The 144,179-nt window shown below is 39.0% G+C and overlaps 1 protein-coding gene, 1 long non-coding RNA gene and 1 pseudogene across 2 annotated transcripts; all 3 read right to left on the bottom strand.

Moving 5' to 3' along the window:
* Positions 1 to 21,235: 21,235 nt before the first annotated feature.
* On the bottom strand, positions 21,236 to 23,298 carry LOC127207628 (uncharacterized; annotated as a pseudogene).
* Positions 23,299 to 40,396: 17,098 nt separating this feature from the next.
* On the bottom strand, positions 40,397 to 88,634 carry Calcrl (calcitonin receptor like receptor). The gene is made up of 12 exons (XM_051167194.1): positions 88,480 to 88,634; positions 86,225 to 86,351; positions 83,143 to 83,253; positions 82,799 to 82,911; positions 80,994 to 81,085; positions 58,490 to 58,616; positions 55,501 to 55,654; positions 54,063 to 54,123; positions 53,912 to 53,978; positions 47,705 to 47,923; positions 46,907 to 46,948; positions 40,397 to 41,597 (listed from the first exon to the last, which is right to left on the bottom strand). The coding sequence occupies exons 1-12, from the start codon at positions 88,531 to 88,533 to the stop codon at positions 41,373 to 41,375; spliced, it is 1,392 nt and encodes a 463-aa protein (XP_051023151.1). The 5' UTR covers positions 88,534 to 88,634; the 3' UTR covers positions 40,397 to 41,372.
* A 3,794-nt stretch (positions 88,635 to 92,428) lies between these two features.
* On the bottom strand, positions 92,429 to 141,506 carry LOC127206902 (uncharacterized). Its single transcript, XR_007832898.1, has 4 exons — positions 141,405 to 141,506; positions 125,446 to 125,513; positions 92,756 to 92,845; positions 92,429 to 92,595 (listed from the first exon to the last, which is right to left on the bottom strand). It is a non-coding gene; the product is annotated as an uncharacterized LOC127206902 (long non-coding RNA).
* Between the last annotated feature and the right edge of the window lie 2,673 nt (positions 141,507 to 144,179).

The raw sequence follows: 144,179 nt of genomic DNA, 5'->3' as shown, positions 1-144,179 counted from the left end.
ATTCCTGAATATCAGTAGGAAAAACTTTAGTTTGAGTTAAGACATCTCTTTACAGTCTAGCTGAAACTAGCCTGTTTCTCTGCTTTTCAGCATAAATTATTGTTGACTTCCTCACATTTAAATATTTAACATTTACAATGTGTTTCCTCATGTGGTTATTCTTTAAAACTTATTTTGATGTAGACATTTTCACATATGCATATACACATATGTATATAAAATTTTATTTTTGAACTATGTACTGTATTCATATAATCCTCAGTGGACTATATGTAGCTCTTGGTTGATTTTCCATTTAACAACTTTCCCAGGGATAAAATTTAACAGAAAGTGAGATTTTATGCCATCTTTTCTTGAGTGAATCCCAGTGTGTTCACTGAGGAGAGGGTCAAGAGGCAAGTGGGAGTGCACTAGTGCACGTACACTGTTTTCAACAGAAGTCATCTCTCTGTGGGATTGTGAACTATGAAGAACCAGATGACTCAATGACTCAACCAACTCCTTTTATAGACAAAGGAGCTGTTGTGAGCAGCCCAAGAACTATTACAAGATCACAGTGTAGGGAAAATGATGCCGTCAATAAGATGCTGCCTACGGTCTGGTTGGTATCTGATTTCCCCTACTTTAGTGCTCTTAAATGATGTGTCATCTGAAGTGCTGTTCCCTACTCTTCAGTATCATCCCTACTTATATTATATTGGAGGGTATGGTAAATGCTTATAAGTAAAAGCATGTGAGTGACACAAAAATAAGACAAATCCAAGTAATTATTGTAGCTCAGTATATCCGATTGTTGATGACAATTCAAGCCCCTTCTCTCTATATTATCAAGTGTAAGAATTCAAGGCAAAAATACGACTTCAGTGTCGTTTGAAGTTCAGATAGCTGGTGTTTGTTAGCAGTAGTCACTGGTCATATTAAAGTCAGCATGAAGCTCTGAGTAGACAAATTTCTTCTTTCCAGATGGCTTCTACAGTTTAGCCAGCATTAAAGACCAATGATGGAAAAAGAGTGTGTGCATTGAAAGATGAGCTTGCCAAAGATTTTAGCAAACAGGAAGATGTTCCATATCTCCCTGGGCCTCTTATGTCCTTCATCTTTACTATACTCTGAGAAAACATCATCATTAGCTCGTAAATACATATCTCCTATATAAAACTGTCTGTGGGGTATTGGCAAGTAATTCAAATATTTAGAACTATATATGCAAATCCATAGAAATAAAGCATATGAAAATACACCCAGGATTAGACCACAACTACACAATTACATGGCAAACTGTTACTCTAAAAACTTCTGCTTGACAAACACTGTATGTGTGTATCCACCAGGTCCATACTATAGAGGAGTATTTTCTGAACCTTTCAAATCTATAATGACAACTTCCTGCTTCCAGAAATAAAAGAATCACTGGCTGAATAGACAAACCAGTGCCCAAAACATATATCTGGGAAACGTACAAGAAAAAGAACATTTTTGAGAGTTTTTTCAACAACAACAAAAATATTAAAAACTAAAATAAGTGAACCGTCTATAGTGCAGGACTGTTTTCTCCTAGTGGCACCTCCACACACAGTCCTGAAGACGGAGCCCAAGAACAGTGTGGCTATCTTAATGTTACATTGCTGCGGTGATACAATGTGTCCAAGGCACTGTAACTGACTAGCGTAGCTGAGCGCATGACACTCTAATCTGTAGGCAGCAAGCAAAACGAGAGGGAGACACTGGGCCTGACATGGGCTTTTTGAAACTCAAAACCCACTCCTGGTGACACACCCCCTCCAGCAAAGCCAACCTCCAAATCCATCTCAAACAGTCCACCAGCTGGTGACTGAACGTGCAAATATATGAACCTGTAGGCTGTTCTCACTCAAACCATGTCAGTAACTGTCCTCCTGAGTGAAGAATGAATATATCAGCCATTCGTGGTTACAAAAGTGACTGGACTTGGTAGGATACCAGAGGGGAAAAAAATGTAGAAAAACAGCAGGAGTCCTAGAAATAGGAAGTCATTATACTGTCACTGTTGTCACTATTTCCAAATGCATAGAAAAACTTGATTTGAACATTTTTCCCTATGTAGGCATCATTACGATATTTCCAAAAGGAGGGCTGGAAAATAGTTCAGCAGTTACAAGCCCTTCCTTCTTCCTCAGAGTTCCTGGTTCCGTGCCTAGCATCTCCACCAGGAGCTTCACAGCCACCCTTAGCTCCAGTCCAGAAGAACCCAATACCATCTCCGGCCTCTGCAGGAAGCTGACACATGTGGTGTGCATACATGTGATTAGCAACACACACACAAACGTTTAAATGTAAACCTTAAAGATATTTCAGAAAAAAATATAATCTTCCAGATTTAGAGCACATCAGGATCACTTTCCTCATTCTTATCTTTTCTTTAGGGGGAAAAACTACAAAGCATTGTTCTAAAAAACAGATGCCCAGAATGAAAATAATCCTGGAATAATTCTGAGCCCAAAGATGATGAGATAGATACACAAAACCACAACTCAGATGTTTTTTTGGAAACATACCTAAAACACAGACTAAATAGCATATATTTGAGCGGCTGTGGAACATTTGTTAAGGAATACTGTAAGAATGAGTGGCATTACAATGCCCATTACCAAACTTTTGCAGAATGTTTTCTCAAATCAAGACTAATTTCCAAAGTTCCTATACAAAAACCTTTTTTGGTCATTTTTTAGCTTACCTGACATTTACATTCTGATTTTCCTGGTTTTGTGTTTTGTTTTGTTTTAAACTGTTTCAAGAGCACAGAAAGATAAAGGAAAAACTGAAATGAATTAAATAATGTAATGATTAAGAACAAGACCTTGGGGACAAGACCGCGTGCGTGGCTTCCAAACCAGTTTGGCTATTAGCTGTCGTTTGAGGCAGTCAGTCGGCTTTGGCTGTGTAACCTAGCTTACACTCCAAGTTACCGTCTCAGCTTCTAGAATGCTAGGCTCTGGCTCATGTCCCTCGGTGCCTAGAGCACTTGCTTTTCTGACAGCATTTGATAGAAAAGCAGAAAGAATAATTTGCTGTTTTCATCAACAATAACAGGGTGATGGAAAAATATTTAAATGATGTACAGAATGTTCTTGACTGCAGGTTATACGTTTTGGTGTACAATTTGTAGTGTTTTCAGATCTCTATGCTTGACTCTATCTACTTTCAGATTTGTGTCTCATTTTTAAATATTAAAAAAATTTTATCTCTCCTGTTTTATTTTCTTTGTCCGTTCCCATAGGTGATAAAGCAGTTTTGGATTTTCATTACTCACATGACTACTTTGATTCTTATATACCCATGAACATAATTAGTGTATATGATTATTAAATTCTCCATACTTATTGCTTACATTTATTTAATTAGAATTCAAAGTCTTCAAACTATGTGTCAGTTATTTGCTGTTCAGTGCTGGATGAGCCCAGGCATTCATGAATAGTAGGTTAATGCTCTGCCACAAAGATGCAGTGTAATCCCTCAAACTATCTATTATTTAAGTTTCTTTAATCACAAAAGAAGTCCATGACTGCATTGGTTAGATTTTTGTAAATTTGACAGCAACTAGAGTTATTTGAGAAGAGGGAGCCCCCCTCAGACTGGCCTGTAGGAAAGCCTGCAGGGTATTTTCTTAATTGACAACTGCTGTGGAAGCTGCGGCCTGCCCACTGCAGGCAGTGCCACACCTGGGATGAAGTGCTGGGGTATATAAGGGAAAGCGGGCGGCAGGGGCCTGGAGAAGCAAAGCAAGTCGGTAAGCAGCATTTCTCCATGGCTTCTGCATCACTTCCTGCCTCTAGGCTCACGCTCCAACTAACTTCCCTTCCTGATAGACTAAAAAAATGTAAGCTGAAAAGAACCCTTTCCTCCCCAAGTTGTTTTTCCGCCATAGTTTTTATCACAGCAATAGAAGCCTAAGGCATTGATCGTGCTGAGCAAAACTTAGAGTTGGGTATAACATTAAAGATCAAATAAATAGGGCTGGGCGAGCTAGCTCAGTTAAAGTCATGCAAAGCAGGCTCTCACTCCCCACGCACACAAAGAGTAAATAGCCAGTTTTTTTTTTTAATTTTTCAGGAGATGTTGTATCTTTTATCTGTTTAAATGAGTACCATAGTTGTAAAAACTATAAACAAAAAGATACTTTTTATTCTGGATCTGAGGATTGAAAACCCGCCCCCCCCCCCCACCTTGAGCTTGTTAGGCAAGTGTTGGCTCTCTGAGCTAACTCCCCAACCCAAACAACAGGATACTGTGTAACTAACTGTTCCAGGACTTAAAACTATCAAACATTTGCAAAATCCTTAAGGTCTTGGTGCTTTTGTAACCGTTTTTGCACCAATACACTCGATTTCCAAATGCCGGCTGAAAAGGGGTCTTGGTTTTAAATAAGCATGTAAGGAATGTTAAAAAAACTAAACAAAACCAGAGAACCACTACCCAAAACAATAAAAGAGACACACCCTTAAACACCAGGGGAGAGAGAGGAAAGGCCATGTCTGCACACTTCAGGTGGACCATGCCACAGCACACTGAGCTTCCTCTGTCCCTTCTGCTGATCAAGGATGCAGGAGAAAGCATGACAGGAGTAAGGAAAGCATCTCAGGGATGGCACATAGCTGGGCCTGATGGACCCTGAGAGCTCTCTCATTCTCCTTCAAGAATGTGCTTCTGTGCTCACTCACCAAAGGAAGCGGAAGCACCACCATCTCCAGTGGAGCTCTCATTGAGCGCGTTATGAATAGTTGTTTTCATAAGGCACACATGATCCGATGCGTCTGCTTGCTTTCCAAGGTGGTCTTACATAACTCGCTTGAATTTCATTCCCTCTACTCGGGCAGCCAGATGAAATACGCATTCACATGTGCCATGAAATAGTTAGGAACCCAACAGCAATGCTTCCCCTGACCCAGCCTGCCAATAAAGACGGGTCTCTCTTAATTCAACCTGACCTAAGTTATTTTACAAAACTATTTAGAATTACAAAGTAACTTTGCCTCCTTCCATTTTTCTCTTTTAAGAGTTCTCATTTTGTTGTTGTTGAAAACTATTTTTTCACAGGACCATGCTGGGAAGTTCAAGAGGAATTTTTTTTATTAAAAATACCAAAAAAAAAAAAAAAAAAAAAAAAAAAGCAACACAACAAAACCAGCAGGTCCTCTGACCCATGTCTTTAAGTACACTTTAGTCTAAAGAGAGAGAGGGCTTGGAAAAGAAGAAAATGAATTATATATGCTGCTTACAGGAAGCAACAGAGCATATACAGGCATATCAAAAGAATTAGAATATAAGCTAAAGTAGCTTACAAAATTCCGCTAATGGAGATTGCAGGTGATGAATGAGAATATCTAATTATTTTGAGGTGAATTCAAACCACATGGGTGACGTCAGGATCAGGGGGCGGAGTGGGGGGCGGGGCCAGAGGGAAGGCCAGACTCCTTAAAACTGAGCCTCAGCAGGTGAAGGAGATGGTGGGGATTTTGAACTGAGACACTTGACTGTTACATTGTGTAGGTTTATATTTTCTTTTGAAATTTCTTGTATTTGAAAGAGTTTTTATTTAAAAAATTTTTGATTGTGTGTTTCTTGGGAATATGGAAAATGTGGATGTGTCTGAATGTGGAATATTTCCAAGAGGTTTGAGTTTTCACATAGTTTTCTTGGGTTGTAGTCAAAATGTAGTCTTTCTTTCTCGTCTTTATGTCGTTTTAACATTTTTTCTGTTTTTATGATTTAAAGCACCTTTTAAGTATCTCAGTTATTTTCCCTTTTTCACTGCTCTTCCGGTTGCCTTTGGCATATGCCTGCTCCTGCCCATCAGTCAACAATCCTTAGAGGGTTAAATAAAAAGTGCACTTCTGAGCATAGGGTAACACCACTGAAAATGATGTATTGACTGCTCAGTACAGAATTGCTTGTAGGTTTGCATACAAGGCTATTACCCAGAATTCCAATCCCTTCATGATTTGCTGCACACTTTTTAACTCACTCTCCACCCTTGTCATCTTTTTTCCCTGTGCAATAATCATAAAATAATTATTTCTATATTATCCTCATGTTTTCCGTTTTCCGTTTACCTCTGTCTCACTTAAATGCTTGCATCTGTCTGTTTTCTTTCCCTTTATTCCTGTAGTCCACTCTTCTTTGCTGATGTGTAGCAATACTCAAGAAGTTTTTCTTGTTCTGCCTTTCCATGGTGCAGCCTCTAAAATGCTGTCGCACACTCTTCTGTCACTGAGTTTTAAAGTGCATGTACTTGAGGGTACATTGTCTCTGCTCCACCAAACCATAAAGTCGCTTAGTCAGTAGTGTCCCTTAGCCCAGTTAGGGACAGTCATCCACAAACATAAATGAATATAAATTGTCTGTTTGACTACTTATTAGAAGGTACTAACACACTAAACAAATATGTGTTGAATTAATGAATATATATATTCATTATATATATGTATGTGGATATATATATGATACACCGTATTTTTTACTTTTATAAACACATCAAAGTACAAACACTTTTTACAATTAGTATAGCCATTTTAAACTTTATTTTGGATCTCCATGTCATTTAGTTATAGATTGTTTCTGATGATTTACAATAATTAATATGGTCATATAAATAGGTTAACTTATTGCCACCATTAATCGAAATGTACACTAGAGTGTTTAATTTTAATGACTATATATGCTATATATGGTATATATAATGACTATATAACTCTACTTTCTTTTTATTGAAAATATATGTTTTTCATACAATATATTCTGGTCATGACTTCCCCTCCCTCACAACATCCGAATTCACATCCTTTCTGTTTCTGGCATTTAAAATAATAAAATAAGATCAAACAATTGGAATAGAACAAAACAATCAGAGGAAAAAAATCCAAAGAAAAATCATGAGATATAAATGTAGACACAGGGACACAAATATAGATGCAGACACACACACACACACACGGAATCCCCCCAAAACACAAAACTGGAAGCCATAATTTATGCACAAAGGACCTATAAGGTAAATGGGGAAAATGCCCTGTCAGACCCTTGAGACAAAAAACAAAACAAAACAAAAAAACCAGAACTTCGAAAGATACCACCTAGTTCACTTTGTGTTGGCCATCTGCTGCTGGCCATGGGGCCTACCCATGCAAGTAGTTGTATCCCCAGTGAGACTCTGTTGGCAAGAACTGATTTTTCATTTGTATGTGGTTGTCAATTGGACATAGTTTTGGGGTTAGGAATGAGTCTTGTGTCCACTTCTCTCAGCACTGGGACCCACGCAGGCCGCATGCATGCTATCACAGTCTCTCTGAGACCATATGTGCACTGGTCCAGCTGTGTTTAGAAGGCCTTGTTTCCTTGTGTTCTCCATCCCCTCTGGCTCTTACACTCTTTCTGCCCCCTCTTGCACAGGGTTGCTCATACGCTGAGGGGAGGGGTTTGATGGAGACATCCCATTTCGGACTGAGCGTCCCAAGCCCTTTCACTCTCTGTACATTGTCCAGCTGCAGTCTCTGTAGTTGCTCTCATCTACTGGAGGAGGAAACTTCTCTGGTGATGACTGAGCAAAACTGACCTATGAGTATAGCAGAGCGTCCTTAGGAGTCATCTTATGGCTGTGTTTCTTCAGCAGAACCCTAGTATTTTATTTTCCCCTAGGTCTCTGGCCTATCTGGTTTCCAGTTCTTAGTCACCAGTGCAGTGTCAGGCATGTGTTCTGTCTCAAGAAGCCAGACTTAAGTCCAATCAGATATTGGTTGGCTACTCCCGTGAGCTTTGTGCCACTACTGCGGGAGCACCTCTTTTAGTTAGGTCATCATTGTCGATCAAAGCGTTTGCAGCTGGATTGGTGTTTACCATCCTCCTGTGGTAGCACACAGAGGACCTTCCGGCAACCTGCACACTAGTCAGTAGAGGTAAGGCCTTATCCAGATAGGCACCCTCTCACCGTCTCCATGTTCAATAGAACCCCCACCTTCTTAACATCACAAAAATAACAATTATTACTTGTGGGCAGAAATAGGAAGCACAGACATAATATGTTCCTGAGTAAAGTTAATTCCATGGAGATCCTGAAAGATGCATTGGTTTCTGCCAGATTAAAACTATAACGAAAAAAAAAAATGTGACCATTTTTAAAGGGCCATCTCTGTGGCTCTGCTGGTAAAAGTGCTTGCTGCCAAATCTGACAACCGGAGTTCAGTCCTTAGGATTCACACGGAACGAGGAGAGAAGCAAGGCCCACACACTGTTCTCTGACTCCCACACTCACGCTGCTGCAGCGTCCATTCAAGCACACACATGCACAAACACACTAAATAAATAAATATAACGAAACAAAGCGAACGGTAATAGCTGTGGGTCAGAAGAGGGCAGCAAAGGGTAGCTCAGGCCAGAGAACTGGACTTAAGAAGGCCTGTGAGGAGAGTGCCTGACAGACCAAGCTCTGCAGCGTGGGCGCAACACTTAGTGATAGAGACATGTAGGTTTGCAAGATGCTCATCTTTTGCCTTTGTCCGAGTGACAATAGCCAATATGTCGAATACAGAGAATATACAGGGGATAATGTGTTCTCATTATCTTGTAGCTAGATTCCACCTGAGGGGAATATTATCTACTAGAAGGGGAAAAAAAAAAAACAGCTAAAATTTCTCTTTGATAGCCTGGCCAAGAAAAACAGGGAACTCAAATTGATAAGAGGCCAAGCCACAAAGACAGCCTCCTAGAAAACAAAGGCCAAGGCCAAGGTCAGGCTAAGAGGGGAGCAGTGGGGGGCCAGAATCGTATGGCAGATTGACTCTAAACGCACCCCAACTTTTGGAAAGAACTGTGAGATTAATTCTGATACATCCATGGCCTTCCTCCTGCTTAAAGGTGGCTGCGTTCACCTGAGTGTGAAATCTCTGGTTGGTAAACAGCTTTTAACATCTCTTTACTGCTCAAGGGTGTAAGTTTTTAAAAGTTGAGAGTGATCTCAGAGTTCTGTGCTCCCTGGGCCTTCTCCCCACCGCTGCTGTCACAGGTTAAAATATATCCCTTTGTCTCTTTAAGAGCTCCCGTTACCCCTTAACACCCTTGAACTGCCTACGTGAAGGGTTAGGACAGAAGGGAGAGCAACAGGCTCTGGAGAATTGTTTTTGCTGAAGGCACGGTTAAGTTCTCACCCCACGCAGATGCAGCGTGTGTAAGTTCTGCCACGGATCGGATTGCAGCTCTGCTGTCTGGTTGTGCTTCTGTCGCCTATAACCCAGGTGGCCGGGACAGACAAATGAACACAAAGCGCTTCTCTCTTGACGTGGTAGGAACGTGTTCTGAGGCAGGATCTTATTCTTAGAGGAAGTAGGTGCAGAGAGGTTCCCCTTACCCTCTGGCCTGTCAAAACACCGGCGGGGCAGCAAGGAGAACCAAGAATTTCTGCCACGCTTGTAAAAACCACAGCTAAAAACAACATTTCAAGTATTTCCCTCTTTTCCCTTTTTGTTGTTGATGTCCTAAACATAGAATTCTACCAAATGAAAATCTTTTCTTTTTCACTTGTAAGAATGTTTTCCTCCTTAACCTACAAACCAATTATGTATTTTCTGGAGCCTACAAACAAATTAGATATTCACCTTATTAATTATCTGAGTCACAATAATGTTTTCCAATTGTTAATAATGTATTTGTATTTTCCTGCCTTAAATTTAATTACTGTATGTTATACTATTTAAGAAAAAAAAAAAAAAAGAAGCATGTCAACACTTATTGGTACAAAGACAGAAAGCTAATATTGCTCATTTAGGACGGCTAATTACTGAAGGTAGGCGGCACGCAATCTGTGGTTTGTTTGATTTGCTGTAATAGAATCCATATGCCATGTCATGGTTGAAAGTCTTGAGAAACACTGTGTTAACTAGTTACTACCTAACTTTCAGAATCAAGTGTCTGGTTTCAGATCCTTATTTCACAAACACATCCTAAAATAGGATGATGCATCAAGTGCCTGCGGAAACTCTGTCTTATTTTATTTTGGGCTTTTCTTTCTATAAATTCTGAGATTATTTAAAAAATAAGTGCTATATACCAAAATTTGTTTCTGATATTCTCATTTTAACCAAATTACTAGTACATTTAGAAATTAACTGTGTACTTAAAGTTTTCAAATCAAAACCAAAAAAAAAATCTTTTGTGTCAATTTTTTTCAAGTTTAATGGCAATTTACTTTTAAATTCCACAATTTAATTAGTAAATTAAGGATATGTGTGTATATGTGCATGCACCTGTGTGTATATATGCATGCATGTTGTTTGCAGTTTCTATTTCTAGTAGCTAAATATTGAAAAAATTCTAATTATAGTGAAAATATTTTAAACTTAATTCCTATGCTTTTCTATAGTAAAATAATTTAAGATTCAAAACACATTTTTCATTTCAAAATACATTTTATTTATTTACTTACCTATAGGGTTTTGTTTGTTTTTTGTTTTTGACACTGAGTTTCTCCGTGTAGCCTTGGCTGTCCTAGACTTACTTTGTAGACCAGGCTGGCCTGGAACTCACAGACATCTGCCTGCCTCTGCCTCCCGAGTGCTGGCATTACAAGCGTGCACCCATGTTCTCTGCTTTCAAAACACATTTAAATGGAACTAAACACATTAGTCCTGAGAAAAGTAAAATACTCTTCCCATAAACAATGTGAGCAGTCATTTTTTTATTGCTTTTGTTAGCAATAAAGAGGAGAGAAAATTCTACAGACATTTAAAACAGGTAAGTCATAAACTGTAATCAGTATCACTTCCGGGGCTTTGATTTGGCAGAACTTCTCTCTCTCTCTCTCTCTCTCTCTCTCTCTCTCTCTCTCTCTCTCTCTCTCTCTCTCTCTCTCTCTCTCTCTCTCTCTCTCTCTCTTTTAAGGCAATCCTTTAGAATACACATGTGGACATCACCACCCCGCTTAGAAAAAACACAAACAGAGGAGGCTCGCTCTGTGTGCTCACTCCTGTGGCCAGAGTCCAGAAGCAACAGGACTCTCCATCTGTTTGCAAGCTGCAAGCTGCCCTGCACTGTGCAATTCACAAAGCTGTGTTCCCTTGGCACACGTAGCTAACTCTTGAAGAGCAGTTTCCATGGTGATCAGAAGGAATAATAAGACTGCTACAGTAAGTATACTAATTCTTAAATTGGTAATATAAGACTGAATTTTTAAAACTATATATAAGCATAAATGTTATTTATTGATCAAAGAACCCAGAAAAAGCAAATGAAAGTAATTTATAAAAGTTTGAAATTACTTAAAAACTTAATTAAAACAAAAGCAGAATATTCATGTGATAAAACAAATTTAGAAAACTCGTTTGTTAGGAGCTTTGTAGACCAATATTGAGTAAACACACACATAGATACACATACACACACACACACACACACACACACACACTTCCTGTTCACAGTGGAAATATCACCCTTGTATTGAGTACCCAGTTTTATCCCATTGTTTTTGAAGACCAGGATGTGATTCACTGTAAAAATAGCTTTCTCCAATATAAAGTGTCTGAACAAAAATAGTCTGTTGTTGTAGTATTCAGGAAAGTCTAAATTGTGTGTGTGTGTGTGTGTGTGTGTGTGTGTGTGTGTGTGTGTGTAATCAGCAGCTCCATAGTGTCTCTAAACAACCAGTGTATAACTGTGTACTTTGCACTAGGAAAAGCATACTGTATAAATGTTAAGAATATAAAAGAAAATATTGATTCTTGAATATGATGGCTTTCCAAATTAAATGGCAAATCTTTTCTGTTGATAACTAAACACATTTTTCTCATGCATAGAATTCCTTTTGTTTTTTTAATTTTTCATTTTTTTGTATTTTCGGGTTTTTTTTGAGACAGGGTTTCTCTGTGTAGCCTTTGAAGTCCTGGGCTCACTTTGTAGACCAGGCTGGCCTTGAACTCACAGAGATCCACCTGCTTCTGCCTCCCAAAGTGCTGGGATTACAGGTGTGCGCTACTTGTTCGCACACTCAGGGATCCCTTGAAAACACTAAGACTGGAAGCCATAATACATATACAAAGGACAGCCTTTCTGCCTCTCCTTCCATTCCCTGAGCCCTGAGAAGAGGATTTGATGGCAACAGCCATTCAGAGCTGAACGTTTCAAGGTCTAGAGAGAACTTAAAAAAAAAAAAAAAAAAAAAAGACAAAGAAACAAAATGCTTGTGAGTACCTGCTTTTACGTGGTTCTTTTACTTATTTGCTTTGCTTTATGTGACACTGTGATTTAGTTTGACATGACAAGAACCGTTTTTATTTAAAATTTTTCCTTTTTTTTTTTTTCCGAGTTCAACAATAAAGGCAGCAGAAAGTCCTTTTGGTGTTGGGTAAAATGTGCATGCAACAGGGGAGGTGTCTTTAAAATAAATCTTCCCGTCGAGTATTAGCAGCCTTAAGTCACCAGAAGCAGATCCTCAGCACAGCCAGTAGGACCATGCCTCAAAACCTACAAGAAGATCATTATGACGGGCGGATCTGTGCCCAGGGGTCCTGCTCAAGCTATGGCACCAGCCAAGGACAATATGTGCAGTAAACATTGAACCCCCTACCCAGATCTAGCCTATGGACAGGACATTCTTCATAGTTGAGTGGAGAGTGGGGACTGACTTCCACAAGTACTCCATTTTTTTACAACAGTAAAATCAGGCCAGGTGAGCATACACAGGGGGAGGAAGTCCCCCTCAGTCACAGTCATAGGGGAGGGGAGTAAGGGGAAAATGGGAGGGAGGGAGGAATGGGAGATACAAGGGATGGGATAGCCATTGAGATATAACAAGAATAAATTAATAAAATATAGTTTTAAAAAGACCATCCCAATTCCAAGAATTAGGGCTCTAATAGTCTAGCATCTTCCTGCACCGCCCTCTGAAGTGGCATACACAGCAGTCTGGAAGCACAGGGCTGTTTTCTGAGTTACATGAGATTTTAGGACACCGAGAAGAGTAAAGTTTTTAGATTAAATACTTAAGTCAGAACAATTCAGACCTTTCCAATCCTGCTCAATTCCTCCCCTCTGCAGGGAATTTCTCTTCCATTGGTTCCCTATCAATGGTTAAAAACAGGAAGCAGCTATGAGTAGTGGCACAGATACTGCTATTTATTAGAACTGAGGGTTTTCCTTGCCATCCTATCTTTTCAAATGGTGATGAATATTCATTAAGCTAGAAAATAACTGGCCAGCTGCAAATCTTTGCAAGGAAGGTATCTTAGCTCTACAAACCCAAAGGACACAAAATCAATCCCCTGTTTATGGGCATCATAAAGAATGAGAGAGGAGCCAGCAAATGCATTCCCAGGAAGAAAAAAAAAATGCTCTACTTCACAAGTCTTAAAGAAACATGTGCATTTAAAACTACCCTTGGTTTCTGCGGGGTTGTTTGGTTGGTTTTGGTTATTACAAAAAAATACCTTAGAGTGTTGAAAAAGAAGAAATGTCTAAATATTATACTAGTCTTTAATTTGATCTTCTTTTAGTTGTAAACAGGAATCTCGATAAATGGTAAAAGATGGGATGAAAGGAGGGTGCTTGGAGGAGTGCCCTGAAGCATGGCGTATTCCAGCTTATGCTGAGTTCCTCAGCAAATTGTCTGAGAGTTTCCCGGGAGGAAAGCTGCTGTACCTGGGAACCTAATCCTCCCTCAGTCCCTCTCTCTGCCTCTCCATTTCCTGCAGCCCTGGCGAGCTCTCCAACTCTGGGCTTTCTACTTCTGTTATCACATATGCAACAGCAAACAAAACAAACAAAACAAAGCAAAGGCAGTGTTCAATTTTTCCAGATTCTGTTGGCTTAACAAAGACTGAGAAATCATATGAAATATCTCATAAATCTTTAAATGTCCCACCACATGCACATTTATGCACATTTAGAAACTCCTGAGTTTCAATTTGTCTAATGCTGCCTTATGCAAGGGGGGGGTGGTATCTAATGGTTGCACTCACCTTAATTTTGTTTGCCTTCTGCTGCTGTACAGCTCAAGGTAAAGGCTAAGAGATGGAGGAAATTGAGCTGACATTTGTTCATGGTCCCAGAAATTTAGTCAATGAAAGTAATTGCCTATAGAAAAATCTTAGACTTCCCCTCCAAGAAAAGTCTGTTAAAGAAAATTATTAACTGATTAAAAGGTATGTCTTAATAAATCATCAATTTATCCCACAGATTATGATTTTCTTTCAACATAGGATCTTGTATCTATAAACCATAAATTTGCCAAAATGAAACAAAAAGTATATACACACACACAAAAAAAAAAGCATGGAATCCATCTTGTGTTGGCCAACTACTCTTGAGAAAGCCCTGAAGTCTGGTTGACATGCTCGGTGACATCCCATTGGAGAAAACTGACCATTTGACATTTTCGTTTTATTTAAAAAAAAAAAACATAATATCTTTATTTACTATTTGAAAAATTCACATAATGCACCCCGATTACCCATACTTCCCAGTCTTTCCAGATCCATCCCCTAGCCTTGTGGCCTCCCCATCACCCACCAAAAAGAAAAATATAATTAAAACGTCCATTTTGTGTTGTTCATAGAGTCAAGTGGAGCATGGTCAAACTTCAGGTGGCCAGCCCCTTAAAGAAAAGTGACTCTTTCCCTACCCCCATCCCCACCCCGTACAGAAGCCATCTGTTATGGAGAACAAACTTTAGCATCCTGATCGGCAGTTTGTAAAAGTTGTCTTTGATGGTTTCCTGTATGGGTTGTTACTTTGGAGGGTTGTGCAGTGGCAGGGGGTTAGGGGAGGCGTCACAGAAGCCTTCCATGTCTCTCTTGCTCGACTGTGAGTCAGAAGTCATCAGTGCCACTGCAGAAGAAGCTTCCCTGTCCTTCACAGTCAGCATGGACTTCCACATGGAACCTGGCTTCAGCATGGACCGTGAACATCCCTCTGGCCTCCAGCACCTGTGCATGGTCTTTGGTGGTAACATAGGCCATGAACACCAACATGGCCCCCAGCTGCCCCAGGACCACTGGCCCAGACATGGCCCCCCAGAGCAGCATTGGCAACAGACGTTGTCATGGCCTCAGGTGGCAGTACAGACCATGTACAGCAACATGGCCTCCAGCAGCACCTTTGGACATTGACATAGTTCAGACTCTCACCGTTCCTTCACCTTTCCCACCCCTCCACTGAAAATTCACCTGTTGCAGAGGCATTGAAAATTACAGTGAATCATCTCACACACACACACGCACATACACAGACACACATCCCACAGAGTTCAACATGCAGATGCTCACTGCCAGGAGTCATTGGTCTGGCTCAAGGCTTCTGGTCTCTGAAGCGTCATAATTACTGGATGCTCCAGATTTTCATCTTTGGTGGGTAGGGAGGTGGAGACGATCTGGGAAGAGTAGGGAGAAGGAAAAACATGATCAAAAAATATTTCATGAAAAAAAATGTAAATATTATCATCCATAGAGAAATACTTTCCTTAAGTGCTAACAGCTAAAAATAAGGATACTGTACCTTCTGTAATTTATTGACCATGTGCCAAAGCTAGAAAATAAGGTTTTAAAATACTATGTAAATTTTTGTGTGTATGGGCATTTTTGCCTGCATGTCTGTCTGTGCACCAGCTGTATTCCTAGTACCTGCAGATCCAGAAGACATAATCAGACACTCTAGAACTGAAGTTCCAGATGGTTATGAGCCACCCTGTGGTGCTGGGAATGGAATTTAAGTTCTCTGCAACAGCAGCCAGTGCTCTTAATGACTGAGCCATCTCTCCTGCCTTGGCAGTATACTTTAGTGCATCGTACTAGCTGAAAAGATGGGAGAGCTTCAGTTTTGAGCCTGAGAAGTAATGGCAGGAGTAGACTGTGCCAGTGATGCAGAACTCAGGAAAGTTGGGTGGATTTTGGTGTGGTGGTTTTTTTTCCTAGTTCTTATTTGTACTCTGAGAACTATGGACAAAAAAATCCAAATGCTGTTTGTCATAACCTTATTCACCAGTATGTATTTATACAAGCAGCTTTGTAAGAATTTTAAAACTTCTCAATGTTGTTACCTATGCATCCATAAAATGGTAGATTCAAAAATGTATATAATTATTACAAGGAATAAACATCATGGTGTCATTGTGATTATAGACAGAGTGTAAACATGGCTAAAAATTCTATGAAAATTTATTATAACGAAGCATAAACCATATCTTATCGCTTTTAGAATATCTTTTTAAAATCAAGAACAAGTCATTTTATTCCAGTTTTCAAGAATTACAGCTTGACAGGACTACAGGGAAGTGAAGGTTATCTTCCCTTCCTTTTGTATTTTCTGTAACTCATATTTAGGTTGGGTCACACTCCAAATGTCTAAAGTTAAGCATGCTTTCAGTCTCTGGGGGTTTCAGTATAAACATGGCAACACCGCAGACTGTGGTAGAATGTGCCACAATTCTACCTAGCTAAGAGTTCAGAGACTGGAGCATCTATGAGCCTGGAGTTCTTCTAGATCAGCCTAGGCAACATGGCAGGCTGTCCCAGAGGGAAAAAAATAAGTAAACGAAATAAAACAAGTCAAATCAACCTAAAACTGCAGAAAATATTATATTCTGTGTTTTTATATAACTGCTCTTTGTTTTCATGTTTTCAAATTCTCTTATTTTCCTTATATCTCCAAAATACATAAAACGTAAATGTGAGACTACAGGCACATTTCATATAAGTATGTAGATACATGTAAAATTTTCAAAGTCCAACTGGAAATCTGGATCCTTGCATATTTTTTTAATTTCTGATTTTTTTTAACATGGTGAACATTTTTCTAGCCCACAATTAGGTACACTACTAAACTCATGGTGGGTGCAATAGCTCAATTTTTTATTTGTTTAGTATCAGAAGGCCTGGCTGATTACAGAGGGTCCAGAGACACAGTGCTGCCATGTTGCATTCGGTGTCATTGTTGTTAATATATACAACTTCTGAAAACTGCCTGACTTCTTTCAACTATTGATAAAGTCATCATATCTTCATGGTGTCATTGTGATTGTAGCTAGAGTGAAAACATGCAAAGCACTCACAACAGTCCTGATGCAGCACTCACAACAGCAGCTGCACCTGAAGGGAAAATAATATATACAACTTGTATCTAACTCCAAATTTTGAAATTCTAGCTTAATATAAAAACAAAGCCTATAATGAATATATTCTCATGGGAGCCATGATCAAAGTGTTTGCGGAAGTACCTGGTAGATGAGTGTATTAAATAAATATTTACACAAAACATCATTTATAGACTTAACTAATTAACTTTATTCATAAATAGTAATAGATTTATTTTCATTTTAACAGAGCATAGTGCTAAGATATGAGTTGTCAGGAAAGTCCAGCACTGAGAATACAGTTAGGACTTTTGCTGACCTAGTAAGGAGGTGGTAATAAGTTCTCTTCAGTGATCCATGACCGCATTAGCCCCAGGTAGCTGTCTAGGTTTCTAGAGCCCAGCATCATTACTGCTGAGTGGACCTTACGCACAGTTAGACATCATTCGGGTACCACCAATACGAGTGCCGCCATTGCATGTTTACGGATATCTTGCCTCTCTGATCATTGTTGTGGCTCATAGGCATCACAACTTGGTAAATCTATTGATTGTTTTCCTCCTTCGGCAGCTTGACAGCGTCTTTCAGTACTGTGAAAGCTAGACTAAGGAAGGAGGCTTTCGTGGTAGATACAACTTGAATTTCCTGGTTCTTACAGCCTAAGCATTCAGGGTCTTACATAACAGGAACTCACCTTCAACCTCTGAGAGGCAAAGGCATCAGCAATTAACTATATAGTTTAGGGAGCCCCTTGGTCTATTCTAACCAACAATTTGAATACTTTTCATGCCAAGTACTGGGTTTTGTCTTTGTTTTTGTTTTGTTTTGTTTTTAGACAGTTTATGGCTCTTTTAGGGAGCATTGTCAGCTTATGTGGCATAAGACATTACACACACACACTCATATGCACGCGCGTGTGTGTGTGTGTGTGTGTGTGTGTGTGTGTGTGTGACAATTAAATCAAAGAAAAAGAGGCCATCAATGTGAGAGAAAGTGCAAGTACAGGAGAGGAGTTGGAAAGAGGAGACTCAGGAGGAGGGGTTAGAGGGGGAAAATGCAGGAGAAATGATGGGAGAAGACTTTAATTAAGATTTTTTTTAAACTATGAATTAAAAAGTAAGTCTGATTTCGCCATGAAAGCAGAACAGTCCCTCAGCCTTTCCTGAAGTAGAACATCTTAGTGGCTCCCGCTGGGTCACAGCTGAGACAAATGCTAGCTCTGCTTTTTCTTAGAGTCACAAACTTGGGCAAGTTACAAGAATCCTGTGAGAGTCTCCATTCTCTAATTGGCAAGATGAAAGTGTTATACTTACCTACAAATGTGTTATTGAAGATTTTTAAAATACAAGTTTAGGAAACTTTATATTGTGTCTTTAATGAACTCTACATGAGTGGCATTAAGATGATTAAGATGGTCAATGCATCTTAACTGTTAACTAGTGGGTTGAGTTTTATTTTTTCATCTTATTGCACCAGTGTCCCCTGCCCTTTCTTCGCTCTGACCCCTTCTCCTATGTTTCCTTCTTCTGACTCTTTTCCTATACATTGTTTGACCTCAGTTTTTCTTCTTGCTCTTAAATGATCAGTCCTCTCCCACGTCAAGGTGGATATAGACACATGTTTGTGGAAACATGGCTGACATAGGTACGCTGCAAATATATGTACATATATATGTATGATTTTTAAAGGAGCATTAGTAAGTCCTCTTTTGTGACTGTTATCGATGCTCAAACTTCAACCATCTGTTTTCCTTTAAATGTTCTCTGACTGTCCCTTTTCTTGTATGACTTCAACAGTCTTCTTTCCAGGCCCTTGGGCATGAAACTCTATTCTTTCTCATTGCCTCCCTTTCTCAGTTTTTTCATAATCAAAATCTTGCAAAACAGTCTCTTGAAAGAGAATTGATTTCATTTGTCTTCTCTTATCTGTCCTATTGTAGACGAATCCCTGGTGAGAGCATTTGTCACATTATCCAAGTTTTTTTTCCACCCATCCCTTGAAACAGAAAGCCCTTCCACTCCATCTCCAGATTCTCTTGTGTTTGAAATTTGGAAGTCCTTGTGGAGATCCTCAAATTTCTCAGCTTCTTCCTCATCTTTTCAACATCACTGTGCATTCTGCTTTTGGTGACAGTCTTTATAAATTCAATAATCTTAGGAATTATCTTGATTATTAGCCACTTACATCAGTAATATCATTTGGTTTAATTTATACCCTTGAATTAATATTTTTAAATAAAGTGATATAAAAATCAATTTTATTTCTCAAAAATTCTAATTCAAAGCACATAATCATTGTCACATACTTAAGCGTGTCTCAGACACTGCTAACGAGCTTGTGTGCATAGCTTTATAATGTTATGAGTGTCATGGTGCTCACACACAAAACATCACACCATTCTAATACACAAAACACCACATATACATGAGGAAATATATTTTCTAGCTGCAGATGTGTTTGTTTAACTTGCTGGACAAACAGTGGCTGGGAAAATGCAATTCACTCTGTGATTTCTTTAAAGTTGGGAAGAATTCCAATTTGATGAAACAAGAAACTGAGGGAGGGGAGGGGTTGGAAAATGTGTTTGCTCTTGGCTCCATCTTCAATGCTGATCTTAATTTTTACTCTAACAAAACTACAAACTTGTGACGTTCAAAGTTGGACTGAGTTCACACACTTAGTAAAAGGTAATTATAACTATTGTCACCAAGCCAACATAACAACATGCCAATTGTGATTAGCCAAGGAGCCTGGAAGTCAAAACCTGCCTTATATTTATTTATTCTTCCATGTTGGCTGTTTATCAGGAAGTGACTTCAATAAAAAAGGAGCTGCAATTAATTTATTAAATAAACTCACAAAACCCTGGTACATGGGTTCCACTTTAAAAAAATACACCTTCAAAATATTTGTATGTAAGTGCTCATTATGTTTAATTTGACTACTCCTATTTCTAATGATTTGTGAAAAGTAAGATCATGGTGACAAGAGTGAACTTGATAAATAATTTTTTCATGTTTTTGAAACACGATGCTTCTGTCTGTACAGTATCTTACAGGGAGGAAAGTATATGTGAATGAGTGTGTGTGTGTGCTTGTGATTGTGTGTGTGTGTGATTGTGATTGTATATGTATGTGTGATTGTGTATGGTGTGTGTGCTTGTGATTGTGTGTGTGTGATTGTGATTGTGTATGTATGTGTGGTTGTGATTGTGTATGGTGTGTGTGTATGTGTGCTTGTGATTGTGTGTGTGCTCATGATTGTGTGTGTGTGTGTGTGTGTATACATATTATATAATTTTAAACTTAATTTTCTCTCAATAGTAAATGCAACAAATAAGCAAAATACAAATTAAAGATTTGGACCATGAAAAACTCAGTAGAAAGAGCATGTGGATAAAAATTAGCCTGTTCTGACTGAGATATTTGGTCAACAGGTCCAAGGTTGGAGTTAGCAAGGAGAATGAGAGCTGGTCTTTTTCTATCTCACAGTAAGCAAAAAATGCGTTGTGCACACCAACATAGTTAGAAGGAAAATTTAGAATGTTCTCTCCACAAAGAAGTAGGTCAAGGTTAAGCTGATGCTACACAAATTAGCCTGACTTGATCGTCACCCAAATTGTATGTCTGCATCCAAACATCACTTTGTAACTGAAAAACATAAACAATTGTTATATAGCAACCAGAAACTAATTCTGTTTTGGTCAGCTGTGGCTTTCTACAGTGGTCTCCACCTACTGCAATGAGAAGCTTCTTGATGATGGGGTGAAGACTGCACTTATCTGTGGGTCTTTAAAAACATGTTTAGATTGTTGATAGGGATTATGCTGGCTTAGAGTCCACCAATGTCAAATGAACACAAAGTCTTATCTCCTTATGCCATGCTTAACTTCCAGATGAAAGCAATAACCAGGTCGAATTACACCCAACATGATATAACTATCCCATGTACAATCCATACTCATGATATGTTTAGAACAGATGGCGGTGTCCCTAAGGGACAGTCTTTTACTCTCTCAAATTTAAACGTGATAACCACTGAGGGTCTCTTAATTGCTGTTACATTCCACGATAACGAAATTGAGTAAACAAAACATAAATATCTATTCAAAAACATTCTCTTAACAAAATATGATGGAAACATCCAAGTTAGTTACAATCCTTGTTTCTGTAACTGGCCATGGCCTCAGCTGGTATTGACCACTGCCTCCTTCCTCTCCCCATTCTGTGTTTCCTCTACCTCAGCAAGACCCTGCACAGGACTTGACTCTCTTCCTGGAGGAGTGACCCACACCTTCATTCCCGATGGTTCTGTGCCCTTTGTCCGTCTGCCTGGATTGCGTCGTTGTAGTTTCCCATTGACTTTAATCACCAGATGTGGTAGCACCAAGAGACGCCCTAGAGGATCCCCTGCACTCCAGATACAGTTTTTCTTACCTCCATTGTGGAGAAACGACTCGATATCCCCTTGGTAGTCGGGATCACTCGCCCCTCCTAACACTGTTATTCCTTTTTTAGCCTGTTGGCTTAAGAGCATCAGAAGCGCAAAGCGGCCAGGAGGAAGTCTGAGCTTCCAGTTCAGTGGAACATTTACTGTGTCTACTGACAGGAGCACCCTCCACCCCACCCCCACCCCCACCCCCAACTTCTGGAACCAAACTTCTAGGCCATCAGTAGTTAAGGTCATGGAAACAGGAAACAAAATTTCCCTAGTGGGTGACTGGGGGGGGGGGTGACAGTGAGTGGAGCAACTCCTTCTTCTACCTCTTGCTTCCTGGACCCATGGATGCTGCCCATGGGAGAAACCAAACTACCGACCAGCTGATTCAAAGCACATACTGTGTTCTAAACAACCCTGCCCCAGCCCTCCAAGTGACTGGCAACTAACTGCTGCTCGAACCATGTCTTTCTAGCAAGCCACTTTCTTCAGGAAGGTGGGAAACATAGTTAAGACAGAAGATTCCATGGGTAATAACCTCACTGTTGCTCTTCTCTGGCTGTGAAGCGAGTTCCTTGGACAAAAGCCATGTTGAGTGTGGTATCCTGATGAGGAATAAGGCATTCTGTGAGTCCACATATGATGGTTTGGTCAGGATCATTAGGTACAGGAAAGGCAAATCTATAACTCGGAGTAAGAGTCTACCCCAATAAGAACAAAATGGTGTCCTTTCTACAGGGAAGTAATCCAGTGTAGTGAACCTGCCCCCAGGTTGCTGGCTGGTCACCTCAAGGGATGGTACCCTATCCGAGGCCCAGTGTTGGTCTCTACTGTTGGCAGATTTGGCCCTCAGCAGCAGCAGTAGCCAGGTCATCCTTGGTGAGCTGAAGTCCATTCTGTTGAGCCCAAGAATAATTCCTGTCTTTACTGCCATGGCCACCTTGTTCATGGGCCCATTGGGCGATGACAGGGGTGGCTGGGGACAAGGTTGAATGTCCACAGAACAGAGAATCCGACGTACTTGATTACTAACTCCTCTTCAGCTGAAATCACCTTCTGATGAGCATTTACATGGGACACAGTATCTTCACATCATTTGCCCATTTGGAGAGATCTATCTGCATATTTTCTCCCCATATGTCTTTCTCACAAGTTTTCCAATTATGTTCTTTCCAAGTCTCTGATCATCCAGCCAATCCATTAGCTACAACCCATCAATCAGGGGACAATTATATACATGGCCGTTTCTCCTTCCAAAAAAAAGTATAATAATGTACACTGCCTGAAGTTCTGCCCACTGTGAAGAGGTCCCTTCACCAGTGTCTTTCAAGATTTTCCCAGAAAAGAAGTGTAATGCTGCATCTGTCCACTTCTGGGTGGTGCCTGCATAATGTTCAGAGCCATCAGTAAATCAGGCCCTAATCTTCTCTTCCTCAGTCAACCAATCATAAGATATACCCCATGAGGCGATATGTACATGGCAGGAGACAGCATTGTAATGAGAGTTGAAACTATAGGTATTTGGGCAAACTTCTCATGTAACTTGCTTGTGCCCTCAGGGCCTGCACAGGCCTGATTATATATACTACTTCCATTAGATAACAGATTGCTGCTTTGCACATCCTACTTTAGGACTTGATGACTCGGGTTAGGGTTAGCTCATAATGGGCAGCTCATATCACAAGGTAAGTTGGTGGTGCATTTTCAAACATTCACTTTCCACTAAAAACCCAATAGCAGGCCAAGAGATATCCTTCAAAAGGGGAGTACTTGTCCATGAGTTTAACAATATCTCTTGTGGTCTCCAAGAATCACTGTCAATTCAGAACCATCCAATAGACTCTGAATATTCTGAGTGTTTCCTTTCCCCCAGAATACAGTTGCCCTTGTAAAAGGCCATAGATCCCTCTGGGGAAGGACTGGAGAAAAGCTAGCCATAGAAACTTCAGGTATTTTATCAAGGTTCCTCCTCAGGGGAACCCGGCCGTCCCTTCATTCAGTAGTTCTGGGTCAGTAAACTGGCTCAAGTATGGAAACTGGTTCACAGGCTGAGATTCCCTTTTGACCCAATCCAATGTAGCCTTGCCTTTACTTGAATTTTCGTTGTAATTCAGCCTATCTTATAATGAGGACTTCAGTTTGGTTTTCCTCAACACTTTAGCTCTGTGACTGCTGAAGAGAAGATTCTCTTCCAAGGAACACTTTGAAATCTTTAGACTATACATCTGGAGCCAATCAGTTTCATTGCTGAGTTTATTCTTCTCCTTTTTCAATCTATCCAGAGACGCTAGGAGCAACCAACTAGCCCCATTGTGTTCTCTGTTTTTCTACAAACTGTCAAAAGTCTTATGTACAGAGTCACCAGTTCCATTGCCCCTCACCACTGATGAATCAGGATAGCCAAATGCATTTGTTCCCTTAAGCACATAAAATAGCTCACACCAGGGGCTCTCACTGCTCCCTGAGCTTCCGGGAGAGGATTCAGTATCCTTAGGTGTGGAAAGTTGAGAAACTCATTCCAGATACTTTTAAAAAATGTATCTTACCCTTGTTGCTCTAGAAGCACTTCTGCTTCTGGTACCAAATCTGTATTAGTCAGGGTTCTTTTCTAAAGGCTCTGATCCAGCTAGTCCCACAATAGTGGTCTACCAAAGGAAGGTCCTAGAATGCAGTAGTTGGTCAGTCCACCAAGCTGGATGTCTCAGCTGGTCTCCAGTACGTACTGGAATCCTGAAGAAGTTAGGTTCTAATGCCAGTGAAGGAATGAACTTGCTAGGGAAAGAGCAAGCAGACGAAGAGAGAGCAAGCTTCCTGTCCCGTGTCCTTCCTGTGGGCTGCGGGCAGAAAGTGCGATCCAGATTAAAGGTCAATCTTGCTATCTCAAAAGATCTGGATTTACGTTTACCTTCCACCTCAAAGATCCGGATTAGAAGCGGATCTTCCCACTTCACAGTAGGTAAAGGAAACCCAAGAAGCCCACCAACTGCCAATCTGCGCAGGCGGGTGGGTGCAAGACACCCCGGGGCACGCCCCCACTGACGTCACTTCAATGAGCAAGTATGTGGTAGAGATATGGGAAAAAGAGAGAATGGTCTGTGCACTGCAAGAAGAGGCAGAGCTGGAGATGTGAGGAGGCAGGCGTTAGGAACAGCCTGATGTGAGCAGCCTGCCCTGCCACCTGATGTCATGCATACAGTAGCAAATGATGAAAAAGATCTCATGAATTTGAGCTAGAGCAATGAGGATGGTTTGGGTGTGGGAAGGGAAGAGATGTTGTAGTTACATTATAATATTAAAATTTTTTTTAAAGAAATGAGCACAATTATAAGAGCAAACAGTGCTCCACTAAATAAAAATGTATTATTAAGAAATAAACAGAATCCCTATGGAAGCAAGATTTTTGAGAAAAACATAAGAAGATAAAATACATCCTTATGAAGAAATAGCACCAGAAATGTGTGAGTTATGCCTATGTATAGTTTTAGTATGAAAAATATAATTCATTGGAAAATTAAAGGCTGCAAACAAATTTTGATTGTGAAATTTTCTATCATAGCCAGTTTGATTAGAAGGTTGAACTTCTTTCTTTTTTTTTAATTTAATCACTTTATAGCCTGATAACTGCCCCCTCCCCTCTCTATTTCTTTTCAGAGAAAGGGCGGCCCTAAGAAATACCAACCCACCCCAGAACCTCAAGTCATAGCAGGACTAAATGCATCCTCTCCCCCTGGGGCCAGGCAAGGCAGCCCAGCTAGGGGAAAGGGATCCAAAGGCAGGCAGCCGACTCGGAGATAGTCCCTACTCCCATTGTTAGGGGACCCACATGATGACCAAGCTGCACATCTGTTACATATTTGTAGGCTAAGTCCGGCCCATGCAAGCTCTCTGGTTAGTGGTTCAGTCTCTGTGAACCCCCATGGGGCCAGGTTAGTCTACTCTGTAGGTATTCTTGTGGTGCCCTTGACCCCTCTGGCTCCCTTAATCATTCCTTGCACTCTTCCACAAGACTCCCTAAGCTTGGCCTATTGTTTGGCTGTGGAATTCTGCATCTGTTTCCAGCAGCTGCTGGATGAAGCCTCTCAGAAGACAGTTATGATGGGCTCCTGTCTGCAAGCATAGCAGAGTGTCATTAATAGTGTCAGGGGTGGCTCTCTCCTTGAGGAGGTTGAGTCTCAAGTTGGGACAGTCATTTGTTGCGACCCTTCCGACCAGCGGAAAATAAGGACGCGACCCGAGCGTTCTTCTCCAGGCAGTTTATTCAGGAACCTTTTCAGCAAGCTTCTTCTTCTCCCGCTCGCTCGCTTCTCCTCCCCCAACACCTCCGCGCCCCTTTATATCCTCTGTCTCAACCAATCAGCAGCCCTTACATCGGTAGCTCCAATTGGTTCCCGACAAGGCAGGATGCATACGTCAGAGCAAAGCACGGCCCACAACCCAAATAAGGACTTGTTTACCAGGAGCAGAATTGCAAGTCATCCTGCCTGGCAGGTTGCCAGGCGCCATCTTAGCGAGGGCGATAGCTTCAGCTTCCCACAGTCATTGGTTTGCTATTCGCTCAATCTCTACTCCATCTTTATCCCTACACTTCTTGTAGGCAGGACAAAGTTTGGGTCAAAGGTTTTGTGGGTGAGTTGGTGTCCTCCTCCCTCCGCTGGAAGTCCCACCTGGCTATAGGAAGTGGAGACTTCAGGCTCCATATACCCCAGGAGCTAAGAGTTTCACTTAGGGTCACCCCTATAGACTCCTGGGAGCCTCCCCTGTCCCAGAGATGTCCTCCCACCTGTTTCTGTTTTCTCTCCTGGTCCTCCCCTCCCTTCTGCCCTCACTCCCCCACCCTGTTCTCCCCATACCTGATTCCCTCACCACTGTTATCCTCCCTCTCCCTCTCCCACACAGCTCCCTCCCTCCATCCACTTCATGCCTATTTTATTTCCTCTTTTGAGTGGCATTCTGGAATCTCCCTTGGACCTCCTTGGCTTCTTTAGATGTGTGGATTTAGTTTACCTGTACATTATGGCTAATGCCCACACATATCATGTGTGTCTTTCTGAGTCTGGGTTACCTCACTCAGGATGATCTTTTCTAATTCATCCATTCGCCTGAAAATTGCATGATGTCTTTGCAATAGCTGAGTACTATTCCACTGTGTAAATGTACTTTGTTTTCTATCTATTTTTTTCTGTCAAAGAACATTTAGGTTATTTCTGTTTTCTGGCTGTTACAAATAAAACTGCTATGAACATAGTTGAGCAAATGTCATTACTGTATGGTGGACCATCTTTCAGGTATATTCTCAGGAGCTGGGTCTTGAGGTAGAACTATTCCCAATTTCTGAGAAAGTGCCAGATTGATTTCCCAAATGGTTGTACAAGTTCGCACTACCATCAGCAATGGAGGAGTGTTCCCCTTTCTCCACACCCTAGCCAGCATGTGCTGTCACTCTGTTTTTATCTTACCTTTTTATCTTAATTTGTTGATTTGGGTTCTCTCTCTCTCTCTCTCTCTCTCTCTCTCTCTCTCTCTCTCTCTCTCTCTCTCTCTCTCTCTGCCTTTTGCCTTTAGCTAAGGGTTTGTCTATCTTGTTGATTTTCTCAGAGAGCCAGCTCTTGATTTTGTTGATTGTTTGTTCCCTTTGTTTCTAATTTATTGATTTCAGCCCTGCGTTTGATTATTTTCAGCCATCTACTCCTCTTGGGTGTGTCTGCTTCTTTTTTTTTTTTTTTTTTTTTTTTTTTTTTTTTTTTTTTTTTTTTTTTTTTTTTTTTTCCCCTAGAGCTTTCAGGTGTGTTGGTAAGTGCTAGTATGGGATCTCTCCAACATGAACTTTCCTGTTCACACTGCCCTTGTTGTGTCCCATAGCTTGGGTATGTTGTCCCTTCATTTTCATTGAATTTTATAAAGTCTTGAGTAGAAAGTTGCTCACTTTCCATGAGTTTGTAGGCTTTCTGTTGTTGTTGCTGAGGTGCAGCTTTAATCTGTGGTGTTCTGATAAAATACAAGGTATTACTTCAATATTCTTGTATCGGTTGAGGCTTGCTCTGTGACTGACTGTACGGTCAATTTTAGAGAAGGTTCTGAGAGACGCTGATAAGAAGGTGTATTCTTTTGCATTTGGACAGAATGCTCTTTTGATATGGTATGGCCAATTAACTAGTAATATCGGCTAGTTATATTATTTCTGTGTTTAGTTTCTGTCTCAATACTTGAAAGGGGGGGCGTTGAAGTCTCCTACTATTAATGTGTGGGGTTCAGTGTGTGATTTAAACTTTAGTAACATTTCTTTTATAAATGTGGGTTTGTGTTGAATTTGAAGTGTAGGTGTTCAGAATTGGGACATCAGCTTGGTTGATTTTTTTCCTTTGATGCACATGAACGTATCCTTCCCTATCTTTTTTTATTATTATTATTAATTTTGGTTGAAAGTCTATTTTATTAGATATTATAATTGCTGCTCCAGCTTGCTTCTTTGTGTCCATTTGCTTGTAAACTCTTTTTCTAGCCCTTTACTCTGAGGTACTGTCTATCTTTGTTGCTGAGGTGTGTTCCTGTATGCAGCAGAATGATGGGTCCTGTTTTCCTATCCGTTCTGTCAGCCTGTGTCTTTTTATTGGGAAATTAAATCTTCTGGTGTTGAGAGACATTAATGGCTACTGAGGCTACTGATTGTTAATTCCTTTTATGTTGATGCTAGTGGTATTAGTGCATGTATGCTTGTGTGTGCTTACCTTTTTTTGTGTTTGCTGGTGTGGAATTATTTATTTCCTGTGTTTTATTGGATGTAGTTACCTTCCTTAGGATGGAGTTTCCCTTCTAGTATTTTCTATAGGGCTGGGTTTGTGCATATATATTGTTTAAGTTTGATTTTGTCTTGGAATATCTTGTTTTCTCCTGCTATGGTGATTTAGAATTTTGTTGGATAAAACAGTCTAGGCTGACATCTGTTGTCTCTTAGGGTTTGCAAGACATCAGCCCAGGCCCTTCTGGCTTTTAGCATCTCTGTTGAGAAATTCTGATAGGTCAGCCATTTTATGTTACTTGGCCTTTTTCCCTTGCAAGTTTTAAGATTTCTTTTTTGTTCCGTAGATTTAGTGCTTTGATTAGTATGTGGCAGGAGGATTTTCTTTTCTGGTCCAGTCTAATTGGTATTCTGTAGAATCTTATGTGATTTTAGTCATCTGCTTCTTTAAGTTGGGAAGATTTTCTTCCATTATTTTGTTTAAAAAAAATGTTTGGGCCTTGGAGCTGGGAATCTTCACCTTCTTATGTTCCTATTATTCATTGGCTAGGTCTTTTCATAGTAGCTCAGATTTCCTGGAAGTTTTGTGTCAGGAGTTTTTTAGATTTAACATTTTCTTTGATGTATCAATTTCTTTATTGTGTCTTCTAGGCGTGAGATTCTCTCTTCCATCTCTTGAAATCAGTTAATATTGCTTACATCCATTGTTCCTGCTCTCTTCCTCAGGTTTTCAGTCTCCAAGACTCCCTCAGATTGTGCTTTCTTCATTGCTTTACTTCCGTTTTCATGTCTTGGACAGTTTTATTCATTTCCTTCACCTGTTTAATTGTCTTTTCCTGTATTTCTTTGAAGGATTAACTCTTTTCCTCTTTACAGGCCTCTATCATCTTCATGAGACTTGATGTAAGGTCATTTTCTTGTTCCTCAGCTCTGCTGAGATAGCCTGGGCTTTTTGTGGCATGAGAACTGTGTTCTGATATGGCCATATTGGCCAGGCTCTTGTAATTTATGTTCACACTGGCCTTTAGCCATCTGATCATCTCTGGTATTATCAGACCTCAGATATTTCAGGTTGAGCTGTGGGTCAGAAACTGGACCATTGAGGAGAAATTATGGTTTACCTCTATTGGAAGTGTTTTAGGGGGACCAGCTAGCCATGGGAGGGGTGAGTTTTACCTGGTAGTCTCTGGGGGCCACTGGCCTTCAGGAATACGCATAGGCATGAGGTCCAATAGATGAATCATGCAGGGGGCAGGGTGGCTGCTACAGCCTCAGGGAATGAAGACTCTGGACTGGGAGTGGAACATGCAGCAAAATGTTGAGTTTCAGTTCATTTTTTCCCATCGTTTAGTCAGTGGTAATAATTTATTAAGGATTCTTCTGCTTTTTGTCACTGGATCTTGCAATAGTTACCAGGATATTCTGAGTCCTGAACATGGCAGCATGAACCATCACACCAAGATTTTGGATTAAATTAATCTAGGTATTTAAAGTGTGTAGCAGAGAATTAACAAATAAATGCTATTTCTGTGAATGTTGTCTTGATTTTAGGTCTATTAATAACAAATTAATATTATCAAAATTGTATATACCAATATATTTCTTAGCTACTTATTACATATGAACTCATAACTCTGCAAGGAAGGCATTGTAATTTCATTTTACTTATTTGCAATTTAAAAGAAATTAGGTTGGATGTATGAGAGTTTTATGGCTTTAATTGGGAAAAATAATATATTGCAGCTAGCTGGATTTTTATACTGATTGTAATTGGATATGTAATTTATTTTTTAATGACTGCTAGTTAAAATACATAGTGAATGTTTGTGTTTCTAATTTGAAAGTTTTAATGATCACTTATTCAATTCCTATTCTATCCAAAAGTTTTAAGTAATAATTTCTAGATGTTGATATGGTATGTGATTGTGGAAAACAAACCAGAGATGGTTGGGGGACTTTCTTGATGAAGTTCATTTCAAATATAAATGTTCAGTAACTGTTTTGATAGAGAACTAGTTGGTGCATGTCTTTATTCATTACATGAGGATGTGAGGCAGAAAGTGATAGACGCTAAATAATGAAATGCATGCTTGATAGACAAACTGCAGCGTAAGACAATACAACCAGCAAATCCTACCCATGACGAAGCATTTGCTGGTGTGGCCTTCTTTCAGTGTGACATACATGATGGCATGCATCACCATCTTTGTGCTGTAAGCAAAGAACACAGCAAATCACAGCTTTTGTAAAGCGGGTGAGTAAATGAGTGGATAGACTCATTAGCATCCGCAAAATTTAACAACTGGATTTCAAATTCTTACACACTTTCTTCTTCAGAGATCATATCATCTGTCAGCTTTTCTGAGCTTTTACTTTTAATGGTCCTCAAATTCGAGTTATTTACCACATGACCGTTACCACTTTCTCAAAGCCCTCAAATATTATTCCCCATATTTCCTGTCTCCAAACAGTCTGGTCGGTCTCACAATATAATGGCTTTCTCTTGCACATTTTCATTCAATAAGCAAAGAGTAGTAAGATTGGCAGGAAAGAAAGAGAAAGAACAAAAGGAAGGAGGAAGGAAAGATAGAGAGGAGGAGACAAAGACACACAGAGAGGTTTGGATAATTGAGCTCATATCCCAAGATATGTAAACACATCTAAATAGAACTCTCACTCTTCCCAAATGGTACTGTACTGTCCCTCTCCGTTCAGTATTTAGTTAGGTACACCATTTTCTGCAGTAAGGAAAGGGGGTAAATAAAGGATTCCTAAAATCTGGCCTTAAATTAAGTTCTGCCCTCAACTCATGTCTGTTCTAACTGTCTTCTTTTTCCACTGCCTTAGTTCAGTTCTGCCCAACCCATCCTTTGGATCACTGTTTCTCCTTGTCCATGGGACTGTGGCTATGCTGATGAACTCAGAATCCTGGCCAACTGAGCATTGGATGATACAGCCTGCATCTTCTGAAAACATCCTATGCCTCCTTTGCGTTTTGTATTTCCCATTGCTACCAGGCACCCTTTGGGCTATCAATGATTTTTATTGGCTTTGTTAAAACTTGGTAGATAGCTACCGCTTCAGTGAGTGGATGAAATCTTTTTCCATTGCTCACAGACACATTGAGATTTCTTTTATTCCAAACTGAACACAGTCACTCCAAAAAGTGAGTCACAAGGGCAGGAAGGTGGGAGGAAATACGTGATATCTAAACACGGCACTAGTCGTGTTGATTTCAGAGTTGCACTGTCCTTTCCTGAACTTCTATGAGAAATAGAACAATATCAAAGGAATGGAGTGATTATGTGCTATCATTTACCATTAACACCTGAGACCCTCCCGCGGACTCATGAAAAGGAGAGAGATGACGAGCCCCCACCAATAGCATCCAAGTGCTTTTTTTTTTTTTTTTTTTTTTTTTTTTTTTTTTTTTCCTGAACTAGAATAAATATTGGAATGCCTTAGAGAGTTTGGATCTTAAAGCATTTTCTTTTCACAGTTTAGCATCAGGCTGAACTGTACTTCAGTCTTTCTCTACTCCTGTTTTTGTTGCTTAAGAAATGCATGAGTGACTGGGATATATTCCTTCCCTGGATGGCTTTCAGAAAGCTGAAGGCTTAAACATGTATTTTTCCTGTGGTGAAAAAAAAATGCAGGAGCAAATAAAAATAACTGGTTTAACAATGAGATGGTTTGGTCATTATCCCTTGAGAAATCAAAGTGGCTTTGTATAAAATATTAAACATTCTAAATGGCTGTAGTCAAATTTGGCTAGACCCACCTAAATTTTCTAAACCTATTTTGATTGTTGATTTTCCCTTTTTTTTATTTATTATAATTTATTCAGATTACATCTTGAATGTTATCCTCTCACTTGTATCTTCCTTTTCCCACCCTCCATCCCTCTTTCACCCTATTCCCCTCCCCTAGGTCTGTGACAGAAGGGGACCTCCTTCCCCACCATATGGCCACAGCCTGTCAGGTCTCATCCTGATAGCCTGCTTCCCCTTCCATCCTGGATCAAAGTAAAATATGACTATTCTTGATAAAGCTGCTGCTATTTCCATTTATTTCTATTGTTACCATCATGAAAAGATTCCTGACTTTCAAGGCAGCAGCCTTTCTACAAGTATCTCAGCCTCTTTGGAAAATGCATATAATTTTAGCATGTTTGTGTGCGCACGATCTCCAGATGTTGCTCCCTTAGCCCTTGTTAACATGGCAACAATAATTAAACAGCTCCAGGCCTTAGTAGGAACAGCTGCTTATTCTTTTGAGCAATGCTGCTGCAATCACATTCAAAATGCTATACCTGGATCAGGAACACTGGTGGCATCTTGGGACTTTCTATCTCTAGTTCTCAGGTTCACCATGACTGGCAGAAACACTAGTCTGTTTCCTGTAGGTTTTGAACTTTTTCAAACCTACTTTATTTGGGGTTCTTTAATGCTTACACCTCCCTTCCAACCCACCTACCCTATATAGGAGAGAAAAGAGGTTAATGGGAACAGGAGAAGTAGACCTTTTTAGACTCAGTTCCTTGGAGCCATTTCACTGATGTAGTCAGCAGGATTCCAGCAGACCAGTTAAACAGCAAACCAGCAATTCAGCAAACGTGACAGCAACGGCAGCAGCAGGAACCCAGAACAGCAGCTGAAACCTCAAAGCATTCCCTGGAACAGTTCTTTTCAGGAGCATCTTAAAGTGGAGCGATGAATAGCTAAACAATAGGAAATGATGCCAAGATCAAAAAGACCAACTTCTTTTGGGGGGATCATACATGTGTGTGTGTATATATCCTCCCAGAGTCCATACTAGGATATTTATTAGTTGACAAAGACCTTGTCCCCCACAAGAGGTAGTTCCTCTTCTGGTGGGCAAATACCATGTGTCCACTGTTTCCAGTGGAAAAACACCACACACCCTCACACAAGTCTGTTTCACATCCAACTTGGGATCAAACAAAAGCATATTTATATCAACTACTGTTCCCTACCACGCCACCAGCAGAGTCTGGGGTATTGCTCTCCTGAACTGAGGTTCTCCATTGTTTTGTTGTCTTTATTCCTTCTCTCTGGCAGTATGGTGAAGCCCAGATGCTTTTGTCAGGCTCACATTTTTATATGATCAAATTAAAAATAATAAGTTATATTGAAATATTTTAAGAACAAATTTGTGCTACAACGCTATCCCCGTTCCTTTGTAACCATTAATATGTGGCCAGTCTAACTTCCGCCATTGTTTGGAAATGCTGATGGACCAAAGTTTGTCTAGATGGACATCTGTTGTCCTTCTGCGGTGGCACCACATCTGTGGTTTGTACAAACGATAAAATAACTATTACTGACACAACCATAGTTTATTAGCTTATGCCTAGACTCACAATGGGAAGCAATCTTACATTTTAGCCAGTTAAGGGAGAGAGCAGTGTGAGTTTTCTTTGCATCCAACTTTCTGATTTCTACCCATTAGTTACAAGGAGGTGGGGGACCCTCTCAAGAAACATAATTTTTCAGCCCATGTAAAAGAAGCTTCTCTTGCAATCTGATAAGAGAGACAGGATGTGAATCAAGTGTTTTCTGGAAGATGCAGAATAAACTCTCAGGGCGCCTACAGCAGTTTTCGGCACAGCTGACAAAGCACTTCACTGGAAATCACTATCAGTCCCAAGAGTTTCCTGCCTCAGCATTCAAAGTCTTATTCTCTGTAGCTTTAAATCTCTTTCTACGTACTTTGCAGATCTGCGCTTGTTGACGTATGCATTCGCTGATACCTCTGAACCTCTCAGAAGCGGCGTTATTTCAGGACGTTCTGTTTTGTTGTTACAACCAACCCCTATTTGCGGAAATGGATTATTTGAAGATCACAAAAACAAGTGAAGGTCAGAGTGCAGTCGCAGGCCGTCGCTTCCACTCTGTCCCATACTCTGGCTCTCGGCGCTGGCCTTGCTGGCTATAGCTCCAACCAGGCAAAGAGCCAAGCCGACCTGACTGCTGTGTGTGATAGCTGAATGGTGGCATCAGATGAATGAATGAGACAGAAAGAAATTTTCTTTCAATCTCAGTTACTGTGGACAGACTCTCTGAGCAGGAAACAACACAGTAGAAAGAGGTGAACGACTTTCAATACAAAAACAAAGAGACAATAGGCTGTGAGAAAGGGACATGCCTACACTTTGTAGCTTTGTACAGCAACAGCGTATTTGTTTGTTGCCCCCCCCCCCTTTTTCTCAATTACTTCTTCCAGAAGCTATTTTAAAACCACCTATGTTTCTTTGTTTTCTGGGTACTTTCTTCAAACTCTGGTTAAGGGGGCTGTAAGAAGCCCTTTGGAGAGCTTCATTATATTTCCAATCCTATTTCGTCTCTTGTCTCTGTCAATTAGAACTGAAATGGGCACTTTTCAGTTATTGATTTCAGCTTAATAATTTGGTAACAGTGTAAGTTGAGCTAAAACTCTCAAAAGCTCACTATTAGTTATCACTGGAGAACTGCCTTGCCTCCACAGCTTCAGATGCAGTTTTGCTAGATGAGAGAACTGAAACGGCTACTTATTGAGTATGTGACACTTTCATCAAGCAGGCAGCATAAGCCAAGGATGACGGTAGCATCAGGGACTGGATAGGTGAGGATACAGGAACGGACACAGCTGTCAGAGAGCCAGAAACCAACCAGGATGAGGTGAACAGGAACAGCACTGTGCTACAGGGAGACCCTGTGGGTACCTTTTGAGAGTCTGCAAAACCAGTTCTAGCAGGGATCAACTCATTTACTTACATTACATAGTATGCTGAGAGCTTCCTGTCTGTTTTTGCCGCAGGAGGCAGATATGTAAACAGATGGGCAATTTAAGAAAGATGGAGGTATCAATATAGCAGGCAAGAATCTAAATATAAGCCTACATATTTAACAGACGTCAAGTATATAAATAAAGCTACAAGACAGTTCAGTAAGGTCATATTTTCCCTTTTTCAAATAATTATTAACACCCTAGAAAATTAGTTTTCAAGTTTAGATTTTTTTTTTTTTTTTTTTTTTTTTTTAGAAAGCTCAGAATCTTGGAGACTTGTACATAAGTATGCTAACTTGGAATAAACTACCTCTAGCCTTTGGAAAGTCCCTTTGTTCATTTTCAGGTCATTTCTGAAAACTAAGGGTGGTCATAGAGGATGGACAGCCTGCCACCAGGAAGGAAAATTCAGCCAAAGCCTCACATCATACCCCTATGAGCAGAGGCCACTGGGTTGGAATACTTAGAGTCCCAGTGGTCTGGGATATGCTGCTCTAGAAAGACCGAAGCTCTAGAAAGACCAAAGCTCTAGAAAGGCTTGCTTCCTGGATTCTGATGACTGTCACCACAGGAAGAAGGCAAGCCAGAGCAAGCCCAAAGTTGAGAAAACTTAAGCGCAGAAACAAAAAGAAGCCCTCCCTCCATTTTTCTTCCCATGCATCTAATGCTAGAACTGCAAATTCCAAAAAAGAACAGACATCAGGGCTGAAAGAAAACACATCCAAATTCTTAAACAAACTAGAATTTATGGTTAGCCTGAATTTATGAAGCATTTGTTAATTGAAGAACACAAATAAACTGCCATCTACAAAATAGCTCTGGGCATATAGACATGGGTCATCAAGCACTGTATTTTGTACCAAAAATAAAATTTGTAATAATAATAGTATTAATAATAGTAATGATAATAATAAACAAAAATCCATTAAAAAACCAAAAATGAAGGAAAACAAAGAGAAGGAAGGGGACTCTCTGGGTTCTTGGGCTGCAGTGAACCCTTTCTTCTCCCTGTTTATTTTCCTTTGTGTTGTCGATGTGCAGCCAGGAGCGTGCAGCTCACAAAGATCTTGGCACTCAGCTCATGACCACACATGTACAAGTGGTGCACATGCCCCACATGGGACAAAGGGAGACAGAAGTGACTATGCCTTTGCTGTCTGTTCTGTTTTCATCCTTTGCTCCTCCAAGCTGTAAGCTGAGGTGAATGTTTACAAAACTTTTGGAGACCAGCATGTTAATTTTGATCCAAGGGAGGGGTTGTTTCTGAGTCAACTAGGGGATTTTGAAATGCTCTCCAGTTGGAACACAAACCATTTCATTTTGTAATTAAGAGAGATGAAGCCGGATATAATTCAACAACTCTTTGAATAACTGCATCTGCTTTTATAAACTATGTTGTAAATTTGTGTAGTTTCAATTGTAGTTTTCAAAAATTCAAAACAAAGCAGCATTGTGAAAAGATTTTAGTGTTTACTAGAAACTCTTATACGCTGTCATAGTGCAGCAATGTGAAAAATCAGTATGGAGTACTCTCAAAATAATTAATATAGAGTGTCCGTGTGACCCAGCTCTAGTGCTCCTGATAAGCAGCCAAAGGGCTATTTCTTATCACAGAGGTAGTCATGCTTCCATGTTTTTTTCTTTTTCTGTGTGAAGTCCTGGCTGTCCTGGAACTCACTTTGTAGACCAGGCTGGCCTCGAACTCTCAGAGATCCACCTGCCTCTGCCTCCCAAGCGCTAGAATTAAAGGCGTGAGCCACCATGCCCACCTGCCTCCATGTTTCTTAAGGCAGCATTTATAATAGCAAGGAAATGGAACCAGCCTAGAAGTCCTCTGATAGACAGCTGGATAAAGGAATATATATATATATACACATATATATGTACATATGTACAAGTGCGGTGTAGACTAAGAAGCTAATAAGGACATCAAGAGAGAAAAAAATGAAGCATTCAGAATGTCATAAAACAATTATGACATTAAAGCAGGAAGGTGGCCATGGAGGATAGGAGGGTGCAGGGGGTGGGTCTGGCAGGAACATGCATAAAAATACAGGGAAGGAGAATCAACAAAAACAGCTTCTATCTGAAAAGTAAACCTTATCACTGTGTATGACAGTTAAATGTTTAATTAATAGGTAAGTTGACTCAGTCACAGTCATAGGGGAGGGGAGTAAGGGGAGTAAGGGGAAAATGGGAGGGAGGGAGGAGTGGGAGGATACAAGGGATGGGATAACAATTGAGATGTAATATCAATAAATTAATAAAATATTTTTTAAAAAAAGAAAAAAAGTAAGTTGAAAGATATTAGATGGTCAGATACCATATAAATTGGCAAAAAACTTGCCTGAAGAAGTTTCATTTCACAGTATAGTACTCCCAGTGTGTTTCTGGAATAGTACCTGGTTGGAGCAATTGGCAGACTTAAGTTTGTTTTATGGTGTGACAACACAATCTCAGCTACAGCGATGCTAACTTCATTCTGGGTATGTCTTGGCATTTGTTATTAGGCATCGCACTCCGTATTTTGTTTTGTTTTTCTTACAAATGACTAACTTCAGAGTTAGCAGTTTCAAATGCATTGAACAGAATATGATGCGCCTGGTTAGCTCTATTGTATTTTAAACTTTTACCACTGAATAGCTCAAAATACTGTTGGGGACATTTTTGTTTTTGCATTTTTGCTAAAAGTGAGCATTTTTCTCTTATGTAAGCCTGATGTTATTTTTAAATCTATATCAATATTAGCATATTATTTTAATGTCATACTGTCTCTTCTGAGTGCATAGTCTAACTGTATTTACTGTTTTGCCTAATTTTATCAGTAAGTATATTTGATTACCATTATTTTGTTTTGTTTTTGTTTTTAAGACAGGGTCTCTCTATGTAGCCCTGGCTGTCCTGAAACTCAATTTGTACACCAGGATGGCCTTGAACTCACAAAAATCTACTGCCTCTGCCTGAGTGCTGGGATTAAAGGTGTGTACCATCACACCCAACTTTTGATTACAATTTTTAAATATAATTCTTTGCATATTCATCTCAGTATTTTTATATTATCAAGAATATGTGGTACTTTAAATTCTCCTTTGAAAAATTATGACACATTTATATCCTTAGTTAAACAAAATCTTTGATACATTTAAGTTTTTATTTGAGTGAGGTTATGACCATGTTTTTCTCTTTTTTTTTTTTAATTCTTGTGTAGGCATTTTCATTTTTTATTTCTAGTATTTAACACAAACCCACTCCTTGAAATATAGTGCAGAAAGGAGGAAAATTCCCTAAAAAAAAAAAGTCCCTATTTGAGAGAATCTTTCCTTTTCTTACAGAAAGAGTTTATACACGTTATAGTTTTATCATAGAAAACAAATTCACATCTTTTTAAATTAATTTATTAAACTCACTAGTTTATTGAAGTCTTTAAGAGAGAATACAAACATCATCATTTATTTTGCAAAGTATTTCATTAATTGCTGCAGGAATTTTGTGAGGAATTCAATTACTCTGTACTCCAGGGAAGACAAGTGAAAATTGGTGTTAACTTGTGACTTTAATGTTTTCATAAAATCTAAATGGAGACTTTAAGTAGACATAATATGAGTTCTTTTAAGTAGATGGAACACCTTGAATATGTTTTACAGATAATGTTTTATGAGCAAATTAAAACACAAAGGAAATGAAAACAGATTCACATTAAAATATCTAAACAGTGAGCATAACACTAACTTCCATGATGGATGATTTATCACTAAAAATATATACAAAGTCACTTCTAAAATGGCAGACCTGACTTTAACAAATAATTATAGAAAATGACAAATCTAACTTTTGAAAAGCTAGAAATCCCCCAAAATTAGTTTTTAGGCACCAGATAAGTTTTCTTTTAAAATGTCAGATTTTGTTTTCTACCAGCAATACAAAAAGATTTTAATTGGCATTTGAGCATTAGAGAAGTCTAGGTTCAAAAATATTATTACAAAACTAATACTGGCTAGTCTTAGGCTGGTATCGCCGTGGGTTATACCACAGTAGATGTTGGCAGTAAAGAAAGCTCAGGCAAGTTCAACATGATAAAAGAATAATAAAGAAAATTATAATATCTTTCAATTGCGTTCTCTGGTAATTCGGCATTCTGTACTGTCATTTACGATTAATACTTGACAGTTCGGAAGGATGCAGAACTACATGAACACTGTCAGCAAAATATGAATCTATGTCTTTGAATAATAAATAGCTAAAATTTGAGTGTATTAGAAGGAGATTTTCTACAGTTTAGGCAGCTGAAAGTTCAGAACGGCCTGCATTCCTTTTTAGCAATGGCTTGCATGAAATCCACAAAATTGAAACTAACTTAGTAACTTAGCCTTTGCCTGTATAGATGAGCTATAAATACACCTATCAGATCACCTAATATGTCAGCTCTTAATAACTTGAATTGTTTTCCCCGACAATGTCAGGCTTCTGAATTCACTATCCATTGCAACTTAAGACACAATTAGAAATGACTGAATCCATCGCACTTGACTGACACATGTCAAAAACCACATACGTATGTGACTTTCCCCAAAGTGATTTTTACTAACTGAAGTCAATCTTGTGCCTCAAAAAGTCCAGAAGAAAGCAATATTAGAAAAGCTAAATCCATTTAAAATGTCACTTTAAATCATGAAGAAGGCTTTCTTCTGCCTTAATTTAATTATTACCTAAATATCTGACAGTTCCCCCTCAATGATAAGGTCAAGTCTTCCCCTGGCTTGTAGTATCACCCACAGTAGTCCACGGAAATGCTAAATGGGTGTATATTAATTATATAGAGAAAATTCCTCTGTGGTTCAATTTTTTAAAAAAATAACCTGTGTCTTTTTCAAGATCAGATATCTTCATTTAGTAAAAGTCAGTAAAGCTATATTTTAGTGAATTAAAGTCCATACATGTAGCACACTGGCATTTCTTACTGCAGTTGTTCAAATTTTCTGGATTTGAATGAGTCGTCATCAAAACGGAAGAAGCAATATGTCAGCACACCAAACATAATGCGCTCGTAAAATTATGGCTTTGCATTTTAAAATAAATAAATATTTCCTATCTCATTGTTGATATTTCTAGGGTTTGTTTTAGTTCTCAAACTTCTGATGCTGCTATCTGGTTGTCCTTAAAATAGTTACCAAATATAGAATTCAGGACTCCATTTTACTACAAAATCAGCACAGACACAGTTATCAGATACTAAGTTGCATATGATGTTGACTTATCTATGCTTTAAAACAGTTACCTAGGTTGTGTTTTGAATTGAAACAATAAAATAAAATGGCAGCGTATTTACAAGTTCCTTTGTACCTCTCTCTCTCTCTCTCTCTCTCTCTCTCTCTCTCTCTCTCTCTCTCTCTCTCTCTCTCTCTCTCTCTCTCTCTCTCTCATTCCCAAGATAAAAAGAAATCCTTCATTGATTCCCTTCATTTAAAATGATTGCTCACTTGTCTACACAGTAGAAACGGAAAGGCCAAAGTTTCTATTTACAGATTCAGGAAAACTGACTTCCTCCTACGCCCTACAGTAAGATTCTAATAGTAGCTGACAAAGTGTTTGTAGCTTCTACCAATACGCCTCCCTAGTGAGTCAGGAAAGGATTGTAAATTGTAGATTTTTTTTTTTTCTCACCAGGTGTCAAAATGAATATGCCACAGGATACAAGCTTATGTAACAGCAACTGAGCAGCCCATGTGGGAATTCTGCTCTTGTCGCTCCTCTTAAAGAGAAAAACATGAGACGGCAGAGGTAACAAACTCTTTGTCTAGTTCACTGGAGACGTTCTAGAGAGGGTCGGAGTCTTTCTGGGCAGAGCATTCACTACAACCAAGTGACAATAGGGTAAAGAGTTTTTACAACAAACAAAAACCAAGCTTTCCTCTCACGTCTGTAAGATCCAGTGAGGGCTGCTCCTCGGGTGAGAAGAGCAGAATACTGTTCAGCATGGGTGCGAGCGTGCACAGCCCCCCATTCGTGAGTGCATGCCGTGCTGCGTGGGTTCCAAGGCGCGTCAGCTTCCACGAGTCAATTGCGCTTATCTGCTCTTCAGCTCCACACTCAGCGACGTCAGTTTGGTAACTGGAAATCAGCTACAGTGGGAGCCTATACTGGCCAACATTATAAATTGAGGCTTTCTCCCCCACTGAAAGAGGGGGCTGTTAAACATTCATCAACACAATTCTCATGTCATTTGAGGCTTTTCTTTAAAGTACTCAAGGAATCCGCTCGCTATTAAATGTTCTGGCTGTAAAGCCATAGGTCCAAGTGGCACAAATCAGGTAAGATCTCTCTGTATTTTCACATAACTAGATCATACATTTTGTCTGGTTTTAAGGCAACATTTTCAATTTCCTGGATGCTTTTCCCGTTTAAGTGTTCCGTGGGGCAGTCGTGGCTGTACCCTGGAACGTCGCTGATTGTTGACACTGTGTAGGACGCACTGCGGAGAGCGTCGGAGGGGAAAAAGCCGTTTCCAAACTGGATTTTATACTGGTTCCAATTTCTTCTCAGAATTGCTTGAACCTATCAACAAGAAACACCAAGAGAACCCCATTAGCTGAGGTGAACACACTCTATTTGAAGCACAGCAAAATGTTCTGTAGAAAAGGGTGTTGTTGTTGTTGTTGTTTGTTTGTTTGTTTTTTAAGTAAGAAGTCCATGTGGTCCTGGTCTATAATTTTAGCTACTCATGAGACTTAGGCAGGAACACTCCATGGTCAAAGCCTGCTTGCATGCTAGTATTAAATACGCTCAGGCCTGCCTGGATATCTTACTGATAACTTGTGTCAAGACAAAAAAGAGAGAGAGGGAGAAATATTTAGCTTGTTGGTAGGTTGCTTGCTTAGCATGTACGATACCCTAAATCCAGTCCCAGTACCATGCATACGCACCAATTTTAAGTAAAACACTTTCACATTAGGGAACATAGTACAATTAATCAGTACTTCTGATTTAAGTAATATTTTTTATCCCATGTCTTGTCTTTCAAGCAATGACCTAAGCAACGTATGTATATTCTTGTCAAACACAACTCATCTAGACCTTTGACATCCAACATAACACGAATATCTGGTTTTATATCAACACCTTAATAAAATGAGAGTGTAAGTACTGACAGCATAGAGGAATTGGGGAAATATGTAAATAAAAAAATACAGGGACACAGGAAAATTATGTAGGATTCACTGAATGATTTGTGTACATTAAAAATTGTGCTGCTTTCTGAAATAACAGGGATCTGTCCTCACAAACCTTACTTCCTAAAACAATGCAATGCATCAGATTGGACAAAAGTTACTGTGGGAAAAAATGTTCAGGAATGTTACTTTTCTACCTCTGCATACTTTATCTTTCTTTCCCTATTTAATGTTTCCAAGAATTTATTATTTTTATTTTATGTGTATAAATTCTTTGTCAGAATGTTTGTAAGTGTATCATGGGTGTGCGTGCGTGGCACTCCATGAGGCCAGAAGAGTGTGTCAGGTGGCCAGAACTGCAGAGCAGATGTCTCCGTGCCATCCTGTGGGGGGTGGGAACTGAACCTGCTTCTCTGCATGAGCAGCGAGGGCCCTAATTCCTGCTCCACCTCTCGTTCCTCTGTAGCTTTCTTCCTTAAAGCAAATGTGAAGGTCAATGCCTTTTTCCTTGACTGAAATTAAGACATTATGCCTAGTTGTGTCAAATAGGATGACAAATTTTGGTTAAACTTAGGACATTAGAAAGACTTCTTTCATGTCGAGTCCTTAAACACAAATGAGAAGCACAGCAGTCTGACCAGAGGATGAGCATCCTGACCAGAGGCTGGTACTTTCGGTCATAAAGCATTTGCCCCATCCCTGTAGTGTAGTATATGTTCGCCCAAGTGTTTGTTGCTTGAATAGTTTTTCCCAAGATGCCATCTGATTATTGGCCAGTTCATCTGCTCCCACTACCACCAAAGGAAATCTAAGGATCTAAGCAAACAAACAAAAGTCCCAGCAATTCATTTACTCTTAAATATAATTAACTTTCTGTTCAAAATATTCATGTAAAATCTATAATTAAATATTTTATAAAGCTTGTCTTCTTTCTTTTCTCGTTCCTTCTCCAAACACCAAACATTCTACAACCAATAGTGGTTTGTAGGAGACTACAGCTTTGGGGGTACATTCAAGTCTCTTATACTCTGCCACTTAAGAAAAAAAAAAAAACAAAGTCTTCTTGTCTTATTCCATGTTTTAGTATCAAAGAAGAAGGAATGGTCAAAAAGTGGAGTCATCCATTTCTTAAATATAATTCAGAATTAATTACTGAAATGTCCACTTAATTTTGCTGTAGTTTAAACACTATATAAGTGATACACTATAAACTCAGTTATACAATATATTATTAAGATATTCAGCAACTCTTCAACCATTCCTTTGAATTTGGTACCAAAAGCTAATGTATATTCATGTACATATTATGGAAATACAAGACTTATAGGATAATGTATGTATTTATCTTACACAAAATCACTGCTTCTTTCACAGCTTATTTCAAAATGAACAAATAAGATACTTAAAGTAACTTACTAAGATTTAGAGACTGGAAGCAGGATGTACCTCCCCATAAAATATTCCAGACTAGTGTTGAAAGGACACCCACAAGAAGGTGCCCATCTCAAAATTCTTGGACTGACAGCTCTAAAAGAAAAGCTAACCAAGTCACAGAAATCAAAGTGCGAATGAACTGGTAGGTATTTGTTCTTGAAGAATTTATGAGTATGGTCATCATTTTATTTCTTCTGAGTGAATAAATCATCATAAAATAATGAAAATACAATATCATGAAGTGTGGGTTATTATTTGCCAAAATTTTAAAAAGGCATCTAATTAGAGACCCACGGCCTTTGCAAACTTGTGTGATGAAAACGTTACATTTTTAACTTCTTTCTCTAATACAATATCACACTTGCTTAAGAAGAGTATCAAACTAGACACTCAATAATTTTAAATGGTAAAAATCAAAGATATATGGCTGGGTACTATTAAAGATATGAATATGGTTTTGCTGGTTTATGTAAGCGCTTTATGCAGGCAGCCAAATCAGAAGCTTAGAACAGTACGTGCTCTTTAATACATAATAAGGGCCAATAATAATTCTCCTTAATCTGAATCAGTTTTTAAGAATATGATAGATAGTTATTTTAAAAATACACATTTTTCTTTACAGAATATGAGTTAAGGCTTTTCAACATTTTTTTTTTTTTGGTTGATTAAAAAAAATAATGCCCTCCTAATGACCATAGCTCCTTGTTTGTGTTGTTGCCTGCTTTTATTTGAGTGGAATGGGGATGAGATGGAAGCTGCCTGGCTACTTGTCAAACTACAGTTAAATAGCAAGAAATGCTCAGAGGGAAAATAGACATTTGCTGAAAATCCACAGAGATTCTAACGTAATGCAAGCGCAGATATTAGGCGCAAGCACGCCACTTGACCTAATGTGAAGGGCAAGTAGAAAACCCAGACCAAGCAAATCATTTTAACAAAAACATGACATAGTTGGAACCACACAAACTGAATCTGGCATCTACTCCTTCATGTTACAAGACTGGGAAAAACTAGGAGGCAGAGGGACAAAAAGGGAGGGATTACAGCATCTCTTAGAGGGGTGAGTCACGCGCCAGCAGGGACTGCGTCTCCCAAGCAGAAGGCAAGCGCACAGATGATACAGATGTTGCGTTGAGCTGAGGATGTGGCAGCAACCTAGTTCAAAGGTTTTCTCGTTATTAAAATTTTCCAGTGCCAAGATTTTCTCGACCTAAGCCAGGAGAACAAGGCACTGACTGCGTCTGGGTTGTTTACACGGATGAAGGACAGCAGGCACATAAGGCGCCCACTTCAATATTCCCTGGATGCTGTTTCTGAAGGGAATTTAGAGTGCGGTGTGATTAGTGCTCCCACTTCTCCGTGGGTTTTCGCTGAAACAGTGACCAACAGAGCAGTGGAGCTATACTATACTAAAGATGGGGTAAAGGCTGGAGCACATTATGAAAACTTCACAGTCACCGTTTCAACAGCAGTGTAAATAACTTGCTTTTATTTCCTTTTTATAGGGACAAATACACTTTCTTTTGTCCCAAGTCTTTCCTAAAATATAACCACTAGGAAGAAAGAAGCATCTCCAGAGTTTAAAGTTGCCCCATGTTCATTTTCCATCATTTCCTACCATATTCCATCTAAAGTTGCCCCATGTTCATTTTCCATCACCTCCTACCATATTCCACCTAAAGTTGCCACCATGTTCATTTTCCATCACCTCCTACCATATTCCACCTAAAGTTGCCACCATGTTCATTTTCCATCACCTCCTACCATATGCCACCCCACTGCAACACTTGGTTTACCGGGGACCACGGATTAAATATATAATAACCCTAATAGTCACATGTTCCATATTTCATGCATGCTTTTGATGTGTGTTCATATCATTCTCACAATATTAGCAGCGTACAGGACTGCCTAAGTCAGTGCATGTACACATAATAAAGGCCGTATGCGTTTCCCAGCCAAAACAAATCTGCCCTTATCTGTCCTTTCCCATTGCATTCTTTGTCTGCAAGTGTCGTTGACCAAAGGAAAACAGCCATTCTCGTGTATAATGGAGAATCACAGAGATGCCAGCTCAATTAGAACTCAATAGCTATATTTGACAGTACACTGTTCTGTCCCACTGCTATAGACAGGGTTATAAGAATGATATATAATGTAATAGCTATAGGGATCAATTATATATACTTTTCATTTTTACTTTAAACAATTTGTTTGATTATTTCCAAAGAGGAAAAAAATAAGAGTTTACTTAGACCAGGGAAAAGCACTTTATAGTTTCTTGTGAGATACATGTAATTGCCAATACTTTATTTTATAGGAAATATTCACATAAATTATGCCTGCTGGTGCTGGTCCCCATCTGAGGTGTCCTGATGAGTTTCACAGCTACCCTATGCCCATTTCTCACTGAGTTGCTGTCTAGATTTCTGTGCTGTGCTCAGTTGTGCTAGCACTCTCCAGATAAAAATTGGCAAAGTAGATCAGGAACAAATAAAAAGTAAAGTCAATGATGCTCAAACAGCTGAGCAGTAATAATATCAATATAACTAGACACATCCGCCCAGTTAGGTTCCCGAAGCCTCTCAAATAGAACGTCCTCAGGCAAAAACCTACATTGGTCCTCTCAACAATAGTATAAATAACTTGTTACAGCATTCTATTCAAATTTTCTAAGTTACTGCTTTAATTTGTTTTAATCTTTTTGTATCTACAATAAAAACCTTTCAACTAATTACATAGTTGAGCCTGTTGAAAAGAGAAAGAAGGAAATGAATAGATTGTTTAGTATGGCAGTACATTTTCTATGATATTAAAGATTGCCCAGCCCTGTTGCCAGAGCAACACCCAGACTTGATACTTTTTTTTTTTGAGACAGGGTTTCCCTGTGTAGCCTTGGCTGTCCTGAACTTGCTTTGTAGACCAGGCTGCCTCTGCCTCCTGAGTGCTGGGATTAAAAGTGTGACCCACCACTGTCCTGCTGACTTAGTACTTTCTAATGGCCAGTCAAAGGACTAGCTGAGTAGAAACTTCTCACTAGAGTATCTGGAAGTAAGACTAACATTTCCCTCCCTATCAACTCTAATATTACCTGCAATTTTTTGAGATTACTATTTGTGCCTAAAAAGGTAATTATATGTTATCTTTTTTGTGGTAAAATTGGTATTTGAAACAGTTGTTTGGTGGGGGAGTTTATAATCTCATCTTGTTTTTAAAGGAAATTGTATAAATTATAAAAGTAATTAAAATCAACAAGCATACCTCTCCATTGAAGAAGCAGAAAATTGTAGACACCAAAAGACCCTGTTTAAAAAAAAAAATAGAATTATCTGGATCTTTTTTATTATATTCTTTATTATTTAAAACAATTTTTTAATTTAAAATAATTTGGTCATATTCTTTCCCTACCCCAAGTCTTTCCATATAATTTTCCCTCTCTCTACCCATCCAACTTTAAGTTCTTTCTAAAAAGAAAAAAGAAAAAAACTGCAATATAACAATACCCTCCAAAAACAAAAAAACAAAAAACAAAATAAAACCACATCCAAAAAAAAAAAACAGCAAACTGTAACCAAATAAAAGTACAAATGCCCGTGTGCATGCACGAGCGCATGCATAAACGCACGCGCGCACGCACACACACACACACACACACACACACACATATGCTGTGGAGTCCATTAAATGTTGATCATTTACACCTGAACAGGAGGCCTGTCCTGGAGTGGTTGACAAACCCAGTGTCACTCCACTGCAGAAAACTGACCTTTCTACGCCCAGCAGGTATCAGTGAGAGCTCAGTTGTAACCTTTTCTCTGGTGTCTAGATTTTCATTCATTCAATCATTCATTTAAAATATAACAAATATAAAATATAATAAGATAAAACAAAAAAATGATGGTATCGAACTTGGGCAAGACAACCAACAAACAGAAGGCACGAGAAATTTTTACAACGCTTTGCGTGTTTATAATCCACTGTTACGTAAGCATTCAGAGCTTCTTGCAAACTCAACATGAAACTTGTCGAGCTGCGCGGCTGAGGGCAGCAGCACCTTACCTGGTAGTGCATCAGGATGTGCATGACGTAATCGTACACCTCCTCGGCAACCTTCCCTTCCGGCCGCCACGGGAAAAGCACAAACTCAATGCCGAGCAGTGGCACCAGGATGAGGGTAGCTCTTACAGCTTTCATGTAGAGGTTAGATTCTGCCTGGTGTGTAACTTTCAACTTGGTGATAAGGACACGTACAATATTTAATAGGAAAAAAAGATTTACCTGAAAAGAAAATAAAAAGAGCATCTGAAAGTCAGTTCAAGCTTAGCATTAAGAAGCCTATGAGAACTCCAGTTTTGCAAAACTTGGACTATTTCATGTACAAGAAAAAAAGGCATATTTTTGCAAGATACTAATTAGTGTATTTCTAGAGTAATGCTATTCAGTTTACAGGAACATTAATTTTAGTGAAATTAACTCTTAGAAAAACAAAATTATGTTAGATTTATTGTGGAACGCAGTCAGGAAATATCTGAGTCATTTTAACCTCATTTTCTATATGACATTTAATATTTCTCTGTAATTCCAAATCAAGGTCATAAGTGCTTTCAGCAAAAAGGAATTATTCTTAAAACATGTTAATTTTTAAATATTTGTTTTTATTATTCTCTCTCTCTCTCTCTCTCTCTCTCTCTCTCTCTCTCTGTGTGTGTGTGTGTGTGTGTGTGTGTGTGTGTGTGTGTGTGTGTGTGTGTGTGTGTGTATGTGTGTGTGTACACCCATGGAGGCCAGAGGAAAATGTCAGATCCATGGGGCTAGAATTATAAGCAGTTGTAATCTGCCTAACATGCAGGCTGGGAACTGAACTCTGGTCCTCTAGAAGAGCAGGAGAAAGTGTTTCTAACTGCTGAGCCACCTCTTAGGCCTCAACAAATGTTAATTTTAAAAGAATCACCTTTTTAATCAGTGCCCCTATTATGTACTCTCTAAGCATATATTGTGCCACAATAACTATTTTTATATATTTCTTTTGTCTTTCTTTTTGTAATACTCCTTATAACATCTTTCTATATGAACCTTCTCATATCTGAACTAGTACTGTAATTTTCCTTATGCTTAGGAAGAGATGGTCATGCAACTGAGCTATCTAATATTCAGCCTAGACTATGCTAGAGATAAAATCTTTGGCTTACTATGACAACTTCTATAAATAACTTTCTGTAAATACAATTTACTATTTATTGTGTTGTATCAACTTTCCCCAAGAGATAACATTGTGTCTTTGAAGAGATTCATAGAACTATAAAAAATAGAATTTGGCTCAGCAATTAAGAATCTGTCTTATGCCTGTAGAGAAAAGAGAAACTGTGGGAGGTGGCATCTCTGTGACAAGCTAGAGACCTAAATCAGGGTATGCTCCTGGGAGGATAGGAGGGGCACTCTAGCCGAGACATGTTGTAGCAGGGGCCGTAGAGACTGAAGAGGACACCCTCTAAATAGACAATTCTCCTAGTAGAGGGAGGAGAACACCAACCCACACACTAAAACTTTGACCCAAAACTCATCCTGCCTACAAGATGTGCATGGATAAATATAGAGCAGAGGTTTAGGGAATGTCCAACCAATGCCTGGCCCAACCCAAGGCTCACCCCATGGGAACGAACCGATGCCTGATGCTATTAACTAGGCTATGCTTGCACACAGGAGACTAGCCCAGCTGCCCTCTGAGGGGCTCTACCCAGCAGTGCTTTGAGACTCACAGCCAAATATTGGTTTATTCGTAGGGAGTCTTGTGAAAAAGTGGATGGAACGACAAAAGGACCTGGAGGTGACAGGCCTCCACAAGAAGACCAACAGAGCCAACTGACCAGGGCCTAGAGGGGCCCGCTGAGACTGAAGCACCAGCCAAGGACCATGCGTGGACTGCACCTAGGCCCCCTACACAGATGTAGCTGATGGGCAGCTCAAGCTATGTGTGAATCCTCTAGTAATGGGCATGGGGGGCTGTCTCTAACATGGACTCTGTGGCAGCTTTTGGATCACTTCCCCCTGGTGGGACTGCCTCACCAGGCCACAGGGGAAGAGGATGCGTTCAGCCCTGATGCAGCTGGATGAGCTGGGATGGACTGGAAGTGGGGCTCCCCTTTTCTGAGGAATAGGGGAGGAGGTGAGGGAGAGGGTGGGACTGGGAGATGAGAATGAATGAGGCCATGACCAGGATGGAAAGTGAATAAATTAATTAATTAATAAAAATAAAAAGGACTCTGTCTTATGAGTGTATTAATTTCAATTTGTCCCTTTCATCGACTTTCTCTTTTTCCAAACTTTACTTTCTCTCCTTTTATAACTGAGTACTTTAGGGTTTTTTTTCCTATTCCTGTGATAATATACTCTGACAAAGTAACATAAGAGTTTATTTTTGGCACACAGGTCAAGGGACAGTCTGTTACAAAGGGTGGGGGGTCAAGGTAGCAGGAATCTGAAGCAGTTGGTCACTTTCTATATTCAGTTGAGGATCAGCAACAAGGAATGCTTGCTAGTGCTCAGCTCAGCGCCTCCACTGTTTGCTGTCCAGGGTTACCTGGCTATGCAATGGTTAAATTGTATGAATGATTAAATTGTATCTTTCTATATCAGTTAAAGGAGATAAGAGAATCACCTACAAGCATGCCTACAGGCCTTTAGGTGATCCGAGATCCTAACAAGCTGACAGCTAACACTGACCACTATAATGACCTAAACACAAACTAATATTTTCCCAGTTCCTTTTGACAATTCCTCACTACACCCAGAAATGCCATATTGGACAAACTGCTGGTTTCTTTCTGTTTTCTCTGACCTTGACTTCTTTGTAATCTGTCCTTTGTTTGGTAACCTAACCATAAACTTTCAAACAACAAACATCTATACAACTTAATAAATTCAAATAATGGAAGCCCATCTCTCATCAAGGCCAAAAATGAATAAATAGCACATGTCTATCCATTTTCAGCATGTGTCATGAAAATTATTAAGCATAAAGTTATTCCACGACTAAGAGAATTCAATGTAACATGGGCTTTAAATGACTACAGCTAACCAGACCCGTGACAAGAACTCATCTGTGTAGACATTGGAATGCAATGAAGGCACACACAGAGAAAGCCATTTGACAGGTGGGGTATGAAAGATGACACAAGCCAGCATGCCAGCTGTACTTCTGACCCCTCTAAATACCTTCCCCCTTTATATATGTATAGAGGGTGTTTTTTAATTAAAAAAAAAATCACTACCATTTCCTGGGGAAAGTTGGACAATTACTTTTTATGCATTTATGAGTGATCTTTTATGCATTTGTAAGTTTTAGAGATACATATATTACAATGTATTTTAAAATCCTAATTTAGAAGAAACACTAGTTAACAAATGGTAAAAATGTGGCAGCTTAGATTTTTCCTCCATGAAAAACAGTTAAATATAAAGTGATTCTTTAAAGCTGTCTTTCTGATTTAAAACATGAAACTAGGACTGGAGAGGAAGCTAGTGTTTATGTAGGCATCTCTCTATATATAGCTAGGGCAGGGTAACTGAGTTTATGCTTTATGCAATTTCCCACATTAATATTATTTAATATAAAAGTAGAAGAACTTTAAATTTCAGATGAACCCTATCTGAATTTCATCTAACTTAAAACAGACCTGATTAAAAGATTCCTGGGGTTTTTGTTCTGTTTTGGTTTGGTTTTGCTTATGTTTTTAAGAATTGAGTCCATGATTACATCACTCACACTATTCCCTTCCTCCTCCCTCAGCTTTTCTCTGGTTAGCACCCATCCCCACATCTTCCCAAATCTATGGCCTCTTTTTCTTTAATTATCATTGCTATATGTGTGTATGTGTGTATTTAGACATACGTATAAATATCTAAATACGCCTGCTTAGTCCACTTAGTGTTGCTTATGCATGTATAGACATATATAGGGCTGAGCACTTGTTAGCCAGCTATATTTGGTGTTCAGCCCTGGGGAAGATAAAGAGGTACAGATGATTACTGCTTCCTGAGAAAACTGTTTTTTACTATGATGCCCATGATGTGCAATAGAAGATACACTCATATCCCCGTAGTGCCTAGGGTGATAGAAGGAAGCAGAGTGAGTCGGTACAGCGGCTACAGGGACACTGCTGGAAGACTTTCACACAAGGACGGCCAGTAATTTACCTAAGCCCTAAAGTGAGATCTCCAAATCTCAAATTAAATACATCTTCTCTCAGCAGTATATTTTGTTTTGTTTTGTTGTTTCGATTTGTTTTGTTTTTCAAGACATGGTTTCTCTGTTTAACAGCCCTAGCTGTCCTGAACTTGCCTTGTAGACCAGTCTGGACTCAAACTCAAAGAGATCCTCCTGCCTCTGCAGCCCGAGTTCTGGATTACAGGCATGTGCTACCACACCGGGCTCTCAGTGTCTTAAGGTGCTGTAGCTGCAGCAGTGCCTACTTGGGGATGGGGGGTGAAGGAGGAAGTCTGAGTGGGAAAGGGTGGATTTTCATTATGAAGTAACATAACGAAAGCACTAAATATAACTTCTGTTGCCCTCTAACTGAAAAGGACAGGAAGCAATGTTGGCCAGGCAGCTCAGGGGCAAGGACCCCCAAAACGCACGATTCCGTTCTCGTGTGTGGCCGGAAGTAGACGATGTTCTTGGATTCCTGGCTAGGAACGCCAGAAAGGAACTCTGGTTTCCTAACTCTCCCTAAATGAACACCCTACCTCAAGACGGGTAATCATAAGACCCAAAATCCAATCCAGACCCTCATCTCTGCTGATGAACAGCTTCGGAACCACATCTCTAGATTTTCAGTGTGAAAACGGATTCTATCTATGCCCCAGTCTCAGCCCATTTCCTAAGTGATTTTAGAGCCTCTTCACCTAGGAATGTTGTAGTCTCGGCGGTCACTGAGGATGGGGATTAGGACCCTCTTAAGGCTTAATATGGTGAGCTATTTCCCCCCAAGATGGAGGAATTGAGTCTACGTCTGTCCCTGCAAGGAGACAAGACATGCCTAACCAGCCAGTCTCGCTGGGCATCATACCACCCCTCAGGAAAACAGATTCATCTTAAGACGATGGGAAAAAGAATTACTCCCATAATGAGACAATCTGGTCCCTTTTTCCACAAACCCTCCCCTTGTGCCGATACTTGCAGAGCTTCCTGAGGAGACTGCGGAGAACGCCTGCTTTTCTGAGTTACTCAGAGGAGTCTCAATTCTTCTTTTTGTGCTTTCTATCTTTTTCCCCCAAAACTTAACGTGCTTTTCGTGATCCCCTAAGCTTCCTCACTCTTTCTCTGAAGCCCCCACCCATCTTCTGCCATGTGGCATGTCTTTCTCTTTCCTCTTCCCTTCCTCCAACTGGGAAGGTTTACAGCTTGTCTGTCCTACAGTTTTTCTCTTAAACTGTAAATAACATTGTCCTTCATTTCTTTTTCTTTTCTTCTCTTCTCTCTCTCTCTCTCTCTCTCTCTCTCTCTCTCTCTCTCTCTCTCTCTCTCTCTTTTAGTGTTTTCCCTAAATTTTCATACGGAGATTAAGAACCCAAAAGAGGAATTGAGGCGCTACAAATTTTCTGTTAATACAACCCCATTCAAATATGTCTAACTGCTACCCTCACATTAAGTGATGAGTGTTATAATTACAGAAAGACATTAAGCAATATTCTTTCCCAAACAAAGTTGTCTCTTCACTGGCCCGTTATGCTTGCACAGGTGTGTGGTGATCTCTTATTAAAGGAATCCCATGTTCTGCCGCTTCCCTGGAAGGCAGCACTCTCGGTACCATCACTCGGGCTCTTTGACGCTCTGACATTTACTGCATTTGGCTAGCAAGAGGAACTAAGAAATCAGAGACAGGAAGGAAGAAACATCTTGAGTATTTGTTTCTGCTTCTTCTTCTTCTGCCCTGCCTGGCTGTGATTTGAGCACCAGCTGTTTTCCAGCAGCCAGAGCCAGAGAACTTGCTGCATTACTCTCAGCGTTTGTCTAATTCCCTTAAGAACTGCTTTGACCTCGCTTCAAGTTCATCTGCAGAAGCAGATTCCCACACTTGGTTCTTCCTGATGCTCCGATGCTCCTTCATCGCTTGCAAATTAGCACCTCGCCATTCCGACTTGCATTACAAATACACCTTCACTGGGCTGCACTCACTTATGCAGCGCATCGGCTCTGACTAAGAAGTTCGGAGAGGAGATTCAAGAACTGTGAGCAGCAGTGAGGACCAGAGGGTTTCAGTTACATACCAGTAAAGCAGCACAAATCGGACCATGGATAATGTACAGGAGATGAGTGTCCGAGCTGATCCAGCAACTAGGGGATAAAGTGAAGGTGTCATTGAAAAGGATGTTCACTCCACTTAGTTATAGTAGAAGTCACAAAGGGGACACATCTTACTTGTCATTGTAATACAAGCTTCTGGCGATGGCGTGGATGCAGGCAGGAAGCAGAGGAAATCCTACAAATAAAGCAAAAGCAAGTGAACGGATAGTGTCCCATAGAGATGAGGCTTCTCTAAGAAATCATGAATGTGAACTTCAGGGACACCTTAGTGGCAAAATCACCAGCCATCCGTGTTTACTGTGTGATTGCATATGCATAGCCAAGTGGTAAGTGTGGCAAACTATCAAGTTTGAATGCCACCAATCATCTTGAATCGGTAAGATTCCATAGATTAAAAACATTGTAAATCATAACCCTTAGGATAATTTCTGTAGTCATATCATTTCTGTGGGATGAAATTGGCCAATATTTAATATCAAATGTTGGGCAATGTTGAGACCGATAATTATCTCTATTGTAAAAGACAGACTCACAGTAAGCTATTTTCTGAAGCAAAGAGACAAATATGCTTCTTATACCAATATTTCTGCATGTTCTCCAGCTTTTAAACAACATCTTGAGAAAACAGGCATGAAGAGGTGTATAGAGAAAATCAGAATGTGCCGACAATTGGGTATGTGTATACACAAACCTCTTGAGCATGTCTCAGCATCCACATCTTCATTTGGTAGATAATAAAGAAATAAAATGTCTTTTTGGTCCTTGGAAATTAGTCCTATTAAATCTACTTCTATGTATTATATACTCAAACACTATTTCAGTGACCTTAGGAAACACAGCAGTATGTCTCATGCCTTGTTTTGTGAGTAACACAATGCCAGGAGATTATGGAAAGGAAGTAGATATTTTTGCATACTTGTATTCAATTGTTGATGCCCAAAATTTTAGCTATAAAATGACAGTTTAAGAAGATCTCAACAGGGCTGCATGTGCTGGCACACATCTTTAATCCCAGTACTCAGGAGGCAGAAGTAAGTGAATCTCTGTGAGTTCAAACCCTTCCTGATCTCCATAGCAAGTTCTAAGCCAAAATGATCCTGTCTCAAGAGCAAAGGAGGGGGAGAGAGAGAGAGAGAGAGAGAGAGAGAGAGAGAGAGAGAGAGAGAGAGAGAGAGAGAGACTTAGGCTTTTTGGTGGAACTTCAAAGATACTTAGCACCAATGTCCTCGTTTTACAGATGAAAAAAGAGGAAATTCAGACGAATGCAGAAATTAGAACCTTAATCCATAATTTTAATTCGATTTTAATCACTATGCATTCAGCTAGAATAAGCTTATCATTGGGATATCAAATATTTAAAGGGTATTATATTGTTAATCAAAATGAAGCTGGAGAAACCGTAAGTTTGTGACACTTAGCTTTCTTTACACATTTCAGTGTATTGCAATGAGCAAAGTCTCAATTTACATGCTAAGGATGATTGGTCACCTGGCCTAAAAGCTAAGAGCCCTCTTAATCAGATGATTAAGCAGGCACTGGCAGTGACACCTACCCCAGCCAAGGAAATAATACCACATCAAGTGCTGCTTCTCTGCGAACACAGCCACCACAATGAGTGTGTGCAGGTAAATCCCCTCACACAGCATCCAAAAGTAGTTACAGCCCATCAGGTAATGATGAATGAACTGAGACACTTTGCAGCTCACCTGTGAGGGGGGAAAGAGTGTTGTCTTAGCTTACGAAATCCACGTGTGAAGCAATCATCCAGTTTACTTAAGAAACCATGGAAAAATTTCTGTCCCCCACACAAGACTGTGCACACTTGGGTGTCTGGTTTGCAGAATGCTCTTTTGAACACTCATCCCATGATGTCTCTGAAGTTATTAACCATGTGCTCTATGAGTTTATGAGTCATGTGACATTCAAAACAATTAAAAACAAAAACAAAACAAAACAAAAACCCTTCCCTCTGCTTAGTGGATGACTGCCTCCTTCCCTCTGCTTAGTGGATGGCTGCCTCCTTCCCTCTGCTTAGTGGATGACTGCCTCCTTCCCTCTGCTTAGTGGATGGCTGCCTCCTTCCCTCTGCTTAGTGGATGGCTGCCTCCTTCCCTCTGCTTAGTGGATGGCTGCCTCCTTCCCTCTGCTTAGTGGATGACTGCCTCCCTCATGTGTTCTGGTTATCACATCATTATAAGTATAAACAGTCCACACATACATCACTGTGTATCTGTTTTGATTTTGGTTGTTATTTGCTGTTAGAAAAACTTTGATAGCCTTATCAGCACTTAATTAAACATGTGCAAGTACTTGGTAAGTTTTGTAACTTTCACCCCAAAGGCATAAATAAAACTCACTACATAATCTTCTAATGATCCTACACACTGTCTAAATATAAAAATACGTGGTATTTTTATATCATAATAAAGATAAGGAACTGTAGTTTTGCTTCCTCTTTTCCTTGGGATCCCATTTTCTCTTCTCTTGTAAAGAGATGAAGAAAGAGATCCAGTTGTCAGATAAAGAAAGCACAAAGGAGCTGAAAAGTATAGTAGGTCTTCCATTATCAAAGTAAGTAAACATGTTGCAATATGTGGAAATAATTAATTTCCAGTCTGAAATTTAATACCTATTCAGTGGTTATTATAATTTTTTGAAATAAATATTATGTTAGAAACCTAAAGCTCCAGAAAACAAGTTTCGCCTTATTGTGAACTAGGAGGACCAGTAGTTGCACAAACGCCATCCTAGAGTGTTTGCACTGTTACCATTTACACCCATCTCATCACACTCTGGAATACTTCTGTGAGGCGTGCACTGTACATGACCACACATCATATAGAGTTTTAAAAACTAGTACTAAAAAAGTGAAATTATTTGCAAATATTCATATAATATTAATCAGAGTTGCACCCTAAACGAAAATTTGATTCTATTTTTATTTTATATGTAGTAACACCTTCCTAAAGGATATTTATAACACCATTATTAATATGTGTGAAGAATTCATTTCTTAAATTGTAAAAAATGTAATATCATGTGTTTTATAAGATAATATTCAAGCCTCTTAAAGATAAAATAATTTTACTTCATATATTTGACTATATTTATAATGGATTTAACCTTCTACATATATATTAATTAAATTCTTATCTAATTCAATTTATTCTTATATTACTTTAAAATTGATATAAACTATTATGAGGAAAAGCATTTAGGACATACTTCAAAAAATAATTCTGTGGAGGGCACTGATAACATAATCAGAAAATACTTTTTTTTCTAATAATAAATTCACTGTACTGTAACTTATACTTTGTCTATTAGATATATATCTTCATGCATAAATACAAGAGCTTGAAACTCTTGCTATGTTACAACATAAAATGGCAGAATGTCAGCCAGTGTTTTATTCTGCTAATTATATCCTGGTCTGCTTCCTGCCCTGGTGGCTTTAGAGAGGAACACAGCAAGATCAAACGGCCCAGAAGTACATGTGCAAACAGTGGGAGAAACATCAGAACTTTGTAAATTACCCTGAAGAAACACATAAGACACATACAAGAGTGTTATTTATTGACCCAACTAGTGGAAATGCCTTCCCTTCTATGATTTCCATAACTAGATAACATAATCCAGCAAACACAACTTGATGTGCTCAAAAGCACACACATACACATACACACACCACACCACACATACAAACACATGCCACACACACCACACCACGCATACAAACACATGTCAGTCACACCACACCACACTTACCACACACACCACACCACGCATACAAACACATGTCACACACACCACACCACACTACACACACTACACACACACACACACCTATACACACACACCACACACACACATACACAACACGCACACACACACATTCATATCCAAAGTTGGAGTTTTTGCCTCAGTGTCAAAGTAGGTGACTCTAAAAGTGTGAATATTTCTGCTACATATACATATATTTGAATCCAAGTATAGTTTACATTATGTATATACCATGAATAGTTTATATACATATAAGTTTTAGCATATGTTTTAAAAATATGGCTTATAGGAAGAAGAATTCATCAGTGCTTATTGAGACAATGATTGGTAGCACATTCCAACATTTTATTGTAATGGAGTTTAACATCACTGTACACACAACACATGGAAACTCTTATCATCCTGATTCTATTAATTTTTAATGTAAGTCTGATACCAAAAGATAATTTAAAGTCCCATTACATTTATTGCTGTCTTTCCTATATGTACTCGGTTGCACTGATTGGACTGAGCAAACATTGTGCAGTCACAGACTTATCGGCCACCAGCGTCAGAAGCTCACAGCCATGGCATGACCTGAAACTGTGGAAATACTGAAGGAAATTACCTTCTTGGTCCGCAGCATAGCTAAGATACAGTTTCTGTGTGTTAAACCCAAGGCTCACACACACATTCATCTAATGATACACATGTTCCATACAAGAGACCACCCACAACCCATGTCTCTTGCACCAAGCTACCACCGTGTTTTTACTTACAGGATTTGTGGCCACCAAGGCCTGGTTGTTGGCCACTGCCGTGAGGTGAATGATTGTTACAATCGAGTTACAAACAAATGAAAAAAAGAGGTTTTTGTGCAAGGTGATCCGTTGGCAACTTAGGCTCCTATAGGGTAAAAGAAATGCAGCATGTTGGTATCATAAAATGTTTCTGCATTTTTAATTAAATGTAATTCAAATGAGGTACACTTTCAATTCAAAGAGGTTGCTCTAAGTTTGGAATAATTATTTTGTTTATAACTTTTACTTGATAAAAAATTTAATTAGAGAAAAGTGCAGATGGAAATGAATTGTTTTCATAGAGATGTGAGGATGTAGGGATGGGGAACTTGCCTGTGCAAAACCCCTGCATTAACTTATCTATTTAATTCAGAATACAATTAGTTATTTTAATTCAAACTACAAAAAGCAGACGTTGAGATCCAATGAAGTTACACAATCAAGAACACACTAGTAGTGACCTTTGAATACTTCTGTTTACCCGAGACTGTCACACAGATAAAATGCCTCTTATTACACTGCACAGTCTGCTTTCTCTAAACAGTCAAGTGTCGTTCCTTGAGCTAATAATGACTATACTTATACTGATCAGTCAGGGGAAACATATAATTGTATTTGAACTAACTGCATTGATGAAAATTAGAAATCATTGAGGATTGTTAGGGTCTCTTGATTGTTTTTCTGACTAGTGAAGATGTCCTCTGGACATAAAAAGAAGCTGCCCCTTTACCATCTGTACAAAACAAAGAGGAACTGGCCCCATGAACTTCACACAGAGTAGGTTTCAGGAAAGGTGTCATTACAGTTGAGTGGCACAGCGTTTCTGATTTAACCCGTAGTCAATAGTTAATCAGAGATTTTTTTTTTTTTAAAACAGGACTACCTTACCCACATTCAAAAGAAAATTCCAGCACACATTCCTTCATGAAGCAATTGAACACGGTTTTATTTGGGATTCCAAGTGGAAAAAATAATAAAAGGAAACCTACATTAAGCTAACTGCTGACTGGCAAGGTTGAACACATGTGTAGAAATCCACGGGACATCATTTCATTGCAAAAAATGAAACCTCGTGTGTAGCTTACTAAAACTAATTCAGATAGTCATTCTAGAGAAACCACCTACACAATCCCAAGATTTCTACTTTGAAAAATGAAAGATTCCATATAATTTTGTCACTTCCTTGTACCGTAAAAAAACAGAATGTATGAGCTGAGTATGGTGGCACACGCCTTTAATCCCAGCACTCAGGAGGCAGAGGAAGGTAGATCGCTGTGAGTTCGAGGCCAGCTTGGTCTACAAAGTGAGTCCAGGTCAGCCAAGGCTACACAGAGAAACCATGTCTCAAAAAACAAATAAAACAAAAACCAAAAAAACCAGATTGTGTCGAAATTTAGAATTAGAATTCGGAATGCTTTCTATGTTTAAAAATACAATGTTTAGATTATTTTCCTTCTGAAATGTCTACAGCTCCATGATTCTATATATAGCTCTACGGTTTTAAAGAAGGAGGAAGTCACTGTAACCCAAACTAATGTTTACAGCTTGCCAATACGTGCTCAATGCTATTAGTGAACATTTATAAAGGTTTAATGGGTGAGCTAGTTCTTAAAATAGCCACTGAGTGTAGCTGAGACAGTCATTTAATAGCAGGTGTTTGCAGCCATCTGCAATCCATCAAAGTAGAAAGAGCTACAGTTCCTGGCTTCGTACGACAGTCGGTGAACTTGGCTTGACTTCTCAGTTCGTAGAAGCAGTGAGGGAAGGAAGTCTCGGGTAACGTTTGACATGCAGAGTATTGAAGATTTTCCACAGAACACAGGAACTGGAGAGGATTGTCAAGAGTAGCGTAGTTCTTGTAATGTAAAGAAATTTAACATTGAAAGGCATACCTATTTCCAATAAAATGACAGCAGTGACATGATTCTGCTTATTAACAATGAAGACAGCAGATGAGTAACATAGGCCTGCTTAAGGATTTCTTCTTACAGTAATTACATTAATATTGTGTGTAATTTACTTCCATAATGTATTACACTCTTATGATAGCAGGCATGAACATACCACTGTCTGCTGGAAGTTTCCAGTAATTTTATGGAGGGCCAAGCATTGCATAGGGAGGAACTGCTTAGAAATGCATACACTTGCTTTTTGAGCTACAGAATTTAAGTAAATGAGCTTTCAGCAGAAAAATATTTCCCTTAATGGGGCTAGTTTGCCTTTCTCTGCTGAGCACTGTCCTAATCTGAGTCATTGGATAAGACATACATCCTCCTATTTAAAAAAAAAACCACAGTTTTCAAACTATGATTAAAGATTAGAAAACTCTGCTTTAAATGAAAATTTGAAGTATTTTAAAGTAATTGAATGCACACATTAAGGAAGTGTTTTATAAAATAGCAACACATGTGAGACCTGATGACAGAGGCCTGAAATCTTACCTATTTGGAAGGGCAGGGCAGGAGGATAAAAAGTTCAAGGCTAGCCTGGGATGCACAGGGAATTCCAGACCAGGTTTAATTACCTAATGAGATTCTATCTCAATATAATTTTTTTTAAAAAAAATCACTGTACTAGCAATATATTTCAGTGGCAAAGCATCAACCTAGCATGCACAGAGCAATGGGTTCAATTTCCAGTGTGGCAAATTAATTAGCTAATTAAAGTTAAAACTAAAAATAGTAATACTTTAATGTTGTAGTAAATAAAAATGGAAAGATAAAATCTGAGGAATATAAAAGCAACGCTTATAATAATAACAGTGAATACATGGTAAACATGTATGTCGTCTGAAAATAAATAAAAATATGATATTAAAAATAATTGTAATTGTTGGTATTAATGATATTCTCATAGGAAAAGATTGGAAGAAATTAAAATGTTACCCATAGTATGAAATGTTAGACTGCTTTTTGTCCTTGTGAGCACCCTGCCCTTTTCTATCCTAGCCTATATGTCTGCTCCTCTCAGACGCTTCTCTTTCATGTGGCTGCCGCTTCCCCAACCTGTCTTGAGTGGTGAAAACTTAGAAATGAGCAGCTGGCATACGCTCTCTTCTGAAGGTGTGCTTGTGAGAGTCAGCACACATAGCTCAAGGCAAAGGGCTCTGATTTGGTGATCCTGATACTCAGCTGAGCTGTCAAAACTGCTATCGTAAACTAGACCACTGTCCAATCAGTTCTCCCTCCGTGGTGAAAACACACCCCCGCTGTCTAAATCTGTGGCCTAGCACTCACAGAGAGCAAGCACAGGAAGATGAGATCTGATAAACGGCTTCTATCAGGGCCTAGTGATAAAGAAAAAAGGGTTCTGGTCCGTACAGTGATTCATAGCTTCCTTTTAAACATAGTCATTAACACATGTATGTAGATCAGTGCAGATAAAAAACAACTTATAAATGAAAAAAAATTTTAATGTAATTGTTAAGCAAATGAGTGGTTTGCTTAATAAAATATGCTGAATATTTGAAATATATACATATAAGATTTGTCCTGGGGACTGCAGCGTCACCACAGAATAGAAGATGTGAATAACTGAGTCTAGGTTATTTCCATTTCATACTCCTTTCTGGTATTATTTTGGAAAAATCTTTCATGATGCTGTCTACGCAAGAAAAGTTATATAGGCAATTGGTACAAGTGTGCCGATAGCACCAGTCTGATACGTGCCGTGTTCTCTCCATTAGAGCAATTTTACAGCCGATAGCATCAGTCTGATACGTGCCGTGTTCTCTCCATTAGAGCAATTTTACACAGGTAGCATCGAGTCAGGACACATGGTTCTGAAGGGGCTTTTGAAGCCTAAACTTTCCCTCTCAGAATGCATTCGAGCAAGTTTCTAGCACCTAATCCCATAATCCTTATCTCTACTGGAGGGATCATCATGGGGTTGCCTTGAAGGTTAAGTGTGGCTAACCATGGCATGCGTTTAACACAACCTTTAACCTATGGGGAACTCATATTAATTTTTTATTATTTTTAGCATCACTAGGACATGGTTAATTTTAATTGCACAGCCAATAGTTTCTTGTACACAAATGGTAAGATGGCATCAAATTCTATCTCAGTAATAGAAAACTGCTTCAACAGTAAAAAAAAAAAAAAATTTTTCCTAGTGTTTAGTCACTTTCTATTGATGCAATAAAACACCATGGCCAAAAAGCCAGCTAAGGAGGAAATGATTTACTCAGTTCACATTGCTGTTCATCAGCAAAGGAAGTCAGGACAGGAACTCAAGCAGGACAGAAATCTAGAGGCAGGAGCTGACGCAAAGGCCATGAAGGGATGCTTCAATTTTATTAAAAAGATAATTATATTTGAAGAGTTGCTAAGCTAGAGTCATTTTCTTAACAACTCTTAAAACATTGTTGTCTTTCAATAAAATTGAAGAGGGTTGTTCAAGCCATGCATCTAGTTGATGATCTATTGAACCAGAAAGTTTTGAGGATGCAATAAGGATTTTATTTACTTTATTTTCCAATTAATACTGTTTGTTGCTTATAGTTATCTGCTGGCCACTCTTTCTGGATCCTAGGGAAAGAGTTGTGAACTGGTCAGAGCAAGACCTTGTGTGTTATTTTTATCACAGTGGGAAGCAAACAGACCCATGAAATTATGTCATTCTTAATATTTTTGCTCTTTTTTAAAAAGTAAAAGATTATGACCAAAGTAAATGGCCTGCACAGGACTAACCCAACCAGGAGAAGATAGTAGAGACATGGATTTTAGGTAGAAAAGTTACTCTTAGTTAATTTGCTGTTCTGAGGAAAAGGGAGATCAGATGGAAGAGCGTAAGGCAGATGTACACCTTTGCACAGGGAAGAAAATGAAAGAGATTAACTTACAAAATATTTGCTTCATTCTGTGGGGTCTGAGTCCATTGTTATGCTTATTTTTCTGTTTTTCTAATGGAAAGCTATATATGTATAAATATAAATATATACATTCAAGTATAACTACTCAACTTTTCTAATTATCCTCATCTTTAAGATCTCAATTTTTGGGGGCTGGAGAGATGGCTCAGTGGTTAAGAGCACTGCATGTTCTTCCAAAGGACCTGGGTTCAATTCCCAGCACCCAGATGGCAGCTTACAACTGTCTGTAACTCTAAGATCTGACACCCTCACACCAGTACACATAAATTTAAAATTAAATAAAAGTATTTTTTTAATATCTCAGTTTTTTGACATCTGAATACACTACCAGAAAGTGTAGCAGTACGGTGTCTATTCGTTCAAAGGTTTTTCATTTCCTAACTGCTAAAATGATGCTATAATTCTTGGGGAGGTGGGGTTCTTTGAGTTCTCATATACAGTCACATCTGTGTGCATGAAGACTGAAGAGGATGCCCTCTCACTAGACAAGTCTTCTAGTAGAGGGAGGGGAACACCAACCCACTCACAAAAACTTGGATTCAAAAATCACCTTGCCTACAAAATGTTCAGGGATAAAGATAGAGCAGACCGAGGGAATGTCCAACTAGTGCCTGGCCCAACCCAAGACACACCCCATGGGGGAGAACCAACCCCTGACACTATTAGCATTACTCTGTTATGTTTGCAGACAGGAGCCTAGCAGAGTTGTCCTCTGAGAGGCTCCACCCAACGTTGCCTCAAAACAGATGCTGAGAGTCACAGCCAAATATTGGGCAAAGCATGGAGAGTCTAGCGGAAAAGCAGGGAGGCAGGGGAGAAGGACAAAAGGACCTGGAGGTGACAGGAGCTTCACAAGAAGACCAGCAGAGCCAACTGATAAAGGCCTGTGAGACTGAGGCACTAACCATGGACCTTGCATGGACTAGACATGGGCCCCCTACAAAGATGCAGCTGATGGGTAGCTCAGGCTACATGTGGGGCCTCTGTTGAGGGGAGCAGGGGCACTTTCTGGCATGAACTATCTTGCCAGCTTTTCAATTACTTCCCCCTGGTAGGACTGCCTTGCAAGGCCACAAGGAAGAGATCTGCTGAGTCCTGATGCGACGATGAGCTGGGGTAGGTGGGTGGGGAGGGGGACTCCCCGTTTCTAAGGAATAGAGAACAGGGTGGGGGAGAGGGAGGGAGGGTAGGACCTGAAGGTGAGAAGCCATGGGGATACCACTAGAATGTAAAATAAATGAATAAATAAATAAATAGAAAATAAATTATTTATGTCTGCAAGACTACAAGACAAGATTACAAAGTGCATTCACTTCAGGAAGAAAATAGCTTTCATAATATGTTCTCTTTGAACTACAAAATTTTAATACATTTAGATATCTGTATAGTTTTGTGCAAAGCAATGGTCTGCCAACTTAGCTAAAATAGTTCTTTGTCATTCAATGTAATTTTAATTTAGACACAAATAACATTTTAGTTAAAATTTTTCAAGAAACTACATAAAATATAGGTAATATTTATAAAATATCAACAAACATTTATCTTTAACATATATATGTAGCTTCAAACTATTTAGTTATTTTCTGAAAGAATTCCAGTTCTCAGTAGGTGATTTACCTACATTTCCATACATGATTCTCTCCTCAATTAGCCACTAGCAACAGTTATCTTAGAGTTGAAACGGTTTTTATTGAGCAAAATCATTACCTCTTGCCCTACACTGTCCTTATCCAAGTATAATACTCTAATGTGAAAATGCAATTTTATTCCATAAAAATATACTTAGCTGAACAATACAGTTTTCAATACGCTTATTAAACTACAACTTGGAGTCTCCTTGGACATAAACGGAGTATGCTTTGATAAACAATACTAAGAAAAGCATTTAGGCAAACAATATGCAGTGTTAAGCTAGAGGAAGCATAGGGCGCACACATATGGCATCGTATGCTTCACTAACGAAGTACATAGAGCTTGCAAAAGAACAAAGAGATCACAAGACCCTGGAGAACAAGGATGAGGTGGGTGGCCTTCGACAGGCATGCTATCCCACAATCCTAGATGACTGCAGAGTCAGCCCTTTCACACTCCTGACAGGTCAAAAGCAAGGTCAAAAGTCGTTAAATGAGCCACATTTAAGCGATTGTTCTGGCTTCCCAGGCAAAGGTATCAGACAGATTTGTAGAGCAAGACTCAGTACAGGATTCTTTTGATCCTCAGCCATCTTAGAGACTGAATTGTATATGATTCTGAAGAAAAATTATAGCTATAAGGAAAAGCTATACCTGCTTTAATTCAAAGGAAATGTGAAGAAGAAATGAAATAGAAGGTCATAAAAAATGTTCAGATTCGATCTGGGAGCAAAGGTGAAAGTCGGGGTTATGCGTCTTGAAGCGTAAACGTACAAAGCATATAAACATGTGCATAGTCACTGCACGGCTATCTCACTGCGTTGAGAATGCGTGACTCACCAACAGGATTTTTTTTTTCTGTATTTTATTTGGAACTCGTGTCAATAACCTATAAAGATAACTTCTGCATGCTCGAACATATGCAACTTGCTTTTTAAAAAGTTGAAATTAGCATCTAAACCTTCAGCAAAGATGTTCTTTTGAGAAATCAAAGCAAATCGAAAAAAAAGATAGAAAAGAAAACAAACCGTGTTTTCCCTGACACGTGAGATAGATGCCGCACAACCCTCTTTTATGTGAGCATCTTTCATCTGAGCTGAAAGTAAGAGGCAGGTTTGCTATGCTTTCAGTTTTTGCACAGCAATTAAAACATAATTTGTAACTAATTCCAGGAAAGTTTTTTTTTTTTTTTATCTAGAGAGTTCTGCTCTGTTTTTCCAAGATTATTATGAGTAAGACATTGCCTCTGAGGGCTTGGCAAACCCCAGAGTTATGGCTCTGTCTCTTCCCCTCCCTTTCTGTTCTCTTTCTTTTAATCTCTTGCTCTGACTCTACTTTAATTGGCTCTAATATAAAACAAATCTATCTGGTGGACAGCTTCTCATGGTCTCTGTTTCTAATTTGAAGCATGGGGTGAGTAGTAGACTGTTGTCTTCCCTTTCTAAACAAAACATAACAAACAGTACCCTAAATCAACATTTTGTCTAGTTCTTCGGTTTTATGAAGGGTGGGTCAGTGACCTTGATTACTTAAGTGGGGGGAAAGAATTTGCTCCACCGAAGATGAACTGAAGACGGCTGTAGTATGAGGGGCTGGGTTAAGCAGCAGAAGGAACATGTTAATGGATTTTCACACACACCGTGATTTTATCTGAAACATGGGCTTCTCTAGAAATTGTTTCCAGGTTGGTTACTTGGCATGACGCTAATAATTTCTATCATCCCAGCCTTCCTATGAACATGCTTCATGCAGCATTTAAATCTGGGAATTTCTGAGCTACCCAGGCTTTCTTTGATTTATCTGCAGTCTTCCATCTTATTTTCCTTGGATATTCTATGGGTCAGAATTAAGAGTCATGGTCAAATGGACAAAACAGACAATAAAGCCAAGGAATTTGTCATAAATTAGAGATAAAGTACGGACAAGTCCGTCCTGGATGTAAACTACAAAGCCTTCTATGTCTTTGTTGGTCAAAAGTGTATTGAGCTCCAATTTCATGCAAGATGCTGTTCCAAGGCCTGGGGTATGTGAAGAACCAAAACCAAAAATGGTTCCTGCTCTCCTGAACCTAATTGTGTGATCTTTTATATTATCTTTATTACATTTTATTTATTTAGGTGTGATGCTTGCTCGTTGTTCAGCATATTTCTAACCATAGGGTTTTTTTCTGAAGTGATTGTCTTGTTAATTCGGTTCACAAAAACATTCATTCCATGTTTGCTTTCTTTTACATGAACATTATATCATTTCTTTTTAAACATTGTACATAGGATACTAGAAGCTTTACTTTTCCATTTTTATTGTAAGGATCTTATCGTGTACTTACTAGGACTAAGTGGATAAACTGAGAACATTTAACGGACTAATATCAATAGTGATAGCAGTGTCCATCACTGGGAAAATTTATTCTAATAAGGCGCCACTCAGCACTGCATCTCACTGGCAACACTGACACTATAGGAGCCCTAAGCACAAAACAGTGGTGTGGACGATAATGCTGTCTGCATGGCAAAGATGTGAAACAGCATCAGAGAAACAAGAGAAATCCCACCATGCTCTGACACATCTGTCCATTAATGATGTCTACACATATAAAAAGTATTCAAAATGCTTTGTGAGGGTATAACTTGAGCATTAGTCTATTTCACATAAGGCCTGTATAATAACAAAGGAAATGATTTTTGTTTTGTTTCTTTCTGCTCAAACTACCTATAATTTAAGAATATTTAATTGACGAAGATTTCAGAAGATGGAAAGGCTTCCCATGCTTGTGGATTGGGAGCATCAACATAGTAAAAATGGCCATCTTACCAAAAGCAATCTACCGACTCAATGCAATTCCCATAAAAATACCTACACAGTTCTTTACAGACCTTGAAAGATCAATTCTTAACTTCATGTGGAAAAACAAAAGACCCAGAATAGCTAAAACAATTCTGTACAATAAAACTTCTTCTGGAGGAATCTCCATCCTGGATCTCAAGCTGTATTATAGAACAACAGTAATAAAAAACAGCATGGTACTAGCATAGAAATAGGCTGGTTGAGCAGTGGAATTGAATCGAAGACCCAGAAATAATCCCACACACGTATGGACACTTAATTTTTGACAAAGAAGCCAAATCCATACAATGGAAAAAAGGATAGCATCTTCAACAAATGGTGCTGGTCTAACTGGATACCTACATGTAGAAAAATGGAAATAGACTCATATTTATCACCCTGCACAAAACTCAAGTCCAAGTGGATTAAAGATCTCAACATAAAACCAGACACACTAAATCTGTTAGAAGAAAAACTGGGGAAGAGCCTTGAGTTCATTAGCACAGGAGACAACATCCTGAAAAGAACGCCAATAGCTCAGGTTCTAATGTCAGCAATTAATAAATGTGACCTCATGAATCTGGCAGTGCAAGCAGAGGACATGGACCCCCTGTTTGGTGTAGCCAATGGACAGCTCATTCTCCACGTGGGGACAGGGGCTGGAGCGGGGACTGCCTCTGACAAGATCTCTGGTGCCGGGGATTTCATCACTGTCCTTTGGCAGAGAGGCCCTGTGGGAACACTGAGGAGGGGGTGTAGACTGGATGAGACCTGACAAGCTGTGGTCAGACAGTGGGGAGGAGGCCCCCACCTGTCAGAGGTCTATGGGAGGGTACTAGATTGGATGGGGTGAGGGATGGGACAGAAAGTTAAGAGGGAGAGGATTACAATCCGGATGTAAAGTGAATAAATTATAATAATTAAAAAAGAATATTCAAGTCAAAGATAATAGCTAAGTCAAACAGAAAGATTGAGAAGATTAGTTCTTTATGAGGAAATAAGTAAAGGTAAGAGTTAGGCTTGATGATATCTTTATGGCTTCTAGTTTACAACTTCTACCTATTGAAATTCTGTTCCCCAAAGAAGCATCCTTTTTAATGGCAATATCATATCACAAATCTCTGAGTGATGGGCCTTTCTTCCTTCATGTTCCTACAGTCCTTTGCAGCACTGCATTAATACTTTTTAAAATTGCCGGTTATAACATGGGGATAGTGGTGGGTAATTACACAAATATAGTCCACAAATGCCAGGTATCAGGTGAGTTTATGATATGGAACAGATTCCTACACGATTGAAACCTCCCATCGTGCAGGGAAGCCCCTCAAGCAGAAAGGTAAACAACTCAAAATGGCCTCAGAAAGTACCTGAAACTGACCATATTCACTCAGCCCCTCCACGGATGGTGAAGGGAACAAAAGTGAAGGGCTTCTCTCAGACTAAGTAGAGACCAAACGGCAAAAAAGACCTTCAGAGAAAGCATGCTGAAAAGATTCTGAGATCAGACCAGGAAAAAGCGGAAACCAGCCCAACTACCTGGAACAGATTTAGACTAAATGAGTCACCTGAACAGTGAACTCTCCAACCTGCTGAGCTGCCTGAAGGCTGTACAGTGTGCTCTGGGTTTCCAGATTTGTGAGCTATCACCTGGGTTGGGGTGGGCCTTGGTGATGCAGCTTCTGAGTTATTTCTGCTCCTGTTAGTAACTCCTCACCCACATTCATGTAGGTAACTCCAATATAACTCATTGGTTCACCAAGTTGGACTTGGTGGTATCTGTGCTTTCGCTTTGTCGTGGCCTCCCTGTCTGGGCTGAGTAGATACATATATAGTGTCTCCCCATGAAAAGTTTTGTTACACAACAGTCTACTTAAAACATAATGATGGCTCACTTTGGAAAACGAAAAATCAGAATCAGGCAAAACACACACTACTAAGTTTTGAAATAGCAAGGTGGTAGTGGTGGACACCTTTAATTCCAGCACTTGGGGCGGGAGGCAGAAGCAAACAGATCTCTCTAAGTTCGAGGCCAGCCTGGTCAACAGAGTGAGCTCCAGGACAACCAAGGCTGCACAGAGAAACACTGTCTCAAATCACTCCCACCTCCCCAAAAGAAAGCCCATGCCTTTTAAAAATGTCTTGCCCTATTTGTTAAAATTATGTCCAGATTCAAATGTGTGCCTGTCATACTAACTCACAATTAAGAGATGCTGTCTTTTATAAAGTCCAGCAAAGAAACAGTTCACTATAATTTGGGTATAAACATTGGGTATAAGCAAAGTAATTATTTGTAGTCTTTTAATATTTTTTGTAGAGGCCAAGAACAAATATCTACCAAATTTCTTAAATTGGCAGATAACTCATTTGATTGTAACTGCTTGGCATTACATCATTTTTAAACCTTTTTATTGATAGTGAGTTTTATATCATTTACCCAATCCCGTTCCTCTCCCCATCTCTTTGTGTCTGCCCTCTATCCTTGCAACCTCCCCTCACAAAAGAAAAAAGAAAAGAAAACATTACAAAAAATCTTGTCATGGAAGCTGTAGTGTGTGTCACAGTGTGTCCTGCAATACACCCTTTTGTTCACTCGTCTTTACTTGCATTTGCAGTGAGTTCATTTGCATTGCAATTGTTCATTTCAATGAGTCATTGGTCTGGCTCATGGCCTCTGGCTTTTTCTACACTATCAATATACTGGATCCTCACCAGGACTCCTCTCAGATACCCTGTTGTTGCTCTGTGTCATAGAGAGCCTGCAACCTTGGATCTGCAGGACTGGCCCTTTCACACACTCCGGCAGTTTATGGATGGGGTAGATGTTGGGGTGGGCCAACTCAAAGGCCTGGACCTGAGCCTGGGTGGTAGCTGAGTTGGTCAGCCTCCCAGCTTCTCCACACAACCAGAGCAAGCGTTCCAGCACACTATCCTGGCTAGCTTACCCAGTGCTGAAGCCTGTGAGAGGATAGGCCAGCTCTCCCAGTCTCACACCCTCAGGTCGCCTTCCCACTCCCACATCCTCGGGCCGCCTTGCCTGAGCCTTCACCACCAAGGCCAGCTCCACTGTGATGCCCAGGCAAGGCACAGAGCCTGCTCTTCTGAGTGTTGTAGCAGATGAGGGGCATGGACAGCTCTCCGGCTCTCATGACCTGGGGGCTGACTCTCTCACCTGCCTCCAAGGGGGGGGGGGGGGCACAGGGCAAGACAGGATGGAAGGCATCACTCCCTCTCTCACGCCACCTCACAGCAGAGGAATGGTGGGACCAGATTTCCTGTGCTTGTGCGGTTGGGGCTAAATCACCCCACCCCACCCCCACCACAGGGTCCAGCTCTACTATGCCAGGTGCAGGGCCCACTCTCCCTGGGCTATGCCATCAAAGGGTGGGGCCAGCTTCCCAGAGTGCCTCAGGCAGTGAGGGATTGGGCCAGCTCTGCACAGCCCTTGGACATCAACATGGTCCCAGTAGCCAGCCCAGACCAAGACATCTATAAGGTCTTTAGTGGTGACATGAGCCACAGGCATTGCCACAGGCACTGCTGCATGGTCACAGACCGAGAGAGACATGGCCCTCAGTAGCAGCATGGTGTAGGACTTCACCATGGCTTCAGGTAGCAGGGCAGACTACTCACATCCAGCAGGCCCTCTCCACCCTCACATCTCCAGCTCCTCCTCTTTTTCATAATGCTCAAACCTTTCCACTCTTCTTACTCTCCCACCTATTACCACATACTTGCACATTGTAGTGGCTCTCACTGCAGGCAGGCCATGTGCTGGCAGGCCACTGAGTGTCTTCCCCGGCCTATGCCTCATATAGCATTGTTTTAAAGAGCAAAATTTTAGCAGATATCAAATCCTTGTTTTTATTTCATATGAATTGTTGGTGGTGGTGGTGGTTTGGTTTGGTTTGGTTTGGTTTGGTTTGGTTTGGTTTTTTCAGGACAAGGTTTCTCTGTGTAGCCTTGGCTGTCTTGGACTCACTTTGTAGATCAGGCTGACCTCGAACTCACAGAGATCCACCTGCCTCTGCCTCCCAAGTGCTGGGATTAAAGGCATGGGCCGCTACCAGCTGGCATGAATTGTTTTTTTCCTATAATTTTTTCAATTTAAACCATATAATTTCTTCTCACACTCAGAAACCCACCTGCCCCTAATCCCCAGGTGCACTGGGATTACAAGCACCAGTTTCCTGCTCCCAGCTCTTTACGCGGATGCTGAAGATCCACCAGCCAAGTCCTCGCGCTTATGTGGAGAGCTCTTTACTGGCTGAGTCACTCCTCTGACCCGCCATGTCAACATCCACAAGAAGTTAGAATGTGATTTCTGTCTGACTCCTCTGACCCGCCATGTCAACATCCACAAGAAGTTAGGACGTGATTTCTGTCTGCCTATTGATATCTATGTGTTCTCTGTATTTTGGTTAGCTGTTAAGAGGTTTTTTTAATTAAGCCACATACTTTCTTTGTTACTATATGCATTCTATCTGTAATTAAATGTTTGTACCCAAGATGGTAATGCTCCTGTTGCTGTACCTCTTAATTCTTTATGGCAGCGTTTCTTGCACTTTATGATATAATCAAAACATATTGTTTTCCTTAACTTCTCAATCTCCTTGATAACTCATTTATTATGAAAGTGTTTTCTCCATTGAGAACTGAATGACTGAGCAGTTTGACTTGTGATTTAGACTAATAGTGTACTTTTCCTGGTCCAGTTTGGCTTCTGTATTGATTACCTTGGCAGACACATTTGCCTCATAAGCCCAGTGAGCATTTATTTTATTAACTCTTAGTTTTTTTTCACATAAAGAAATAGTATTAAGGAATTTCTGAAATTTGTGGGCAAATGGATTGAACTAGAAATGATCATAATGAGTGAGTTAATCCAGAAGCAGAAAGAGTCAAATGTATATACTCACTTATATTTGGACACTAGCCCAAGGGGCATGTCCCATGAAAGCCTTCACTTACCAGGAAAGTGGGACAGAGGGGAAGACTTTCTATTGGGACTCTAGGTGAGAGAAGTATGGGAGAATGGGGAAATAGAAGGATCCAAAGTGTCATAGAAACCTACAAGAAGAACACTATGATGGGTGGATCTGGGCCCAGGGGTTCTGTTCAAGCTATGGCACCAACCAAGGACAATACATGCAGTAAGCATCAAACTCCTACCCAGATCTAGCCAATGGACAGGACATTCCTCACAGTTGAGTGGAGAGTGGGGTCTGACTTTCATGCGAACTCTGGTGCCTCATATTTGACCATGTCCCCTAGATAGGGAGGCCTGGTGGCACTCAGAGGAAGGATAGCAGGCTACCAAGAAGAGACTTGATACCCTATGAGCATATACAGGGGGAGGAGGTCCCCCTCAGTCACAGTCATAGGGAGGGGAATAGGGTGAAAGTGGGAGGGAGGGAGGAATGGGAGGATCCAAGGGATGGGATAACAATTGAGATATAATATGAATATTATCAATAAAAAAAGAAAAGAAAAAAAGAAGTAGTATTAATTTTGCTTTTCACTTTGTGGGACTTTACTGACATCTTTGCTAAATCAAAATTGTAAGAGGGAACATGGCCTAGAATTCCAGGAGACCATTGTTCTCTTTCTTACTGCTGGTTTTGGAATGCAATGTAATTGCTATTAACTTTATCACCTTCAGAAATTGAATGTCCTTGAATGCTTTGGCTTATTACATGAAAAATAGGGACGGTTTAATCTGAAGAGTCTCAGCTGGAATGCTTGTTAATTTAAAGATATTTTTATCTCTCAAATGCTTTTAAATTTTTACACCATGTCCACTGTAATTAATTACAGCTTCAGCCAGGAATTCAGGAGGAGTCCACTGAGAAAAGGATCGAGTATAATTCCCAGATATTGAACATCTAACCAGGGTAGGGGGTCAGAGAAGATTATAGGCTGGATTCATTAATACTGTCATGTTCATATAAGGGCCAGTAAAAAGCACTCTTATGTTTTTAGGCAGAAAATAGCAAGTAAGGTCTGCATTTGATGCAATTTTTAGAAGATTATTTATAGTTGAATAAAGAAAGATGATTTATAAGCTATTAGAATAGCAGCTGGGTGTGGTGGAACACACCTTTAATCCCAGCATTCGGGAGGCAGAGGTAGACAAATCTTAGAGTTTGAAACTTGCCTAGACTACATGCAGTTTCAGGCCAGCAATGGCTACACAGTGAGTCCCTGCTTAGAAAAATAATTTTTTAAAAAATTCTACATACAAAATAATTAGTAGTAATGGTATAAGAGAAAATGCAAACTGGATTTGGTAAGAACAGAAAATGGACTATCAGGAGGAATGAATAGACTCACAAATTATTGCTAAATTTCTTATGATGTCACCAGAAACTCAGTTGCATTCATCAGAAATTTACCAATAATTTGAGAGCCCATTCTCTTTTCATTCCTCCTTATAGACAGGGTAAGAATCCTGTCTTGGATTTCAAATAGTTGGATGCTACAAATTCATTCTGAAAATATTACTTTTAGGAGACTTTTGAATTGATATAGTTCAAGAAGCACAAAACCACATATCTTTGACTAAGAAATTGCAAGGCTTTGAAAAATATAAAATATTTTCATAATAAAACAAAAAATATATTGTGAACACTATGGCTAGAGAGATACATCAGTGACTCAGAGCATTGACTCTTGCTGAGAATCCAGATTAAGTTCCCAGACCCACAGGGAGGCTTGCACATGTCTGTAACGGCAGCTCCAGAGGATCTAATGCTTCTTCTGGCACCTGTGAGTACCAGACATGCCCATGGCACACAGCACATCCTTATGGAAATCAGTGTGGTAGTTCCTTAAGAAGATGGGAATCAATCTACATCAAGATCCAACTGTACCACTCTTGGACATGTATCTAAAGGATGCTTCACCCTACTCCACAGACACTTGCTCAACCATGTTCATAGCTGCTAGTTTAATAATAGACAGAAATTGGAAACGACCTAGATGTCCCTCAACAGCAGAATGGATAAAGAAAATGTGGTGTTCCCATTATCCTCCATCCGGAGGAGGCTGGTGGGCCCACCAGAGCAACTCTGCTCAGATATCTTTCTGCCCGCTCCACAGATGCCTGGGTCACAAACAGAGAGCCAACAGAGACAGTGAACTTATCAAAAGGGTTTAGGGCTTGGGACTGAAGCCCCATTGTCTGTACCTACCCCTAAACTCTCTGACCATAAGAGACCACCAAACCTGCTAACACTAGAAACATCACAATAGGTCAGTATAAGAACACAAGCAAAAATTCCCAGGGTCATTTGATACCTCCAAAAACCAGCAGTTCCACCATCACAACAAGCCCTAGAGATACTATCATACCTGGTGCACAAGAAAAAGATTTTAAATCTGAAGTTATGAAAATGACTTAAAGGAGGAAAATAAATCCCTCAAACTAGAACAGTAATATACAAAGAAAGAAGTGAAAGAATTGAACAAATCACTTAAAAATTAGTAAAAGACAGGAAACTACAATCAAATAGGAGAAGGAAATGAATAAAAGAATTCAAGACCAAAAAACGGAGATAAAAGCAATGAAGAAAACACAATCTGAGACAATCCTGGAAATGAAAAACCTAGGGACGAGGAAAGGAACTATAGACGCAAACATCACCAACAGAATACAAGAAATAGAAGACAGAATCTCATGGGTAGAAGATATGATCGAAGAAATAGATACAACAGTAAAAGAAAATATTAAATATAAAAATTCCTGACAAAGAACTTCCAAGAAACCTGGAACACTATGAAAAGACCAAACCTAAGAATAATAGGAGTAGAAGAAAAAGAAGACTCCCAGCTCATAAGGCCTAGAAAATATTTTCAACAAAATCATAGAAGAAAACTTCTTTAACTTAAAGAAAAAATGCCCATAAATATACAAGAAGCCTACAGAATGCCAAATAAATTGAGCCAGAAAAGAAAATCCCCCTACCACATAATAATTAAAACACTAAACATACAGAACAAAGAAAGAATATTAAAAGCTACAAGAGAAAAAGGCCAAGTCACATATAAAAGCAAACCTATCAGAATTATACCTGACTTTTCAACAGAGACTATGAAAGCCAGAAGGACCATGGATTCCAACTCAGACTACTATACCCAGCAAAACTTTTAATCACCATAAATGGAGAAAGCAAGATATTCCATGACAAAACAAAATTTATAGAGTACCTAGCCACAAATCCAGCCTTACAGAAGATACTAGAAGGAAAACTACAACCCAAGAAGGCTAACTTTACACAGGAAAACACAGGAAATAAATAACCCCACATCCACAAAACCAAAACAAAGGAAACACACACATTCTCTCTCTCTACCACCAACAACATTAAAAAAAAAAAAAGGAACCAATAATGGCTGGTCAATAATATCTCTCAAAATCAATGGTCTCAACTCCCCAATAAAAAGACACAAGATAATAGAATGGATGCAAAAAACAGGACCATCATTGTGCTGTATACAAGAAACACTCCTCAGCAATGAAAATAGACATTACCTCTCAGTAAAGGAATGTAAAAAAGTATTCTAAGCAAATGGACCCAAGAAGCAAGCTGGAGTAGCCATTCTAGTATAATAAAATAGACTTTCAACCAAAACTAATCAAAAGAGATGGGGAAAGACACTTCATACTCATCAAAGGAAAAATGTGCTAAACACAAAAGAATACACCTTCTTCTCAGCACCTCATGGAACCTTCTGTATATACTTAGTCACAAATCAAACCTCAACAAATACAAGATTGAAATAACCCCTTGCATCTTGTCAGACCACCTTGGGTTAAAGCTGGAACTGAACAACAACAGAAAAAACAGAAAGCCTACAAACTCAACGAAACTGAACAACTCCCTACTCAGTGACCTCTGGGTAAGGGACAACATTAAAAAAATAAATTAAAAACTTCCTAGAATTCAATGAAAATAAAGGCATAGAATACTCAAACTTATGGGACACAATGAAAGCAGTGCTAACAGGGAAAGTACATAGCACTAAGTGCCTTTATAAGGAAATTGGAGAGATCTCATACTAACAACTTAACAGCACACTTGAAAGCTCTAGGGAAATAAAGCTGACATATTCAAGAAGAACAGATAGCTATAAATCATTAAACTCAGGACTGAAATCAACAAATTCAAAACAAAGAGAACAATTCAAAGAACCAAAAAAATCAAGAGCTGGTTCTTTGAGAAAATCAGCAATATAGACAAATCCTTTAGTCAAACTAACTAAAAGGCAGAGGGAGAATATTCAATCAAAATCAGAAATGAAAAGGGAAATATAACAACAACACAAAGGAAATCCAAAGAATCATTAGGTCTTACTTCAAAAGCCTATATGCCACAAAATTAGAAAATCTAAATGAACTGAACATTTTCTTGATAGCTACCAATTACCAACATTGAATTAAGATCAGGTAAACAAATTAAATAGTCCTATATCTCTTAAGGAAATAGGAGCAGTCATAAAAAGTCTCCCAACCAAAAAAAGCCCAGGGCCAGGTGGTTTCAGTGCAAAACTCTACCAGACCTTCAAAGAAGAACTAATACCAGTTCCCTTCAAACTATTCCGCAAAATAGAAACAGAAAGAACATTACCAAATTCATTCTATGAGGCCACAGTCACCTTGATACCTAAACCAGAGAAAGACTCAACAAAGAAAGAGAACTTCAGACCAATTTCTCTTATGAACATTGATAAAAAAATATTCAATAAAATACTTGCAAACCAAATCCAAGAACACATCAAAAATATCATTCACCATGACCAAGTAGACTTCATCCTAGGCAAGCAGGGGTAGTTTAATATATAGAAATTCGTCAATGTAATCCATCATATTAAAAAAATAGAAAGAAAAAAAACACACGATCATCTCATTAGATGCCAAAAAAACATTTGACAAAATCTAACATCTATTCATATTAAAACTCTTGGAAAGAGCAAGGATACAAGGCGCATACCTAAACATAGTAAAGGCAATATACAGCAAGCCTATAGCCAACATCAAACTACACAGAGAAAAACTTAAATCAATTCTATTGACTACTCCCTCTGTATCTCTTCAATATAGTACTTGATGTCCTAGCTAGAGCAATAAGACAACTAAAGGAAATCAAGGTGATACAAATTAAAAAAGGAAGAAGTCAATGTATCACCACTATTCATGGATAATAGATAGTAAACATAAGTGGCCCAAAAAGTCTACCAAGGAACTCCTACAACTGATAAACAGTTTCATCAAAGTGGCTAGATACAAAATCAACTAAAAACAATCAGTAGCCCTCCTGTATACAAATGTCAAATGGTCTGAGAAAGATATTAGGGAAACTACATCCTTCACAAAGGCCACAAATAAAACAAAGTATCCTGGTGTAACTCTAAAAACCAAGTGAAAAGCTTGTATGAAAAAAAAACTTCACATCTCTGAAGAAATAAATTGAAGAAGATATCAGAAGATCAAAAGACATAGGCAGAAACTGGTACATTTGCACAATGGAATGCTACTCAGCTATCAAAAACAAGGAAATCTTAAGATTTTCAGGCAAATGGATGGAACTATCAAAGATCATCCTGAGTGAGGTAAGCCAGCCACAGAAAGACACGCATGGTATATACTCACTTATAAGTGGATATTAGCCCCACATAGATGTCCTCTGAGAGACTCCACCCAGCAGGGAATTGGAACAGATACTGGGACTCTGGGCAAAGCACTTCAAACTGTACAGAAGAGTTGGGAGATGGAAGGGAAGGACGGGGGGCGGGGGCAGGAGCTCCACAAGGAGACTATCAAGCCTGGTGGACCTGACCCGAGGGGGACTGCACAAACCAAGGACACTGCAAGCAGAGAACCTAGACCCCCTATTCAGATGTAGCAGATGGACAGCTCATTTTCCACGTGGAGAAGAGAGTGAGGGGACTGCCTCTGACAGGAACTCTGGTGCCCGGGATTTGATCACTGCCCCTTGACAGAGAGGCCCTATGAGAACACAGAGGACGGGGAAGCAGGCTACCCAGATGAAACCTGAGAGGAAAACCCCCACCTATCAAAGGTCTAGGGAAGAGGACGAGGGTGCAAGCGGGAGGGAGGGTAGAAACAGGAACTTAAGAGCGCGGGGAGAACAAAGGGGATATAATGTGAATAAACGATAATAAAATAAAGTGTGGTGTAGCCACTTAATGGAGTATGACGCGGTTTTTTTGTTTTTTGTTTTTTGTTTTTTTAAGGGAAATCATGAAATTTGCGGGTAAATGGATGGAACTAGAAAAAAAAATATTCTGAGTGAGGTATACCAGACTGAGAAAGACAAATGTGGTATGTATTCATTTATATGTGGATATTAGCTGCTTAGGTCTCTGATAACCAAGTAATAACATAGACCCACAGAGATTAGGTATAAAGTAAGGGACTCAGAGTGGGAGGATAAATCTCATTGGGAAAGGGAAATAAAATAGACAGTTATGGACAGATAGGGAACCTGAAATGGGAGGATCAACCGGGGGGGGGGGGAGCAGGAAAGGAAAGGAAAATGGGGAAAGACATTGAAATCAAGGGCTATTTGAGAGATAGTAAGGAACCCTAATATAGTAGAAACTTCCTAAAATATATGCATATATGAAGGCCATCTATATCAAAATGCCCAAGATTGGAGGAGACAGGCCAATCCAGCCATATTTTGTCACCAAATGAAGCTTCCGGTGCTTGGATTGGGTTACCTCTAACCAGGTTGTTGGCCAAAGGGGTCCCATAGGCACTTGAAACAAACCAGGCTGTTGCCAAGACTATGGATTCCTCTCCACAAACTGACAGCAAGGTCCCATTGCTGAATTCATCATCTACACAACTCACTGAATATAGACAAGTCAAACTAGTGCCTACATAGAACTTTCATCCATATGTTCCACCATCTTTGGTACAGGAAAGCACTCAGCATGATACCAAAGGAAAAAACTTTTTTCTTTTTTTATATTTTACTAATTTACTCATATTATATCTAAATTGTTATCCCATCCCTTGTATCCTCTCATTCCTCCCTCCCTCCCATTTCCCCCTTACCCTCCTCCCCTATGACTGTGACTGAGGGGGACCTCTTCCCCCTGTATATGCTCATAGGGTATCAAGTCTCTTCTTGGTAGCCTGCTATCCTTCCTCTGAGTGCCACCAGGCCTCCCCCTCCAGGGGATGTGGTCAAATATGGGACACCAGAGTTCGTGTGAAAGTCATACCCCACTCTCCACTCAACTGTGGAGAATGTGCTGTCCATTGGCTAGATCTGGGTAGGGGTTTGAAGTTTACTGCCTGTATTGTCCTTGGTTGGTGCCATAGTTTGAGCAGGACCCCTGGGCCAAGATCTGCCCATCATAATGTTCTTCTTGTAGGTTTCTAGGACCCTCTGGATCATTCTATTTCCCCATTCTCCCATGCTTCTCTCAGCTAGAGTCCCAATAGGATGTCCTCACCACTGTCCCACTTTCCTGGTAAGTGAAGACTTTCATGGGACATGCCCCTTGGGCTAGTGTCCAGATATAAGTGAGTATATATCATTTGAGTCTTTCTGCTTCTGGGTTAACTCACTCATTATGATCATTTCTAGTTCACCGCCCCAGCCACATGATCTGCAACGATGTCCCTGCCTGCATGGTATGCTAGGGCAGTGGTGACACAAAGATTGTGGGACTAACCAACTACTATCTGACTTGACTTAAGGCCCTCTCCATGAGATGTAAACCATCCTTGTCACTATTTAGGTGACCAAGAACTTGAGATTAGAGAGCCCAGGGACCTAGGAGAAACCAAATACTACTGTTTTTTAAATATAGCAATAAAATGACATTTTGTTATATTTATAGATTGTTGCCTTGCTCAGCCATTATCAGAGAAGCTTCCTCCTGTATCAGATGACAACAAATATAGAGACCCACAGCTAGAAATTATGAAAAGAATGAGAACCTAAACACTTATTCTTATCATGTCTATTTCATAAAACTGAAATAAAATTTAAAAATTCCAATTTACTTTAACTATTAAACTTAATATTGTTACCTATATTTTGTCAGCACATGAGCTTATTATCCATATAATGTACATTAATCATAGTTTTCAAATTAAGAAATATTTAAATGTACTTACTTGAAATAAAAAAATATGATGAGGGAGATGATCAGGGACGCAATAGATAATCCATGTCCAATTATAGTTAGGTAGAATAAATTCAATGCGGTCTATAATTGTGTGATAAAAACATAGTATGAGTTTTGTATCTAAAAATCTATATGTGTGTTAAATAAAATTCAAATGAATAAATATTATTTTTAAAAAACATGTTGATAGATTTATAATCACTTGAATAAAAGCCAATAAATATTTGAAAGCATATAAATGAATAACATCTATGCAAATTTATCAAGTGAGTTATTAAAAAATTGTGTCACATATCCTTCTTTAAGGAATCAGAAGTCACATTAAACCTTTGAGGTAACGCATTTATTGACCTAGCTTACACTATACATAAAATCAGCATTTTATATTCAAAATCAAATAATACTTGATTGATTTGGTTTGTTCAGAATTAAATGCCTGATAAGCCTTTTTTTACTATTCAGTTTTTCTATTTCATTTTCATATGAGGCTCAGAGACAGATCTTAACATGGAAACTTAAATGATCCTTTAATATGGTCAATGGTCTTAGTTTTTGCTCTCTTTCTTTTTCTATTTACTTTTAACATGACATTTAGAGAGGTTTTGATTGGTTGGTTGGCTAGCTGGCTGGTTGGTTGGTTGGTTGGTTGGTTGGTTGGTTGGTAGCTTAGTTGGTTGGTTGGTTGGTTGGTTGGTTGGTTGGTTGGTTGGTTGCTTAGTTGGTTGGTAGGTTGGCTGGTTAGTTGGTTGGTTGTTTGGTGGATTAGTTGGTTGGTTAGTTGGTTGATTGGTTAGTTGGTTAGTTGGTTGGTGGATTAGTTGGTTAGTTAGTTGGTTGGTGGGTCGGTTGGTTAGTTGGTTGGTTGCTTGGTTGCTTGGTTAGTTGCTTGGTTGGTTAGCCGGCTTCGGTTTTGGTTTGGACATTTGAGTGCCTCTAAACAGGCAGAGCATGCGTGATGTTTAAGTACAGTGACAGCTTGCCGTTGTCTAGTAGTTACACTTTACTGGGAGCCACTGGAAGAAAGTACACTTGTCCTGTTTAGCACAAGAGGGATTTCTTGTCCACGGCCATGAGGCAGATAAAGTTCCAAAACAGGAAGCAGATCAATGTTCTCACTTTTAATCATATACACACACAACTGACAATACATAAAAGTATTTCAATCAAGTGCTGCTCTGTGACTGTTGTCCTTAACTTTGGCTTTAATTCTATATTTCAAAACAGGAATAAGAGTAATAGCGTCCTGCACAGCCGGTTAGGATGGCTCCTTCTACCGAGGAGCAGGTGGGGGCTTAGGGCCCCGCTGAACTTAGCCTGTTTGCCTAAGGACAGTTTTTAAAGTAACTCTAGGATTCCACTAGAAACGGAAGTTTCCCCTTATATTACACTTTCAAGTTATATTTTCTATGGAAAATCTGAAACCCCAATAGTGAGGCATTGACTACTTTCCCAGTGTAATGACAGAACTAATGGCAGCTTTTCCACAGATTTACTTTTGTCCTTCTCAAATAATATTACAAAATGGTTTTACTGTGGAATGGACCACTGACTTCTTCTCCACAGTACTTTATTAGACTGTTTCAAAAAAAGGAAATCAAGCTGGGCAGTGGTGGCTCATGCCTTTAATCCCAGCACTCGGGAGGCAGAGGTAGGCGGATCTCTTTTGAGTTCAAGGCCAGCATGGTCTACAGAGCAAGTTCCAGGACAGCCATGGCTACACAGAGAAACCACGTCTTGAAAAAGAAAAAACAAAAATAAAAAAGAAAGAAATCTTAACTCCCAGTTGTGACATACCTTCACTTTCTCGTGGGTGCTGTTGTTACACAGGGTGTAGTTTGTCCATATCCGGTTACTATCTGGATGTCTAAACCAGTTTCCATCTTGGTCACAGATCTTTGTAACCTTCTCTTTAATAGTAAAAAGAAGATAATTTAAAGGAGTTTAATAAACCTACAGTTTTTGTTCAAATTTTTTCTTTGGTTAAATGAATTCAAAAGTAAAAAAAACTTAAAATTAAGATACTTATATACTGAAAATATTTCTAGCCTACATTTATGATAAGTTCCAAATGCATTTAATAAACACAGTGTTCACTAAACAGATTTCAGTAAGATCTCTAATTAAATTCTAGCAGATACCTGAAGGATCAAAATCCTGAAAGTAATCAGGGCAATACTGCATCGACTCGGTTCCTGCGGCAACATCGTTCCAGCACAGCCAGCCGTCCCAGGTCCGGTTGCAGTAAGCCCCTGAGAGGGGAGCCAAAGAGAAGGGTCAGTAAGTCCCTGCAGCAGCTCTTCAGGAAGACTTCTCCGTGCCTGGCGCAAAGAAGACTCCTGGAAATGAAGGAGTTTAACAGCCACAATTGCTTGCTTTTGTCACTAAGTGATCTTACAATAACTACTAAGAATAAGTATTCATAATGCCCAAACCAAACTTAGAAATGGCCCTGCGTAAATATCAGATTCAGTTTAATTGCTATGAAGCAATTGTTCAATAAATCAGGCTATCTTTGATGATTGTCTCTAACCATTAGGCAGTGATTAACTACTGACCCTGTACTTAATTTCTTTTTTTTTTTTTTTTTTTTTTTTTTTTTTTTTTGTAAACAGGGTTTCTCTGTGTAACCGCTCTGGCTGTCCTGGAATTCGCTCTGTAAACCAGGCTGCCTCAAACTCAGAGTTCCACCTGCCTCTACCTCCCAAGTCCTGGGATTAAAGGCCTGCACCACCACTGCCTGGCCCGTTGTTTGTTTGTTTGTTTGTTTGAGACAGGATTTCTTTGTGTATTCCTGTCTGCCTGTCTGTCATGGAACTTGCTCTATAGACCAGGCTGGCCTCAAACTCACAGAGATCAGCCTGCCTCTGCCTCCCAAGTGCTGGGATTATAGTTTCTGCCTAACCAGAAACTGGGTTGTTTTGGTTTTGATTTTTGGTTTTTGTTTTGTTTTGTTTTTTAGAGACAGTGTCTGTCTTTCTGTGTAGTCTTGGCTGTCCTGGACTCACTTTGTAGACCAGGCTAGCCTCGAACTCACAGAGATCTACCTGCCTCTGCCTCCTGAGTGCTGGGATTAAAGTCATGGGTGGAGCCTGGCTAAAACTGTATTTTTTTAAAGATGTGTTTATTTATTATTATGTATACAGTGCTCTGCCTGCATGTACACCTGCACACCAGAAGAGGGCATCAGATCACATTATAGATGGTTTTGAGCCACCATGTGGTTGCTGGGAATTGAACTCAGGACCTCTGGAAGAGCAGACAGTGCTCTTAAGCGATGAGCTATCTCTCCAGCCCTAGAAACTGTATTCTTAATGAAAGCTATTTGATCTTTCTTCTGAAGCAAATACTTCCTAGTCAGTACTTCTGTTTTAACATTTCAATCACAATCGTCTCATATTTTCATCAATGTCAGGATAAAAAGCTTTTGTGATACATGTGTGTATATATATTGCATATTATATATGCATAGAGAAATTAACTCATTGATGTTCTAAGAATATTTAATCAAAAACGTATGACAATCCATAATTCATCAGAATTAAGTAGAACACTGACTGCTGCATGAAATTTTTGTTGGTAATAGTGTCTCTGTATTCCAATCTTGTGATCACGTTAGCTGCAGTGGAGCCATAGTAATTCTGGTGGCCTAAAACTCTAAATAACTGCCAACTTTTAAGAAGCAACTAAGACAACCACAATTTCTTTCCAGTGATTTTAAATTTTAAAATGTTCCCCATCACACGTGGCCATTAAAATGCATGTTGTGATCTACTATAGAACATCTTTATGTCTTCAGAAATCATGTGAGACACGTCCAAGCTCCCACGGTAAAAGTCTATGTGCAATACGCCTCAACATGGCAGCACGACTGTGTTGCTGTTCTGTTGTCTAAATTGTGTTATGTGGTATTGGAGGGAGATAGACGTCTTTTTTTCAGATGGATTTCAGAAACACAAATTTTTTTTTAAATTAGATACTTAGTCTACTCCTAGAGTACATTTTAGAAATCACAAAATTCATTGTGAAATTCTGAAATAAAACAAGAAGGGTTCCTGAATTATTTTTTTATCACAGAATTATTTTATTGTGAACTTTAAAAAGCTTTTCCTGTTGCTCAACATTATTTTTTAGTACTTAAATCTTTATCTAGATCATTTCTAAGGAGTTAGTTCAATAGTTTTAAAGCAATAATATGGGATAAAAGATGTCAGTTAACATATAATTGGTAAGCAAATATTTTAATTACTTTATAATTCAATCTTATTGATTTCCTAGATCAGATAATATATCACTGTTTGGCAAATTTCAAAACATACTTTTCTGACTCTACAACAAAATACCAATGCAGCTACAGTACACAAATAGTTACTGAAATGTTAGTAAATTAATGTTCATTTAAATTGTGCTAAGGGTGAAAAAAAGTTTTTTCTCATTTTTCAATGTAAATTCACTTGTAATTACAGATAATCACTTTACTTGTTATTTAACTTACAGATAAGTATGTTATAATGTTTTCTCCAAACATTTTGATATCTTTCTTTTCTCTGACAGTTTGAAAGAACAGAATTATCTAACAGGTCCATGTTTTGCCTTGACTTGCTGTTTTGTACTTAATCCTGGAGACTCAGTCTGTCTCGGCTAGTCAGGTTAAACCACTGAGCTCTTTTGTGTTTGGATATGCATAGAAACTCTACTTTTGTTACTTGTTTTTTGTGTCCAGAATCAAGGCAAGCGTGTGGTACTTGGAAGGTTCTCCCTGAATGGCACTAATGGCAAAAGGTTGTCTTAAGGGACATAGAGGCATTTAGGCTTCAATAGCTCTGCTACCCAAGCTACAATGGACATATGTGTATTATGAATAAAAACATTCACATGCAAGTTCTAGCAAACATGATGCTTTTTAAAAAGATAAATTTACAAACCATATTTACTTATGGTCAAGAGTTATTGACTTGTCTGTCAGTATTTTGAGTATTTTTACATCTTCTAAAGGATCGTTCTGGAAAAAAAATCAATGTAAGAAGTATTTTGTTAAATTTTACTAAAAAGAGTAATTTGGATCATGTCATAAAATGCACTTCACAGATACATAATAAAATATGTACATAAACCAGAAAACAAGCAACTAGCTAATTTTTATTAACACAAGTGAAGAACTCACATAGATAGTTTTCTCCTAAATATACGTTAAGTGCACACTTAGAATTAGTAAGCAGCTACCTTCGGCTTGATGAACCGGGTCTTGCATAATCTTTTGGTAACATTCATATTGAGCCGTCATGATCTTGTTTCTAGTGACTCCCAAGTCTGTTTGGTTGGCGCCTTCTTCCTCTGCTTTGACAAGACCCTAAGGGAGTAAAGCAACAATGGCTTTAGAAAAGTGGAAGTCTTTATTGGAGGCCCTGTTGGAAAACACCAAGAGCAGTGAAGCACTTGAACACCAAGTGCCTCTCCTGAGGATCATCCCCAATGTGTAGTGTTTGCCAGTTTCTATAGTCTAAACTCTTTTTTTTTTTTTTTTTTTTTTTAAGACAGGGTTTCTCTGTATAACAGTCCTGGCTATCCTGCACTTGCTTTTTGTATATAAGGCTGGCCTTGAACTCACAGAGATCTGCCTGCCTCTGCCTCCCAAGTGCTGGGATTAAAGGCATGCGCCACCACCACCCAGCCCTAGTCTAAACTCTTACCATGCCCAGGTTCAAACAGCTTCAGGGTGCTGGCAACAGCAGCACTGGGAGACACCACTGGCTTCCTGAAGCCCATGGTAGTTGGCTGGCCAAAACACATCCTAAACACTGGTTCTGAAATGCACACCGCTCTACCTACGGTCCCACGCTGGTGTTACTGTGAATGTAGGTAAGCTAGCCACTACTACTTCCAAGACTCTCTTTTATGTTGTAAAACAGTAGAAAATAGCATCCAGGTATCAGGGAGTATCAACCACACAGAAAATAAACAAACTTTGTACATTTGTAAAATCAAAATAATAACTTCCTCACTGGATGGCATCACGTTGCCTGATTAGCATTAATATTGACTGTTATTTTCTGATGGGTTTGAATTTCCTAATAGAGACTTATAAAGCAGTCACCCTGTGAAGGAATAAATGAAATTCTATAACATCAAGATGATTTAAGTCATTTGAGTTTACTCTTTACTATTGTGGATCAAGCACTGTACATTGGGATAACAATTTAGTTGTTATCTGAATAAATTAATTAAATAAAAAATTTTAAAAGCACTGTACATTGAGACACATACTATTCAAAGACAAAATTAGAAAAAAAACACACATAAAACCATTTTACTGAAAAGGTGTTAGAAATTAGGCAAGGTAATAATTTCTAATATATTTACACTCTGCCCCTTGGTGAATTCAAGGGGAGGGGCAACAGTTCCTTCTATTACAATTGGTAAAATGCTACAGTATTGCCTGCAGGGAACTCGCATTGGCTCGCTGGCACACTTGACAGAGGGTGTTAGCTGGAGAAACAGTCCTGCCTTTTGAAGTCTAGTCAGTTACCCAAGGGAACATCTCATAAGTGCAGCCATTGCACTGCTTCTAGACGGAGGGTATTTTCCAATGCGTATACGCACAGAAATGCAATATTGCTTTCTGCTCATTTAAGTTTTCAGTACTTTTTTTTTTTAATCTTTTTGTTTGAATGTTTTGGGGGCTTTGCTTGGAAACACCACAGGAAAATCTTTGCTGGCACAGAATTAGGTGAGGTTATTTCTCTGGGTTTCTCACGTATATAAAAGGAGAAAAGCAACGTTGTTGCTTTGATTCAGTGCAGACAAAAAGATGAAGAGAAACCTAAATACAAATAAGAAGGGAAGCTGTGAGGCTTTGGTAATTAACCCTCTGGCTTCACACCTCTAACACACACATGAGGAGACGCACGTGCATGTGCACACACATATGGAGACACACTTCCCGCAAATTTAGCACCAATGTCTATTTGAATGAGTCAAGCAATGACTGAATGAGTAAACTAATACAAAACACAGTACATGCCCTGAAGTTCCTGTCCGTCTCTATATGCCAGTCAATTGGTGGAACAAAAGAAAAAATTTAAAGACTAGAATATTTTTTTTCGAAGATATAACTCAGAGTCCATGTGCCTCTTTAAACATATTTATGTGCTATGTACATTTGTACTGCTATAAAGTGCCATCCCAGTGTTGCTCAAACTTGACCACTTTAACATGAGTTTGCACATTTGCATCCATTCATAATCCAATCACCCTCCAAGGATCCAACAGAATATATTGGTTATAAAAATTCAAAGTATAAAAAATACCAAAACTAAGTGTATTATTACTGAGTTAATTGGGTATAAAAATGAAATCAGTTTATGTATCTAATAACTACTTCAACTTGTATTTATTAACTTTTCTCAATTAGATGCATACTGTAAGTAAAGCATAAATAATCAAAACTAGTGAGATAAATATATATGATAAATGCTTACCATATTAAAAGACAAGAGAAACAAAAAACATAGTATATGCTTCTTATCCATCATTGGAGTCCAGATGAAATGTGCTGTTTGTTCAAACTATAATAAAAATGACAGAAATAAAATTCAATACCATAAAATTAATATATGCCTCAAAAACTGTTATAACTCTACACTAATTATATGGATTTGATTAAGAGTTCTATGTGTTACAAATGTTGAGAACATTATGGCTTAAAGTATAACAGAGCTTAGTGAAATATAATCTAGTTTAATTTGACTTACAAATAAAAAATTTGACACATGTATTTTTGTGTAATTAGAAAGTATCTTTCTTTCTTTGCCTTTACCAAAATTGGAATAAAATTATTTAACTACAGATATAATCAGCTTTATCTTTTGTATTTTATTACATATAATTTATGCTCATTTATTATAAATATTAAATTTATCTGTAATTTTCTGACTTTAGTTTAAGGAAGGAAATTATTCTCAGGCCAATTGCCTGAGAATTAACATTGAAAAAACATAAACATGTACTTTCAATTCTCCACTGTAGAAAACTGTGGTTAATTTTGTGTTAATACTGATCATCAGTGGGCAGATGTTGAATCACCTAGGAGAGGTGTCTGTGAGGACTGCGAGGGATCACCCATATCGGGCTATTTGACGCAGGAAGACTTACTTTAACAGTGGGCAGCAGCATTCTGTGGCCTGGGATCACGAACTAAACAAAAAAGACAAAGTAAGGTGAACAGGAACATTCACCACTGTCTGCTTCCTGACTGTAGATGCAAAGTGGCCAGATGGCTCCAAAGCCTACTGCTGTTACTTGCTTTGACAAAATAGACTTAAACCTTCAAACTGAGCAAAAAATAGGCCCTCTTCCTTTAGGTTTGTTTCTAGACCGTTATTTTGTTTAAAAGATAAGAAGAATGGTTAATACAGAAATTAATTATTTTAAATCAGGAAATAAAGAGATTCTCAAGGTTATCTGCCTTGTTGGAATAAGGCTCTGGGGAGGGCTAATATGAAGTAAATGTTAATCTAGTGTTAGATGACATTTTTTTAATTTTTTAATTGATTTGTTTTACATCCCAGGGCACCGTCCTTTCTCCTCTCCTCCCAGTCCCACCCTCCCTCCCTCTTCCCCCATCCCCTATTCCACAGAAAAGGGGAGCCCCCACCCTAGCTCATCAAGGAGCATCAAGAATGAATACATCCTCTTCCCCTGTGGCCTGGCAAGGCAGCCCCGCCAGCGGGGTGAGTGATCAAAAGCAAGCAGGTCCATGTCAAAGACAACTCTTGCTCCCCTTCCTAGGGGACCCACATGAAGGCTGAGCTGCCCATTGGCTACATCCGTGTAGGGGGCCTAGGACCAGTCTATGCATGGTTCTTGGCTGGTGCTTCAGTGTCCACAAGCCCCTCTGGGCCCTGGTTAGTTGGCTCTGTTGGCCTTCTTGTGGAGCTCCTGTCACCTCCAGGTCCATCTATCCATGCCCCTCTTTTCCACAAGACTCACTACGCTTTGCCCAGTGTTTGGCTGTGAGTCTCAGAATCTGTTTGGATCCACCGGTGGGTAGAGCCCCTCAGAGGCTCCTGTATTTGAGCATATCAGAGTATTAACAGTGTCAGGGGTTGACCCCCTCCCAGGGGTTGGGTCTCAGGTTGGGCCAGGCATTGGTTGGACACTCATTCAATCTCTATTCTACCTTTATCCCTGTGCATCTTGTAGGCAGGGTAAACTTTGGGTCGAAGTTTTTGCGGATGAGCTGGTGTTCCCCTCCCTCCACCTGAAGTCTTGTCTAATTAGAAGGTGGCCTCTTTAGTCTCCATGACCCTTGCTACTAGGAGCCTCAGCTAGAGTCACCCCCATATCCTCCCAGATGCCTACATGTCCTAGGTCTCCAGATTGTCACAGAGATGCCTCTGCCCACTGTTTCTCTTCTCTCCTCCCACAACCACCCTGCAAAGGACTGACCTCATTTCTCTCCACACCCCCTCTCCTGTCTTGTCCCCTCTCTTTAACCACTTCTGCTGTCTATTCTATTTCCCCTTCTCAGTGAGATTTAATCATCTTCCTTGGGCCCTCCCTGCTACTTATCTTCTTTGGGTCTGTGAATTGTAGTGTGTTTATCCTGTGTTACATGGCTAAAATCTGCTTATAAGTGACTACATACCATGTGTGTCTTTCTGGGTCTGGGTTACCTCACTCAGGATGCCTACAAATTTCAAGATTTCCTTGTTTTTAATAGCTCGGTATCATTGCATTGTGTAAATGAACCACAATTTCTTTATCCATTCTTCTGTTGAGGGACATCTAGGTTGTTTTCAGATTCTGACTAGTTCAAATAAAGCTGCTATGAGCATAGTTGAGCAGATATCCATATTGTATGGTGGAGCATCTTTCAGGTATATATACCCAGGAGTGAGGTAGCTGGGTCTTGAGACAGACCTGCAACCCAAGAAAGTGCCAGATTGGTTTCCAAAGGGGTTGTATAAGTTTTCACTCCCACCAGCAATGGAGGAGTGTTCCCCTTTCTCCACATGAGTGGCAGCATGTGCTGTCACTTGAGTTTTTTATCTTAGCCATTCTGATGGGTATAAGATGAAATCTCAGAGTTGTTTTGATTTGCATTTCCCTGACAACTAAGAATGTTGAGCATTTCTTTAAGTGCTTCTTCACCATTCAAGATTCCTCTGTTGAGAATTCTGTTTAGCTCTGTATCCCATTTTAATCAGATTATTTTGTTTGTTAGTGTTTAATTTTTTATTTTTTTAATATATATTGTAGATATTAGCCTTTTGTTGGATGTAGGGTTGGTGAAGATCCTTTGCTAATCTGTAGATGATCATTTCATTCTGTTGCCTTACAGAGCTTTTCAGTTTCAAGAGGTCCCATTTATTAATTGTTGATCTTAGAGCCTGAGTTGTTGGTGTTCTGTTCAGGAAGTTGTCTCCTGTGCCAGTGAGTTCAAGGCTCTTTCCCACTTTCTCTTCCAATAGATTTAGATTACATTTTAAGCTGGTAAAAATGGCTTCTCAAAGATGGTCCCGCCACTTATCTACCTAGAGGGCAGGAGAGTTTTCCCTGACCCTCACCAGCTGGAGCACTCAGGAAACGGGGCCTCTCCATCACCTGAGCATCACAGTAGAGCTAGCCCTGGTACTGTCAGGGCAGGTGAGCTGAGCTGGCCCCAGGTGCATGATAGCAGGAGAACTGACCCTGATGGTGTGTGTGCAGAAGAGCTAATGGACGAAACTGCTGGAGTGTGTGAAAGGGGCGGTCCTGCACATCCAAAGCTACGTGATCTCCATGACACAGGGCGACAACAGGCTGTCTGAGAGGAGTCCTGGTGAGGATCCAGCAGGAACAGTGTAGCCCAATACAGAGGTCTCAACCCAGACCAATGGCTCATTGCAATGAACAAGTAAAGATGTGTGGACAGAAAGGTATGCTGTGAGGCATATTGTGACACACTACAACTTCTACAAGATTTTTTTTTAATTCTATCTTATTTTCTTTTCTTTTGAAAGGAGGTTATGAGGGCAGGGGGGGATATGAAGAGACTGAGAGATAAGTGATATTGGGGTACACAATGTGAAACTCACAAAGAATCAATAACAAGGTTTTTTTTTAATGGCCTCTCACACACCATCTGTCAGCTGATACTAAAAGACAGACTCTGTGGGTTAATGTCCCTAAACCTTACTTCCTAATATACCCTAACACACTAGTTTTATACATATGAACATGATACATATTTAAATTAATATGTAACAACTTTTCAAAGGAAACAAAAATATCTTCAGTAGATATTTGCCACTGAACAATGAACTTGGCTTGAATTCTATTAGAAAACAAGGCATAGTGCTCATTATATAATTATTTTAGAATAAAATTAGAAAGCCCTTTTCCACATTACCCCATATTTTCTGGGTTTTAGAACATGCGTTGAGAACATTTCATTGGTTGTTAGACTGGATTTTCTCCACCGTTCAACCCCATTAACTCACCTCGCTAGCTGTGGCTGCTCTTGTCAATCATAAGCAGCCTTCAGAATACTGCTTTTCTTCTATCAATCAGCTACCCTGGACTTGTTTTTTAAGGTCTTAAGAAAAGTATACCTGAAAATCAGGAAATCCTGTATTAATCTCACATCTTAAAAAGTAGTGTGCTTGATTGAAAAATGTGAATCAAAACTTCTGTAATTTACTAATTAACAAGATGCTATTTTAGTTATTAATTACATTTCACCCCTGGAAGATCTAATTTCCAAATACTTACATGCACAATTGTCTCCAGACTCGAATCACATTTTCTCCTGGATCATGTTCAACATTGTCTTCAAGAATTCTTAGTTACAAGGGTCATGACCTAAAATATGAATTGATTTAAAATAATTTAATTAATGCTAACAAAATGAAATTATATTCATAGTAAACTGAAATTTACTAAGTAATACTTCTTTGAAAATTATGCATTCTTGAGCTATTCTAGTTTTTAATGAACTACAGAAATGATCCTGGAAAAAATAATCTTCACCCTGACTTTTAAATTTTGTTTATAATAGGTTTGAGGTACTATAAAAGTTTAGTTACCACATGCAATTTTTCAATATAAACCATAGATTATATATAATAAGAGCACAGTTGACCTAGACATTTACATATTTCTTATGAGTAAATAATTTTCAAAGTGGTTATATTTTCAAAGAAAATATTTCCAGGCCTGGTGGTACACATCTTTAATCCCAGGACTCTAGCGTCAGAGACAGGCAGATTTCCGTGAGTTCAAAGCCAACCTGGTAGCCTAGGGAGGTTGAAGCCAAACAGGGCTATATAATGAGACCCTGTGTCAACAAATGAAATAATTTTAAAAATGTTTTTGAATATGAATTTACATGCTTTTTTTCTCGTGAGTTTGTTGATTTATTTTCCTTAGGTATTTATGACAAGTATTTTCTTTGTTATTTATATCTTTTTGTGGCTTTATAAGTGTTTTCAATTATTCTGCCTTAAAACAATGAATGTGGCTTTCTAATCTTGTCAATGAAACTTCAATTATCATCCAGAATCAATTAAAAAGAGAAAAACAGTTTTCTGGGGTGAGCAGGGTGTATGCATTTGTGTTAAAGGAGAACAAAATTCCATGTGGTTTTCTCAAAGATGGAAATGGCAGCTTATTAGGATGCTCGTGAAGGAGTGTGAAACTACAGCAGTGTGAGCCCCATCACCAGGTAGCTTGTTCCATCTGGAGCACAGTACGGAGCACTGCACACAGCATGGAGCACTCCAGGCTTCCTGGGATTGCGAGTGAGTTAACATCATGGAGCCCTGGGAGTTCTGACTTATGGCTGCATTGCTGTCATTATCTGACTAAAAGCAAAGAGGCCAGTGTTTATTTGTTAAACTAACATGAGCATAACTTTATAGATTCTGTACATAAAATCACTTATATCTCTATACTTGGGTGACTATATCTCACTTTGACCTCTTTAGTCTAACTAGTAACACATTCTTTTTTTAATTACGTATACAGCGTTCTGCCTGCATGTACACCTGCACACCAGAAGAGGGCATCAGATCACTTTACGGATGGTTGTGAGCCACCATGTGATTGCTGGGAATTGCACTCAGGACCTTTGGGGAGAGCAGCCAGTGCACTTAACCTCTGAGCCATCTCTCCAGCCCCTAGTATCACATTCTTAATGATTAATTTTGCACCATTTTAGCCTTCAAACCACAGAAAGATAATTCAGTTTTGTGTTTAATAGCTACCACAGTAAAAATTATATATGCAAACCTCAATTTTTGGTGGTTGCGTAGTATCTGAAGTATTAAGTATTAGAGAATCTTTTTCTTAAAAAAGGGGGGCCAGAAACATGGCTCAGAAGGCAAAGGTCCTTGTCACCAAACCTGACAGCCTGAATTCCTACGTGACCTGATGACCCACGGGAGGAAAAGCAAAACTGAGCCAGTGCTGATCGTCTTCCCACACGCAGGCCACACTAGCGCTTTCCTCACTACACAGGCACATGCAAATTAAAAATCACTGCAAAACATTAAATAAAAGGTTACAAAGCTAAATATGTGGGGGTTTTGGTTTAAGGTTTTACCTCTAATAAACTAAATTTTTAGGATTGGCTACTCTTTATAAACACACTTGCTAAAACAATTTTTTCTATTCATTCTCTGATATCTGCAGTTTGTCTGTTCGTATAGAGTCAGATTGTAGCAAATTTCTTTGGAAAGCTTGCCTTTCCCTACTTGTGCACACATACACACAAACGTGCTTGATACACACAAGCAACTGAAGTCGCATCAACACAAATGTCTATATAGCAGGTTTCACATGTCTACAGTTAGATATTATTCATATTTGATTTTGAACTGATTATCTACAAGACCAGAAAGGTTTAAAATAAATTCTAGTGAAGCATAAAATAATTTTTAGATGTTATTTTTTTTCCAAATTGTTTATAATTTGTTTTTAAACATCATATTAATTTTCATTTATCTAGGATAATTGGAACATTGAGTAATACAACTGAATTTTTATTTATATAACTTTAAAATACTAGACTTGCAGAAAGTCCTCTGAGATAGAACTTAGTCTTTTTTTCAGTTATCTCGTATTGCAGCGTATTGCTGATGTGAGTTTTCTACCCTGCTTTCATTTGCTGATATGGTTCTTCAAGTACAGAAACCACAGCTGAGTCATCTGCGTGCTTTCCTGACTGGAAACTTCATAATTATTTACTGGGTATATAAATAAATGAATGACTTAAGCAATAAAATATTTTAGAAAACCAAAGTTACTCTCAAGAATTTTTACCCTAAATAGCAATTATTATTTCTTATTTTAGAAGGCTTCTGATTGTGAAGTTACACTGGTCGCTCTCAAGCTGCGTATGTCTAATCTGTGAGCCCCCAAGGATCACACATCAGATCTCCTGCCTGTCAGATGTTTACATCACAATTCATAACAATAGCAAAATTACAGTTCTACAGTGTCTATGAAATACTCTTATACTGGTGGTTGGGGGATCAGCACAACATGAGGAACCATATTAAAGATTCTCAGTGTTAGAAAGATTGAGAACCACTCATCTATTCTGGCAATGAAATTCTGATATTAAAATACTTATGTGAGCATCTCTATTTTCTTACAAAATAAGATCATGAGAGTTATTTATTTAGTCTTCAAAACTGTAGATGCCACGATGTCAAATAAGCAATAGTCTACTAAGGCTTGGAATACATCAAGATTAAGCAAATTTAAAACATTGGAAGGTATGTTTAAAAGATGACCAGTTCATAGTTGTCCGTATATATGTAAAAATATATGTAAATCAGAATATAAATACATATTATTCCCTTTGGAAAACAGACCGGTTTAACAAAACAATGCTTTGATGATTTGCACACGGCTAGAGATTAAATTTCCTTCATTATGTACAAGGGCTAAGCCCTTCGAGGCAAAGTGCTTCAAAATCATGTTTGGAGATTTCCCAAACATAACATACTGGGAAACATTCTACCCGACACTGCTTTGTTTTTGTTGTTATCTACCGGATTTCAAAATCAAGAGTTCCAAAAACGCGTCTTGGTGAGATTTATCTTAGTAGCCGCCAAGTCATCTTGGCTACAATAACTAAAAAAATATTCTCAATGCGAACAGTTCCACTTTTATAGCTTTCCCTCACCACTCCATCCTCTGGTGATCGGGAGAACATGCTCCTGGGAACAAGGCTGTGCTTTACTCCCAATCAGTGGGGCAGGTGTATCGCCCCTGTGTTTGTCAAGATCACAGCAGCAAGTGTGTGTGGTAGTCGTAAGTCGCACAGTGGACACTGGTGCTCCCACAACTCAACAATATCCAGTCCATGGGGTGATGCAATTCGTGGCTGTCACCTGGTCTTACAGCTCCCCTGATAATAGTCATAAGCAGTGAGTGGGGCAAGAGAAGAATCACTCCTTTGACCATGAGGTCTTTAGGCTAGTCAGAGACAGACCATGGGTGCGTAAGTGGCTAGCGCCACTGCAAACGTACCTGAAAATCAACTTAGACTGGGTCTCATATCGGTAGATACAGCTTGTAAGATGGTTCTCAGGAGAAGTACATTTACCTGTGTCCCTGGTCTGAACATGTTGTTTCTTTGCATGCTTCCTCTGATTGGCTCATCCTGTGTTTCATCTACAGGAAGCTCATTTTGAATTCATTTTTATAAAATGCATTGCATATTAACCAAGTAGTATTCTTAAGCAAATGGCCTTTCCGATTTTAAATTATTTACTGATAACTGAATGTGGCATTGTGGAATACAGTAAGTAGTTTTCTTTCAAGTTTTGGGGAGAAAGCAAGTCAAAGAAGGGGGTTCACAGTAAGCAGTGAAGTCTGCTGGTAGCGTCCCCAAGCGTCCTGTGGCTTATTTGAAAGGCATTTGTCGGGTTGAGGAAGCTAGTTTACTCTCAGTTGGGTCTGTAACCACAACAGCACTGGTACTCTTTGTTTTTCCCATTCTAGCTTAAAGTCTCAAGGGTTGTTCATGAATGATTTATTTCCCCTTCTCAAAGTTAGAAAAACTGGGAAAATTGGTTTTCTTTGAAAGCAGTTTTCCTTAAGTACAAATACAACGGGTACATATCCTTATTTCTAAATAATCCTTTCACTCTCTTCCCCAAGCATCAAATGTTCACATTTTCAACTAATGTATTTCATTACAGAAAGGACTGTGAGAAACAAAGAGTGTCTTCAAATGCAGATATGTCTTAAAATCCACGTGCCTTGAGTTGAAGAGATTAGGTAAGTAATAAAGAACGTGCCTAGCTTGTGCAAGACACTAGGTTTGACTCTTACTGCTAAATAATTTTAATAAATAAATAAGAGCAGAAGTTACTTGAAACACAGCTGGTTAGTCAGTCACAATATTACATAATTTACCCGTCTGATTTTAATTTTCAAAATGCCCATGGATTCACTTACAAAATAACCTTTTCTGGCTCTATAAAGTTCATGAATTTGAAGAGGACCCTCCCTACTCTTGGCATATTGCAGGATAACTATATGTTCTGTTTTACAAAAAAGTTATAAATAAAGATAGGTCAATCAATGCTAATTTGTCAAGACATGAAGATGCAAATGTTTTCACGCTACCTGCAAGTCTGCTTATTCTATTTCTCAGTTTATCATTTTTCACATATATGTGTATTTTTTCACATTTGTTTTTTGTTATAAGTCAATTTTTAGTTGAGTTACCTAATCCTAATATTGAAAGAGTATGTTCAAAATAGCTTCCAACTACTATTCTTCTGCTTCTTAAATATCCTGAGTTATTTTAGGCCCAAAGCCATATTCTTTTTGTTTATTTACCCAGTCACTACAGAGTTGCCCAACAGAAGCTTCATTTCCCATACATATCTTGAGGCTCTAACATCCTAAACCTAGGCTTTAGCAAAGATCAGTTACATCCTAGCTGGCACATGCATTCCCTTCTTGTGGCGTACCAGACAGACAAGGCATTTCTCCCACTCAACTCTAAGGATAAACTTTCCTCTCCATTCTCCTAGCAGGTTAGAATCTACTTATTGCAGCCTAAAAGAAAATCATTAGAAATGAAATTTTTGGGTGAACTCACTCATTATGATAATTTCTAGATCAATCCATTTGTCCACAAATTTCGGGAATTCCTTGTTTTTAATAGCTGAGTAGTATTCCATAGTGTAAATGTACCACAGTTTCTTAGTCCATTCTTCACTGAGGGACACTTAGGCTGTTTCCATGTTCTAGCTATTATGTATAAAGCAGCTATGAACATGGTTGAGCATATGTCTCTGTTGTGTGGTAAGGCATTTTCTGGGTATATTCCAAGGAGTGGGATAGCTGGGTCTTGAGGAAGCCCTATTCTCATTTTTCTGAGAAAGCGCCAGATAGATTTCCAAAGTGTCTGTACTAGTTTGCATTCCCACCAGCAATGAAGGAGTGTTCCTCTCTCCCCACATCCTCGCCAGCATGTGGTATCATTTGAGTTTTTGATCGTTGAGTGGAGAGTGAGATCTGACTCTCACATGAACTCTGGTGCCCCTTTTCTGACCACGTCCCCCAGATGGGGAGGCCTGGCGGCACTCAGGGGAAGGATAGCAAGTTACCAAGAAGAGACCCGATATTCTAAGAGCATACATAGGGGGAGGAGGTCTCCCTCAATCACAGACATAGGGGAGAGGAGAAGGGGAGAAGCGGGAGGGAGGGAAGAATGGGAGGAAACAGGGGAAGGGCTAACAATCGAGATGTAATATGAATAAATTAATTTTAAAAACCAGTATAAAAATAAAAAACAAACAAAAAAAAAGAAATGAACATTTTTAATGTAAATGTCTCAAAACAGGATTATTTTTCTTTTATTTTTGACAAAACTTAAATCTTTACAGTGAAATTATTATTACAGCTTACCAATTTGTTTCACATACAGTATAATCATTGACGGGGGATTGGTAGTCTAAAACGTTAATGGCTACAGCCAAAGTTGGCCCAGAATAGCCTACATAGTTTTAAGACAAATCAAATATAAAAGTTAGTGGTATCTCAAAGGCTCCTGCCAAAACACATAACAGCCTATTGTCCTTGCTTTTGGTTACGCTCCAGATATGATGAAGACAACACATGCTTGAGTGACAGAACATAGAGAAATCAACCTGATGCTAACATGGAAGCTTCACTCCAACTGTCTTAGCTCTGGGAAGCACACCAGCATAAGAGAAAAGTAGTCATCAATTTTACCATCTGTGAACCCTGTGAGCTACAGTAATGTCTGCCCTGGCTAGACTTGCCCACTGATACAATAGTGCCATGAAAATCATGGAGTAATCAACTATTTGCTGACTAGGTCTAAAGACCTCTCCGTAAGATGGAACCCATGCTTGGCACGAAACTGGACCAAAATTTCATGACTGCTGCCACAGAGCCTAGGAAATGATATAAAACTATTATTCACCAAATGAGCACAGTAAAAACAGCACACCTACACACACACACACACACACACACACACACACACACACACACACACACAAAGTTCGTATCTTTTTAGCCATATGTTAGTGCATCTCTCAGTCCTCACTGAAGGAACTCTTTTTGCAATGAATACAAAGGCAATTAATATACAATTAATATACAATGGCAATTGATATACAGACCCAAAATTAGTCAACATGCAGAGAGTGAGAGACTGAAATACTCAGTCCTAAATGGAATATTTATCTCATACTACTAAACCTCAGGGATTGTCAAGGAATTTCAAACAGGAAGATGGTAAGAGCCAGAAGAAGTAAGCAACGATAGGAAATAGGACAGTCAGCCATAATGAGTGTGGCAGTGCGGACAGGACAGTCAGCCATAATGATTGTGGCAGTGTGGACAGGACCTGTACATGCTCAAGCTAAGAAAATCCCAGAACGGAGCGGTGGAGTTGGGCAAGAAGTCTCTATCTCAGCGCTGTTGGCAACTGACAGCTTCTGGGAGAAGAAAAGTTTTCTTTAAAAGGTGCGACATTGTTAGGCTGACCTCACACCATGGGTTGGACTCACACCTAAGAGTATTTGAGAAACACCAACTGGACTCAATGGGGAGGGAGGGAGGGAGGGAGGGAGGGAGGGAGGGAGGGAGGGAGGGAGGGAGGGAGGCAGGGAGGGAGGGAGGGAGGGAGGCAGGGAGGGAGGGAGGGAGGGAGGGAGGGAGGGAGGGAGGCAGGCAGGGAGGGAGGGAGGCAGGCAGGGAGGGAGGGAGGCAGGGAGGGAGGCAGGGAGGGAGGGAGGCAGGCAGGAAAGGAGGCAGGGAGGGAGGGACAAGGCTAGAGAGACAGTAGGAAAATGGGGTGGATCTGAAAGGAGATTGAAAAAGAGAGTGAATGTGATCAAAATGCATTGTATTAATCAAAGAATTGATAATATTGTTTTCAAAAGGAACACTTTCTGCTATTACAGAGTTCCTCGGCTTGGTCTCCAGCCCCCCACATCTGGCAGCTCACAACCACCCATTATTTTAGTTCCAGGGTATCTAATGCCATCCAACCTCCTTGGGCACTGGTATAGATGAGCTGATCATAAACTCACACATGCATAAACACATACATATATGTACATATATAATATAAATAAATTCTTTTTCTTGGTTTTTTTGAGTCAGGGTTTCTCTGTGTAGCTCTGGCTGTCCTGGAACTTGCTCTGTAGACCAGGCTGGCCTCAAACTCACATAGATTCACCTGCCTCTGCCTCCTAAGTTCTGGGATTAAAGGTGTGCACCACCACTATGAAACTGAAAAGCTTCTGTAAGGTAAAGGACACTGTCAACAGAACAAAGTGACAGCCTACAGACTGGAAAAAGATCTTCACCAACCTACATCCGGCAAAGGGCTAATATCCAAAGTATATAAAGAACTCAAGAAATTAAACGCAACCAAACAAAATTACTCAACTACTCAACTTAAAACAGGGGTACAGAGCTAAACAGAGAATTGTTTTTTTTTTTTTTTAACAGAGAATTCTTAACAGAAGAACATTGAATGGCCAAGAAACACTTAAAGAAATGGTCGACATCCTTAGTTATCAGGGAAATGTAAATGAAAATGATGCTGAGATTCCATCTTACACCTATCAGAATGGCCAAGGTCAAAACTTCAAGTGACAGCACATGCTGCCTAGGATGTGGAGAAAGGGATAACACTCCTGCATTGCTGGTGGGAGTGCAAACTTGTATAACCACTTTGGAAATCAATCTGGTGCTTTCTCAGATAATTAGGAATAGCGCTACCTCAAGACCCAGCTATTCCACTCCTGGGCATAAACCTGAAAGATGCTCCACCATACAACAAGGACATTTGCTCAGCCATGTTCATAGCAGCCTTATTCTTAATAGCCAGAACATGGAAACAGCCTAGATGTCCCTCAGCTGAAGAATGGATAAAGAACCTGTAGTATGGGGCTAGAGAGCTGGCTCAGCAGTTAAGAGCACTGACTGTTCTTCAAAGGACCCAGGTTCAATTCCCAGCACACACACACGGCAGCTCACAATTGGCTGAAGCAGCAGCTCCAACTCCGGCAAGTCCAACACCCTCACACAAACACAAATACAGACAAAACACCAATGCACATAAAATAAAAATAGATTAATTAAATTTTTTAAAAACATCATATATTTACACAATAGAATACTACTCAGTTATTAAAAAAACAAAGAAAGCTTGAAATATGCAGGCAAACTGACGGAACTAGAAAAGATCATCCTGAGTGATGTAACCTAGACCCAGAAAGACACTCAAGATATGTACTCACTTATAAGTTGATATTAGCCCAACGTAGATGTTGATGTCCTCTGAGAGACTCCACCCAGCAGGGGATTGGGACTCCCAGCCAGAGGAGCACTGAAAGTTGTATGGAAGAGTGAGGGATGGAAGGACCCAGAGGGTTCAGGAGCACCAACCAAGGACAATGCGTACAGAGAACCTAGACCCCTTGTTCAGACATAGCCAATGGACTGCTCATTCTTCAGGGCTATGGATCAGGGCGGGGGGGTGGGGGTCGGGAGCAGGGGCTGCCTGTGACATGAACTGTATTGCCCGAGATTTGATCACTTCCCCCTTGGCGAGGAGGCCCTCTGGGAACACGAAGAAAGGGGATGCAGGCTACCCAGATGAGGCCTGATAGGCTGTGGTCAGATGGTGAGGGAGGAGGTCCCCTCCCCCCCCATCCTGCCCCCCACTCCCTGTCAGAGGTCTAGGGGAAGGGAATAGGGCAGAAGAGGTAGGGAGGGAGGACAGGAATGGGAGGACACAAGCAAGGGGATAACAATCAGGATGTAAGATAAATTATAATAAATAATTTTTTAAACGTGTGCACCTCCACCACCCAGTTAAATAAATCTTTTAAAAAAGAAATATAGGCCTAAAATCTCCTGACACTTCTGTGTTTGTTTTTAATGTCTTAGGAATATTTTCCTTGGCTCTCCAAGTACTAATAGTCCAAGAGCCTAAGTTTGAATCTGACAATGAAAACGAACCGTTGTGCTGGATGATACTGAGCCTGTCTAAGCTGAGGTTCTAGCAATTTTTATATTCAGTGCGGATTCAAGATGGCAACGCCCTCCGTGCACAATTTCGGTATAGCTGGACCGCAGTGACTATATAGTATATTCAAATAGTGGCATCGTAAAAAATATATAACATTCTAAGTCTAAAAGGAAGATGTCTATGAAGCCATTTGACATTGAGGTTGAAATAACCTTGACTAACACTGCTAGAATACAGGCCGAAGAACCTCAGGGCCTGACTCGCCCAGCTAATGAGCATTCCAGGCTGGACAGCTGAGCAGCTATCAGAGATATTCTTTCGTGATTGGGTTTGGGATGTCATTTTACGCTCTGGAGTATTTACTCATGGGAATAATTTTCCCATTGTGGGCATAATTAGCCATTTTTCCGGTAATTTTAGCCACACTCTTTTTATTTGAAAAGGCAAGTGGCCAACATCAGCCAAATTAGTAAAAGGTGAGAGGGAATCTTTTTTTTTTTTTTCTTTTAATGCAGCTCTGTGCTTGAACACTCTCCATGTCTAATGTGGGAAGAATTAATTGAAATGAGATGTGACTAAATTCTGGTCAGGCTAGCAAAACCTCTGCTTCAGGCCGGATGAGCCATGGTTGTACAGTCAGAATCCTTCCTTCTAGTGGGGTCATTGCAAGAGCCCATCACTGGAGCTGCACACAGCCGGGCATTGTTATACATCCTGTTCCCGTGTGTAAGACATGGAGCCAGGCAGTGACAGTCAGCTAAGCACCGCACACTGCAGAGAAGCCTGTGACATTATCGGAGCCCATTTATCTGGCACATTTAAAGTCAGTTACAATTCTGAAATTCCTCCTCAGTGTGAACACAAAAATTAAACTTTACGGTTTGTTTTGTTTTCTAAACATTTTGAGCAATGTTGTCATTGTTGTTGTTGGTTTTGTTGCAGAAAGTTCGTTAACTTTAGAATAAGAAAGCTTCACTTTTCTCTCTATTGTTGACAAGCATAAAACTCCTACAAAATGAGATGACTACATTTTATTCCATCATATAATCTAGATACTTAAGGATTTTTTAATCAAAGTAAAAGATTATCATTTCTTAGTATATTCTATGCCCCAGTAACAATTCATAGCTAACACTTTGAAATCCTATGGGTCTATAAAGTGACTGTTAAGGGGTAGCATATGTTCTCAGATGATCAGTACTCAAAGTGTGCCTATGGCATATGTTGATATCCAACTCAAAAAGTAAAGCTAAATCTTAGAAGAAAGTATTCAATATCATTTTGTCTCCATGAATTAGGAAGTACTTTTATAGACATGACAGAAGTGCAAGTCACAATAACAAAAATAGATTGACTACATCTAAAGTATAGATGCTTGTGTACAAATGGAGCCATTGTGGACAAGGGTCTGAGGGTATCTCGGTGGTAGAAAAGTGACCCAGGATGATCAAAGTCCTAGATTCAATGTATTTATACATTCCTTTATATACACAAAAATAGATAGATAGATAGATAGATAGATAGATAGATAGATAGAAGGAAAGAAACAATCAAACATAAATGGACAAATTTTCAAATCAAATGTTTGATAAGAGGTATTTATCTTTAATACAGAAAGAACTTTTACTACCAATAAAAAAAAATCCAATAAACAAACACCTAATTTTTTTAAAAAATGGCCAAAATATCTGACACATACCAATGAGCACTTGGAAAAAATACTCAATATTATCAGTGATCATGAAATGCTATTCAAAACCACAATCTGATACCATTTCCCACCCACTGGGTTATAATATTTATGATAAAAGGAAAGACAAGCAATAACAAGATAGGAAGATGTGGAGAAGTGTAACACTTACACAATGCTGGTGGGAATGTAAAATGGTGCAGTCACTTTGGGAAACTATTTCAGAAGTCACAGTATGGATTAAACCTAAAGTTACCATATGGCCACAATTCTATGTCTAAGTACAGACTCAAGAGAAGGGAAAACATGTCTCAACACTTGTGCATGGTTGCTTGTGCATTAGTCCACTGACAGACATTTGAATTGTTTCCACCTTCCAACTATTAAGAACAACAATTCTAGCAGCATCCATGTGCAAGAAATACCAAGGCTGGTTACAAGTAAGCATCATCCTCAGTGACGCCAGTCAATGAGGTACACATTTATGACAATATTTGTGTGAAGCATCTATAGAGAATAGGCTAATCTAAGAAGCTGGAGATTCAATTATTGTTTTCTTGGGACCCGACGAGAATAGCGAAAGAAGTGAGTGGCCATGGGTACAGGCATCCTCTGCGTGATAAAATGTTCTCGAATCAGATCCTTTGGACACCATAAATGAATAAGCTACGTGTTGCGTGGTTTACAGTGTAAGCAACTTTTAAAAGTTAAGTCAGAAGACAGATGTACCTAAGGAGAGAAGATGCTTACAACAACCACTTCTCAGAATCCATCTCTCTCTGTCTCTCTCCATCTTCCCCTCCCTCCCTCTCCTTCTCTCTCCCCCTCTCTTCTTGTCTTTTATTAGAAACTTAAGAGAAATGTTATAAAAAGAAAACAGAGTCACACAGACAAACAAACAACCTTGCTTCCCCTGCATATATCATATTCCAGACTACTGTGTGGAAACACTGCTATACTCATATATGGATCGGTGCCCAGCCCAGTTGTCATCAGAGGAGCATCATCCAGCAACTGATGGGAGCAGATGCAGAGACCCACAATGAAACACCAGGTAGAGCCAGGTGAACCATGCAGAAGAGGGGAAGGGAGGATTGTAGGAACCAGAGGGGACAAGGCCACCACAAAAACCCAGCTCACAAAATCAACTAAGCAGGGTTCATAGGAGCTCACAGAAACTGAAGGGGCAAACGCAGACCCTGTGTGGAACTGAGCTAGGTCTTCTTCACACGTGTTATGGTTGTGTAGCTTAGTGTTCTTACAGAACTCCCAACAATGGGAGTGGTGGTGCAGTCTCTGGCTCTTGTGCTACACCTGGGACCCTTTCCCTCCTACTGGGTTGCCTCATCCATCCACGATATGAGGGTTTGTGCCCAGTTTTACAGTATCTTGTTAAGCTATGTTCAGTGGGGATCCCTGGGAGATCTGCCTTTTTTTTTAATTAAGATAAACAGAGGAGTGGATCTGGGCGAGAGGAGGTGGGGGAGGAACTGAGGAAAGCAGAGGTATGGAAAACTGCAGTTGAGATGTAATGTGTGAGAAAAGAATAAACGTGCTTTAAAAAGAAAAGTGACGTTGATAAATTATCATGATTAATCAAATACAAGAAATTGGAAGGATTAATTCAAAATAGAGAAGAAAGCAAGTTGCTAAAAATTCTAAGTGAGGGAGTTGAATAAATTACCGTGTGCACAGTCAACAAGATAGTATCATAAACGGACAGGGATTCAGTTATAATGTTTATGTTTCTCTTAAGCCCAGTGTCTGAGTTAATACTAACTTCAACATGGTAGCTTTTGAAAGTGACAGGTTTTGATGAAGTCATGAAAGTAGAGTCTCATCAAGGTATTAATGACTTACACAAAGAGGAAATGTAGGAGTGTGAGAGTGTGTGTGTGTGTGTGTGTGTGTGTGTGTGTACATGCATGCATGTTTGGATTTAAGTGTACCATCAGTGACATCATATGACAATAACCAGAGGAAGGTCTTCATTAATAACCCAACCAGGGAGCCAGGGTTCAGCTTTGTGACCTCCTGAACTGAGCCCACATTGATTTACTACAACCGCTCACAGTGACTAAGACACAGAAACATATTTAAATGTCGATGGTGTTAGGAAGCTTTCGTTTACAGTGAGCTGAGAACTTAGTAACTTAAAAGTATAGGTCCTACCCAGAACTGGATATTGGGTATCAGAATAAGAACCAACAATAAGATCCAAAGACTACAACTGAGAAAAGAGTTGGTGGAGAAATTCCTGAGCCTGGCACAGACATTTTACAGAAGAATGATTCCAGGAGCATTGTCCTCATGATTGTAGAGATCAGCAAACGAAAGGGCCTTGAAACGGGAAGTTCTCACCTGTCATCCCTGGACATTTGCTCTGGAAAGAGCTGTCTTTAATACAAAGTATAATAATTGTGTGCACAGATGACTATAGATCACTTTCCCAGACCTTAGTGTCTAATCAGCAGCTCCCAACCGATGGGTTGTGATCCCTTCGGCAAACCTCTTCCTCCAAAGCTATTTACATTACAATTGACAACAGTACCAAAATTACAGCTATGAAGTAGCAACGGAAACAATTTTACAGTTGGGGCTCACCACAATCTGAGGAATTGTATGTATTAAAAGGCTGCAGCATTAGGAAGGTTGAGAGCCACTGGTAATGAATTCAACGTCAGTAAGAATATGTAGGAGCAAAGGGGTAAAGAATCCAGCTTTCTAGGGATGAGGATCTAGAAACAGCAAAGGCAAGGATGCAGGAGTGAGCCAGCCAGTGTGACCGGAGAAACAGGACACTGTGAGAAGCTTGAGGTCAGCCGGGCGTGGTGGCTCACGCCTTTAATCCCACCACTCAGAGGCAGAGGCAGGGGGATCTGTGGGAGTTCGAGGCCAGCCTGGTCTACAAAGCAAGTCTAGGACAGCCAGGGCTACACAGAGAGACCCTGTCATGAAAAACAACAGCAAAAACAAAAAGAAGCTTGAGGCGCTCAGGGGAATCCACCAGTGCACACCAGGGTGTGAAGCTTTAGGCATCAGCTGCGCAGGCTCTCATGACACTCTGTGAGAGGTTGTAATTTTGCACATCCCAAGCACTGCTTAACTTAATGATCAACTCCGGGGACTATGTCTGGGTTGTGATTTAAAAATAGGTTTTCCAGTGTAAAAGAAGCCCACAGGAAGGGACTCCTTGCTGAATTAAGCTACGCTTAAGTGAGAAACGCCACTGAAGAACAACACGTTCCCTGTGAAAAAAGATGGCAAACCCATTTCAGTGGCTCTAACCTTTACGAGCCGCTATTATCAACCCAATTGTATGTTTTTTCCTGTTGCACAAACATGTTCCCAAAAGACTTTTAAAATAGCTCTCTTTCCTGCTAAATTGTTGTGCCAAGCACTTTTTTTTTCTGACTCTCAGCTCTAAGTGGACCAGGATGTGTTAAAGAAGAAGAAAAGGAAAAAAAAATGCCCTGTCACGCTTGACAGGGTTTAATAGGCCTTAACAATATCGAAGTGTTTCCTAACGTTGCAGCTGCCCGCCCCACTCTGGGAATCTTCCTGAAGAAACAGATGCAACACCTTGCCAACAGCCCCACTTTCATCCAAGGCATCCAGCGAAAAGGCTGCATGCCCAAGTGCAAAAAGCAAAACAAAACAAAACAGAATGTGACACTTGTTTGTCAACATTTAAATACTCTAAAAGAAAAAAGAAAGAAAGCAATGTCCTATCGATAGGCTAAGCACCTTGAGGCCAAGTAGGGATGAGCTCTTGAACCCAGCAGGTGAAGACCAGCCTGAAAAGTGTGGCTTCTCTACACAACTGAACGAACACAAACATCCAGAGTTGTTCTTAGGTGCTTAGTACTTCTGAATATACCTAACTAGTCTTTTCCTCACCTTACCTCTTTCTAAACATCTGTTCCTGCCTTTGAAAAAGCAAGTAAGTGTAACCACAAACACACTGTGTCTGTCTCAGCCATTTCGAAATGGCTCTGCTGCTCCATCAACACATCTCACTGTATGGAACCTTGTGCACAGTCCTCGAGCACAGTTTCCTTGACAAAAATAAAAAAATAAAAAATAAAATAAAACTTTCTGGAATGCAAAACAGTGGTAATCCCAAAAGGAAGTAGATGAAATTAAGCAAAAGATAAACACTCTCTAGCCAATATTTTGGTAGTGACCATGGCTGGAAAACTCTCTGAGGCATTTTGGGGCAGGAGTCAAAATGATTATTTGGACAATATGGCAATCTGTCATTTAAAAAAACAATTAAACATAACACTAGAAGTCATGTATTTGAAGGGGAAGGGGAGATATCGAGCAAACAGTAGAAGTGAGCCGCAGGGCAGAGCACAGAGTCCATGCAGAAGGCCTCAGGCTCTGGATGCCTACAGCCATTTTTGTTTGTTTGCTAGTTTGTTAGCAGCGCAGTCTGCAGCCTTTCTCTAGGCTTCAGCAGTTGTAAGAGGGGATACCGCACGGGCACGCAAGCACGCATGGAGTCACTCACAGGGCGTAATCTCCCCAACCACCAAGTGAACACAGTGCCTTGGGAGATGCTGCCTGCCCAGCAAGTGGTGGTCTGTCCTCAGGGCACTTACAGTACAGTACACCTTTGCTCACTCTGTAACTGGTTACAGTTACAAGACCAGTAATGTTGGGTCAAGGAATACCTGAATCTTTGTAAAGTAAACTTTGGGGGCCACTGAAGACAGTGGGGCCTCAGACAACTCCAGAGTGAACAGAGATGAGAACTGGGTCCGAGTCATTTGTTTCTTACCAAATGACTTGGCAGTGTGTGCATAATGCAACTGCTTTTAGCTTTGTCGGTGCCTTGAAAAATACATATTAGCCCTGTCCTTTAAGAGAAGTAACAAATAATAATGCCAAAATGCCTGTCACTCTCTGTGCCTCTCCCCTCTCTGTCTCTCTCTCTCTGTCTTTCTCTCTGTCTCTCTCTCTCTGTGTGTGTGTGTGTGTGTTGTCTCTCTGTCTCTGTCTGTCTGTCTGTCTGTCTGTCTCTCTCTCTCTCTCTCTCTCTCTCTCTCTCTCTCTCTCTCTCTCTCTCTCTCTCTCTCCCCTCACCCTCCTCCCGCCCCCAAGATAATATTATTAAGAAGTCTTTCACACTTGGTCCCATCGGACTGAAAGGGGCCTTCTGCATTCCGAGCTATCAGCTCTTGTTTTTGTTAGCTTCATCCATTCCTAGATAAAACTAGTGAAATTGGAGACATTAGACAATGTGGTCTGCAAATAAGCAAATAATGGGAGGTTATTAGTTAGAGAGAAATTGGTGTAAAGAGATGCAAGGTAAATGGTTCAAAGGGAAAGGAGAACCTACAGCACTCATGTTTAAAAGACTAGATCCTACAGACATTGCAGTTACTTGTACCATTTAAGACTGAAATGTGTCTTACACAGGTATGTGTGTGTGTGCGTGTGTGTGTGCGTGTGCGTGTGTGTGCTTTTGTCATTTTAGACATTCTAATGCTGTTTGTGTTCCTATAAAATAGTGACAATGAAAAAAACAAAAATAAATAAGAATAAAATAATTTAAAAATAGTGACAACGAGTGACTGAGAATCGGATAAAAGTTATCACCTTATTTATGGAGTGTCTTGTCAAACACTTTTTCTTTTAGCTAGGTATAGTGGCATACACTTTGATCCCAATATTCAGGAGGCAGAGGCAAGCAGATCTCTGTGAGTTCGAAGCCAGCCTGGTCTACAAAGTGAGGTTGCGGTGGTTTGGGGTTTTTTCTGTGTCACTGTTGGTGGTGGTGGTGGTGGTGGTGGTGGTGGTGGTCTGTTTGTTTGACCAGACCCCATTAACATCTCATTCAGGGGCAGAAGATACTTGATGAAAGTAAAAATCATTATTTTATTTATCATCTTAGATGACGTTTTATCTGAGTGTTTGAGATAACTTCCCAAAAAATAAATAAATAAATAAATAAATAAATAAATAAATAAATAAATAAATAAGATCATGGTGACTCCTGCTTGTTCTCCCAGCACCTGAGAGGCCTGCGGGTGGCCTGCCTCCAATCTGAGGTGAACTTGAGCGAATGCAGTGAGATCTATGCCAGAATGGCTTGTAGTGAAAGGCCATGTATCAAAAAGGACAGAGGGTTGGGGTGGACAGTGGAGGAGAAGGCCACTCTCACTCACCAAAAACTCTCCACTGCGCACAATTCTTACACTGCAGGAATAAATCTGGAAATGACTCCACCAGCCCTATTCCGTACAGAGGGAAGCACAGTCTTCTGCAACTGTTTATGCTTCAGTTTGGGATATTCCAGATTGTTTTATTATTTTATTGGTGTGTGTATATATATATATTTCTACAGCTTATAAAGCAGCCAGTAACCTTTTATTAAAAGAATATGATCACCATACAGTTGAAGGAAGTAATTATATTCCTGTGATAATTGAAGACTCCAAGACCAAGAAAAACGTTTGGTTTTCCCCCCACCCCATCATTTTTTATCCAGTTTTCTCTTCTCTATAGTCTAAATAGTAATTAGATCAATTTTGTGGAAGTGTTATGTGTATTTGTTATAAAGAAGTAGCAATCGTGTTTATAGGATTTAGAAGTAAATGGTCTCAGAACACAGAAAATGGCAGCAACTGTTTTTGCTCAAAGGTGGAAAGTCCCTTCTCTTCCCGGCATCACTGTCTTTCTCCCGAGGCTGTCAGGGGCCTGAGTATCTGTCTGTCTGAAGGGACGTTTTACATGTGAATGCCTTTAATTGGCCCTGTTTGCCCAATAATGGTGGATAATCGCCTTGCTCTCCCTGGGAAAGTGTTTACACACAAATGCTTCTTTCCTGATTCCTAGGGCTTGCTTGTTGTGACTCAGGGAATAACCTTCTGTGGGGAGTAGGAAGTGCTCTCTCTCTCTCTCTCTCTCTCTCTCTCTCTCTCTCTCTCTCTCTCTCTCTCTCTCTGCCAATAAAGGAGACACCAGGGTCTACCAGCTGTAAGAAAATACATTATTTTCTATGTATTCAAACACTCAGCAAATATTTACTGAGAAACCAGGAGGGCTAGATATGAAGATGTAATGAGAAATGAAAAGAGATAAGATAAAAGTTCTTATAAATTACACTGCAGAAACGGGAATTAAATACTTGCACACATTTAAAGTTACAAATGAAGATAAGTGCTATGAAGGAAGGGAGATGATTTCATATGGTGGCTCAGGGGATGATTTCCCAGAGGAAGTGGTATTTCACTAGACATCTGCAGTTGGAGGATGGTTGTTGAGAAACACACAAAAGCAAATGGCTTCTATCAGAAGCCGGGTAGGGGCAGAGGACAAAAGAGAGTGTGCTATGAGAAGGGGCTGTGAAGGCAGGTGGAGACCTAACAAGTACATTGAGCTTAGAATTGGGTAACTTGCCGAAGACTCTGATCTGTGTCCTGTGACACCTGCAACCATCTGTCTCCAGCAAGGAGAAATGATTTTTGGCTTATGTGCTCATCAAAGCTCAGATGCAGCAGGGTGGGTGTGAAGCAAACAGTAAGAGCAAAGACTCCTTCTGAAGAGCTTGGCTTTTGAAAAGGAGAAGAAAGAGGCTTAGTGGCGGGTGTGGGAGGACCTGTGGAGTGGCGCTTTATTTTTAGATAAGACTGACATCAACGTTTTACAATAATAATCAGGGTGTATGTGTGCATGCAAGAGTTTGACTATACAAAAGACATTTAGATTTCTCTGAGGACTGGAAAAAAATAGGATGCCAAGCAGCATCAGGAAGGACGGCCTGGCAGGCTTTAAAATTGGGACAGAGGCAAGCAGGATAGCAGTTCTGGTGACCATGGTGTTACAGAAACAAGGTGCGAGCATTCTGTCTACTCCCTCCTTTCGTAAAAGTAGTTACTGAGAAAGAACAGAAGGAGCTGATGGGATTCACGGAAAGTATAGATGTTGGAAAACCTGGAGGCAGTGGAGTAAAGGATTGACTAAGCCAAGTAGGAGCCTTGAAGAGGCAAATACCAAGTCTGAGCTAAGATTTAAGTTTGCTGATTGGGGGAAGAACATCATTCCCACAGCTCATAGGAAAAGGGTTTACAGGCAGAGAATAGAAGGTGGAGCCAGGGGCTTACAGGGGAACCGGCTAAGAACGCATGGCCCTAGCGGGCATCCATAGTCTAAGTGCTTCCACTTTAGAGATAACAGCACTGTAAATATGGCATTTCAAATTTTGTGGTTGGATAATGTTTGTGTGATGAAGTTAAATAGTATCTTCTTTTTTCCTGTTGTATCCTAGAGATTTCTAGAGAAAAGACTAAGTGAATAATGTGTTGAGTTTTTCTCCTGGTATTTGATAAAAGAATGTTTGATGTAATAATAAACTTTAATTACTAATTAAATTTAAAGAGAAGACACTCTTTTATAGGTCAAGCTTGGCTATTCTGTTCTCCTTTCAAAACTCATGCCTTCTTCAGTGCGTGGAGTCAGATAGCCCTCAAGTACTGAAAGTAGTGCATAAAAGTACATTAAGAAAATTATATATATATACATATATATAATGTAGTTCATGCTTGTGCTCTAACGCTTTTGCCTTATTCCTTGACAACAGATCTTTCACTAACCTGGACCAGAAAGCCCCAGTGATCCTGTCTCCACCCCTCACCAGGCCATGCAGCCATGCCTGGCTTTTTGTATGGATGCTGAAGATTTGAACTCAGACCCTTTACTTAAATGTCAAGTGCTCCTACCAGTGAGAGCTATCTCCCTAGAGTTCGACATAGGCGATCGTAACACAATCAAGACAAACTCGTCTACAATAGTTTGGTGTTGTGTAATATCTCTACAAAACTAAACAAAGTGTGTTTAAAAGGGATATAGGTAAACTGTTGGAGCACAGGCTTAGCATGCAAACAGGGTAGGTATCAGTCCTAGTATTGTCGTGTGTATGTGCGTGCACACACACACACACTAAGAAAGAAGAAAAGGAAGGCAGGAAAGGGGAAGGAAGAAGGCAAAGAGGGAAGGGGAAAGAAAAACATTGCAATTGCTATTAAGTTGACTCTCACACATATATCTTACAGTAGAAATAAAGGCTTATTAAGGAGGGGAGGAAAACTCCTTCTCGTCAAGAGAGTACTATTGCTGGTCTTGGTGAAAACTCACAAAGGGTCAATCACCTGGCCAAGGGGCCACCCACCCAAGGGAAGTGGCTTCTCCACACTGTGCTAAAGAGATACGTGGGATGGTTTTTCCTTTAAAAAGAAACTGCTGTTCTTGCTAGAGTCCCCACCCCTAACACAGTAGATTATTTGGCTGTAGCCAAGTAGCTTCATACATTGGCCCACTTTTCTAAACTATTTAGAAAGTATAACTTCTCTTCCTCTATCTATTTTCTAAGTATGCTTTCTCCTAATAATTTGGCCATCCAAAGATAAGGATTTGTTTGTGTCAAGCCTCAATACCCTCAGGCTTAACGTAAAATGAAGTGGGTAGATTAGGTATTTTTTAATTATTTTATTATGTTTCTTTTTTAACATATAAATTTGTTATTACACATGAATACACTACATACAGAAGGAAGAGCCAAGAGACAATCATGAGTTATATAAATGTTACATTCATAATGATTTGGTTATTTGTATTTGTCAAACTTGAAGTATATCTTTTTTATCTTGTTGGGTCTTAGTTTCTGAATGAAAATCAATATCTATCATATCTCATCTCTATTATATCATCTATCTTGATCTAAAAAGATCTTATCCCCTAACCAACCAACTTGATTGTAGAACTAAACTATCTGGTCTTCAAGACCCTTCAGAGACTTGAGAAGGAATAAAACTTAAATGCCTAGGTAAACCGGAAGTGCAGGTTAGCAGCTTCCAAAGTGAAAAAATGACTGAGACAGTTTACTGCCTGAACAGTCACCCAACACGCTCTGTAACACTGGAGCATCATCTTCGGCATTCTAGCCCAATATCTCTGCCAGATAAACTTGCAAGGCAGGAACTATTGAGGACTTGCTTACCCTGTCTTGGCAGAGTTCAGCCTTTGACTCTCCCTGCATCTAAGTTTGCCCATTTTTAGGCAGAATATTGTCTGTGGCAGCAATGAGGACATTTTGCCCAGTGGCTGGTTTGCCACATTTGAAGCCAACTCCATAAGGAAGTTCTTTGATGTTGAACATCTTCTTTGAGGTCGGCTGGGTGTTGCCAGGAGTTAACCTGTCTTGTTGTCAAAGAATCTTTAGAATAATAAAAACATCTCGGCATGCTGTACACTGACATGCTGTATCTTCCTTGTTCCAGCCCCAGGTGCCTCAGTTGCTGTTACCCATCAGAACAGGACAGCTTCCAGGACAGCGTTGTAGAATACTTCTGATCCCAATTGGCCCAGCATTTCAGTCTGTCCCACACAGGACTACTATTAAACCTGGAATCTCTCAACATTTAAAAACTAGACCACAAATGAGATGCCTGGCTTGCTTAACCATTTTCTCCAGTTTGGGGGAGGGCCTTCTAAGGTATTATTTGCCCCAAATCACCCTGAAGAAACCTTAAGAGAACGGTGTCCCATTTCCTCTAAGGGGGGTTGGGTAGATTTGCTTGCCCTCTTGGGCTACAGATGCTTATTTTCATTGCAAGGTGGTTATAAGTTAGTATTGGTCTTATACAGAGAGAAAACTAGATTGGATTCAGGGATGCCTCCTTTTCCTTTATCTTTCTTTCATAGGTAAGGAGATAGAAGCTGAAAAGAAAGAAAGGGCGATATAGAAATAGAGAGAGAGGACAGAACAAAAGCTAGATGATTGAACCTACTTCTTAACTCAAAGCCTTAATTGTTACTTACAAAGAAGATTATGTTTAATTCATTGGTATAAAGTTTTGTATATTGATGCAAATCATGGTCATGCCAAGTACTAGTCTAATTTTATCACAAGGATATATATTCTAGGTCTAACAGATAGATATGATTCTATAGACACATAAGGTAAAATACTTAAATAAGGTCTTCAAAAGCCTCAGAGACCTACAAAATATGACATTTGAAGGTAGACGAAGTATTGTGAGTAGCTTTTGGATTTCAAACTCTGTGACACTTCAAAGTATTTGCTACTTGGTGGTTTTCAATAAGTAATTCTACAAATAGCTACTTTTACTGATATTTTCTATCAGTTATTATGCCCATAACTAGTATATGTGATAAGTGTACTGTGTTCTCTGAGGATCTAATACAGGCAGCGAAATAAACACAGTCAACATTTCCTTGCAGTAGCTCCCCTGCTGCCTGGAATGCATCCCAACACCGCCAGTAGGTTTTTTTTTTTTTTTTTTTTTTTTTTTTTTTTTCCATACATATATACAACTCTGATAAAGTTTAATTTACGGCTAATGTACAACAAGATCAGAGTAATTAACAACACTAAACATGGAACAATTATAGCAAAATACTGCAATAAAATTGACAGCATCGCTACTCTTACGCTTTCAGGGGCATACCGTGTGAAGCAAAGCAAACTCAAATACAAGCAGTGAATGGTGTGACCTCTGACCTGGTAAGCAAGGCAGATCCTACCAGATTAATGTGCCCTCAGTGGACCACACATACATAGCATGATATGCTGTAGAGAGGAGTGATTAACATCCTGAATTGGACAGAGCAGGGCCACACGAGATCCTAACCCTAACCCTAACCCTAACCCTGCTACTCAGAACAGCTGCAGAAGTTAGAAATGTTAACAATTTTTCTTTGCAATGTTCCATTAGTTTCGGCTGTGGATGGCTGAAACCACGGAAATAGAAAACAATGGCAAGAGGAGACTGCTGTTCCTTAGCCTGCGATAAAAAGACTCATCGTTGTAAGGGTTCGGGCTTGGATGTCTCTAAGACAATTGGGACAGCTTGGCTATAAGTAGAAGATGGGGAAATTATGAGAGAGAATAGATGCCAAATAGGAGAAATAAGATGAGCAAAGGCAAAAGACAGGAGCAAGCGTGTTGCTTTAATACCACGTTCATAGAGCTGTTTCCAGGCTGCAAGTGAGATGCTGGCCGGACCCAACTGCTGCTGTCCTTGTGGTTGGTACTCTTTCCCACCAGTTAATTTAATTGCACTTGTTCATCCTCACATAGGAAGAAAGTAGGAGATGCCTCTAGACTCTAATGATATTTAAATCATTCTTATTAACATGGTAAAAAGGGAAGATTGGGTTTGGAGCACTCCAGATAACAATATAAATAATTATACCATTCGGCACTTAATGACCTGATCTTCAAATACTCCTTCCTCTCAGGCCCTAGCTCCGTGTACTGGTAGTGAAAGAATGGGCACGCACAGAGAAAACTGTGATTTGTGTTTGAGGAGCTGAGAAACACCAGTGAGGAAAATTCAGACTTGCTTTGCCAAGACCTAGGTCTGGAGGAAGCCGGAGTCGGGTATTTGCAAAGAAAGGAGTTGGCACCAGATGTAGTGCAGACACTGCCTGGGGATGAGCTGTGCTGATTAATCATACACGTATGTGCCTGTCTTTGTAACCTGGAGATGATATTTAGCTCTTCTGAACTCAGTGCTTACATAAATAAAGCATGAATATTTTGCTATCCTCTATATACTATTTATGTGATCACAAAATGAAAAATCAGCATGTAGTGAACCGAAAACATTTCCTAGCAAAGCATAAGCACTCACTGGATGTCAGCCATTACTGTGATGAAAATTTTATATTGGATGTAATTAGTTGATCTAATCTAGCAGGAGCAGTGGAAAGCACTGCATCTAAATTGAGAGAGTAGTGTTACAAGGGTTGATCCATATGATATACAAATTTTGCCTGTGAGAAGGAAATTTTCCTTAACGTGCTTCGAGTATAGGAAAGTTGTATAATTATAGTTGTTTAACAAAGTCATTTAATACATTTTCACTCAAGAAGTTTTCTGGATTTCTCAAATTACTCAACTGTCTTACATAATAGTAACTTTAAATAGCAAGATTATCAACATGGGCACATTTTTAACCTATTGCTAATATTATTATGTACATCACAGCCAAATCAAAAGGGGCTCATTTGTTAAACATTCTGTCTTGGACAAAATCCATAATTATCAGAAACCTACTTTATAAGAGACTGAAAAAATACTATATTTTATCATTATAAATAAAATTAATAATACCATTGGGTGGTGGTAGCACATGCCTTTAATCCCAGCACTTCGAAGGCGAAGGCAGGTAGATATCTGTAAATTCAAGTCCAGACTGGTCTACAGAAAGAGTTCCAGAACAGCCATGGCTATAAGGAGAAACTCTGTCTTGAAAAACCATAGATAGATAGATAGATAGATAGATAGATAGATGAGATTTTTTTTTAAAAACCTTAGGTCAAACTACATATGTGTATTTTTTTCTTTTTGGTTTTTGGAAACAGAGTTTCTGTGTGTTGGCCTCAGCTGTTCTGGACTTGCTTTGTAGGCCAGGCTGGACTTGAACTCACAGAGATCCACCTGCCTCTGCCTCTGCCTCCTAAGTGCTGGGATTAAAGGTGTGTGCCACCACGCCCAGCTCAAACTACATATGTGAAATGGCTAAAGATGCTATCTGCTTGCACCCGACCATGCAACCTACTCCTCTCATACTTTTGTCCCCATCCATCCGGGAATTGAAACTCATAGGAAATGAAAGTGTTCTCTTTTTGTATTGACTAACTGATTGATTTAGTTAGAAACAGAAAATGGTGCTGCAGAAATATTATCTGGCTAACGTCACAACCACAGGCTGGAGGTAAAAGTGCTTGTGCAACACATCAAGAAGAAGAGGCTCCAATGTACCGCATCACAAGAGTATGAACTCGCTAACGACGGACTATGGCTTACAGGAGAGAAGAGAATCCACGCCAGACAAATACAGATGAACATGTTCTAAATGTGAAGCACTGGCTAGGGGCTAAAGCTGGCGTGTATGTCATGGAACTTTTCAACAAAAACGGGCTTCCAGTGGTACCCTAGAGAACAGTGAGCAGACCTCAGATCCGTTCTCAAACGTGTGCCCACACATGGGTGAGCAGGTAAACAGTAGGCTATGAGTACAAAACAAAATAAAACAACAGCAAAGGCAGAGTGCCTTGAAAATGTTGAGAAAGAAAGAAAGAAAGAAATCCCTCTGAATAATGAGAGGAAAAGAATCAGATCGGAAGTACATGAAGACATATTGCTCGCTGTTTCAGTATCTGATGGTGTCTACGGCAGGAAAGTTGCTGTGGCTCTGGCATCTTTTTCATTCAGCCACAAAGGTATCTTAAACTGTGATTTTTAAGGATAAAATATTGGCTGAAAAAGACTTTGGTTGGTATGTCAAAAACATATTGTCATTGATGATAGTGCGTACACTATGACCATACCCTAGACGCGTGTGATTTTTTACCCTTTAATCAGTGTCTTCCCCTCCCCACGGTATCACCACCCACTTGTTAGAATTCTTATGATGAAAGAAGAATAATGATGTGTCAACATGGCGAAAAAGAAAGTCTTGTCCATTATGAGTGAAAATATAACTAATATAGACATTATGAAATTAGGATTTCCTTTAAAAACAACAAAAATAGAACTCTTCTATGACCCAGCTATAACATCAGTGAATATGTCCAATGGACAGGAAGTCTGCAGCAGTATTTACAGCTATACGTACCAACCAAATTAAGCATCCTGTAATTGCTGAATGTCTAAAGAAATACGCTACACACACACAGGGTGCATCATTCAGCCATAAAAGAAAGAAGTCACCTTATTTGCAAAAAGAACATTGATGAACCCAAAGGACATCATATGAGAGAAGTAGGACAGACAGCAGATGAGAGACACTACATGGCCTCAGTCATGTGGAATTTAAAATAGTTGGTTTAGGCCCAGCGTGGTGGAGCACGCCTTCAATTCCAGCACTTGGGAGGTGGGGGCAGGCAGATCGATGGGAGTTCGAGGCCAGCCTGGTCTACGAAGTGAGTCCAGGATGTCCAAGGCTACATAGAGAAACCCTGTCTCAAAGAAAACAAAAAATAAAATAAAACAGTTGCTTTTACATACCTGGATGGTACATTATGGCCCCCAAAGACCTTACGGGGTTGATAGAGTTGGTGGTTGGGGAGAGGTTGGTCAAAAGGCATGTAATTATTTATAGACCAAGTATAAGCTCAAAAGACGCCTTGATTGTTCAGCATGATGATTACAATTAATGGCAATATAAGGAATCCTTGAGAAATGCCAGCAGAGTCCCCATCAAAAAAAATCATATGCTAATTGGCTGGATTTAGCAATCCTAAGCCAACTGCTTCAAGACACCACATTTCACGTGCCAACTACAGACAATTAAATCTGTCAATTCAGAAAGCAGCAATGATGTGAAATTTAAAGATGGTTAGCTAATAAGCATGGCTACCTGAAGCATTCTGTGCTAATCATTTCTGATTATAAATCTACAAAATTTGAATGACATAGAGCTGCTTGCGGTATCGTGTAAGAAGGCAGAGAGTATCTCATTTTTTTTTTAACTAGCATTAAAGCTAAGGCTTTGTGCATACCAGGAAAGAGCCCAGTCACTGAACCCTATCTCTAGTTTTTCTCTTATGTCTTTTATTCTAAGATGAAGTCATGATAAGCCACACAGGCCTTAAATTTACAAGTCTCCTGCTTCACCCTCCCAAATAGAATAGCTCAGATTATAGGCCTAGACCACCAAGCCTAACTCTGTATTTCACTTGTACACTATCTTAGTCATAAAGTCAAATACATGAGTCTAATTCTCTCCTGATTGAATCTAGTTAATGCAGTTATGATGACATACATGAAAAGGAAGCGAACAGAAACTAAAATGTTGACATGTGAAGAGGAACTATGAAGGAGGCTGAAAGGTCAGGTGTGTCATGACTCTTTAGAGCTGGTCTAACATTTTCTTGTTTTTTGTTTTTCAAGACAGAGTTTCTCTGTGTAGCCTTGGCTGTCCTGGACTCGCTTTGTAGACCAGGCTGGCCTCGAACTCATGGAGACTGGCCTGCCTCTGCCTCCTGAGTGCTGGGACTAAAGGTGTGTGCCACCACTGCTGCCCTGCCTGTTTTGATTCTGACTTTTTAGCAGATCAAGTTTCCCAATGTACCATCCATGGGACGACAACTAACCAGCTGCTGGAGGTAATCTGCTATTGCTCTCCAGGAGATCTTCTAAAGGAACATATTGTAACAACATTACATTAAATTCTATTTACCCATTGGTTTAGAGCTGCCTTTAGCCAAAGTGTCCGTGAGAAGCAATTATGGTGTGTCCTTCAGTCTATTAACTTGATTTTACCTGGGAACAGATTTTGATCTAAGTATATTTTGAGTAATGATGATTGGGGGTGGGGGTTGAGACAAGGTTTCTCTGTGTAGCCTTGGCTGTCCTGGACTCACTCTGTAGACTAGGCTGGCCTTGAACTCACAAAGATCCACCTGCCTCTGCTTCCCAAGTGCTGAGATTAAAGGCGTGTGCCGCCACTGGCCATCACTGATGAATTCTTAAAAGAGACCTGTTTGGGGATTTGGAGGTGGCTCAGGTAACATGTAAATTGCATGTCTTCAAAGAATTGATAACCTGAATTTCATTCCCACACCAAGTGAAAAACACAGGCATGGTGGTACATTACTAGGTAGGGGGCTCACCAGCCAGCTAGTCAGCATCCTTGTCAGGTAAGGGCCAGGCTAATAAGAGATCCTGACTCATAAAACAAGATAGAGACCTCTGAAGGAACAATACTCAGTGTTGCCCTCTCTCCTACATACCAACACCCACACATGTATGCACACACACACACACACAGGCACACACATATGAGTGGGAATATATGTATTTTTTGTTTGTTTGTTTGTTTATAACAAGGTCTTATTGTGCAGCCCAGAATGTCTGTGAATTTTTATTCTCCTGAGCCAGCTACCCAAATACTGGGATAATAGTTATATGCTACCATGCTGAGCTTTAAGAAAGATTTTTAAATTAGTATATTTGTCACGCATGGTTCTTGACAAATATTAAAGAAAATTTCTTTTTTAACTGAAGTTAAATTTTTTTCTTATATCTGAGCTGAGCATGGTGGTTCACTACTCCTCAAAGCCAGGTTTGAATGCTCCAAATGCCTGCCTATATGTGACAGCTGCTTTTTTCTTCTTGGTATTTTTCATGCGATGTGGTGACAAATCACTTCTTAAAAGACTTGGGAGGTAGAGGCAGGTGGATCTTTGTGAGTTTGAGCCTGGTGTACAAAGCAAGTCAAGGACAGCCAGGGCTACACAGAGTAACCCTGTTTCAGAGGGGGAAAAAAACTTTTCTCTAAAATGAAGTTCATTTATTTTCTAGAATCGCATGGATTTAAAAATTATGCCAAGGAAATGTTCTTGAAAACTAATATATATGTAAAGAAAAACAGTTATGTTCCAATGATCTACTCAAAGTAGCATGGCAGAAATAAGGAATGAAACAACAAAAACTAATACTGGAGTGCAGCGGTAGCTGGTTTTTGGAATCCCTCCCAGAATAAATGAAATGTGAAATTTAGGCCTGAGTAATTTTTGAGTTTTGTTGGATTTCAACCCAAAATTCAACAAGACTAGAAAGGACATTTCATGAGCTGTATGCCTGTTTTAGATGAATTGATGCCACTTGTTTTACTCATTAGACCTAAGTTCAAATACCTGTATATAGATGACTTTGGCCATATCAAAGATGGAGCAGTAGGGACCTAGACAGATGGCTTAAGGGTTAAGCGCACTTGTTGCTTCAGCAGAGGACCTGGATTCCATTTCCAGAGCCCACAGCTTGGGTCAGAAGCATGTGTAGTTCATGTTTCAGTGGATGCAATGCTGTCTTCGGAGCTTGCTCGGCACCAGGCATGCGCATGTTCAACATACATGCAGGCAAAATACTCATACACACTTGAAAAGTCCAAAAGGGGGAGGGGGTGGGATACCAGATGATACTAATAATAGAATAGAATAGGGAAAAAATGTTCTGATTGAAAAGAAATAGGTCTTTCCAAACAACCACTATGAATGTGGACCAAAAGCTAGGGCTTAACAGTACTACCTGCAGGCTAGCTGAGTCATAGCTTTACTTTTCTTTACATCCAAGGTCTGTCTTTCATTGGAGGAAGGTTTTTGATCCACCACATAAAAGGCTGCAAATATTTGTGTTTGGTCTTTCTTTATGAGATATGCATAATAGTCTGAGAAAGTAAAGAGCATTTAGCTGCAGCAGGAACTTCCTATAAAAAAAAACAGTGAAGAGCTCTGCCCCCTTTATAAACATGCCCTTTGTTTCTTTATAGGTTCTAGAAATCTCTCAAATGTTTAAAGTGGAAACTTGCTTACTTGAACAGAAACACATGTGTTGCATGTGTCTTTACTGACCAGTAGAAATATAAACAACACCTTTAAACATATGAGTAGGAATCTAAAAGCACCTGAAAATGAGGGTCTGAAGTAGGAAAAATTGGATAATTTTTGAAAGATATGAAGATGGCACAGCCAAGAAAGCTGGCATAACTATGACAGACATTTATGAATTGTAGATAGGCAGGTGTGTGGCTCTCGTACAGCATTTTCCTAGCATTTGTGGGGCCCTGAGTTCAACACCCAGCATCAAAACAGATACATACATAAATAAATAGAGTAAAATTATATTTTATTGTATTCACCATAGTATATCATATTTTAAAAGAAAATATTTGGTCAAAATTGATGTAGTTGATAAGAGACATCTAACCTGCTTTGACAGAAAGATTAATTAAGGCCAAATAGAAAATAAAACAATAATAAAATATGTATCTTCATATTCCAAGACCAAGATTGGTTAAAGATGCTATTTATCTCCAATATAACATTAAGCATAGGGGAATTAACAAATTCTAGTGTTCAAGTTAACAATGGTCAAATGGAACCTAGAATTCAAACAGCTTGGCTGCTATGGCTTTGTAATAATTTTTTAACTAAATTTAGTCGATATGGTCATGATAAACTAATGAAGGTATGTGAAACAACTGTCTTTAATTTGTGGGAAAATTCAAATTAGATAAAAGTAAAATGTGAAATATACCTAGGAAATATTTAGAAATGTATTAGAACATTGATGTTTTTACCATTTTATGTCAGAAAAAAATTTTGAGCAAGACCATTAAACTCGGCAATAGGTCTAATTAGATCCCTCTCAGAATGTAATCTAGTCAGAGATGTTGCTCCTCTTTCTCTCTTATCAGTCACGTTTTAGAATATGCAGAGGGACTGTGTAAACTAAGCATTCCAAAATGCTTAAAGTTAGAAGACCAAAACTGTGATGGTGCCGTTACTAGTTAGAAAGGTATGCATATGGTGGGCTTGGTTTTGCTTGTTTGTTTGTTTGTTTCTGTTTGTTTGTCTCATCTTTAGGTCCAAGCATTTTAATCAGATATTCCAGACTCTCAAAGCTGGAATGGACTTGGAAAATCTTGCAGTATAATCTGCCCGGTTTACAGACTTAGAACATAGGAGCCAAAGGAGTTAGTGGATTATGGTACCTTCCATAACAGTGGCAGTGAGCTAACAACAGGCATCAGGTCTCCTGGGTCTCAGCTCTGGGCTATTTCACTAGGGCCAAAACTAAACCACTATTGATTAACTGATGGAATGCAAGGCTATTGCTACTTCTAGCTACATGTTTCATCTCCATGAGGATGATTTTGCAAACCTATTTATTGCTGGAATTAAAGATTATTTGCACTTTAAACTTGATTGTTAGAAATAAAAATAATTACAAAGGCACCCAGTAGTAACACACAAGCGCACACACACGCACACACACACCTTTTATCCATGCTGCATAAGTCATATGAGATAAAACAACTAAAGAGGCGGCAGTTTAAACTTGGATCTTTAGGTGCAGTTCTTCCAGTTGGAATGATATCATACAATCCTCCACAGCATCAGACTTTGATAGATACACACATTGGGAAGCCAAAGCCAGTTATTTTCTATTTTTAAAAGGCTCTTTTGTTATAGATTCTTCCCTACATATCATTGTGAAGCAAAATTGGAGTCTTTTAAGAAGTGATTTGGCACCACATCACATAGAAAATAACAGGAAGAAAAAGGCAGCTGTCACATATATGTAGGCATTTGGAGCGTTCAAACCTGGTTGTGAGGAGCAGTGAGTCATCTGAAAGTGTGATGTGCAAAGGAAGCTGACACACACCAGGACAGAACAGTGACGAGTTCCCAACCACAGGCAGTAAGACAAAGAACATTTACAGATGGTCTATTTTGAGGTCTAGCAATGTAACTTGGGAATTCTTTTTTTAAAATCGACAGCTTAAAAACAGAAGAAAGGGAACCATCCCACAAAGGTTTGAATTTAAGATAACACAATTTTATTTTCAGTAGTATTATTGTACTTTAATAGAAAAATCATTATTGAATTATTAAAAACCTTTTAAGTTAAGGCAATGAAATCTAACTAAATATTGTGGGAACTATCAGGTGTAGCAAGTAGATGCATAATTATTTTATTTTTCCATAGCACTGTAATGACTGAACACATCTGCCTTTTTGGAAGCATCAATACCCATGAAACTTGTTGTTCTTTGATAGAATAAAGTTCACACTCTTTTCTAAGGATTCCTAAAAATAATGTCCAGAATACTTCAAAATATTGGAGCAGTTAATTTTCCTATATACTTGTCCTTTTATTTACATATAAGGTATCCTCTACTTTCTAATTATAAGAAACTATTACCTCACACCATTTACAGACATATAGTGTAACAGTGATTATGTGGTTGAGAAAACAAAGAATCCTATACAAAGAAAACATTTAGTTCCAATGAATAAACTTACATGTCACGACATTTAAAAATCATCTCTAGATCAACGTGAGATGCATGTATGTATATGGTTTAAATCATTAAATCACTAGAATAAAAATATGGCATGTTCAAAATGAACTCATTTCTAGTCATATGGCTAAATACAATTATAGGGTTAAATCTATTCCCCAATGTCCTGAGGAAATAATTGGAAGATAAAGGTATGCATAATTCCACCTTTATCGGTAATTTATTGGGTTGCCATTCAAGGTTTCTTTTTATTTAGAAGTAAGCTATGCATTTTTTGTAAAATTTTGTCCCCATAATTAATGCATTATTAATATTCTTGATTTTATTGGCAATCCAAGATGTTACTTTAAATATCGTGTTGAAATCTATGCAATACCTGAGTGTTAGACCATCCAAAGTTTTGACAGTTGGTAGCACAAGATGTTGGTGTATCATCATAGGGCCCTGGATGACAAAAAAAATTCCTGTGAATTTGGTAACATTATAAATAGAAAGTGGAATTTTACAGAACTTAACTTAGAAGCATTTAATAGTGTGTTTCTCTGTTAAAATCATAATTTTAAATGATGCATTTGAAAGAGAAGTTCAGAGTGGACACATTTGTCATATTTAAATTACCATTAAGCTAGCCCAACAGTTTTTTTTTAAAGATCTGTGTTTGTAGCATGGCAACATATACTTATAATGGGGTCATTGGGGCATGAACCACGGAGACAGATGTTTCCTATTGCTTGAGGTCTTAGCACTAAAAAGGTAGAGTCTTCATAAGTGCAGCTTTGCTCTGTAGATTGAGGACACCATAGTCCCTGGCCTGCTGAAGCTATTAAGGAGAAAACTTACCAACAAATAGATATGGGAAGATCCAGAGGTAATAAATGTAGCAAAGAAAAATAAAGCAGATAAAGGAAGTGTAAGGAGAAGACTGTAGCTGTCATGAAAAATCTCCAAGGAGGTGGCATTGAAGCAGTGACTTGGGCAAGAAAGGGAGGATGCTGTGACTGCCCTAGGGATGGTCCTAGATTGGTGGTAACAGTTCTGGGACAAGAATGACTTAGCTGGTTCAAGGTAGGTAGAGAGTTAGCATCATCAGAGTGGAAGGATTAGACCTGGTCAAAGAGCAACCCAGATGCTTACAGGGTCAGAAACAAACTTGAGTTCTTTTTACAAGGAGTAAATTATTACTTAGTAATAAGTAAATCTACTGCTAAATAAACTGAATGCGCATGTTGACTCGTATATATCTTTCCAGGTCAAGTGAATGTTGAAAGTAAGATGAAATCATAATATAGTTTTCATAGTTTTACATTCACACTACATTAAAATTTACTGAACTTCAAATATGTCAGATTTGTGTTTTGTGATGTCTCTAACCCCCTTTGTGATCTGAGAAACTTTTGCTGGTCTTGCTCTCATGACCCATTAATCTACTGTGATGCTTTAATGATCACCTAAGCCATTGCCAAGTGTTTCTATAAGGACAAGGCAAAAGCTCATGTGAACATTCAAGCATATTAAGAAGATTATTTTTAAAAGCAATAAAGTGCCACGGTGGTGCCACACGACTTTAATCTCAGCACTTGGGAGGCAGAGGCAGGTGGATCACTATGAATTCAAGGCCAGCCTGGTCTACAAAGCAAGTCCAGGACAGCCAAGGCTACACAGAGAAACCCTGTCTCAAGAAAAAGAAGGAAGAAAGAAAGAAAGAAAGAAAGAAAGAAAGAAAATTTTTGTGAACCAAAACTTATTTTAATTACCTTGTAATATTGCTCTATAATTAAGAAAAACTTATCACATTTCAAAAATTTCTATATATAATTGTGACCTAATATTGCTATTACTAGAGTCAAGATCTGGTCATAGTAAAGAAATTTATTTAGAAGCCAAAGCTTTCTAAATCTAGAATTGGCATTTTTTCTAAAAATGTTTTTGAAAAAAATTAAAAGCTCTTCAGTCTCAGGCTTTATTGGCACCCACATGGAATTCAGCAGGTTCAAAGTTGAAGTTTATTTTGAATATTTTCCCAACTTTTTAGAAAGCGCCACTAGAAATAGAAACAGCTGAGGAACATTGGGGCTTTTTCTCAATATAATTCTAAAATTTTTCATTTTTTTATTCCAGTAAAAATGACCATGGAAGAATATTTTAAACCCTAGGGTAATTAGGTCATAAAACTAATTAATTACCCTAGTTATCATAAAACTAAATATGGAGCTAATTTTGCTCGATAAATATCCTGCATATATTAACAAAATTATAGTGTATGAGTTGTCATGTAGTTTCTTCATTTTATATAATAGACATTAATATATATAGTACCAAATAATGTAGTAAAGTAAGTTAATATCCAATATAAAGTTTAAAAGTGTTATTACACAAACATCATGGAAATATAAGCTATAGAGATAAAAATGAAAAAAAACAAGTAATTTTGTTCAATAAAATTAAAATGAACTAAATCAGTGCTGGAGCGATGGTTCAGCAGTTAAGAGCACTGACTGCTCTTCCTAAAGACCCAGGTTCAATTCCCAGCACCCACAGGAAGCTCACAACTGTCTGCAACTCCAAGATCTGACACCCTCACACAGACATACATGCAGGCAACACAGAAGTGCACATAAATAAGAGCAAATTATTAAATGAACTAAATCTTAAGAACATAGCAAAGAAACACGGCATGTACACACAGCAAATAAACTTTCTTCATGAAATGTTGCCATTTTTTGAGTCAATATTTTAATATCCATATTAAGTCAATAATTAAGCTAAGGAAAATTAATTTATACCTAATTACATTAAGAGGAAATCAAGCCTTGAAGAAATAAATAAAATAAATTCAACTGATTGTTATAAAGGCTGTTACGTAGTTGCCGAATTATGATTTATGTGAAAGACACAAACTCTAGTGCCTTCTATAATGTTTTAATGAATAAGACGTTAATATTACAACAGTGGGGAAAGAAATAGAACATATTTCGATGATTTGTAAGCTCCATAACTTACTTTCAATATTTAATAGAATTTAAATATATAGAGGATAGATGATTGATATCTATGATAAATGACAATCAAGCCAATGATTGATAGGTGGTACACAGATAATAGATAGATGGTTGATAGATAGACAGACAGACAGACAGATAGATAGATAGATAGAAAGACAGACAGACGGACGGACGGACGGACAGACAGACAGACAGACAGACAGACAGACAGATAGATAGATGGATAGATAGATAGATAGACAGACAGACAGACAGATAGATAGATGGATAGACAGATAGACAGACAGACAGACAGATAGATAGATAGATGGATAGACAGATAGACAGACAGATAGATAGACAGATAGATAGATAGATAGACAGACAGACAGACACATAGATAGATAGATAGATAGATAGATAGATAGATGGATGGATAGATAGATAGATAGACAGACAGACAGACAGATAGATAGATAGACAGACAGACAGACAGACAGACAGACAGATAGATGGATAGACAGATAGACAGACAGATAGATAGATAGATAGATAGATAGATAGATAGATAGATAGAAAATAGATTGAGTGAGTGAGTGAGTGAATATTGGTGATATATAGATGATAGATATATAGATAATCCACAGAAAGTGGATTAATCACAGCTCCTTCAAATCAACTAATTATTACCTAATTTGAAACAAATGTTTAAGAGAAAAATTTTTATTGTTTTTACAAGCAAATTAACCATGATTCGTGACTAGACAGAGGCAAATCAAAACCAGAATGAGATATTATGTTGCACCCTCTATATGGGCAAAAAATTACAAAGTTTGACAATACCCAGTTTTGGAAACTCTATGATGCAATAAATATCTCATTTACTGTTGGTGAGAATTTAAATTAGGTCATCACCATGGATTGCTTGGAAATACACCTTATAAATCTTTTCACACACACACAAAAAAATCATGCTGGTATATGAAGAGATATGTAAGAGTGTGCCTCCCTACATAAAGGGAACTGTTTACAACTTCCTGGTGTGTAAAAGCCAAATGTTGGAGACAACCCTAACATTCCTCAGCAGGAGAAACCGTAGGTGCATTCTGATATACTCATGCAGTGCAGTCTGCAGCAGGGTTAAATAACCACACAAGACACTCTAACAGTGAGATGTAGCTCAAAACCGCTACGTGAAAGAGGCAGTCGTCACAGATGACATGATTGCACGTTCACAAAATTTAGAAAGTCATGCCAAGGGTAAGTATGTCCAGATATCTAAAACTTTTTATAGGTTTTACAGGTATGGCTGCATGTGTGAATCAGTGAGGCAAGAACTTAATGCTCAAACAAACCAGGTTCTAGTAAAGGTGTGTTTGTTTACTTAAATAGGATTTTTATTTGCTGGGCGGTGGTGACACACACTTTTAATTCCAGCACTCTGGGAGCAAAGGCAGGGACATTGTTGAGTTCAAGACCAGCCTGGTGTACAGAGAGAGTTCTAGGGCAGCCATCAGTACACACAGAGAAACTCTGTCCAGAAAAAAAAAGGCCAAGTCACATATAAAAGCAAACCTATCAGAATTACACTTGACTTCTTAACAGAGACTATAAAAGCCAGAAGGCTCTTGACAGATGTCATGCAGACACTAAGAGACCGTGGATGGCAATCCAGACTACTATACCCAGCAAACTTTTCAATCGCCATAGATGGAGAAAACAAGATATCCCACAACAAAAACCAAGTCTACACAGTGCCTAGCCACAAATCCAGCCCTACAGAAGATACTAGAAGGAAAACTCCAACCCAAGGAGGTTAACTTTACACAGGAAAACAAAGGAAATAACCCCACATCCACAAAACCAAAAGAAAGGAAACATGCACACACTCTACCACCACCAATATCAAAAAACAGGAACCAATAGCCACTGGTCATTAATATCTCTCAACATTAATGGTCTCAACTCCCCAATAAAAAGACCTGACAAAATGGATGCGAAAACAGGACCCATCATTCTGCTGCATACAAGAAACACACCTCAGAAATAAAGATAAACATTACCTCAGAGTAAAGGGCTGGAAAAAAGTATTCCAAGCAAATGGACCTAAGAAGCAAGCTGGAGTAGCCATTCTAGTGTCTGACAAAATAGACTTTCAACCAAAACTAATCAAAAGAGATGGGGAAGGACACTTCATACTCATCAAAGGTGAATTCAACCAAGATGACTTCACAATTCTAAACATCTACACTCCCAATACAAGGGCACCCACATTTGTAAAAGAAATACTAACGAAGCTTAAACCACACATTGGTCCCCACACATTAATAGTGGGAGACTTCAACACCCCACATTCACCAAAGGATAGGTCAATGAAGCAGAAACTAAATCGAGAAATAATGACACTAGCCAATGTCATGAATCAAACGGACCTAACAGATATCTACAGAACATTCCACCCAAACACAAAAAAAATACACCTTCTCAGCACCTCATGAAAAAAAAATTTTAAAGGATATTTATGATAGATACAATCTGCAAGTGAGATACAAAGCTTAGACAGTAAACTTTGTAAAACACTGGCATAGTGTGACTACCTAGAATTGTATATTTTGAATTGTTGATTCAAAGCATGGAAGCACAATGTATTGGAAGATTATGGGGAATTGAGAGTAATGGTTTTGACTCCCATAGTAGCAAATCAATTTGAATTTTTTTCTTCCTTTTACAGCCAAAATATTACAATATTCATGGAATATGACAAGTATTAGGTTTTTTCTTTTTGGTTTTTGGTTTTGGAGTTGGTGGTGGTGGTGGTGGTGGTGGTGGTGGTGGTGGTTGTTTGGTGGTTTGTTTTGTTTTTGTTTTTTGTTTGTTGGGGTTTGGTTTGATTTGGTTTGGTTTGGTTTTGGTTTTGGTTTTTTCAAGACAGGGTTTCTCTGTGTAGCCTTGGCTGTCCTGGATTCATTTTGTGGACCAGTCTGACCTCGAACTCACAGAGATTCACCTGCCTCTGCCTCCCAGAGGTTGGTATTACAGGCATACACCACCACACCCAGCCACAAAGTATTGTTATATGACTAAATTGTGTACTTGGAATTTAATGAGTATGATTTACTTGTCTGAATTCTAGCCATCTAACTTTGACTTTAAAGTCTATACCATACTTTTTTCTGAGTCTTCTAGAAAACTAATGATGGAATTTTAGGTTACCAATGATGAAAAAACTTTTGAGTCTAACCAACCAATGTCTGATTACCTTTCTGACTTAAGACCCACTCCACAAAATAGAACCAATATCCAACCAATGCTTGGATGATGAAGAACCAGAAATTAGATATCCCAAAGACCTGGGGTAAAACCAAATACTGTTTATTTTTAAGTAGAAATTAAATTACTCCTAACAATATTCTGCTATGTTCAGATCAGTGCTTTATCCTGCCAGCATCAGAGAAGCTTCCTCCTGCATCAGATGGGAACAAATACAGACCCACAGCCAGACATTATGGAGAGAAAGAGAGAGAGAGAGAGAGAGAGAGAGAGAGAGAGAGAGAGAGAGAGAGTCCTTGGAACACACAGCTCGAAATGGGATGTCTCCATCAAATCCCTGCCCTCAGAGCTCAGGGAACTCTGCAGAAGAGGAGGCAGAAACAGTATAAGAGACAAGGAGACAAAGGACGCCAGGAGAACAAGGTCCACTAAATTAACTGAGCAAGCCTCATATGAACTCATTAGATGCTCTGTAAATATATTGTAGCTTTCAGTTTAGTATTTTTATAGGACTCCTGAATGTGTGCGCAAGTGGGCCTCTGATTCTTGTGCCTTTACTTGGGGCTCTTTTCCTTCTGTTATTTTGCCTTGTCCAACCTCGGTGTGATTGTGTCTGTTTAATCTTATTATATTTTAATTTGTTTTAAAATGGCAAAAAAAAAAAAAAAAAAAAAAACAGAAAAACTCTTGAGTTAATGGATGCTTTCATATCTGTGTGTGTGTGTGTGTGTGTGTCCTATTGTATGCATATCTGTCTGTGTGTGCATTTGCATGCATGAGTTTCTACCTCTGAGTCCAGTGAAAGCATAAAAGTTGTAATTTGCATTAATAGAAAGTTTCTCATCCTTTTAAATTATAGGGATCCATAAAAGGGAACTGTGCTTCTGAATAACAATGCTACTTACTCGGAGCCAAGGCTTTAAAAAAAAAAAAAAGTCTTGCATGTGTCTTTGGAAAACATTTGGCATTTCAGTGTGAATGCTTAGAGTTTAGTTGTTTTTTAAAAAGATAAGTCCTCAATCTAAACACGATCCTTCTAGTGTGATGACTAAGATAGCCCAGCTTCTAAAATGTCTATTCAGAAATCATCCTGAGAGACTGGAAAACGTCAACAGTTTAGACTCTGTGACACCACCACTTACAAGTGCAGCCATTATCTTGAGCGGTTGAGTTCAATCCCTTGAACAAGACAGTAAATCTATTTGCTTCTCACAACCTAATAGACACTTCTTGGAGCACTTCAAGGCACCCAGCCTTGACTTGATTTTATATAAGACTTTTTACTCAGTCCTTAACAGTTACTGCTAGTTTAGGTGAGGTGTCCTGATTAGCACTACCCTCTTTAATTTTGTTCCTTTTGTTTCTAATTTCATCAACTTCTAAGCAAGTCTCCAAAGTTTCCATTTACCTTGCTACTTGTAGCAAGTGCGGTGCTCTGGATTTCCTGGAACGTTCAGTTCATAGGTCTTAAGACATTTCACCAAACTATGACACATAGAAAAGCTTTTCTAGAACTACCTGAAGTGAGTTGTTCCCAGCATGACTCTTATCAAAAATAATAGGTAACATTTGTTTGTACGTAACATTGTGGATTACAAAACTGACTTGGATAGGATTTCACGTTGTAGGCAGTTAGTTACTTAGTCACTGGAGCTACAACCAACCACGAGCACTGCGAGCACTGGAGATGCTTCACAGAGAGCAGTGAGGGAGTCCAGCAAAGAGAGCAGTAAGGGAGTCCCGCATAGAGAGCAGTCAAAGGGTGCTGAACCTTATGATTTACCATCCACTTTATGCTGTCCCAAAAATCTCTCTATGCAATGAATTGCACATTGCAGCAATTATGGTATTATTCAAAATGTACAGCAAGAATACCCTATGAGCATATACAGGGGGAGGTAATCCCTCTCAGGAACAGTCATAGGGGAGGGGAATAAGGGAAAAACGGGAGGGAGGGAAGAATGGGAGGATACAAGGGATGGGATAACCATTGAGATGTAATAAGAATAAATTAATTTTTAAAAAAGTACAGCAAATTTTATAGGTGTAATTTGGTGATAAATATATTTAATAGACTGTATTCAATCTATAGGAGTATTCTGTTAGAGGCTCTTATAAGTATTTGTTGCCTTTGCTAAATCTAGAAGAAAAATAATTTTATCAGCACAGTGTTTTTCTGAACAAGGATGCGTGGGAAATTCATTTACCACTGTACAGTATGGGGCTATCTTGAGAAAGTGAGATGGTTTTGCAAATTGAGAAATTAGTTATTTTTGCACTCAAAAAGTACTTGACTTGAAATTTCATTAAATTGCTTACTTTTTATGGGTAATTTTTTAAGGGCCTTTTGCACAGTTTAATCAAATCAGCTTTTTAGAAATTGCTGTCATTTTGTCTTTTTAAAGTAATATTGGTGCCGGATTATCTTATTGTTTCCTGGTATGTGCTACCTGGAATGAAGAAAACTATGTTGCACAGTATTGCATTGTTTTACTCAGCATATGTGCCAGCATTTATGGTCTTAGGATACATTATTATAAAAACTACAAAGTAAAAGCAAGCAGAAATCTTTTGAATTCAAGAAACACTAATGAATATTAAATTTTAAAAGAGCATGATTTTCTCTATACTTTATGATGATAAAGTTAATCATAAATACAGCCTTTGATAACGAGCACTGCAAATAAATCCAGAAAGTTTAAGAAGTAAATGACAAAAAACAATGGCAACAAGTCACTTTAGTTTTGATTTTTAGCTTCACCAGTACAGTCCAGGGCAGTCCATTGTTTACAGATTAAAATGCAGTCACTATTAAAGAATAAGGGTAAAATATGAACTATGGCACACACTTCACCCATTATGCTCTGAGTGTACACTGTATATATTCAAATATAATGGGCATCACTCTTTGTCCTCCTCAAAATTACTGTATTTCTGAATTATATAAATATCTGGGCTCAGAGTGAATGCCACTATGATATTTCTTCATGAATAAATGGTTAGCGCTAAGACTTTCAAGCAAACGGGAATCTAAATTACAAAAACATAAATATATTTTTATAATTTGTCAATTATATCAACTCAAAAGATACATTTGGTGAGAGTCAAACATGGAGCATTGTGATAAATCAAGATTTTATTTAGACATGACTCTGTGTGTGTGTGTGTGCGTATGTATGTGCGTGTGTGTGTGTGTGTGTGTCAGAGTCTGTTTCTGTACATATAAATACATATTCTGAATTTATAAAATAATGCCTTGGCTTTAAGTTTAATAAATCTACAAAACTGTACACATGTAAAGGACATTGAGAGTTAGCATTCTTTTTAGAGTTTTTATTAAATACTTGATCAGTGTTTAAAAGCTCAACAACTCACAAATAAGAGCCATGTAATCCTATGCCTATTAAACATTTTTTTGCTGTTAAACTAAATTTACATTCTCCCACATGTGATTTTTTTTTTTAATGCTTGATTTACTTTCTTTCATCTCCACTGCTAAGCTCTTTGCTTTTGTAGACAACCTTGCTCTATTGTCCAGAAAGGCAGTAAGTAATGGAATAAGGTTTTGTCAGGAGCCAACAGTTGGCAAGTTTGCCAGTTTCAACAACAGCTCTGCCAGTTTCAGCCATTGTTTGGCCTCTTGTGGAAAAGCTTCAGCACTTTGGGTCAAAATACTGGGCTCCATTCTCATTTATATGAGCTGAAAGGGTCACTTCTTGGTACTCAGTGAAACCTGAACAGCAAGCTCATTGCAGAAAGCATCTTTACTAAGTTATTTCTCCTCACAAACAATGCAGGGATTAATATTAGATTAACCTGGGAATAATAAAATATTAATTGGTTCCTGAACATTTTCTCTTTAGAGAAAAGGCAGCTATTCTAACATATTCAGAATTAAAGTTCCAGTATCTAAAACCATGAAGTGAAGTCAGGGTACAGTTTCCTGTGATGTAGAATCCAGAATATGAAATCTAACCGTTTAATTATTTATTAAACAACTTTAAGTCCCATGACATACTGACACTTCTAGACAAGTTTTTAGAATATTAGTGAGATACCTTTGTACATGTCGAGGAACATTTTAAAGGAAAAGGCAAAATTCAAAAAATTTATAGCAATTATATAAATTACAATAGACTATTTGCTGCAGGACACTTAATCCTATAGGAAAATCCCATTTAAAAGTAATTAGAAATACCTACTACAAGGCAGTCTAAAAATCCAAATAACCAAGATTACCTTTAATTACATAATTGAGTTCATTGCATCATTCTCAATGTCCTTTGTATTTTAAGCTTCTGTGGATGTTATGGTACTCACAGCTAAAACTTCCTTGCACTCATGACAGTTAGTATTTACTTATTTTAGACAGCTTCTCGCCCTCAACCCATGCTATCCTAGAACTTATCAGCTAGCCCAACATGCCATCTAAGCTGATGAATCCTCCTGCCCCAGCTTTGTACATGCTAGCATTACACATACAAGCCATCATATCTTGCTGTCTTCTAAGTTAATGCCGAAATGACAACTAAGATTTTGCTCTGCTACGTGTTATATAAAGGCAGCAAGATAATCCCTTTGAATACTGCATTTGTAAACTCCCCTTGTTCATCATGCCCCGTCATCTAAGTAAGCTGTACTCTCACTGTCTGAATGCTGGTTTTAAGAATAAACCTTTGGCTATTTGTATTTGGCATGTAACACTTATATAATTCCTGATTGTTTCATGGTTCTTCTTGCTATAGGTAGTTTATTGTATATATGTGTAATAATATAAGTGTATATGTAAAAACTACTTAATAAAAAATTAAATTTAAAAAAAAAAGAAAAAGAAAAAGCCTTTGGGGCTGGAGAGATGGCTCAGAGGTCCTGAGTTCAATTCCCAGCAACCACAACCATCTGTAATGAGATCTGGTGTCTTCTTGTGTCAGGCAGGCGCACATGCAGGCAGACTACTGGATAAATAAGAAATAAATCTTTTATATATAAGTCTTTGTACAGGTACACATTACGGGTTTCAGTTATATTTCAAAAAGACCTGATGACTTGCTACATTTATTGAGCATCTGCTTATAGCTAACTATTCTGACAAACATGTCCCATGCATTTTCCCGCATGCCTCACTCTAAGCATTATTGAGCAATGTGATTATCACTTACAGTTTGTCAGTGATGGGGTTCTAGCAAGTGGTAAACTTGAGATTGTCATGTGGATGCTTTAGGACTAAATTCTGCCAGGCTGCATGTGTGTACAGACATAACTGAGTTTCTAAAGCAATTGTACTCAGTTGTTTGCCTTATCCAATAAAGACTATTGGAATGTTCTTACAAAGGTTTTTAAAATATAAGCTTTATTGAAATTAAGTTCTGGAAGGAGCACACATAGGCAGTCTGTTTTACAAAATACTGAGCCTACTATTTCTAATATTAGGTTTCCATATACTAAACTAAGCAAGTGTATCTATTGCCTCACATAATGAAAAATAGCTGCAGAACTATTAATAATAGTTTGTATTGATGAAATTATTTCTTCATAACTTTAACTATCATTTCCTATTATTGAAAAAAAAAAAGGTAACATGTTCCTCCCTGATACTTTGACCAAAGTCTCAATTTTCCCTTCAAATTATACTGAGAAGGTAGACTTGAGTTATATACACAAAGTAACTGCACAATCATTCATCTCAGACAAATTTATACTAGTTTTCATTGTTAAAGTCAACCTTATTTATTCAAGGACACACAAAGGATCTTCCAGGAAACTGAGGTGCCCTAAGGGCAAACAAACCTGTTGCTTATTTAATAATTCAAATGAAACTATGAATAGTTGCTAGTTTTTATGAAAAACACAATTGGACTCAGGTTAAGCTAAGCACACATTGTTTTTTTACAAGTGTGCTCTATACAGGTAGTTTCTGGTAGTTCAACAAAAATGGCATAGTGTTGAGAGGAAGAAGAGTTCTGTGAGAAACAGGTTCCGTCCAAAGACTATAATAAAATAGTTATAACTTCAATGTCATAGGATTATTAAGTAATTGATTATTGATTATATTTTACTTTGGCTTGTGTCGCTTTGGGTGAGTTTAAGGTTTTGTTTTGTTTTGTTATTTGTTTTGTTGTTTGTTTGTTTTGTTTTTGGGGGTTTCAAGACAGGGTTTCTCTGTGTAACAGTTCTGGCTGTCCTGGAACTCATTCTGTAGCCCAGACTGGCCTTGAACTCACAGAGATCCGCCTGCCTCTGCCTCCCAAGTGCTGGGATTAAAGGCATGCACCACCACCGCCCAGCCTGAGTTTACAGTTTTGTCCTTTTAGTTGACTAAAAGGCTGAAAATGTCACATGTTTTAATAAAACCATATATGGATTAAATTCCTTTACTTTCAAAAACTTGAATACACTATTTTGACAATATTAGCAAACAGTATATTAATGTGTCCATGTTACATAATAAAATGTTACATAAAGAAACTAACTAAAGAAAAATGAAAGAAATGTGTTCTATACTAATATACTTTATTGCTGGGTGGTGATGGCAACAACCTTTAATCCCAGTACTCAGGAGGCAGAGGTAGGAGGATCTTTGTGAGTTCGAGGCCAGCCTGGTCTGCAGAGCAAGCCCCAGACAGCCAAGGCTACACAGAGAAACCCTGTCTCGAAAAACCAAGCTTAACTCCTGACTTATTCTGAATTTTAGAATTTACACTGAAGGTGAGTAACATGTACACAACTGCTGAAAGATCAGACATTTCTCTGGGTGCAGTGTTAAAGTCATGTCTATGGATGAACTCTAAACATGCACTTTTTTTCTTGTGTGTGTACACACACACACACACACACACACACACATACACATATATATATATATAAAATCACATGATAGTAATTCTAGCAAACTAGGAAACCCCAATTCAGTTCATATTTAACATGGCCTTAAAATTAAAATTTTTCCCTAAAATAACTTGCTAATTTAAAAACTGAAATAATTTAACAAGTATTGAGAATATTTGACTTAAACCAATTTACTGATAAATATTATAATACTAATTACACAAGAAAAAATAGCCACCTGGATTTATTGAGAAGTTTCTGCTTTCCTGGGGATTACAATAGAATATAAAAATATATTCCTTTTGTCAGATGAATATTATGATATGATTTGACCTAAATTTCACATTTTTTTGCCTTTCCTTAAGTATGGTAACTTCGTATTTATTATTTAACTTTTACAGTTAATTGTATTCTACCTATTGTTCCACTTAATATTCAGCTAGGATCATATATATCCAAAATTACACACAAACTTAAAAGGAACAAAACCATTGAGCTATTTAACATATTGTTTTTTTTTTTTTCTCCAGTTACCTAAAAATTAAAACAGGCAAACTACAGGTCCCTGGAGCTTGTATTAGTCAGAGGTTTGGGTAGGCAGAGAATTTCCATGAGAATCAGTGGGGAGCTAAACGGCTGACATAACTGGTTAGGATGCAGATCTTATGTGTAGCTTTGCAAAGTTACATCTCTACACAACTGCATCAGAATAATTTTGCATGTTAAATGAGATTTTTTAAAAAATATATAGTTCTTTTTTAAAGAAGGAAGATTATATTCAAGAAAAAAAAAGACGTTTAGAGTTCATCCACAGACTGGACTTCCACACTGCGCCTAGAGAAATGTCTGTGCTCATCATGCGTGTACCGTTACTGTCTTCGTGTCGAGTTCTGAATTCAGAATAAGCCAGAGCCATGTTTTACTACAGACTTGACGCCACAGCTTCCACTAACAATACTGTAAGATATAATTTATGTTAATTTTTAGAAGTTTTCCTAAATCCCAAACAAAGACAAGCAGTCAGGCTCCTGGATTACCTCTGTATTCCAAAAAGGTGACGTCATCGTACTTGAAGAGCAGAACTAATTTTACTAGATTCAAAATAATTTATAGAGAATGAAATGCATTTTGTTTAGTGAATGTCTATTTTGATACTTTAAAGGTAATTGTACTAACTTATCTACAAAATTTAAAAACAATTCTGAATGGTTGCTATCAAAATGTGTAAGCAGAGATAAAACTGATAATGTGCTATTGTTTTACTGTCTCCAAACAGGCATCTAAATATATCAAGTTACAAACAGAACATTTGAGGTAAATGTATTTCAGATCGCGTGAGACATGACAGTTATGAATTCTGTGTTTTTATTTGACACATTTAGAACTTGTTTAAGACCATATGCATTGATTTGTTTGATGCTACAAGAAATATCCCTGTAAAGTTAAACCAGCTTTGTTCTTAGACATTGGTTTACTCATTTTTAAAGGCACATTTATTCTAGAATAATATAAATTCTTATTTTAATCTGTTATTAACAGATAATTTCTTTGTGTAATGGCCGTCAATATACATTGCCTGGCATTTTTCTACTATGGTTTTCATAATAAAGATTGTTTTAAATGATGCTATTAATACAGATGAAACTATAAAATAAATTATACAAGACGATTATGTGCTTTGGGAAATTATTTCAAGAAAAATCAAAAAAGTTTGCGGAGTTACTAACTTAAAATATTGAATTAATATAATACCCAATTTAAGGAAATAATATCGCTTAGAATAATACTTTTCAATTTCTGTTACTATATATGACAGTAGGTTATTTAATGTGTTGATCACACTTGCTTCTCCAGTTACCTAACGACATTTGTAACAAGCCCTATCTCAAAAACACCTTGTCCATTTCTATTCCTCAGGGAACTCAGTGATACAATTTTTTTAAAACCCTGAAAACATAAATTAGCTGCAATGCTTTCAAAAATTACAAGTGTGCAAATTAATGTTTCCATTATACTGAAAAACGTGTGTGGAAACTGAGCCAAAAATCCCTGAGGAGTTACTCAGGATGAACTTATTTGCCAAACTAATGGAGACTATGCTCAGAGTACTAGGGCATCTTGCAGTGTATAATTTCATTTAAGGAAGAAAACACAGAATTGAATAGTTATGCTAATAAACACAATTTGAATCCAAAACTGGCGTCTTACAATCCCTTCACGGTAATCTGTGACGCTGCTCTAACAGCCATATGTTAATGAGGCACTAGGTCCTTAAGTTCTCAGGGCAGTCTGTGCCGTGGCAGAGAGCATTACAGATGTTCCCTCTCAGCGTCATCCTTAGAAATGCTTCTTTTAATATCTAGTTTAATGAGCTAATGCACTTGCTTATCGTGTCTCTGTGGATATGTATGACAGACGGCTCCTATCACACTCTTTCCCACAAGTTTGCAGAAGGATAGTTGAAGTGACACAACCCTAAGCTTAAGAGTTTAAAAACCGTAAAGTGATACAGAAATCACTACATTATCTTAACCTTGGGCAATTGTGGAGGATTTGGGGGAGGTTTCCCCCTTATTTGTAAGATACTCATGATCTTAATACAGTGGAAACAGTTCAGGAACACTCCTTCCAAAAAGACCCAAAACAATCACAAACAAACAAATAACAACAACAACAACAAAACAAAACAGACAAAAGGTATTCACACTTATCTGGCAACAAAGACCAGTGAAAATTCCATTGGTCCGTTAGATAGAGATGGAAGTGTCAACAGCAGCAAAAGGCAAACAAAAGTCCAAGCTGTGGCTTTTCGCTTTAATTCTGCTTTGTGTTCAGCCACACAGGAAGAGTCTGGGACCCGCGAGCCTTCTGCCTCCCCGTCCTTACAATACCGACTGCGTGGAAATTTTAAAGATGTTTCCTAGGCTGTCAAGACTTGAGCTGGTAGTAGAACTAACTTCAACCAGCAACTGTCTCCTGATTAAGGCATTAGTTCAGAAGTTTGCCTTTTAGTCTATCCACATTGTTATTAGTTGGTAAGTTTATTTTCTAGGCTATCACTGTAAATACTCTTAGGAGCTTGTAATAGATTTTGTACGAACTGAGTAAGACTCCCTAGCTTCCCTATATGTAAAATACATCAGGCGGTTTCAACGTTATTACAACGCCTCTTGGAAACACTGTCGAACTACCTGAGACTGTGCAAGCTGATTTTTTTTTTTTTTTTTTTTTTTTTTTTTTTTTTGAGTCATACACTTACCAGTCACAGCTCCTAAGGAAATTCTGTGTGTAATAGTCCCAGGATGGAATTCTGAGACGCCGCCCCGAAGAGTTTCCCCAAGGTGTGGAAGAGCCAAAGCCTTGCAATGTGGTCCAGCAGGCAGGGTGAGCTCCGGGAACCGCTGCTGCGGAGAGAGGGCTTGTTCTGAGTGGATGCGGAGTGCAGAGTGTAAGTGATCGGCAGGCAGCAGGAGGGAAACATCACCGCTTCCTGTTACATCACCCCGCCCCGCCTGCAGTTAGTGTTAGGTTACTCTCTTTCTCAAATAGCTTATCCCAGGAAAGGAGCAGCGACTCCCTCCCCACTCTGACAAGAGCAAGAAGCAGCCTGAACCGACAGAGATCCTTAGCTGTATGAACACATTGTTACCAGCGAAAGCTGGCTGCCTTTCACCTGGGCTGAGTTCTGTTAGAACTTGCTGCCTGTGATTTGAAGGCAGTCTGAGTGTAAAACAATCAAAAGGGAGTTAGGAGTGTGGGTGTGGGTGTGTGTTGAATTAGAGTTCGCGAGAACAGCGGGCAGAGTTTTATCTGTCACATCGTTCCTCTTAAATGTGCATGGACTTTTGAGCATCAGAATGACTTTGGACTCAATAATTTGGGGCGCTGACATGTGATCCAGTTCCACAATCAATTTTGCACATGGAGATGAAGAGGCTCTGTGCTGTTCTTTCTAAAAGTCCCTTGGCTGTTCATGACGTAGTATATGTGTATGTATCATAAAGCCATTTTGTGTATTGGGTGTGAAATTTTCGTACAGACTTTTAAAGCTTTGATGTAATTATGTCACTGTATATAATATAAACATTATGTTATATGTGCATCTCAACATAACCTCTTTAAATGTGGTTATGTTTTAACATGAGACTATGAAATAATTTTACATGGTAAGTGAACTTTAATTAAAAAAAACTTTACCTCTAAACATAATTGGATCATAAATATTTTTAAGTATGAGCAGAAAAAAACTGTAGAAAAAACAAGTAGAAATATACTTGTTACTTTTATATATGATAAATTGTGAGATTTGGCAATAATCATAACCCCTGAGCCAGTCGGCACTAAAAGTCACATGATCTTTGCATCAGATTTCTCACATACAAACTGGAAAAGATGGATAACAGCTGGATTTTTTTTAATCGTTTAAACTTTAAATCAGTATATTTTGTAGCATTTACAACATGGTAAGCCACTCTAATGAGCAAGCGACTCACTCTCCTTAGCTACTCTATCTCTCTGAATTGACTCAGTGGCCCAGTCTAATCAGTAAGCTACTACAACTAAGTAGCAAGCTGAGAAGCCCAGCGTCCCGTCCCCGCACCCCCCAAAGATTAATAACGGCAGTAAAGACAGAGCTTTAGGGTCTAAGAACATCATGTTCTGAAAGACTGTGCTCTTTTTTTAACTTTTACTATCTTGATCTGTGGAAGAAATGTATTGCAGAATCTTTACTCCTATACATGTACATAGAATAAGACATATCCATATAAAAATAAGAGACACAATTGACAATCTCAGGCACTGATAACGGCAAAGCTATGTAAGACACCATGGAGCTAAACTGGGAAGTTACTGTGCATAGATTTTAGTTTTGCTTTCTTTCAGGAACTGTTGGATTATATTTTTTTGTTGTTGTTGTGCTGTTTCCTTCAACTCGTGAGATGAAACGTCAACACTGTAAATCACTACTGCCTCCTAAAATAATAACTCATTAATCAGAAAGACAGCAAAGACATTCTTTGGTGAACACTGCGCAGAGAGCCAGGAGAGAAGAATTAGCGAATAATTACGTCCCAGCACAGGTGCTCACACTTGCTCACACTTGCTGATGTGGTGTTTGCCGCTTAAAGTTCAGGGCAAAATAAAAACAAGATCTAACTTCCAAATGGTCACAGCATGTGTCCATGGGTCCCAGTCTAAGCATATCTGACCTTTGAGACGGAGACAGACATGTAGAAAGCTACACACATTCCCAGTAAGTGTTAAAGCATTAATATTTTTTTGATGCACTCATTGGATCTGTTCAAACCTATCAGAGTCTTAGTAAGTAAAGGAATTCTTTCTTTGACATGATGCCTGAAAAGTTGCAACCCAGCGACCATTTTTCTACATGGTAGATAAACAAAGCACTTTTGTAAACAGAGAATTTAATACAAGTTGTAGTGTTTACAAGAAATTATTGCTTGAGCAGATAGGCTTACAGCTGTGGTCCGTGAAGATTCTGGATAATTCTTATCAGTATCATATGTGCATCTTTCTTAGAAAAAAAGTAAACATAATTTCCAATAATAAGGTCATCCAGAGCTATCATTTTATGAATATGGAAAAATATGGCTACATGCTATATTAATCCATGCTATAAGGACTTCTGGGAAGCTAGACTAAGCCGGCATATGTAGGGACAAGTGAAGAGACTGAGTGAAACTTCTCAAGCGTTTGCTTTAGCATGACAACCAATGTTGGGACAGCTATGGCAACACTGGATGAAGCTATTTCCAGAAATCAGTTATGTGGTTCTGAGCCAGTGGGGTGTTGGTGATACATTCATTCAGTCTCATATATTCTACGTGTGTTTTGTATTGTCATCTTTCCCCAGAACACTCTGAAGCTGCTTAGAATTATTTGATTAACGGTGACCAAATTTGTATTTTCAGATAAACACTCAAAACAGTTCCTTTTCAGGAAATTAGGATCAAATAAGAAATGTCTTCTATTTTGACCCTTTAAGGAGAGTTGATAAGCCTGTGAGAATGTT

The sequence above is a fragment of the Acomys russatus genome, chromosome 24, assembly GCF_903995435.1.
Source record: "Acomys russatus chromosome 24, mAcoRus1.1, whole genome shotgun sequence".
NCBI classification, from domain to species: Eukaryota; Metazoa; Chordata; class Mammalia; order Rodentia; family Muridae; genus Acomys; species Acomys russatus.
This window is presented reverse-complemented; position numbering and strand designations above follow the sequence as displayed.

Excerpts from the sequence above, each read along its gene's own strand:
- Calcrl (XM_051167194.1), bottom strand. The coding sequence starts at position 88,533 with ATGATGGATAAGAAGCATATACTATGTTTTTTGTTTCTCTTGTCTTTT. Across the intron at positions 55,655-58,489 it reads CCTTGGTGGCCACAAATCCT|GTGAGCTGCAAAGTGTCTCA; the intron begins GTAAGTAAAAAC and ends CCCCCCTCACAG. Across the intron at positions 41,598-46,906 it reads TCTGCTTCTTCAATGGAGAG|GTTCAAGCAATTCTGAGAAG; the intron begins GTATGCTTGTTG and ends TCTTGTTGATAG.